Source organism: Poecilia reticulata, chromosome 5 (genome assembly GCF_904066995.2).
Source record: "Poecilia reticulata chromosome 5, P_reticulata-male-v2, whole genome shotgun sequence".
Lineage (NCBI taxonomy): Eukaryota > Metazoa > Chordata > Actinopteri > Cyprinodontiformes > Poeciliidae > Poecilia > Poecilia reticulata.
This window is the reverse complement of record NC_088834.1, coordinates 12,296,693-12,397,991: the sequence shown is the minus strand read 5'-3', so window position 1 is coordinate 12,397,991 and position 101,299 is coordinate 12,296,693. Positions and strand designations below refer to the sequence as shown.

The following is a 101,299-nucleotide window of genomic DNA, read 5'->3' as shown; positions in this document are numbered from 1 at the left end:
TGCTGCTTCTCCTCGTTTGGTTCTGGTTCTGGGGATGCAGAGTAGACCAGAACCAGAAGATCTGAGGGGTCTAGACCGTTGGTACAGCAATAACAGATCTTTAAGGTATTGTGGTGCTAAACCGTTCACTGATTTATAAACTAATAACAGTATTTTAAAGTGTATTCTTTGAGCTACAGGGAGCCAGTGTAGGGACTTTAAAACTGGTGTTATGTGCTCTATCTTCCTGGTTTTAGTGAGAACCCGCTTTCTGGATCAGCTGCAGCTGTTTGATTGATTTATTAGTCAGACCTGTGAAGACGCTGTTGCAATAATCAATGCGGCTAAAGATAAACGCATGGATGAGTTTCTCTAGATCTTGCTGAGACATAAGTCCTCTAATCCTGGAGATGTTCTTCAGGTGATAGAAGGTCGACTTTGTGACTGTCTTAATGTGGCTCTGAAGGTTCAGGTCAGAGTTCATCACTACTCCCAGGTTTCGTGCCTGATCGCTGGTTTTTAGTTGTAATAACTGAAGCTGTGCATTGATTCGGGTTCGCTCCTCTTTAGGTCCAAAGATTATAACTTCAGTTTTGTTTCTGTTCAGCTGGAGAAAGTTTTGTCTCATCCACACATTGATCTGTTCTAAGCATCTATTCAGTGATTGGATGGGTTCAGAGTCACCTGGTGACATCGTGATGTAGAGCTGTGTATCATCCGCATAATTGTGGTAGCTGATCTTATTTCCTGTTATAACCTGATCCAGTGGGAGCATATAAATATTGAAGAGAAGGGGTCCTAGGATTGAACCTTGGGGTACCCCACACGTGACCTTTGACCTCCCTGATGAGAAGTTTCCGATTGAAACAAAGAAATCCCTGTTCTTTATGTAAGATTCAAACCAGTGGAGCACTGGATCGGAGACTCCGACCCAAGTCTCCAGTCGATTCAGTAAAATGTCGTGGTCAACAGTGTCGAAAGCTGCACTGAGGTCCAACAGAACCAGCACTGTGGTTCTCTCACAGTCTGTATTTATATGGATGTCATTGAACACTTTTACAAGGGCTGTCTCCATGCTGTGGTGAGAGCAAAAACCAGACTGGAAGGAGTCAAAGCGATTCATTATTGTTAGGAAGTTATTTGTTTAAAAACTGCTTTTTCAATCATTTTGCTGCTGAATGGGAGGTTGGAGATCGACCTGTAATTCTGCAGTAGTGATTTGTCCAGGTTGTTCTTTTTTATCAGTGGTTTGATAACTGCTGTTTTTAAAGTCTGGGAGAAAACACCTGAAGACGGTAATGAGTTACTATTTGGATCCGATCAGTAGCAACAACAGGCAGGACTTTCTTAAAGAAATGTGTGGGTAGGACATCCAGACAGCAGGAACTGGAGCTGCACTGACTTATAATTTCCTCTAGGGTTTTATAATTAAGTAGTTGAATTTGGGTAATTTTTCCTGCATTTGTTTTGTTTGGGCATAGCATTGGTACTGGCTTTGGAGTAGATGTGCAGATTAATCCTCTGATTTTTTGAATTTTCTCTGAAAAGAAACTGGAAAACTTGTTGCAGGCAGCATTAGATTGAAGTTCAGGTGGTAACATCATGGGAGGATTTATGAGCCTGTCAACAGTAGCAAATAAAGCTTGAGCATTGTTTATTTATTTTATTTTTGTTGCTGTTATTTGTTCTATTAATGTTGTATATCAATACTCCTTTTTGCTTTTTTGTTAGTCTGTAAGGTCTATTGATCATACGGATCTTTTAATTGTGTCTCCAGTCGTTGAATTTCTGTTTTTAGCCTTTGTTGCACCTGATTTTATAAAGTTGGATTGATTGGACTATTTTTCATTGATTATTTGCTTGATCAGGATCAAAATTGATTATCAGGTGCAAACCATCTCAAACTCCTGGGTTCATGGGGACATGCAGCTTGTAACAGTCGTAATTGTGTAGTATCTCTTTAAGACATTCTAGTATCTCAGATGACGTCATGTATGCGTCGCTGTTTCTTTTTAGAGAACGTCTGAGAAACCTGCTACAGTTGGATACTGTAACAGTCGTTACAAATTGTTACAATACCTGGACTGAGATGGACATATAACTCTCTTATGTTAGTGACGTTATGGGTTGCTTTGAACTCTGCTTATTTCATGTGTGAATGTATAGCAGCCGTTCAACCGGGCTTGTAAGGTTGGTGAAGAGCGTCTTATTAAAGGATAACACTGTGGAATTCTCAGTACCAGTGAAGTTGTGAGTTTCTAACCGTCCAATCGAGTCCACCGCCTCCTCTCCTCCCTTAAACACAACCTGAAGCGTTACAAATGGCGCCCGAACAATTTCTCTTGGACCTCAGAATGCAGTATCTTCTACCAGCTAATATTTGAAACGTGGAAGAAGTACTTTACAGTATAGTGGACGTCCGAACGAACCGAGCTAGGCCAGGCGCGGACTTCGGAGCTTTTCAACGGCAATGAGCGGAATCTTCAACGCCGTTTTTGGAATATAACACGGTCCCAGGTTTAAACCCTTTACCGTGACGACTTGGAACAACTGCACCGCCTAGACGTGAGATGGATTTTGCTTTATAATTTCTGAATGTGCCTGTGGGCACGGCGAAGCGAAGCGGAAAACCCCTCATCGGCTAAGCGCGCGGCAGACCTTTTTTTTTCTTCTTCTGAACACTCCCTTCGGAAATTTCTTACTGGAGTCAACTCTGTACCGGATCAGGGCTGCGAGCCTTTAAGTCCATCAGAGAAAATACGAACTGAAGCCGTGAGTACTTGGAAAAATAAATAAATAAATAAATAAAAGGAAAAGACAGAACTGAATTCATCCTAGCACAACTTGCATTGCACGGACTCGGGTTCACTTAAGTGTACATGATGGCTACTCGTCCTGACTTGGCTGACCTGTGTGATGATTTGGACTTTAGGTTGCTCCCAAACCAAAATACCGTCAGGCGCAAAACCCCTGACCTAGAACTCAAAGTACAAAGTCTAAAAGAAGAGGTGGACATGCTTCAACAATGTTTACATGATTCATTGGATCTCCAGAAAAATATTTTAGAACGTTGGACTCAAACTAAAACTGTTCCTAAAGTCCCAGCTACTCAGATTACTCAGCCTTTTCCTCAAGCATCATCTACTCCATATGTGCCTAGTCTACATGCCAGGAGAAAAGAGCAATGCGACTCAGCACCCGACCCCACTCAGACAACAAGGGCTTCGTCTCAGACCCATTCGGATTCGCTGGAGTTAATTAATACTACCAGAGTGCTCGCTGCTGCGTTGCACCAAACAAAATTGGAGCCCCCTGTGTTCACTAATGATGGTGGTCTTCACCCAGAGGAATGGCTGCAGTCTGTCAATGCTTACAAGACTTCTTTAGACTTAACAGACACACAGATTCTCAGAGAACTACCACATTTTCTAGCTAAGGCACCAAGGAAGTGGTTTAATGTTCTCAGCTCTCATGTCTGTACGTGGGCTGAATTTTGTGGACTTTTCAGAACTGTGTTCTTACCTGCTGACAACCAGGAAAATATTATGAGGGGTATCCTAGACAGTTTCCAGCACCCCGAAGAACCTCTCCCTACATTTGTGGCCCATATGGTCAGTGAGTTCAAAAGACTGAGGAACCCTCCGCCTGAGCAGGAGCAGATTGACCTTATCTGTAAACATGCAGTAGAGAAGTACAGAGTGGCACTATATGGAACACCTGTCAGGTCAGTAATGGACTTGGTGCTGCGTGCCCATGAGCTCCATTCTGTTCTCGGCACCAGCCTGTCACAACCATCAAGGGTCCAGATGAAAAATAAAAATGATGGTGGTCTCTACTGTTTTAGATGTTCCATGCCTGGTGTTACATCTCGCACATGCCCAAACTGTTCCACTGAGTATCAGGGAACTCGACAGTCTGCAAGACCTGCTAGAGAGCATCCCCAAACTGCACCTGCAGAACCAGAAAGTGCTAACATGATGAGAGAAACACAACCAGTGAGTAGAAAGCAGGAAAACTTCAGAGGGGGGAGAGTTTTTCACAGGGCCAACCCTCCTCCCAGTCAGTAACTCCGCCCTCATTGCCTGTGTCAGTTCCAAGTTCACCACCTATGCTCAATCACGTTGAAGATGGAGCTTCACAATCATCTTGGAATACCCCTTTCAGAGTTAGAGTGAACTTTAAAGGAACAGCTCTGGAGGCCACACTTGACACAGGTGCGTCGCTTTCAGCAGTAAACGCAGACCTGATACCCGAAAAGACCCAAAATATGTCGTTAAAGAATCAGTGGCATTCCCCACCCATAAGACTGGCCAACGGCACAGACTGCAATCCGTTAGGTGTAACCTGGTTGACCATTGGATTTATGGGCAAGTCAGTCTATCAACGATTTGTGATAGTGCAGGACCTCTCATCCCCCTTAGTTCTTGGAATGGACTTTATGACTCGCACTTCACTAACAATTCATGTCCCAACCAGAACAGTAATTGTGGATGACAATTCCCCATTTCTGGATGAACCCTGTGAAAATGACTTTGTGGAGGCTGATCTTGAGTGTGGAACGATGACTCTACAGAACACTCCACAGCTCTCACTTAAGGAAAAAGTTGAAGAAGCTAACTTGAATCCTGAGGAAAAAAATTGACTGTTAAAGTTGATAGATAACTACAGTGATCTGTTTGATGGTCATCTAGGTCGCACTTCTCTGACAGAACATGTCATTGTCACTGGGGATGCAAAGCCAGTTAACTTACCGCCCTACCGCACCTCCCCAGCTAAAAAGCAAATCATTGAAGAGCAAGTACAAAAGATGTTAAAGGATGACATCATTGAACCTGCGTCTGGACCATGGGCGGCTCCTGTGGTCATAGTGACCAAACCACCCCGTGAACCACGGTTTTGTGTTGACTTCCGGGGTTTGAATCAGCTGACTGTGAAAGACTCTTACCCACTACCACGAGTGGATGAGTCATTGGACTTTTTATCAAGAGGAAAGTTCCTGACAACATTAGATCTTGCTCGAGGTTACTGGCAGGTCCCCATTGGCGAACAGGCTAAACCTAAGACTGCTTTCATCACGCATTGTGGCCTGTTTCACTTCAAGGTCCTTCCTTTTGGTCTATGTAATGCTCCTGCGACCTTTCAGCGACTTATGAACAATGTTCTAGCTGGCCTGATTTATAAGTCGTGTGCAGTGTATCTGGATGATATTGTTGTCGCATCACCAACTTTTGAGCAGCATCTACTTGACCTAGAGGAGGTCCTTGACAGGCTTAAATCTGCTGGCCTCTCATTGAAACTGAGCAAATGTCAATTCTGCCTTTCGGAACTCACCTTCCTCGGCTACCGTGTCACACCATCTGGCATTCATCCTGACCCTGACAAGGTGAGAGCTGTGACTGAGTTTAAAGTGCCAACCACGACAAAGCAGGTGCGACAGTTTCTTGGCTTAACAGGCTACTACCGCCGCTTTGTACAAGATTATGCAAGTCATGCAGAGCCACTCTTCACTCTCACTAAAAAGGACGTGCCGTTCAACTGGACTGACGAGTGCCAAGCAGCTGTCGACTTTCTAAAACATTCCATAACTTCGGCACCAGTGCTAAAATTCCCAGATTTTACGTGTCCGTTCTTCATCCACACTGATGCATGTGATGCTGGACTTGGAGCAGCATTAATGCAGAGGGATGAGAACGGCAAAGATGTAGCTGTGGCTTTTGCTAGCCGTTCACTGCATAAGTCAGAAAAACCCTATTCAACTCCAGAAAAAGAATGTCTGGCTGTTATCTGGGCATTGGAACATTTCCGTCCTTATGTCGAAGGTTTACATGTGACTATTTACACCGACCACAGCAGCCTCAAGTGGTTGATGTCTCGACCAAATCCCTCTGGTAGGCTTGCCAGGTGGTCTCTTCGCCTTCAGGACTTTGACTTCAGCATCATCCACAAACCGGGAGAACGTAATAAGGTGCCTGATGCCCTTTCACGTAATCCCCTCCCAGATGTGGACACACCCATGGATCTTCTTCCTCCCTATGCCGTGATTGGAAGCATGGATCTTCGTGCTCTACCCTCTGTAATTGTGTCGGACCGTCCTCATGTTCGTCAGTTGCAACTGGAGGACCCAGTCACAGCCAACTTACTCTGCCAACTTGAAAATGACCAACAGAGTGAGGAGGATAACCAAGATCTGCAAAAGTTCATTGTACAAGATGGACTCTTATATTTCATTGATCCGAAAACAAAGTGCGGTCTTCACCCACTCAAGCAGATTAAACTTTTTGCTCCAACTGCACTCCGTAGTTATCTGCTCAAGTATTATCATGACCATCCTACAGCTGGACATCTGGGTGTTGCAAAAACTCTGGCACGCTTGCGTCTCAGGTTCTTCTGGCCAAACATGAACTCTGATGTAAAGAAATATGTGGTGTCATGTCGTTCGTGCCAAGTCACTAAACCGACTCAAAGAAAACCAGCAGGCCTCATGGTCCCAATCCAACCACAGAGACCATGGGAGTACACGGGTGTGGACTACATCGGCCCACTCCCCCGCACACAAATGGGAAATGCATATATCCTTGTTTTTGTGGACTATTTCTCCAAATGGATTGAAGTGAGTGCTGTCAGGGAAGCAACTGCTCGAGTTGCTGCTAATAAGTTCATCAACGACATATTTGCCCGACATGGTTCCCCAAAATACCTTATTTCAGACAGAGGAACACCTTTCATCAGCGACCTGTTTGAACATGTTGTGTCAACACTTGGAACTGAGCACAGAATGACAACTGCCTACCATCCTCAAACTAATGCAACTGAACGTGTAAATCGCACGTTGAAAACAGCCATTCGAGCATATATTGAGGACAAACACACTTCTTGGGACAAATATCTTCCCCAGATTTGTTTCGCGCTGCGTACGGCACCTCATGAAAGTACAAACCTGAGTCCCGCAATGATGCTCTATGGACGAGAGTTAGACACTCCCTTGGACCTCATCACTCAGCCGTCGTGGGAAGGAATGGACGACCTTGAGACTTCTTACCCAGATCACCTGAGAGCCTCGATTCAAGATGCTCATGATCATGCTCGTACAGTTCTCACAGAAAGTCATAGAAGGCGAAAGCATTACTATGATCTAAGACGACGCCCAATCTCTTTTAAAGTCGGAGATCTGGTCAGAGCAAAATCACACCCAAAGTCGGATGCATCATCTAACTTTTCAGCAAAACTGGCGCCTCTCTACATGGGTCCCTACCGTGTCTACAAAAAGATGTCTGACGTGAACTATTGTCTAACCAAGGTGGACACTGGAGAGAAAGCTGGAGTTTTTCATGTTGCAAACCTTCAACCATTCTACACCTGGGCTACAGCTTCATCTAACAAACACTCAAAGCAAACCACTTCTGCAGATTTGGTTTCCATTTCACCAGACAACAGTTTTTCCCCGGCTCTTTTGGACCCAGAGCCTGACTATGATGTCGACGCTGATATCGTCTCTGATGACGTCTGTGATGACGTCCCAGTCAAAACTGATGGGGAATATGCGGATCCTGTTCCAGCCTTTTTGGACCACGACCCTGTCCAAGACACTGACACTGCTTTGGAGACGGCTCTTAACAGTTTGCCCCCTGCGGACAATGGGTGTGCTGCTGGTGTCTCTTATAATTTTAGACCGAGACGTGTTCCGAGGGTCACCACTGACTGGTCAGTCAATAGATGGACCAACCCTTTTCATACCTCCAGGTTTAACCTGAAGTGACCTTGTTTGAACTTTGTTTTGCTAGTTTCAGTAGTGTTCTGTGACTGTCACTTACGTTTTGTTCGGGTCATGTTCAAACGTTTAACACATGTTATGCTAAGGGTTCTAGCATTTTTAAAAGACAAAAAAAAAAGGAATTCCACTTTTGTAATCGTCCTGCCTGCCTTATTTTTTTGTTTTTACAGTACTCGTCAAAGTAGATATTGCCGTTGTTGAAAACTGTCATGTATGTCGGATTTTCAATATTATGCTGTATATTCCCGGTTTACTTTTAACAACTTATCCATGTATGGAGGTTTGCTAAGTATTGACTGTGCCTTTGCTGTGTTCGGCTGAGGGCAGCCTATTCTGACCTGGGGGGAATATGTAACAGTCGTAATTGTGTAGTATCTCTTTAAGACATTCTAGTATCTCAGATGACGTCATGTATGCGTCGCTGTTTCTTTTTAGAGAACGTCTGAGAAACCTGCTACAGTTGGATACTGTAACAGTCGTTACAAATTGTTACAATACCTGGACTGAGATGGACATATAACTCTCTTATGTTAGTGACGTTATGGGTTGCTTTGAACTCTGCTTATTTCATGTGTGAATGTATAGCAGCCGTTCAACCGGGCTTGTAAGGTTGGTGAAGAGCGTCTTATTAAAGGATAACACTGTGGAATTCTCAGTACCAGTGAAGTTGTGAGTTTCTAACCGTCCAATCGAGTCCACCGCCTCCTCTCCTCCCTTAAACACAACCTGAAGCGTTACAAGCTCTAGAACCAACTTCCTGAAAACCTGAGAGAGATTGTTGCCTCCTTTAAATCTGGGCATAAAACAATATTGTTTCCTTCAGTTTTCTGATAAAGGCTTTTGTATATTAGTCGTGTAATGCATGCTTTTATGTATGTCGTTTCCCTAATTTTTCTCTTTTTTTCTGCAACAGAATTTGAATTGCTTGATATCTGAATAGTTCTACACAGCTAAAGCGGCTGTGACGTTATGATTATATTTATGAAATATTTCTTTTTGAGAACCAACAGTGGCAAATATTGTCACTTTTCCTTTCAGTGGTTGTCGCAGGCTTGCTGTCAGGTTTTACTGACGCAGCAGCCGCAGCCTCTTAAATAAATAAATACAGGTGCATTTTCTTCCCAAACTGTAAATCCCACGTTTGAAAAGAGCCCACAAGTGCCCAGTTGGATTTAGGTTGGGTGGATAAAAGAGCAAAGTCATTGTTTGGTCAGCTTTGAGGTCTTTGGCAGCTCAGCAAGCAGAAGAGCATGTCATTGCATGTGAGGGAACAGCATTAAATTGTTAGATTGAATCCTCATAAATGCAGTTTGACTTGGTGTGAGTTGTCACAATATTTAAAAAAAACAACGCTTAGTTTGAACCAAAAAACTACATAATATAATTTTATATTAAAATATAAATCTTATTTTTGTCAAATAATGAAATATTAGATACATATTGACTCAATATAAGGTGCAGATTCAGTTCAAATGGAGCATAAAAGGTATGAAGAACTTTAAAAAATCTGATTATTATTTATTAATAGCGCTAAATTGGTTCATATTGCAAAATAAAACAGGATCAATACAGTTTTTTTTCTAGAAGAAAAGTTGTGTTTTTGAACTTCTTTTCATCACCAGCCTCTTTGCTCCTGCAGAAAGTTCAATTCCTGCTTGGTTTGAGTTTCATGAACCCAGCGGCTTTGAGATTTCTCTTCTTCTGTAAGCAGCTTCGTCGTTCCTAAGCATCAAACCCAACTCTGCAGTGTCACAGGTGAACCTGGAGTAGCAGACTGGGACTGTGAAATAAACTCCTTTGTATACAATGAGCGCGGTAATGGACTCACAGTTTACACATCCCTCTGGGGTCCAAGCAGAGGGATGTTTGTCCGCTGTTGCTGACTTCAACTTCAGATACCCTCTACAAATAAAAAAGAAATCAGGTTAACACAAACAACAACAACATTACTCAACATCCAGGTGAAAACGCTTCTCACCCAATTCAGATGGAAGAAACCTCAAAGCTCTTCTGAATATTACAAACTCTCTCTTTCTGTTCTGCAGAACTGCTAAAACCTTTTCATGGCCTATTTAAATCTTTCAGATCATCAAAGGAGAGGTTATATAAGTCAATAACACATTGAGTAAAGGTTGATTTTGTTTATTAAAGGGAGGAGTTGGGTATTACATTCACTCAATTATATTTACTCCAGTATTTTTACTACACTGTACTTTTTATTTGTACTTGAGTAATTTTATTTTGAAGTATTTCTACTCTTATACGAGTAAAACTTCTGGATTCTCCACTGAATGAAGAACAAACATGTTTTAACCAAAAATTTACTGGACACAGACACACAGCTGCAGTTTTGTTAACGTTTCAAAAGTTAAAGAAACTGATTTGGAGAAAAAGTATTTTGTCTGATTTTAATATTTTTTGTTGTTTGTATGAATTATTGTCATTTTCGTCTTTAAAATACCAAAACTTCCATTTAGCTTTATATTTTGGTCCGTCTGATGATGCAATTTTTAAATATTCAATGATTGATAATTAGACTTTTTCCCAAATGTTATTCCATAGTCAAAAATATTTGATTCTTTCATGTGTATTTGAAAAATCTTTGGATTTCCCATGGCAGCCATTTGGGGTGCCTAATTGTTGTGATGATGTGCTGAAAGCGGCGCGTTGGAAAGAGTAGAAGCTTCTTAAAGAGACAGAGGCCCAATTTCAAGGCATCATATTTCAATGTCATGTTTGATATATAGCATTTTTATAACTGAAGGTGACATAGTTGGCTATAAGTGGCACTTTAAAATTGTTTTTCTTTTGTTTTAGTAGCATAACTCCAATGTTAAAAAGCAAATAATACTAAAAAAGAAGCTTTTTTTTCAATCTAAGCTTTATGTTTCAATAGTCCGAGAAATTTAGAAAAATAATCTGAACTTTGTCTTGATGTGACTCAAAGGCTAAATCAGTTCTGCTGTTCATAATTAAAGGAATAAAACAGTAAAAAATAAATATTACGTTAGCATTTTTACCATCAGAGTAATAATTTAATTGATTAATTGTGAAAAACAAGGTTGTGGTGTAAATATACTGTCTTTATCTCTACACTATGCACAGCTTTTATACACATCTAACATAATTGTGTAGGTAGTTATACTTATTAGTGCAAATTTCTCATGTAAGAAAATAACCACAGTCACAGTTTGGTCCTTTAAACCTCATTTCACATCTTGGTATAATTTTTATGACTTGTTTTTTGGGCTAACTCATAATCTTTGATCCTTCATTAACAACTTCCAGACCTTTCTCTTTCTACTCTGACATTTTCTGAGCTGACATTCACTTTTTCTGCCTCCTGCTTTTAGCAAAGTTGCGCAGCCTTCTCCATCAAATACGTACAGTAGCATTCATCAACAGAGGTCTAATTAAAAAGCTTTCAAGCCTGTTTTTCGAATCCACTAATCACCGAGACAGTCCCGTAATCGTTAATAGCCTGTGTGAACAGAGACGGCCCAACAGCAAATAAATCTCTGACAATTGAAGTCGAGGTTCTCCACTTAATGGTAATTAGACTCCTTTAAAACGGAGTATATTGGGTGCTCTCAAGTAATATCTAGATGGGAAACGGCAGCTAATGAAGGATTGAATGGCAGCAAAGCAACATGTTTGAAGTTTGATAAAGATCAGGACAAAATGGTGCAGCGGAAACATTATTATAAAGCTGGAAGCACAAAACAAGATGGCAAAAAGGAGAAGAGGGAACAGGAGAAACTACATATATTTGTATTTAAGTTAAAGCTTTAATAATGAGGACTGGATTAACAAACGGTGGATTTTCTGCTGTAAAAAACTGAAAAGATGGAAAAAGTTTCATTTGAAATCTTTACATCTAAAACAAGCGAACAAAATAAATAAAATATTAAATAAATAATGGTTTCAAAGCTCCCAAAAAAATTTTTGAGAGTAATTTAGGTAGATAATACAACAATAAGCGGATGGTGTGTTTTCATATACCTCAGAGCCTGTGGGATGACTTCACAGTTCAGGAGGGAGAAGACAGAGATGACTTAACCATTTTTTATGCTTGATTACATGTTTCTGTCTTGACCTTTTGTGATCTTTGTAAGTAGAGTCATTTCTTACCTCTGCACTTCAGGAAATGACATAAAGGTGTGACTCTGGCATTTAAGTCAACGCTGGTAGGTGTTGAAATGTGATACTTTGTGAAATGAAAACCGTCTTGGGTGAAGACGATGTTTCAACACAGCTTTTAAGATGAAATAGCTGCTTTGTAAGGAACCAAAGCTGCTTTATATACATTATAGAATAAACTCTAATTAGCCTTTAGAGTTTCAGTTCTAAATTAAACTGTATATAATGCTGAATAAATTTGTCTAAGTGAGGAAATCCATTGAGCAGATTCAGTAAAAAAAATACTGAGGTCCAGATTGGTTTTCTTGGCTCGTTTATGGAAAAACTGACTCTGGCTTCTGCCCGTATTAGCTCCACAGTTTCTCTGATAAGTAAATCTGGGCAGAACATCAATGTTTGGTTCTTCACTTTGGATTTGAAGAACTCAGCAAATTTTAGGGAAAAGAGCCATCAAAGGGTGCTGATCAACCAATCAGAAGAAGGCATGGATAACACTACAGATGCATTACACAACATACAATAATGCCATTGTTTTTCCCAAGCACATAGAGACCAAAAACGTCAACGCTATCATGCAGCTTCCTGCCTGAAGCTGCATTATTCTTTGGCTTTTAACTCCAGTGAGATTTAGTTTGACCTAGTTTTGTTTATTTGGTTTTGTATTGTTTACTATTTTAAGAAAAGCTAATACTTTACTGAGCACTTGTGGAGTACAGAAGGGGGATTTTGTTTGTCCCAGCACAGCATAGCACACAATAAATAAAATTAAAATAAGTAAGTGAATAAAAAATAAAGTAATAATAAAAATGTACAAGAATAAATACATTTTACAAATTTGCATTATGTTTGTATATTTGGAACTTGAAGTTTTGTCCAGCACTTTGTTTCAGCTGTGGATGTTTTAAATACTTTATAAACAAATGTTCAAAGCCCAACACATTAACTAATGCTTTTTAATAATAAACTAATGATTATTAGTTCATTAATAATAACTTAATTGCAGACACTGTCAGTCATTCAGGAAAACTTCTTTTCTGAGTACATTTGTGTAAAAGATCATAAAAGCAGATTCAGACCTGTGTGGGATAATAAGGTGAAGATTTGTTTAAGGTGATGTGAGGAAACCTGTTAAATGAGGTTAAAGGTCACATCTGTACATTCTGTGAACTATCCAGAAGTAATTTTCTTCATAGTTCAATACAATTCCCATTTCTGAAAACATTAACTCCTCAATGCACGTTGCCCTTACTGCAAATTCAAGTTGAAATGTTGAAATAATTAAACGCCACTGTAGACACAATAAATACATGAGAGGAAGCATTCTCTCTGCCTCATGGAATCCATGAATAAATTATTAACTCAGCGGCAAATCCTGACTCCCCGGTGGGTTCCAGTCCATCAGTTTTGTTAAATGACTGCAGCTTCTCCACTTCGAACATCTCACAGAGATTCCTCTCTGCTGTATGTTCTGTTTGATCAAGATTAAGTTCTCCCACTCGCTGCTCTTTAAAGCACCTGAGGGAGTGACCATGTGCAAAGCATCTGTCAGTTTTTCTACATTAGCAGCTAATTGGTTTGGTTAATCAGCCTTGAAATGGGGCTTTTGAATCAATAAGGCCAGAGTTCACACCCGAGCTCCTCGAAGACCAGCCGGATGAGAACGCCACCCAAAATAAAACACTCTCGCCCTTCTGTGTTCAGTTTATGAGCATGTTTGTCTTTCCTCTCTGGAAGATTTTTCTGCTCTGCAGCTGCAGACACTCCACAGCAAGAAGAGGGACTGACGCTCACAGCATCCTGTTGACCCCTCGCATATCATAACCGCCTAACGTGCGCCTCCTTTATGTTTGTCCTTATCACAGTCATGTAATCACAACCAATCCAGTCCTATCACCTCCCATCTTCCTCCTCCTCCTCCCTCCCTGCCTCTATGCTGCCTCACATCTTCCCTGAGCAGCGGCAGCGGCAGCGGCAGCGGCAGCAGCAGCAGCAGCAGCAGCAGCAGCAGCAGCGGCAGCAGCAGCAGCAGCAGCACGCTGAACTGGATAACGTCTCCTGCAGCCGGCAGCACAGTCTCATTTCTCCACACACCAGCTCTGAGTGAATCCTCAGCAGGGGTGTTTGAGATATTAGCGCGCTGTGGGGGGAAACGGCTCAGGAACCTCTTCCAACCAACCTAAAAAGGTAAGACTCTCGCTCCAAAATACCTGTCGGCTCCCAAAGTGAGAGAGGTTAAAGTTGCTGCCTTTAGGGATCACACTCATGTCAGAATTGCTGCAGTCCAAAAAGAGATAAAAAACAACAAAAAAAACTTTCATTGGATTTCTATTTTAGCTGTTCTCACATCTTTTCTTTGTCGTGTCAAAGTGTAAGACAGAGAAGTCAGGGCTTCATGTTTAGAAGCAGCTTGTGGTCTGTGAATAAGAAGGAGTTTGTTGATTGCTGGAACAGCCTGACCTGAGTTAATCCTGTATTTTGTTTGCTTTATGGGGAAACGGTACCAGCCACTGATCCCTGTGTGAAACGTTTAGCGCAGATTAATCTAACTCACAGGGAAATGATCTCATTTCTGACCCTGTTGATCCCAAACCTGTTAGATTTTCACCCCAACACCTTGTTGCTTGGACATGTCGTCCATTTCTGCTCTTTTTATGCAAAAAAATACACAGAATTACTTGAGAACATCTGAGCACTTTAACTCCTGAAAATGCACATTTATACTTAATCTGTTTTGTTTTTGAAAACACTTCCTGCATGTGAAAAATGTTGTTCTGAAGGATGGCCTGAGTGCAATGAAATGTGTTTTGTTTAACCATATTTTAATTAATCTTTCAACCTTATTACATTTACAAGTTAAGAAGCATCTTAAACAATCAACTGAGCATCTGAAGTCCTCTTTACTCTGATGTATCAGTTGTGTTTTTTGCGTTTTAACATTTTGTTCCACCCTCTCCTGTCTCTCCTGAGTAGGATACTCCCAACAAATCTTTTGTCTAGTGAAACAAAGCTGGACAGAATGAAAATGTCAGCTCTTTTGTGGCTAATACCATCGCGCTTCCGCTCCAACATCCCCCTGACAGACCCAGAAACACAAAAACATTGATGATTTGACGATCCTGATGGTGTTTGGTGGATTATCCTCACCGTCTGTCCCTACAATTCAGCTTAAATGGGCTTAGTCATCTGAACTGAGCGCCAACATTGTATGTCATTGTGATAATTTTACACAGTCTGGAAATGTTTGCGCTGAAAAACACAAGAAGTAGCAAATCAGGCTCACCGTCAGAAAGTGGAGAGTCCGGAGTCAGTGGATCATTTTCTGTGTTTAGTTAATTCGGCTCAAGCATTAGATTTTAATGATATTTTTATGTTGTGAATTCAGTTGTCTGACAACTAACTCTTAAAGCATTTTAAACTTATTCTTAGGAGTTTGCAATGAAAAATGTTTGGATTATTTTCACAATTTTGGTGCACATTGTGTTTTACAATATTCACACCCCTTTGACTTTTCAGCATTTTGTTACTTTACAGCAGAAAACTTTTAAACTAGGTGGTTCATAATTGAGAAGTTATTGATAAAGTAGTCACTGATTTGAGATTTAAAAAACAAAGTCTGGTGTTTTGATTCCATCTTCGTTTGTTTTGATGTCTCTACCAGCTTTCTGCATCTTGAGTCTGAAGTTTTTGATTAATCTTCCTCACAGCTTACAGTAGCTCAGTCAGGAGTCAGTTCATGCCATTGATCTCAATTGAATCCAAGTCCAGACTTTGACTGGGCCATTCTAAGACTTTGGGGTTGTTGTGAACTTCCTCCCTTTTTCAGCCTCCAGAAGGTTTTCTTCTAGTTTTACCTCCATCTTTCTCCCCACAACTTCCAAGTAATTTCACTGTCCCTGCTGAAGGAAAGCCTCCACACAGCATGACACAGCCACTACCATGCTTCACAGTGGGGGTTGTGTTCTCAGATTGCCGTGCAATGTTTGCTGACCCATAGTAAACTGCAAACAAGACGTCTTGTGGCGTTCCTCCAGAGTCTTTTCAATTCTCCACATTTGTGGAGTGCAAGGCTGCAACCAGAAGAGAAATGTTTAGAAATGTTTCTGCAGTTGTCATGAGCCTTTTGACTTCTTCTCCAATTAATGTTGAACATCCAAGTAATGTTTGAAGTTGTGCCATCCTGTTACTGATTAAGTGACTTTGAAGGTCAGTTGGTTTTAGAGTTAAGGGATTTCATATTTTTCTTCATAAAATGTTTAAGAAACCAAATATAATAAAGTCTAGCACATTTTGTGACCTTATACTTCACAAAAGTACAAGTTTGTGGATATAATTTGGCTGTAATCTTCAGAAAAGTTTGAGTTTGCTCAGCTTGGATTCACATATGTGTATCTGTCTGACTTTCATTCAGGGTCACTCTGTGGGCAGCTGAAATATAAAATCAAACAGTAAAAGTTATCGTTCTATTCTTTTTTTTAAGGCTTATTACTGTTTGTGTTTTTACACTGAATTTACAGGATGAACAGATTAACGTTGTTTATACCAGTAACAGCACTGAGCTGCTTGGAGGCTTTTTTTATGTGTGTTTTTGTGAGTTTTAATCTCTTATTGGCAAAGTTTGTAAATGTCTGACCTCCGTTTTAGACGGATTATGGAGTGCTATAACTAGCTTTGACTTTCTGAATGTCACATTTTAAATTATTGGCTTACAAAGACAAATCAATCAAGTTTGGATGATGTCTCAGAAGCGTCCTGAGTGTGTTTATTAATGTAAATAAATAATTGCAACAAACACTGCAAACACCAGGTTATTTAAGTTTATGTTGTTTTCCTGTCTTTAATGTGACGCAGCAGGATTGTGACTGATCCAGTCTGAGGATGGCAGCGGATCCTCGACAGGCTCCATGCCGCTGTGTAATGCCATTTCTGTGCCCATGAGTATTCATCAGCAGGGACTAATGGGGCGCAGCAGTGTGAACCTCTGATTTACCGCCTGGCCACTGGCAGACCTAATGATAGGGCAACGCTGCTGGTTATGGAGGAAACAGGTGCTGCTGAGTGAATAGATAAAGAGAAACACTCAGCGACCGGTGATTGTTGTTTTGTCCTCTGCACAAGCGCTCATTTGCAATATTGTGCTCACACATATGTAATTATTATGCACAGAAATTAGCTTGCTTGAAGCAGAGTTATGTTTTTTTTCTGTTTATGCTTCTGTTTGAGAGCCAAAATGGGGCCAAGTACTTTAGAAATGGACAGACAAAGTAAGCTCACATTTTCTTTGTGTCAAGGTGTTTCCAGCATGAATGCCACATTCGGAGGACAATCAGTCGGCTCTCTCAGAAACAGAAGCACATGCTGAGCGACAAACCAGAAGTTTCTAAATCAGCTGCTGCACTTGCAATAATTACTAAGAAAGACTGAAGACTAAAGGTTTCAAAAAGTTGACCCTCTGAAGTCATCCCACATCCCAACTTCAGCCTCATTATTGAGAGGTTGATGGATATGAGCCAAACACAGACCAGGCTGTTCATCTTTTTTGAGAGGAAATGCAAATAAATGGTAAAAAATCTCTATAGACGCAAATGACAGGATGTTTTTTTATGATCTTGATGCTCATTTCACTTCTTGATGCAGGACCCATATTGCAACCTTTTATCTTATGGTTGCTTTGAGCCAAAGGTTTGTTCATTTGTATCCCCACTAGCCAGTACCGTAACAATGCCTGCTCTTCCTGGGATCCACACCATAAAAAAAGCATTTATTACGAAAACAGTTACACACACTTAGCATAATAAGTGCGTGTACGTGTGGAGGTTCAGTTTCATAATCATGTCTATTCGCCTTTGAGTTGTTCGTGTCACAAACCGGATTTAATGCAACTTATGTCACTTTGTCTTTTAAATAGTTTTATTACATAAATTCTCAGCTACTCCTACTAGGTAGGATTTGATACAGCATGTTTCGATTCCCTCTGACGCTTTTACAAAGTTTATTTGACAGAAACAAGGAGAGCTGAAACTTTGACAGCCTCCACTCATTGTGCATTCAGCAGCGACGATCGAGGCAGAAATAATCTGGATCTCTCTAGAAAAGAGCATCAGTCTGTGTTTGTGCAACAGGATGAACTCTTGAAGTTGTTGTAGGTGTTCAGTTGTGTGCAGCTGAAGCTCACTCGCTCCAGGTCAGCTGGCACAGTTTACCGATGGATCACTGCCTACACACGCACACACTCACACACACACATGCAAACACACGCGTAGAGGTAGCTCTGTGCCTGGATCATCCCACACTTTCACGGTGTCTCTCCCGCCAGAGCCGGCAGTTTGGAGGAATATGGGCAAATCGGAAAGCCAAATGGATATCATGGAGAAATCAAGTAAAGCTGTGAAGCGCCGCTGGACTGTTGCAGAGATCAGTCTGTCGGTTCTGCTGCTGCTGGTGAGCTGTGCCTTGGCAGGGCTGGTCGTCCTCTACACATCAGCTGTGAAAGGTAAAAGCTCTGTCACGATCATGCTGCAAACGTCCAGATGAGGAAGTAATAATCAACCAGTTTACGTCTTGTTTTCATGAAAAGGGTAGTATAATCACAGGCCGGATTGAAGCTAGTACCAGAGAACAATAATGATAATTATAATGGCATCAGTAGATGTTTGATGTAGAAATGTAACTGTTGAAAATCTGAACAATTCAACGCTGAGAATAATGTTGTTTTTATCCTTCATCAGAACAATCAAGCAGGCCGAGTGTTTCCAGGAGTTCAACAGGTGAAGGTGAGTCTGATGTTGGAAACTAAGCCTAGAACAGACATGTTTTCATATTCCCTGAAAGCAGGCACATACAAAGCTGGACACTCGGTGGTGCTAGAGCACCTGCACTTTTTCCCTCTGAAGAACAAAAAAGAGTCCTTTTGAAATTTAAGAAAACATTTTTACAGTGTCTTGTGTGGCACAAGTTAGTATTTCTGAATCTAAAAACCAATGTTACCAGTGCCCCACATTTTTGTAATTCTGCCTGATTAATCAATTTGTAATAATTTAGCCAATTTAATAAGGATTTTGTAAAATGCACTTAAAATGCCTCCTGGTTTGGATTTGATTTATTTTCTTTCATGTCCCTGAACCTCTTTGTAGGCGTTTACTTTTAAATAGGTGTCTAACAACTCTGGAATAAATTAAGAAACCACTTAAAATGATCAATTTCTCTGATTATATTTTTTGGTATATGAACATTGTTCTTTTATTCTGTGAACTACTGACAACATGTCTCTGAAATATCAAGCAAAAAAAATTTGTATTTATTTGCAGAAAATGAGAAATGGTCAAAATAATGAACAAGATGCAGTGCTTTTGACCTCAAATAATGCAAAGAAAACAAGTTGATACTCATTTAGAAACAACAATACTAATGTTTTAATTCAGGAAGAGTTCAGAAACCAATATTTGGTGGAAAAACCAGGAGGTTTTTTAATGGGGTTCAATGCAGTGGGCTCTTCATTTCTCCAGCCCGTTTATAGGTATTCTGTTTCAAATTTATCAAATTGTTCTCATCAGTTTTATTTAGACAATGTTTTTTTTTTTTTTAAATGAAAGCTCGCTTGAAATATTTTCTTGTGCATGTGTGCAAACTGTCAGTGAGATTAAGACAAGGTGCCTTTTTGCACGTGAGCCCCTGTCCCTCAAAATGTCTGTGCATGCCACTGCCTGGGAGAAGAGCTTTTTTGGCTGCAGAGCTCGTCTTCCAAGCATCAGCTGTTACACAACAGCATCTTCCCTGTCTCAGCTGGGGTGTAACAAAGAGTCCGCTCCGCTCTTTCATAATTGCTGACACTGTTTGTTTCCCAGGCCAGATGTTTTGCTCCAACCTGAACAATGTGTGCACGACTCCAGACTGTGTCACTGCAGGTGAGATGAGCGCCCTCGTCACCCTGACCGCTATTTTATTTTGAAAATAAAGTAATCTTTCATCCCCTGTGAAAACCACATGCAGAGACACGTGTGAATCCTTACTTCTGTCTCTTTTTTTTTAACCACTCTCGCTTTTCTCTCTGTGCAGCTGCTCGGCTCTTGCAGAACATCGATGACTCTGTGAAGCCTTGTGATAATTTCTACCAGTACGCCTGTGGGGGTTGGCTGGAACGGCATGTCATACCGGAGACGAGTTCCCGCCACAGCGTCTTTGACATTCTGAGGGACAAGCTGGAGATTGTCCTCAAAGGTCAGCGGGGCTTAACCTTTGGTGCCGAGTGGGCCGCAGCATTTGGAGAGCTTCGCTAACGCAGGAAGTGTTTGTTTTGTTGTTGCAGGTGTTCTTGAGACAGAGACTGAGCAGGACAGAGACGCCATCAAGAAGGCTAAAATCCTTTATAGCTCCTGCATGAATGAGAGTAAGATTTTCTTTAAATGCAGTTAAGAGGAAACTTTGGTGCTATTTAGGTCAGCAATATTCAGCTCTGATTGGAGAATTATAATTCAAAATGTTCTTATTTAAAGAAACTATTTACATTTACGCAGGTACATTTACTTTACTTTTTATATGAAAAAAGGCTTTCAGAAGTTTGCTGTTCTTGAGTAATTTTATTATGAAGTATTTCTATTTTTACTTGAGTAAAATTTCTGGTTTCTCTTCCCACTGAATGAAGAACAAACATGTTTTAACAAAAAATTCAACAGACGCAGACACACACCTGCAGTTTTTGTTAAAGTTTTTCATTGAAAGAAACTGATTTGAAAATCATTTTGCCTGATTTTGCTATATTTTTGTTATTTATATGAATTGTTGTCATTTTCTTTCATACATTTTTTTGGTCCGTCTGATGAGGTAATTTTTAAATGTCAAATTATTAGTAATTTTGATCAGTTACTCAGTACTTGAGTATACATTTTACTCTCACTTTAACTTTTACTTGAATAAAAATATGTCAAAGTGGTAATTTTTGTTGTAAAGCTTTTGCTCGTTTACATTTTTCTTCTGCTTTTTCTTTTTCGGCACACTTAAGTGTTTCAGGTCATCAAACACATTTTATTGTCAAGTAAACCTGAGTGAACACAAAATGTGGTTTTAAAAGGAAATCAACATATCCAGCCTAACTGGGCCAAATGTTCCTTAAAACTGGTTCTTCCATCCAGTGGCAACATGCGTTTGAAATGGCTGGGAATGAGACTTTATATCACTGTGACCAACTTTTCTTTGCAGAATTGTTTTAACTGCGAAGACCCATTAAATACCGATGGGTTTTGGAGCATTTTAGTAGCCTGTTTAAGGTTCTTCCAGAGAAAATAATGGGATGCAAGACCACACTTTGGCATGGCGCTATATCTATGCCAGCAACATGAGCTCAAAATACTTTTTTTTTTATGTGCACATATAACAATTAGTGATGTACGCTCCACTCTGACTGTCCTTCTCTGACCTATGTTTGTGTTACGTAATAGAACCACACCACCAGCTAATCACAGATCGTTTTACATTTAATCAAATACAACATTTCTAAATTTCTTGAGCTACCATGAGACAAATATCTCATGAGTTTAGAGTCAAATTGATGGCCAGATGTTCTCATTCAAGATTTTCTGTTTGAGAGCAGATTTTACTGAACTGTCAGTGACTCTGTTTGAAACCATGAAACAGCAAAAACAGAAGAAATCTGAAAAGAGCGAGGGCATTTTTGCATTGATTTTAGCGGACTTTGTATCAGCAAATGCCTATTTTTACCCAACTCCAATCACATGCAGTAAAACGTCCTGATTGGATCATCTCTACTCCAAGTAAAACAAAAGGCAAACACTGAACTCTGCCTGTCGTTAGTGAATGTGTCTGGTGCTGCTGACGGGATCAAACTGGCGCCTGCACATAATGACGTTTCTCAGAATGAAATGTTTCTCTTGAGATTTTTTTTTTTTTTTTCCCAGCGGTTCCTGTCAGCTCTTAAACATTTGTCTCTGTCCTGTGCAGGCCTCATAGAGCAGCGGGACTCACAGCCCCTCCTGAAGCTCATCGACAGCATCGGAGACTGGCCTGTGGCGTCAGAGGACTGGAACACCACAACAGGTAGAAATGTCTCTCCTAAACACTCCGACTCATGTCTCCTACCAGCTGGCAGCACATCCACACATCATCCCTCCTCAAACACTCGCATTCAGTCAGAGCTCAGCTTGCTATATTTGCGCCCAGCGGTTTGCTGAGTACATGCTTTGTTGGTGGGATCAAGAGGCCCGTCGAGGATGTTTTTTTGCGACGAGCAGTCAGGTGTGGGTTTCTGGAGGGTGGTGCGTGGGCAGAGGAGCAAGTCCTCAATCAGGACTCTGAAGCAGGCTTTAAATAGGCTGTGCTGCTCATCCTCGTGCTCCAGGCTCTTGCCACTTTAATTAAATGTAATCGTGGATGGTGGCTCAAACAGAATTAGGCATGCATAGCTGCATCTGCGCACAAGGATTTACTCAGAAAAGCCCCGTTAATTTGCAGCGGAGGCAGCTAGGTTTCTGCCGCCTTAATGTGATCATTTCCCTACAGCTGCCCACGTGGTTTGAAAGTTTTTGTTCTGGTTTTTACTTCAGGGGAAGCCTGGAGCCTCGAGGACACGCTGGCGATGCTCACGGCTCGTTTCCACAAGAAGGTGGTGCTGGACCTGTACGTGTGGACGGACGACCGGGACTCTCAGCGCCACATCATTTATGTAAGACAGCAGTTTGCTACAGCATTAACAACTAAAAACAACTAATAAGGCTGGGCTTTTTCCTCTTGGAATCGATTCAGTGTAAACCAAAAGGAACAACAAAGCACTTTATGAGAAGATTTTGTTTTATTTAACCATGTATTCTTAGGATTTAAGTAAAATATGCAAAAATGATGTAACAAAATCTCAAAATTCTTTCTGTTCTCTAAATTTAGTTTATATTATAGACATTTGTTTATAAAAAATCTTAAATAATAGGTTGGACAAGTGAAAAGACTTAGTTAAGAAACAGAACTGTGTCACAGTTTAAAAAGTGAATATATATAGAGAAAGGTGTGAAAAGGCTGAGGATCAACACAAACTACACAATCACATGTTTTACAGTATTTGCAGTAAAACAGCAGCATGAGGAAAAATCCAGACAAAATGAAGGAAGAAGAAAAGATGGAAGGTTTAAATACATTTGAATGAAATGGCAAACAACTCAAACTGTGGCTTCTTTCTAGAAAACCACAGCTGGCTCACAGGATGTGGAGTTATTGAATTTAATCATTGTTGTTTGATAGAGCAAATTAACACTTTTATTCATTCTGGATAATTGTTTGGCTTCTGGATGCAAGGAATGTTTCCAAAACCAAAAACATATTTGGAACTATTTTAATGCGTTAAATTTGCTCTTCACGTGGAAAATTTATACATTAAAAATTAAAGACTTTCATCTCCTTTCCTTTAGCAACAGCTTTAAAATTTGAACTGTGAAAACTGAAAAAAGAAAAAAATCCTCATAGCTCCTTGTCCTATTCTTTAATAGATGTTATTTGTTCTTGTTTTTCTTTAGATCGATCAGCCAGGACTTGGGATGCCGTCTAGAGACTACTATTTTAATGATGGGAACTACAAAAAGGTGACATTTTGCTGAAATCTTCCAAAAACACTTGAAATACACAAAAGTTTGGGGTTTTTGTGAAGAACATGCAGTTCATGCTGAAGCGTAAAAACAAACCAATAACTTCTAGGTTTGTGTCACAGGTTCGAGAGGCCTACCTACATTTCATGGTGTCTATTGCGAAAATAACCCGGGAGGATAAAAACTTGACTCAGGATGACGAGAGAGTCTGGGAGGAAATGATGCAGGTCCTGAAGCTGGAGACGGACATCGCTAATGTGAGTGAAGATGTGGATTCACAAAAGTAACATGGAGAAGAAGAAAACTAACATCCAGTCTCTGAAAAATGAAACTTCCAACTTTTATTTTGCTTGGAAACAAGAGTTTTTCAGGCTGTGGTAGATGTGACACTACCTCAGCAACTTTTAGTGAAAATTTTCCAGATACAATCATGAGCAATGTTAATCTAATGTGAGGTTAAGCCAGAAAGTGAAGCAGTCCAACCACATTATGAGACTCCAAATGGAAAAACCCAAAGCAGAGGACAATATTTTATAAAGCTCTATGGAAGCTGAAGTCTGCATTGGACTGTAAAACAAAAGAAATGTTTGTAAAGCTACTTTAATCATCTGTTCAGTTGACATTTAAAGTAGTGTAGGAGCTGATCCAGTGCTGTTCATTATGCTTTTCTCAGTTCAGGTCCACCATGTTTGAAATTGCAATCTTGAAATGTCCTGTTCTAGTTAGATGTGATTCTTTTTCGAAATAAGAAACTTCAACAAACTAAAGTAAGGTGAAAATGAATCAAAATATAAACACAAAGAGATTTTTTTACAGTTTTCCTCCCGTTTCTGGACAGGCAACATCACCAGCAGAGGAACGCCAGGATGTGACGGTTCTGTACAACAAAATGACGCTCGCAGAGCTGCAGAGCACGTACAGCTTTAACGTGAGCCGCATTTCTCTTTGGTCTGCTGCTTTGTGGGTCTGTCTGCTGTCTGTCCACTCATCAATCTAAACCAGACATTTTTCATGCACTATAAAAACGACACAGATCACACATTTTTTAAGTTTTAGGTCAATGAGGAAAGTAGTTTCTATTGGCAGAGTAGAGGTGTAGTAGTTTGGAGTCAGGTGTTTGCATACATTGAAATTACTATCTTTAAATAATTTTGAAAAATCTAAATGTATTTCAAGGTTATTTCTCCAAACACTGCTGTTGCATTATGGGGAAATCATCCATAAAATCAAAGAAAGTAATTTGTACCTCCAAGAGCCCGGGTCATCCTTCGAACAAAAGTAAAACACCCTGTGAAAATACTGTTAGAAGCTTTTTGTACCGCAAAACATGTCCTGTACTGACATGAAGGAAGAAGCCATTATTAGAAAAGAAACATAAAAAGCCGGCTTAGAGCTTGAAAATGTCCTCAGAGACAAATACCTTAAGATTTAGAGACATGCTCTGTAAGCTGGTGAAACTAAAGCTGAAGCCTTGGGCCACGATGACTCTCGTTAGGTTTTGTTGAAAAAGGGGGAAAGATGCATGCTTGAGAACACGATGCCAACTAGGAAGTACGGCAGTGGCAGCATCATGTTTGGGGGTGTTTTCCAACAGGAAGAACTGGTGTACCCCTCAAGTACATGGCATTACGCATCAGCGCAGTTTAAAAGACTAAATGTCACCTTTACCAAACTCTACAGAAGTGTATGTTCACATCTGACATTAAAGAAAGTTAAAAAAAAACAAGAAAATAGACACAAATTTAGTAATCCTAGGTGAAGTCCAACAAGACTATTAATCTTCATACAGTTTAATACCTCATATAATTTCATCCAGCCTTCATAAATGTTTAGCACCCACTGCCTAAACAGTTATGGAGTAATTCAGGCAGTGGGTGCTTTTGTAGTTCTTTTGTTGTCTGACTGATGAAGAGGAATAAAATCTTGGGTGAATTCTCGTTTCATGCACAGTGAAGAATCACCACTGAAAATGCCAAATGTTCTTATTTTCTCTCTACTTCTAAAATGTATTCACACTTAATCCAGGTAGTTCTTGACTGGAATATTAACTGGTGTTTATCTGTGAGGGTAGAAAATGTTTCACTGAAAGGCTAACACCAGAGAAATCTAGAATCATTTCTTTGTTGAATAAGAGTAAAAATATTGTAAACAGGTGGTCATTTTTTTTTCTTTTCAGGGTTTTAACTGGACACGGTTCATAAAAGGCGTTCTGTCGACTGTTTCCATTGACATCCAGCTGGATGAAGAGGTTGTGGTGTACAGCTCTCCCTACCTGGAAAAGATGAACGACGTCCTCTCCAGATACAGCATCCAGTTAGTCCACAGAAAAACCTGGAAGGGGAAATACTCAAGAAACATTGCGTCAAAGCAGCCACAGTTAAATCTTTTTGTTCATGTTGCAGGACTATGCAGAACTACCTCACATGGCAGCTCATCGCAGACAGAGTCAATAGCTTGAGCCGCCGCTTCAAAGACGCCAGGGCCCGCTACAGAAAGGTCCAAACAGCCGACCGTCACTCTGCCAGATGACCCGAGCCTGCTCCAGTGTAAGCTAACTGTGTGCACGTTTGATCAGGCTTTATACGGGACCACTGTGGAGGATGCTTCCTGGAGAGAATGTGTCCGGTATGTCCAGAGCAGCATGGAGAACGCGGTTGGCGCGCTGTACGTGCGCGAAACGTTTGCAGGAGAAAGTAAGCGAATGGTGAGTCTGTCGGGCTTCCTTCCATCTGCATCAGTTTGTGTCAGTGCTAAAGCCCTGAAATAAACGCAAAAGGTAAAAAAAAAAATCCTGCAATCATTCAGTCGGCTTGATTTACAATGCAGTGATTGTAGGAGTGCGACATATCCAATCTGAATGAAGTATATTTCAATAACGTTGCCATCTGTGGAACAAAATGTAGCAACGACAAAGAAAGCAAAACCACAGGAAGATGTTGTCTTATCTTTGATAAGCAGGAGCTTTTTAAGTTTTTGTTAAGCAACCAAGCACACACAAAACCACATCTAGCAGCAGCTGGAGGACAGAGAACTAACATGCATGTCTAAGCTGACAGCAGCATAACTGCAGAGATGAAATGAGCTCAGGATAACCAAACTCCTGAGACATGAGAGAGGCAGAGCGTCTAACTTTAACTTGCTGCAAACCGTCTGCTCTTCAGGAACACGTGAATGAGTTTCAAATGAGTTATTTCACTGCAGAAGAGTTAATCATGTCAAATAATGACTATAAACACTCGTCTTTATGAGGTATTTGAATTGTTTTAAGGGTTCCTTAAAGCTCAATCCTTTGACTCTACACTTTGTGGAAGAAAACACAAACCGTGCACAACATTTTTCCTTTGTATCATTTTATAAAAAGTTAAAATTAAAAGTAAAAATGTACATTGCAGACAGATTCGCACATTTATCAACACAATTGTAATAAGAGTGTGTGTGAGAAAGGATGCTTGGAGCTGCATTCATAATCTGACCACTCCCTCCTTTTTGCACATGATGTAGTCCTCGGCATTACAAACAGCCTTTTTAATTGTCTCATTATCTGTGTCCTAAATCATGAAGGAGGGGACCAAAGTAATTACCAGTTAAGTATTTGGTGAAATTGGGTTTCTTCTTTTTAGTATTTATTGATGCTGCGATCATAACTTTGGTTGCAGTCCGTTTTTTATGTGCAAATGATGAATCGAGGCCATTTTTATGTCCACTCCTTGCGAACGATGAGCTCAGATCCATAAAATAAATGCATGTGTATAGATGCTGAGATGCAAAAAGGGCAGGTCTTCAAACCTGTTAATGAACTGGGTGTATAATGGGTTTACTTTGGACTTTGCGATTCAGTAAATGTACAAAATAGAGGATTTAAATGCTTGCACTTCATCTGCATCCCCTGCGTTTCCAGTTTATTTAAAAGTGTTAAATTAATTTCTGTTTAATTCATCCAGCTGACTTGATTTGTTTCCCATCTTCTGGTTTTATGGCGTATCTGTGGTTTGTGAGTATCTAACCTGCAGCAGTTCAGAGTGTTCAACATTTATGAACAGATTTTTCTCCAAATCAAACTTTACACAAATAAATTTTTTTGTTTGATTTTTTTTTATATTTTCTGAACAGAACAGCATTTGTTTAAATACTCTGCCTGCTACCAACATGTGAGAATGTTTGGAAGATGAATGTGGCTCTCTTTCTGCTTAAGGTGGCTCTTGAGTTTTTATTGTTTTTACACTGGTGAATGCTTTTATCGTGTTGAGATTTACATGTAAAGTGCATTATAAATGAAATTGGATTTTTATTGCGTCATCTCGTGGACATCTACTTGCTTTCTCTGGGAAGTCTCACTGTCTTTATCACTTGTTTTAGTAATAAAATAAGAAGTTGAAACAAATAAAAGATTAAAATATTCTGTTAAAAATTTAGAGTTTTGCTCCGCTTGCACTTGATAATTCTCACCGATTATTCAGCCCGGACTCACAAGTTAGCTATTAAATCCCACTAATAAACCAATAAATAAATAAATTAAAACATAATAGAGTTTTAAATATGTCAAAATCAAGTGTTTGCTGGACAAGTGTGGCGTTAAAACTGTATTCATCAAACCAAGGCATGAACCATTTACACTAAGCTGATTATGGAAACACTAATCTATTCTTTTAAATGAATTTAGTATTCCTATGTGCAGCAATGAATGCAATCTGTTTTATATTTTCATGCCTTGTTTTCACAGGTCAGTGACCTCATCAGTAAGATCCAGACGGCTTATGTAGAAACCCTGGAGGAGCTGAGCTGGATGGACGCACCATCCAAAGAAAAAGCAAGAGAAAAGGTACGAAATGAGGAGAGAGGTGGGGTGAATTTTAAAAATGCTTCAGAAAATTACCCAAGCTGCTTTGACTCTGTGCAGGCAATGGCTATAAAGGAGCATATTGGCTATCCAGACCATATTCTGCAGGAAAGTAACCAGAAGTTAGACGAGGAGTACGCTCATGTAAGTAGACAACGAGGCTGGTTTCCAGTCTGTTCTGTCTGAAATATTGACTTATCCCTGATTTCTTTTTGTAGCTAAACTACAGTGAGGAACACTACTTCGAGAACATCCTGGAGAACCTTAAATCTGAAGCACAGAAGAGTCTGAAGAAGCTCAGAGAGCCGGTGGATCCTGATCTGTAAGTGGCAGATTCCTCAAAAACCCCAAAATGACGGGCTGATGTTCACTGGGATGCTTTAGTGCTTTTAGCTGGAGAACATCCTAAGCATGCAGACAATGCAAACCTTCTCCTCTCTGCTGCATGTATAATCAAAAAGGATGCACTTAGCTGAAAGAATATGCTGCTGATGCTTTTATAGTCAGTGTCACTGAGCTGAGCATTAAAAGGAGTTGTTTTGGTCAGCTTCCTTTAATGGTTTTACAGAATAATATCTTTATTTTCAAGAGAAAATGTACAAAATGCATTTTTAAAAAAATATTCCTCTTCACATCTCTCCTCAGGTGGATCATCGGTGCTGCTGTGGTGAATGCATTTTACTCACCAAACAGAAACCAGATAGGTGAGAGGTTCACTGCGATAACAGGGGCTACGTCAGTGGCTTCCACTGCGCTTTGAGACAACATTCATACATCGTGAACTTTTCCACATTTTGCAGCGTTTCACCTGCAAAGTTTGAAATATTTCGGGGGAATTTTATGTGACAAACCGACACAAAGTGATGCAGGACTGTGAAGAGGGAAGAAAAACATGGAGGGTTTCAGTTTCACAAGTGTGCTTTTGCATTCATACCCCTCTGCTGCCCCTAAATAAAACCCAGAGCACCAAACTACCCTCATCCATTATGGACACTGTTCTACGAACACCTCCAAAGTTTGTTGGCAAATAACAAGCAACACAGCAAGAAACACAGCAGAAAGGACAACATTTGTTGGGCATTTTAAAGCAGGGTTAAGTTATAAAACAATATTATCAAAAGGTTTGAGCATTTCACAGAGCTCTGAAAACTGAGCATCATTATAAGCACACCATCTGTTTGGCTGTGAGGATGTGATTCCTCAGCCGTAGTAAAAAACCTGCAGCTTTATTTCCATGCAGTTCTGAAAAGGCTGCACCATAAAATTACTTGAAGATTGTGTTTACAACAAAACCAAAAGTGGAAAAGCTTACGAGGTTTTCAAACCCCTCAGTCAGTTTTCACTGAGCATTCAATTCATCCTCTGCTTTTTTCTGTGTGTCCAGTGTTTCCAGCAGGAATCCTGCAGCCGCCTTTCTTTAGTAAACATCAGCATCAAGCTCTTAACTTTGGGGGAATAGGAATGGTTATCGGACATGAGATCACTCATGGATTTGACGACAACGGTGAGATTAGTAGTGATGATTTACCCCAGATAAAATGATGATTAAAAAGGAAAAATGTTGCTCCAGTTTTTTTTAAATGCTGCCTCTCATGTTTACATGCATCATGTTTGCTTACCTACGACTGACGTCTTGTTTTCAGGGCGCAATTTTGACAAAGATGGTAACATGCTGAACTGGTGGAGCAATTACTCAGCTGACCACTTTAAGGAGCAGTCACAGTGCATGGTGCAACAATACGGCAACTTCATCTGGAACCTGGCAGGTGGACAAAATGTAAGCCTTCTGTTTTTGGCGGAGTGTTTCTGTTTTGACAGTAATATCACGCATTATGTAACCACCGGAGGGTGTTTATGTTTGTCTGGCTGATTGCAGGTTAGTGGAATCAGTACTTTGGGGGAGAACATTGCAGACAATGGAGGGGTTCGTCAAGCCTATAAGGTAGATGTCAGCCGCCCAAAAAAGCACATGCGACTGCTTGAACTTCAACAAGTAACCCCACGTATCTCATAATTAGCTGCCTGCTGACCTGCAATGGGTTTTCTAAGTGAAGGTGTGTGTTTACAGGCTTATCTAAAGTGGGTGGAAACAGAAGGCGAAGAACCTCGGCTGCCTGGTCTAGACATGGATCATAAACAACTTTTTTTTCTAAACTTCGCTCAAGTAAGTGACGAGGAAACATGAACTAAAACAAAGGATATGACAGAAACAGAAACTAAATCAATAACAATATATATCGCGACAGACACGTGATCGGTATCAATATATGACATTCACTAAACTCTGATCAAGAACCGCACAGCATTCTGGGAGATTCAGACAAAGGAACAGCTTTAGCTGCTCAGTCTCTTATCAGCCAGCTAAGCAAGGTCGGTGGAATCAACTAGCTCACTCTTTGGTTACCTAGCAACTCGCTCACTCTTTGGTTACCTAGCAACAACCTGTTGAGTAACTGCCGCAGCAGTAGCAGTTTAAGGTCCCTCTATTGTGCCTCATAATTGCTTAAAAATAAAAGAAAAAAGCAACAACATGGAGGTCATTCCACCAGCTTGGCAGTATTTAAGATATTTTAAACAAAAAAACAAATCAATAATTATCAATATGGGCTGATATGAAACGATTACATTATGTGTCAGAAGACGGCTTAGGAAATAATAATACCAAAAAAATAAAAAATAAAAATAAAAATAATTTGACTAAAAGGGCACTTGGGGGCAAGGAGCAAAAGGGGCAGGTGCTCAAGCACCCCCAGGTCCCTCCTGCACGTGCCTGCAGAAACGGATCTGTCTTTGAAACAAGTCCAGTTTGAGTAAAGTTTGAAAGTTCTTTAAGACTTTAATTACTTCAAAATGTTCAAAATTATTTAAGAAATATGAACTGTACCTATGTCTGCATAATAAACTCTCTGCTAATACAGCTTTATTTGTCCAGGTGTGGTGCGGTGCCTATCGGCCAGAGTACGCCAGCCAGTCCATTAAGACGGACTCACACAGTCCGTTAGAATACAGGTAACATAAAAACTGGGAATTTTATTTATGCAGCTTGAACTTTGTTCTGCGTTGTCATGTTACAAAAACAAACTTCATTTAGCTTTATTGTACTTTCAAACTTCAAAAATAATCAACATACAGTGCAACTAGCTGTTCTGTGAAGTAATCAGAGGTTTGTTAGAGAAAATGAGCGATCAAACAGAACCAGGGACAAGAGTTCAGAGAAGTGTAAAACAGATTTAGGTTACAAATCTTCTAGCTTTGAATATTTAACAGAAATCTTTTCAGTCCATCATCTGAAAATGGAAAAGGTGTAAAAGGGAGGAGAACAGCAATCAGAGAAGGAGTCAAAAAGTCCGATAACGACTTTGGAACAATTGCAGAAGATCAGAAAATCTGTGAACAGGATAACTGGTAGTTGCAAACTGCACAAACCTGACTTTCATAAAGAAGTGATAATTAAAAAAAATCAAAAATTAAATTACCACAACGTGAGAAACAGTACGGGGTAGAAGACTGAACCAACATTCTGGGCTCACCAAAAAGTCACCAAAATTCTTCAAAAAGTCCTTAGATTAGATGAGATTAGAAATAGTTTATTAACTGCTGTAACGTTGAGAATGTTGTGATTCGCAACGTTACCAATCCAGCAAGTAAAAGTTAATACAGATTACAAATGAGATGACGTTTATTTAAAGAGATTTGTAAGAAGTCACAAATGCTGCAATCTGCAATAAGTAAAACATGGTGATGGCAGCATTAAGCTGTGGGGAAGCAGTGCAAGTTAGAGGCTGTAAAGACTTGAGACTAGGGAGGAGGTGTGCCATCCAGCCAGCAGAAAGGTTTGGATGAAAACATATTCATGTGTTAAAATGGCCTAGTCAAAGTCCAGATTTATATCTAATTGAAAATCTGTGGGAAGATTTAAAAGTACATTTTCAGAAATGCAAGCATTTTAGTCTTATGATTTGCAACATGTTGATTCAATAGGATGAAAAAATGCACTCCACACATTTCAGATTTTTTCATGACAAAACATTTTAAAGTGTTATTTTTTTCTTCCACTTCATGCACATAAAATCTAAATGAAATATGTTGGAGATGTGACATAACAAACTGTGCAGAAGAGTCTGAATGCTTTGGCAAAGCTCAAAGTGCTCAATCATTGGCTAATTTACATCTCAAACTGTTTTATTTACAAGCTAATTTGTATGGTGAAAATCCTTTTTTTATTAACCCGTCTAACGTTTCTTTTCATTCTTCGTGTATTTGCTCCTCTCGTCCTCAGAGTGCTCGGATCTCTCCAGAACTTCGAGGCCTTCTCAGAAGCCTTCCAGTGCCCGATAGGCAGCCCCATGAACCCCGAGCAGAAATGCCGCGTCTGGTAGAAATCCCAAAACTCTTTACCTTCGGCAACTTAAATCAAAAGAACAAGTTTTGCTTTTTAAGAAACAAATGATTCAGAATTTATCTGACGCAGAGCGATGACTCAAACTTAGATTCAGACGTGTAGATGTAAAAAGCCTGTACGATATCCTGGACTACACCCTTGTTTCCTACTTGCCTGAGTCTCGTCTCGAGCTGGAAGAGTTGTCTCCTGCTAACGGAGGTCACTTGTTCTTTTTCTCGCGCCCTACTAAAGAAACCAAGTGGGTAGATGAATGAAAAGTCTACATTTAAAAACACAAACCCTCCTGAGAGGGTTGGAGCCTAAAGGTTTTGATGAACAAACCATTTAAAAGTATCTTTTATACACATCTTTCTGATTTATCTGGAAACATCTCGGCACAAAGTTGGCTTTGTTAGGTCTGATATATTGATTCTTGGGACATTTGCAGAAAAAAAAAGGATAGAGCAAATCTCTTTTTTGAAAGGGTATAAAATAAATGAAGGGAGCTTTGCTGAAGTACAGCTACAGTGAATTAAACACTCAGAAGGTTTTGGTCACTGTAACGTGAAAACAAATCACCTAAAGACTTTAAGACTGTTAAATCTTTGCAGCTTTAAGTTTTAAATTAGCATTAATACAGAGTTGCAGCTTTCCATATTTTTACACTAACTGTTTCTCCGTTTCTGCAGACAATTGTTAGCCCAAACTTTATTGCAAAAATCAGCAAGAAACCACAGTCCGCTTTTTTTTTTTTGGAAGATGCTTGCAGCCTGCAGCTTTAAAGCTTGTTCAGTACCCATAAAAGTCGTAGATTATAAATGAGAAGTTCTGCCAGTTTGGACTTTAAATCAAAGTAAGTCCAGATGCTTGAGGGTGGACGCCTCCCACTTACAGTGTTTTATTCATTCTCACTTGGCCGAACAATTAAAACTTCTGTTCAGCTGCCGGGTCATCTAACTTGTATAATATCTGCTACAGAATCCCAGCTGATTTGTTGGGAAGCTTCTCTCCTGAGAGGAAACAGGATTACAGGAGTTCTAGCCTCGGTGTTCGGCTGCCTACATGAAAGGAAACGGAAACTCCTGATGCTGAAGTCTTTCCCCTTCTGATCTCGCACTGATCAGCTCTGTAAGATGAAAGGAGCGGTGAAGTGTGCCTAAATGAGCGTCCGCCGCCGCCGCCGTAGGCAGCATCACTGAGGATTGTTGCCATTAAGGAGAGCGGCCAGGACCAGGACTGTTATTTTCTACCCTTATTAGCAAGTAATGACAGGAGAATAAAACCCGAACCAACATCGTCTTTCAGATGCTGGCTGAGCAGAACTTTGACAACGGACGGCTGGTTAGAATATTTGCTCTTGGTGTTAAATTTAGGATGCCTTGGTAAACTAAACATGACTGTTAGGTCTCGACAGAGGCTGCATTATTGAATGTGAACACTGATCATTTATAGTCTTCACCTCCTGGCAAATACTGTTGTGACACGCATGAGCGGGTAGGGAAATACAGACGACAGACGGATGTCCTCATAAAAGCTGATGTGTGTACAGCTAAATATCAGATGCATCTCAGTAAATCAGTTTATCGTCATAAAGGTGCGTTATTTTAGTAATTAAGTTTATAAAGTGGAACCTTTATAAATTTTAATTGCACAGAGGATGATATATTTCAAGAGTTTGTGTTAAATCTGATGTTTATTACAACTAATCCATCGCCTGTACCCACTTAGCAGAGACAGAGGCATGCATGCACACTCTGTCTCCTAAAGGCAAATTACAGGAACCATTTAGACAACTTAGCGTCTAAAATACCCAGAGAGAACTCATCCAGGATAATTCTATACCTGAAAATGTTAAAGAAAAAAAATCACAAACTTTAAAGATTGTGCTTATCCATGTTACTTTGCATCTTCTTTTAATCCTCTATTTTCCTTCCACTAAACTTTCCACTACTATGCTTGGATGTGAACAGCCTTGAATGTGAAGGCGGTCTGTGTCTTCCCCATTATTTTTTAGGCCGTAACATGAAATTATTATGTTAAATATTTTGTTATTGGTCTTATAAAATAGTGTAAGTTTGTCCAAAGTTTGAATTTAATTGCTAAAATGAACTTTTCAGTGATATTCTAATGTACTGAGATGCAGCTGTCAAGTTAATGTTTGACATTTGGGAAATATTATCCACTTAATATATAATTATATTTCAAATGACTATTAAAAATGGAGGGATGCTTACTCTAAACATTCATACATGATCTGATGCTGGTTGGTGCAACTAGAGAGAAATGTGTTGCTCTTCAAAGGAAGTTGTTTTGTTTAGTTTTCCCCAAATCTTACCACCAATGGATTTGCTGATGATGCTGTGTGTAAAGGGAAATAACCCAGATGTTTTTGTTTACCATTTGTTTGTTACATTTTCACAGTACACCAAAAATACAGCAACTTCCACAGTTATTGTTCACAGTGTATAAAACCCCTTCCAATGAATTTACATTTTATTCTGGTTGCATAACCTTCCACTAAGAAAGAGAAAAAAACACTTTAATAGAACTAAACTTAATTAGCTGGTGAAAAATTGTATGTTGTAAAATAAAAAAAAAAACAACCTTTGTTTAGTTTTGGGCATTTCTTTTAAATCATTATCCTGTTGGAAGGGGAAACCTACTTGCAGAGACAATAAGACATAATTCAAGATGACCTGATTTGTCAAACAGTTTATGATACAATCTACTCTGTAGGGACTTCAGAAGAAAAATAGGCCCACAGCATCACAGATCCTCCACCATACTTTACTTTGGACATCAGCATCTTAGTTTCATATGAGTAAAGACCCTATTTTTAATTAAAGTCCCCATAGTCTTTAGCAAACTCCATATGGTTACGTTTGTGATAGTAGGACAGAAATCATATTTTTGTGGAATGAAATCCATACAATCATGCTGCTATAATGGTAATTTGTGATAGTTTGCTTCAGATATTTTATTTTTCTCTTATCCTCCTCATTTGGTGTAAAATCAAGATAAACCTGCATCCTGAAACGCCTACAAACCAGCGGCTAAAGAAATAAACTTCATTATATTTAAACCCCAGGGAAGCAAAGTCCCCAGATACAAGTATAAAAAGTATATTTTCTGTGTATTCTGTGACTTTTTAAGTTATTGCACTCTCCAGGTTGGAGAGCCTTTATTTTTGTGATCCATAAGTAAGGAAACTCCCTTATGTTTGGAGTTTGTATAGTTTGTAACTGAACACATTAATCTTTAGAAAGGCTAGCTTTTTGTGCTAGGCTAAGCAAAGCTAACCATCAAGTAGAACCAGCTTCAAGCATCCTTCTGATTAACTTCTCCTACAAATATTTCCCAAACTGTCAAGCAGTTTCTTTAAAAGCAGAAACTTGTTATGGGTGGAGGAAACGGAGCTGGAGGCTAAATTTGAAGTTGTGATGCAGCTTTGGATTGCTGGCAGAGGATCAACGAGTTTGATTCTTGTATATTTTTCCTTAAAAGCCGTGCAAATGTTCTTGACTGAACACAGAGTTTATATAAAGAAAATGTGTTATTGTTGATTGTGAATAATGCCTGAGCCAAATCAGGTAAAATAGTTTTAAGTTTTTGTCTCACATTTAACTTACATAGTGAAAATGTTGCTTTGAAATCAAGTACAAATGCATTTATTTTCTATATACTGTATTAATCGGTTTCATCTGTACACCCTTCAAAGACGATTATTTATCTAAAGAAATATTTATCAAGTAAAATTGTTGCTTTGCAAGACTTCAGATGTAAAAGATGTTTCTATGAATGTTCCTGCTGCTATGTAATTATCTAGACGGCTATTTTTGTGACTCCGATCTGTAATTATTGCTATTAAAGTGACTGTCTCCACTGGTGCAATATCAAGCGTCTGCTTTATACGTCTGCTCTTTATACATTCATTTTAATGAACAAGTACTTACCAGAATATAAAAAAAGACAATATTTCAATCTTTTTTGTGCCTGATTCACTGGTGGCTCTGGATCCACTTCCAAACACTGTAATTAGCAATAATTACCTGCGATTTAAAAACTTTATTCACATTTGATATGAGAAACATCCTGCATAATTCAACAATTCACCTTTTCTAAAATAATGTTTCAGACATTTGCCCATTTGCGTCCAAAGTCGCAGTTTGCACAGTGTTAAAAAAATATATACAAATTTCATTTTGTAAAGGCAACAGTAAGGAGAAGAGAACAACCAAAATTCAGCTGCATTATCCACAAAATAATCAAGGCAGTCATCAATAATCAATAACTGAAGAAAATGTGGGATAACAGAGACATTAGAGATAGTGGATGTTTTCATAAGAGTCTGCCATGAGCCTGACAACAACAATGAGGAAGCAGCAGGCAGCTAATTGTGTCCTACATGAGACAACAAAGGCATTTATGCTTTATATATCAGGAATAAGGATTTGAGTTGCAAGAAAAAATACATTATCTCGAAAATCTCCAACAACCTTGTTGATGAAGGTATTGGAGTTTGACAAAACAAAATATTTGGGTAATAATTAAAAAAAGACGTGGTTTGCACAGACACAGAACCTAATGTCTAAAGAGAACTTGATGAAGGCAGCATCATGCTCTGGGATTGCTTTTCTTCAGACAATGGAGAATTAGACTTTTGCCGAAGCCCGTGAGGAATAGGGCCACGACATCTTCACCAAAAAATAAAATATCTTAAACTGACTTTAAGTGCTCAATATCTGGCCAACACTAACTGGATGGATCTGTTCACTTCTTCCGCTGCCTTTGTCAAACTACGTTTCAAAAACAAAGAAATCGAGTTCAATGGGAGAAATCCAGACTGAGCACTGGAGGGAGATGATAATCAGGCAGAATTGCATAGGAGTGATATTTGTTGTGAATTGGTGGAGAATAAGAAAACTGAACTGAGCTGAACAAATGAAACCTCCAAGGAGTATGTTGAATTATTTAAGGGAGACAAACATCATAAAAATGTCAAATATTCTGTGTAATAATTTATCTCCAAAAGATTTTATTGTTGACTGCACAAATTATTCTTTACAGTTAAAATGAATGTAAGAAAGTAGTTTAGTTAGATGCGTTGTGATCCAAACTAAAAAAAAACTGAAGTCAAAGTGAAATCATTACCAGACTAACAAAATAAGACAGTTTACAAAGCTGCATTAAAATATAAATAATGATTAACGTATTATTACTTTCTTCTGAATCACATTCAGAATCAAAAAGTGTTTCCATGCACCGTAAAGATTCAGGTAAAGTATTAACTGCATGTACACTGAGATTTTACAAAAGGTAAAGACAACCAAGGCGTTGGAGTTACTGCAGTATTATCAGTGTTATCGATCCTCTTCCTTTATGTTGGCGACTCGAGGATTTCAGGCAAAGCTCAGCGCCGCTGCTTCATCGTGTACAAACATCATCATTGCACTACAAGAGAGGGCACAAAACAGGAAATAAATAATGAGATTTACATATGCAACCTTTACTTAAAGAGATTTTTGCAAAATAAATTGTGTGTAAAATATGTTTTCTTCCAAATATTAATGTTTTTTCAGTAGTCAAGACCTGCTAGTTTGCTTTGTGTCATTTTAGTTTTACATTTGAAAAGGACTTAAATATTTGAGCATTTCTAAAAATTCATTGAAAAATGTGTGAAAATATTTTTCTTTGTGAAGCTAAACGTAGCCAGAGATGTACTTACATAAGCCTAAACAATTTACAATTGGGACTTGTTACCCAATCATTGTGTTTCCTACTATTACTGTAATTGCTCAAATAACCAGTTTTAAATATATTTAATGAGTAATGGATCTTGGTTTCTTCACCAGTTAGTTTGGTGCCTTTCAGGACAAATCTGGATTTAATTTCATAAGATGCTTTGGATTGGCTAAAGACAACCGGAATTTACTCCATATCAGCACAAGAAGCTTGTTTCTGTCTTTATTCTTATGCAGAATAAAGTTTATTACATATATAAATAATAGTGGTGGTCTGGACTGTACAGTTTGGGTAGACAGACTTTGATGGTTACAAATTTGTAGTATATTTTATAAGAAGTGAGAAAACTGGTGAGTATAACCTAGCTTCTCAGTGTTATCAAATTTTATTTTCTGAAGGAAAAAATTAAATCATTTATTTTTAATGTTTCTAAAGGTGAGAGGAAGGTACATCCTGAGCAAAGACAGCATCTCCAACTCTGTCTGAATCTCCTTCCAAACTTAAAACAGTTGCAGCTTGTGACTTGCTCTGGTTCCAGACACATAATGACCCCTGAGAGGAAACAAGGTCTATTCTGTTCCCAGTGTCATCTGTTAGTCGTCAGACAGGTCATGAGGGTACGCTGCAGCAGCCCCGACATGGGGGCTTTTGTTGGAAACAGGCAGCAGAGCCAGGAAGCAAAATGGCCGAAGTAAACGTGGTGAATTCATGTGGCATATCAAAATATCCAATGATCACAGGACAATCTCCATAAAAGGTCTGGACTTGAGGAGTGAGCTCAGTGATCCAGAGCGATTACAACAAAACACAGAAGATGCTTTTCAGATGTAATTTCTATTTCATGGCACATTAGACATCGACATCACAGACCCACAATCGATAACGTGGATCATTCTGAGAACCGCGGGATCCAGACGCTTGTGGTTTTGTAACTGTGGTCGTCGTATGAACAAATATTTGCACCCCATCAGATTTCTGTTCCTGCTTTTTTGCCACATTTCTACTCATCAAATGAAATTTAACACAAAGATGAACAGAAAAACATCAGTTCATTTCTGAAGAAATAGCATTTAAAAAAAATGCTGTTTCTTTCTTCTTTTTTTTATTTTTGATGATCTCATGTATTGAGAAAAAAAGCAATGTAAGTGCAAAATGTAAACTGCAACTCTCATTGGAGCTGTGTGATAACTTCAGAGGATCCAAAACCAATTCCTCTTTGCAGACTTTTTTCAGCAGGTGACATCCAGGACGCAGCGTCTGGACACCATTCAAGTCCAAACTTTGACTAAGCCACTTCAAAACCTTCCTTTAGTTTGTTTTTGAGCCATCCAGACGTGGACATTATAATTATATTTCTTTTATAAAGATATCAATGAAAGTTAATAACAAAAGCATTATTCTAGAGTCCTAAATTTGCTGACCAGTAACTAAGAACTCCCAAAATTAAATTTTTTATAAGCAAATAAAGTGATCTGATGTTGTTTTAAAGTCATATATTTTAAAATAAAAAGTCCAAATTCTCCCAAGACAAAATTTGAAAATTTACGAGAATTTCTATGGCATACAAGTTCAATTTATAAGTCCAGTCTGCCTTTCTGATAGAATAAATATCAATTCAGATGCTTCTGCAATATCACCACCAGAGGTGGGCAGAGCATCCATAAATTGTACTCAAGTAAGAGTAGCACTAATTCTACATATTTTTACACAAGTAGAAGTAAAAAGTAGCCATCCAAGAAATTACTCAAGAGTAGAACAGTATTTATTTTTTGAGTTTTGTTTTGGGTCTTTGTGGCTGTTTTTATGTTATCCTGCTGGCAGTGGTGGAGAAAGTACTCAAAAAATGTACTTAAGTAAAAGTACAAATACACAGACAAAAATGTACTCAAGTAAAAGTCAAAGTACCACATTAACATTTTACTTAAGTAAAAGTAAAAAAGTACTGGTTTTTGAAAATACTTAAGTATTAAAAGTAAAAGTACTTGCTGAATGCATTGCCTAATCACTAATATCATTAAGTGTACCAATCATATGATCATATGCCACAGATAAAACATGTTTTTATTGCGTTTATTCTGTAACATAGATTAGACTTAGATATATGATTCTATGCATCATAATTTCAGGGATGGAAACATCTGGTCTCCTGTCCTAACATAACATGAACTTCACTTTTTTTGCCACACATTTATTTTGAAAGAAATCCAACTGGCACAGGAGGACATGGAACCAAGGAGCCACGTAGCAGAGCTGTAGTCTGGACCACTGAACCCAAGACCAATTCAAAACCAGCACCCCATGCTACATGACAATAAAATTTAGTGCACCTATCAAAACTGCTTCTCAAATTGATCTGAAAGATTCACTTTCCCACCTAGATATTAAATACTTAGAGCTGAAATAAATTTAACCAGTATCAATTCAAACTCTTCCTCATTCTGTTTTGCTTTCATCTCTGTGCCACAATACACAGAGGTCTCCTGCCATCCCTAAAGAAATAACGCCCTGTGCGGTTGCCCATATTGCCAATGTCAGAAATAATAATTGTCTGCACCATTAAACAGCAATTCACAACGCTCAACTATGAACACTGTCCAAGGCCCAATAAGCAACAAGTAACCAAGCAGGAGGAGCACCGTGACTGTTCTCATCCTCCCTCCTGCTGCAACGTCTGCCACCATGACAGGTGACGAAAACAAAGAGCAATGAGCATGTTCTGCGTTCTTACGTTCTTGTTTTATTTATTCACCAATTAAATATAAAGATATTTTAATGAAATAAAATAGCTACTGCAGTCTTCGCAGAGTATTACAAGAACAAAGAACGGCTCTCAGTGAGGCTTCAGTACTATAGGACTTAGTCAAGATCCGTCCAGAAGAATCGGATCGTCCGTGAATGTCATATTACAATATTGCACTTTGGTCACAGCGTTGTCCCATATCTGTGACATGTCAGTCATCGCAGATGCAACATGTGTCTCAGTCAATACAGCTAACTTTGCTAGCATCACGTCCACGGAGCTTACCTTTCTTTAAGCTTTCCTTCCAAGTGACAAAAATTGGACAAAGTCCCACCGTCTGCGAAAGCGAAGCGCTGCTGATTTTACATGTCGCCATATCTTATGATTTATGGAGCGCTTCAGTACTATTATATTACTGACGCTCAGAGGAAACCACTGCGCATGTCTTGGAGCTCCGCGTGCGAGTAAAGGTGGAGCCGATGGTGACAACAGACACGTAAGTCACGTTATTGCTCGGATTTTACGGCGCCACCTTAAGACCCTGAACTTCACATTTTAACGGAAAAAAAACACAATGCGACTTCGATGTACCGAGTAACGCGACAGTTTTGTAGAAATGTAGTGAAGTAGAAAGTACAGATACTTACTGTAAAATGTAGTGGAGTAAAAGTAGAAAGTATCCATTATTAAATCTACTTAAGTAAAGTACAGATACACGAAAATTGTACTTAAGTACAGTAACGACGTACTTGTACTTCGTTACTTCCCACCACTGCCTGCTGGTCTGGTGAGACCTTCTCTTGTGTTTTTAAGAACAGAGTTCATCACTTCAGAGCAAAAGCTTTCCAGGTCCTGACAGACCACTAAGATGAACTAATAGGTGTGAAATTGCCTGTGAAGCGACATCTCAGCTGCATCAGTATCTGCTGACGTAAGAGAGTCACACACTTTCCCCTCTTTTCTTTTTAACCGTTTAGTCATACTATGTTAGTTTAACAAATGAAAAGGCCTTACCACTGGCTTCTGCCCGGCTTTTACTGTGGCTGAGATACCGAGAGCCGTGGAGATGTCGTCCAGAGGTACAAAGTCTCCCGGTGAATCCTGGATGAAGTGGAGCAACACCTTTTCTCCACCTTAACAGCAGAAAATAGAAATGATTATGCATTTTTTAGGTTATTAAAGTATTAAGAAGCACAGATTTCATGTTGAGTATTTGGGAGAAATAATATTAGCATAAAGTCGCAACAACAAACACAAAGAAATCACCATCAAAGATACATAAACCTAGCAGAAAAAGAAGCTTCAATTTTTCTTTTCCAAGAAATAAATGACCCAACAAATTAATATTTTATAATTAATTTATGTCTATTCATTTTATTGCTTGTTTGATAGGAACACATACAAGACCCATAGATCAAGACCATCTAATGCCTGCATCATAGTTTTTATAGCCATTGCTAGTAACCAGGAGTAACCATTGCTAGGGGGCAGTTATAGAAGGATCTTTAACTGTTGATTTAAATGAAAAGTTAACATCAACAGTAAAATTATTTAAAAAACAACAAAAAAACAATACATTTAAAACTACAATTACATTTAAAAATGAATGTTGTTCTGGTTCATCATCAGCCACTTCTTAAGCCCTGAAATTAACATTTTAATGTTAGTTATGGTCTTAACATCAGATGATAATGGCGCCAAACCTTACAAAACCTGTAATATAAGGCAAGTCCAAAGGTTTTCCTGCAAAATGGTATTTTACAGTCATGATTTGTGATGCTTTTAGTGACTCTGGTGCTGTTTTGTCTCTCAACAAATGTAAAATGGTTCAGGTGCTACATGCTTAATGCATTTGTTATATTTTATGACACATCTGCTGCTTTATTCATGTATGTTTTTATGTTCTAACATATCACCATATACTAGTAGCATCCCATCATTTGGTGAGAAGCTGGACTGTTTCCATAAAGGAGCTTTGGTAGAACAAAGACAAAATTGTACAGCTGCACAGTACAGAATGACCTGCGATTTAAACTCCTTTCCGTCAGGGCAAGATGCCCTGCAGCTCCGTAAAAAAGAGCATCAGTAAATTAACCGAGAGGAGCGGTGCAGCAGTCATCTATTTCTGGCCCCTAGTGTTTATCCTGACAATGAAAATGATCTGAATCAACAGCAAAATTATGGGCTTCGCTCACCATTTTTATAAGTAGGTGATGTTATTTATTTGTATCTGCGATTTTAACAAACAAACGTCAGCACTTTCTGTGGAATTATAAATGAGTTTCTTCAAAACTGAACAAGATGTAACAATGATTTAGAAACAAGAAATGAAGGTTGTTTTCCTACTGAGCACTAATGGATAAAAAATATGATACACTCCTGCCCTCTAGAGGACAGACGGCAAAAGTGCATTTCCAAAGTTTTACCTGACCGACTTTAAATCACAGGGTAAATTTCTCCTGTCAGTGTCAACCTGTAAGGTGATCATCAGCTCTTTTGACTGAAATCTGTGCTTTATTTTCCCGTATGCATGAAGATTATACCTTTTGTCACAATGATCAAGCCCCCACTCTGCATCAGATCTCCTTTCAAGTTTCCCTGGATTCCTGCAGCGCCAGCCTGAAGGAAGCAAAACACGGTCAGAAAAAGTTAATATAACTGCATACTATCTTATATCTTATGACTATAATATGAATAACCTGAGCTCTAAAGAATAGCGGACAACTGAATTTGTATTTTCCTTTCTTTAGCAGTAAAATAAATATGAATAGACCTACCTTTGAAGCTATATCTCTCACTTTCTTCCCTAAAGCAGCAGGAAGCACATTTAAAGCTGTGTACCTGGAAGAGTAAACAGATACAAACTCTTTACTAGAGTCGATCAGCAAATTGCCGAATCCAATTGTAGTTCACAACGCCTGCACTTAAAGTGGTTTAATAAAGTGTTAACTTGATACGTAAATACAAATAACATCTTCCAGAACGTTTTACTTATGGAAAAAAAAGGAAAATCAATTATCAATTAGTGATATGTTAGCTGCTACGACATGTTGTTTTGAAAATGTACACATAAAATTTAAATAGAATACGTTGAAGTTTGAAGTTGTGATGTGATTAAAACATTTGCAGGGCACTGTAGAGTCTAAGATAAAGAGTCTAAGAAATTCAACCAGATTATACTGCAGTTAGTGTCAAAGGTTTAGAAATAAAAACAGTATTTTCATTGATCTAAACATGGACTTCATGCGCTCACCGTTTGAATCCCAAATCCTTGTAACAATTCTTTTCTTCATCCACATAAATGGCTGAAACAGAAGGTGACAGATGATGTTTTATACTATTCACGCAACAGGAGTGGCTGTAGAAAACAATGGAGTCAATAAAAATGCCTGTATGCCCCCGTGACGCGCCCACAGGGATTTCTGTGTTACAAAAGAGGGCATTAAGGTTACAATGATGGCTTCAGCCTGGAAATGATGCATCTCTGACCTCGGCTTAAATGTGGCCATATTTGATCTCACATGCAGATTTAATTTTATCATTTGGGGCTACATTTGCATGATGTGAGTAAGTGGTGCTTACAGCCTTTAAAAAACCCTCCTTCCTTGAACTCCTGCAGCCCAAGCTCCTCTGGTCCGACTCCCACCAGGGAGACCCCGTTGGCCCGGAGGTCAGGCTCCAGCTTGCTGATCTCTGACGCCATCCATCGGCACACCTGGCAGCCGAACCTGCGCAGAAAGAACACAACCACAGGCTGGTCCTGCCACAGAGACTGGAGCTCCACTTTCTGAAACATAGGGAGGAAAATTAAACCCCAAAATGAAATGAATGGGAAGCAGGTGAGAGTATTTGGTAAACTGGTTGATGAATTCGGTTCTCGGTTAAACCAGTGATTTAAACAGGGTTATTTGCATCAAATCATCATTATGTCACATATTACATCAAATGTCACATGTTACATCAAATCATCATTATGTCACAGCAAATTCTGCTTATGCAAAGCAAAAGCAAACCTACAACTGTTTTATCTCCTTTAAATGTTAAATTCAAGGAAACAGTTAACATAACAACAACAAAAGTTACAGAATTAATAATAAATACTACTACTACTACTACTAATAATAATAATAGTAATAATAAAAACATCTAAATAGACAGTTATGATAGAGAAAAAACCTTCAGCTGTAAACAGAGCCCACTCGGTCAGCTCACCTCTCCACTGTCAGCGCTCTTCAGTAAGTTCTTCCCGACTTTAGCCAGATCGATTTTAGCCATTTTTCCACGGCTCTACCCGCACAGACTTTACAACAAAACCGGTTTATGAGAAAATCCACGAGAAGTGGACACTAACGTGTAGTCTGTAAACACTTCTTACGCCCACTACACTCTGACAGCAGTTGCAAAACACCTTCTTCCTGAAATGACTACAAAATCTTAGAATCCAATGAAACTCAACTGATTCTGAACGTTCAACCAATCAAAAAGCGTGTACTGTCCGAAGGCGGGGCTTGGTGACGACAGATTTCGTTACGTGATTTCTTTACATTACATTATATTTGCGTGTTTTGCTGTGGGTTCTGCTTTACAGGGTTGTTTTCTTTTTACTCAAGATACGTATCAGTACAGATGTTATTAATAACTGCAGACTATAGATTATAGTTTAAACTTTAACTCTTGAGCAAATATTTTTTTTTTTTTTTTAAATCACCTTTTCATATCGCAGATTGCATAAGGTTTATTGCAGGTGGGCTCAAAGGTGACGGGTTTTTACTGCCTGGCCTTTGTTACATGCTCTAGTTAAATAAGATGTAGGCTACATTTTATTACCTCTTTGCATGTTTGTCCTACTTGAGATCGTTTGGTAACTATACATGTTTGACCATCAAAGATGGAGGAAGGAGATAAACTCTAAATATTGCTGCCACTTTGGTTTGCAGTTTTTCTTTTTTTAATAAAGATAACAGCTGTGATACATATGATTTCCTTCAAAATAAAACCAAAAACAACAACAATAACAATAGCAAACATTATTATTATTATTATTATTATTATTATTATTATTATTATTATTATTATTATTATTATGAAAGAAGTTCATAGAGTGGACTATCTTTTTATGTTACAAGTCACTTAACTTAAACATCAATAACTTTTAACTGCAGATAAAAAGGCAAACATTATGCTTCATATTCAGTTCCATAATCACACATTAGAAAGACTTTACTTATTACTAATTGCCAGTAATAAATAATTTTATTCAGCAATCTAACATCTAAAATCAAAGCAATAAAACATCTGGTTCATTTCAGATTCAGGTGAAGCTTCATTATTGCATTTCACACTTATACAGCATTTTGTTTTTTAATTAAAGTTTTACAGGAAGAAGCTTTGATTTTATTCTTTAAAAGAAAAATCAATTAGCACGTCTGGTCCATGTTTCATTTATTAACCTGCCTTAGCAGCTCTTTCTACTTCTTCTGCATGAAGGTGTTCGACCTCTTGCTTTGATAATCACACTAAAACTCAATTAGACATAATGAGTCGGCTATAAGAAGTGGCCCTGAAGCCACTTCAGTGTTCCTGCAGAGACCGTGAACAAAAAGCAGCCATTCCAGCTGAAAGACAGCGTGTCACTGTCTGCTCTTAAAATACCCTCTCAGCATTCATGTGACATTTCTTCTGGAATAGTTAAACATGTTTCTGTTATTGTTGCTATTTTTTGATGTGCAAATATACATGTAATAATGTAAAACAAACATTTTCAAGTGGAACAACCGGCAGTAGCATGACAGGAGGAACCCAGGAATAGATTTTTTGTTTCCAAAGTTTCTGATTGAGGACAGACCCTCACATAAATCATGAGCTAAAAACAATGAGAACAAAACCACAATGCGAATATGTGCTGCTTTATCTATGTGCACCAAAACTTCCTGCTGCTTTCTTTGACAAAAAGTCACAATTAATCACACGAGAACTTGCAGCCGTACATTTTAAGTCAATGTTGGGAGGAACGTGCTGAAGAAAATAATACTATGAATTTCAGTTTTGTGTTTTTATCACAAAACATTCAGAAAAAGTCGTTAGTTGTTTCTTTTTAGAGGTTTTATTGGCTCTAGCAGCCTTTATTTTATAGTGAATTGACAGGAAAATGGGTAATGAGAGAAAGGGGAAAACATGAAGGTCACCAGGCCAGGAATCAAACCTGTGACGGCCACGTTGAGGACTAAGGCCTCCATGTGTGGATTGTGCTTAACCCCTGCACCACCACAGCACCCCTGTCTTAAGTTATTTCTGCTTATTCTGTAAGATTTTCTGCTAAAGAAGCAGACCTAATAATCTTTCAAAGAGGTGACAAATGTACATGAGCATAGAACAAAATTCAAGTTAAAGACATTGGTCAGTGTAGTTGATCAAACTTCACATGCTTGTTTTTGTGATGGTAGGACAGAAAAATACTTTTTTCATAGCCACAGTGGTTCCTAATATTCCTAGCCAACTGAGCAGTTCTGTTTAAGAACAGATAAATGTAATAATACATTTTCACTTAATATTACATTTACAGATTTTCTCTCTTCTTTTGCTCTTTACTTTATATTGTTTGTATTTCCCTTTAATTCTTGTAAAACACTTTGAATTGCATTGTTGCTGAAAAAGTGCTATTACCTTGCCTTACATTACCTAATATCTGCAAATAATTTATCAATATAGAAAATGATTGATGATACATTGGTGTATTGACTTCATAGCTGAGGTTTTTTTTGTCCTTTGGCTGCAAAGAGTTAATTATTATTTCAGTATTTTCTGTAAATATAGAATATTGAATAGAAGAACATATTGATTTTTTTGTCCTTTGTGTCAAAGAACAACAATGAAACTGTGGTTCTTATTTTCACCACAAACCAAGTTAATGTTAATAATTATTCAGTTAATCAAATGAAAACTGATACTCCGAGATTGTTTAAGAGCTGTATAGGTTTTGCGGCTCTGGACATTTTCTATATTATGACTGGCTACAGGCAAAAATACAAAAAGTTGCTGATGTCTGGTGTCGCTATGGAAACTTATTGACCCCTCTAACATTGTTTTTTCTCCTATTCCATACCGTCCTCCTCACTGTGCATGCTGACAAAATAAATAAGAGTCTTCATCCAGTTTCTAAAGGAAATCGGGCAAAAAATTGTTAAATGGGAATTCTCTAAAACCTCTGATCAACGGGAAAAGAGAAAATGATAAAATAGGAAATGCTTTGTTATAGTTATTTCACATAAAGGTACATTTTTAAAACTATTCCTGTATCAATAATTTTATAAAACATTTCATAAAATGGCTTTTCCACCCATAAATAGGCAAAATATGCAGATAGATAGATAGATAGATAGATAGATAGATAGATAGATAGATAGATAGATAGATAGATAGATAGATAGATAGATAGATAGATAGATAGATAGATAGATAGATAGATAGATAGATAGATAGATAGATGTCATAAACAGATGCTGAGGCGTAGTAATCACGCTGCTGATGTTGCAGGGAGGGGCATGACGTCACAGGAGAGACCGGGAAAGGAGGCGAATGGGGAGAAAGGAAGAGGGGGAAGGAGGAGAAGGGACACAGGAGAGAGGGAGAGCGGGGGGGAAGACGCATCAAAGGAAAACAAAGCAAAAAATAATGATATTGATAATAATTATGACTCCTGTAATTAACACTACGTCTCTTTGCCCACCATAATGGCTCCACTGTTTACCTACACAGTGTGCCGCAATAAATGACGAGCCGCCCCTCGAAGGTAATTATCATCTTTCATCTCTGCACGTCTTTTTTTAAAATCCTCTTACACACGGTCGTGCGGTAGTGTTCACCTTTAAGACCTTTAAATGCCAAGTCGAGGGAAACGCAGAGCATCATTTTGCGAAGATTTCGCGAGCAGACAACCGATCTAAGGCTACGTGAATACCAACAATCCGCATATTTTTAGATATTCGTTGAACTGCGACCGATGGTGATGCATTATCTCCCTAATAGTCTCTGCTTTGGCTCCGTTGTGTACGACTTGGTCCTCCTGCATGAAAAATTAAAATGGAAACAGGCGTCATGAGAGCACTGCCGCAGAGTACACTGCTGTATCAGCCGCGGAGAGCACATGGGCTCTGCGCACAACATGCGCACTGGATGCAGTGCGCCCGTTGATCACTGCAGTGTCCTCTCAGCAGCTGTAGCTGGAATCACCAGCAGCACCAAAACACACTCTGATCCAAGGCTGACCCCTCAGATGAGGGTTTAAAGCAAAACACAAGTTAATCACGTCTCAGTTTTAACTTTGCCGTTGCATGTTATGGTGTCCTCATGCTGCAGTGCACTCCGGCTTGAGAGAGATGTCATCTCCAGGCATGGGGACCCCCACAGACCCTCTCCTGGCCAGCCCAGGAGGGAGGTCATCCTCAGCTCAGGAAGGCCTCTGGAGGACCTCGCTGCCCAAGACGGCCAGCTTCCCGACATCCACCACACGGCACCTCAGTCACAGAGCCAACAACTTCCAAAGACAGCCGAAGCGCAGGAAGCTGATACGACCCTCACCGCCTCCCCCGCCCAACACGCCTTGTCCCCTGGACCAGCTGGACCTCAGCGAGCTTCCCCCCAGACGCACCTTCCAGGAGCTGCTCTTCAACGGCTGCATCCTGTTCGGGATTGAGTTCAGCTACGCCATGGAAACGGCCTATGTGACCCCTGTTCTCCTACAAATGGGCCTCCCGGATCAGTTCTACAGCCTGGTGTGGTTCATTAGTCCCATTCTTGGTGAGTGGATCACAGGGATGTAAGTGATCCACCTTAACAGGTGTTTCACTTTCATAATAGACTAAAAATCTTGTTTTTTTGTGTTTGTCTTGAAGGATTCCTTGTTCAGCCTCTTATAGGAGCATGGAGTGATCGTTGCACGTCCCGGTTTGGAAGAAGGAGACCTTTTATTTTTGCTCTGGCTGTAGGTGAGACATGCTCAAAGAACGAAACAGTGATCCTGCTTTACAGTGAATGTTGTCACAGAGCTAACAAGATGAAGAAAAGATAGGGAAGGTCAAAAACAGAGCATAAAAAAATAATAAATCATACAAATCTACCACAGTCCAGAAATTCATCTCAACTTTTAGGCAATTCTTTTAAAGAAAATGCAAAAAACTCACATACATTAAACACAAAATTGCTTTTTGCCAGTCTATATTTTTTTCCAGCTTTATGGAGTTTAGAGTAAAAGTACACCACCGGTTGCTGCACACTGCTGGTCAGCCATAAAAGAGTCTGATATACAGCTCTGAAAAAAATTAAGACCACTTAAAATGATCAGTTTCTCTAATTTTACTTTTCATAGATATATGTTTGAGTGAAATTAACACTGTTCTTTTATTCTATGAACTTCTGACAACATGTCTCTAGACAGTTTATGAAAATAAGTGGCATGCAAATCATTACTGTAGCTTTAATATTCATTATGCCAGATTATTTTAACGACAGACGGAGTACACATTAGATATAATGTCTTAAAATAAATATAATATATTAGATTTTATATTATCTCTTACCAAGTTTAGATAACATGCACCAGTTTCTTCCTAAAAATGTAAGAAATGTTGTATTTTGTTTTACTCAGGGGCTTTAGTGGGTCTGACCCTGGTTCTGAACGGACGAGACATCGGGGGGGTCCTGGCCGACACGGCATCAAATCACAAGTGGGGAATCATCCTGACGGTGTGTGGCGTGGTCCTGATGGATTTCAGCGCCGACTCGGCCGACAACCCGAGCCACGCCTACATGATGGATGTGTGCAGCCCGGAGGATCAGGACCGGGGGCTCAACATTCACGCGTTACTGGCAGGTAATAAAGAAAATTGATTTTGCTGGTGTGGTACATGTTGACTTTTTAGACTTAAGCAGAACAATAACTCTCTTTCTACCTTAAATGTAGAGTTTTGTAAAGTAAAGTTAAAGCCACGATTATTTATGCTCTGATTTAAAGTTGTTTTTACTCGTCCAAAGAAGTTTGTTTCTGGTGCGAAAGGAGAAATAACTTTTCTGGTTTTACTTCAAGTTTGACAAAAAAATTGCATAAAAAATTATTTATAATCTTCTTCATAAATAGTGGAAAAGCTTTTTGTTGGCAATTAAATGCTTCTAGTAAATAGTGGCCAGATCTTTGTACATCTATTTATTTTGTTCTACTGCTCTCAGGCCCAGGACATTCTTGTAAATAACATCTTTAATCTCAACAAGTTTTTTATTCTGGTTATGTAAAGGTTTTTACTTCTACTGAAGTAAATTATACCTAAGCTAAGGCTAGTTTTAAGTACAAATTTTTCACTACTGTACTGTTCTTATCTCTGTCTGCTAGTGCATGTATAGTACATAAATACACATTTCTGTACAGCAGACAATGAGTAGATATAAATGATCTAAATTCTATTCCATTATATAAATTTATCAGTTGATATAGGAAGTGTAAAATTCAAGATGTCTGCCAGATGGGTGTAAATTTAGACATGATAGGTGTTTAATTTCACATAGCTGCGATTTATACCCCCAAAACGTTGAGTACAAAACAAAGCTGGTGAAGGACCTAAATGTCCGTTTAGTTTGTTAAATGCAACAAACAACAGCACATAAAAGCGATAATCACTGTTTTAACTGGAGTTTCTTACTTTTCCCTCTCCATTCCCGCACTCAGGCCTGGGAGGAGGATTTGGCTACATCGTAGGCGGGATCAACTGGGACCAGACGCAGTTTGGGAGGTCCATGGGGGGTCAGCTCAGGGTCATATACCTGTTCACCAGCATCACATTGGTGTTCGCCACCGCCATGACTCTGATGAGCATTCCCGAGAGGTCGTTACCAAAGAGCCAACCAAACAGAAACTCCAGTAAGAACCATCTGAAAAGCCCCAGCCTCCCTCTGCCTCCGTCTCCTCCCGTCCCCCCCGGAGCCGGTCCGGGGCTGGACGAGGAGGACGAGGACGGACTTTACAGCTACAGCTTTCCCAAGCCTCATCAAGGTAATTCTGACCCCTTGGCTCACTCTTGCAGCGCCAACGCACGCCTATGTGCCGGCCTCACCAGCCCCATATCACCCCTGAGTCCCCTCACTCCGAAATATGGCAGCTTTATAAGCAGGGACAGCTCACTCACTGGCATCAATGAGTTTGCATCTTCGTTAGGAACCTCCTACATAGACAGCGTGCTTATAGACTGCTACACAGGCCAGCAGACGCCTCCGACCCTGGCTTCAGGCTCCACCGCCATGCCCCTGCCTCCAGGAGAATCCCCTCCCTCTGAGAAGGCGGGTAACCCCCCTGCAGGGCAAACAGAGGCCGATGGGGGGTCCCATCCAGCTGAAGAGGCTCAGGAGGCAGAGGGGCCTCAGACCGAGGGAGATGCACAAACTCAAGGCGCTCCTGCGGGCACAGCCGGGTCTCAGTCAGGGGCCGGGCTGCACCGGGGTTCCTCTGCTGGGATCCTGAAGCGGCCTCAGAGTCTGGCGCTGATGGAGGAGCCCACGGCGACACAAATTGTTGGGCTGGAGAATGGGCGGAGGAGAACAGTGACTTTCAGCCAACAGGTCGGCAACTCTTTCAAAGGCTGTTTATCTGACAGCTACCATTGCATTTTAACTCTAAGCTACATGTTCTTGCTTTTCTTTGGACCAGGTGGCAAATATTTTGCTAAATGGAGTGCGATACGAGAGTGATCTAAGTGAAAATGTGGAGACAGGAGAATCCCAGATGTCCATGAAGCTGCTGTGTATAGCCATCTACAGAATGCCTCCCTCTCTGAGGAGTTTATGCACTAATCATTTTTTAGGTGAGAGTCATTAATCACTTAAAAAAACCATTGTTGTTTTGAATTTGTTGAATAAATTGATGTTTTTTTTCCTTTCTTTCCTTTTTATTTTCAGGCTGGTTGTCATTTGAAGGTATGCTGCTCTTCTACACCGACTTCATGGGCGAGGTGGTGTTTGAGGGAGACCCCAAAGCGGCGCACGACTCTGAAGCTTACCAGCGCTACAATGCTGGCGTCAGCATGGGCTGCTGGGGCATGTGCATCTATGCATTCAGCGCTGCTTTCTACTCAGGCAAGCAGGGAACTGAACGGTTCACTTTTCATGCAAGAAAAATCTTAATTTGATGGGATTTATACAAAATAACATCTGACTTTTGTTGTTTTTCTGTGTCTCTTTTACAACTTGTAGCCATATTGGAGAAGCTAGAGGAACGTTTCTCCCTACGCACTCTTTATTTTTTTGCCTACTTGGCATTTGGTTTGGGCACAGGCCTTGCAACGCTATCCACAAACCTCTATGTGGTGCTTTCGCTCTGTGTCACCTATGGCGTGCTCTTCTCCTCTCTGTGTACGCTGCCTTACTCTCTGCTGTGTGAATACTACCAGAGCCCTCAGGTGAGCATCTTCTGTTGTGCAGAATGTCTTTAAATGCTGTAACATGAAGCATTGTTTAGTTAGAAATTAGATTGATTTTTAAACCATTGCTTTTCTCCCTCAGTCTGCATATTACATTACGTTTGGTGCACATATTTTTATTTATTGTGGCTCTTTTTACATTTGTTGACTTGTGACAAATTTGATTGAGCTCATTTTATTTTATTTCCTGGCACAGTTTACACTTTTAAATGTAATCCAATAAGGTCCATTACTTTTATTGTGCAATACACTTACACGTTGACATTACTTCTGGCAAACCTGTGCCCACACCTGTTGTTTGAAAAATTGTAAAGTTTTGTTTGGTAATAGTATTCCACCTTGAGAAAAGGACGGTTCGAATGCACCGTTTGTAAATGAGTGTGTTTGTAAACCTTTGACAGAAACAGAAAGACATTCTCCAATGCACAACTTTCTGATTTATGAAATGTAAAGATAAATGGAGTGGCATCAGAGTTTCGTGCTCAAAAGATTTCTCTTTTATCTTTGACAAAAGATCATAATCTATTTCTCCCGCTGTTGTTAGACTCATGTTTTGGTTGTATTTACCCAGAATACTCCTCACTGTAGTGCACTTCCTACTTTTTGAGCATTCTCCGGTGCGTTTAGCATCATATGCATTCGAAAACCCACCAGAATTCATTTCAACCAAATTGAGACCTAAGTTTTTAGGTGGACCAAAGTTTGCTCTTTTTAGTCCACATCAGAATTCACATCTCCCCAAATAAACTGGACTTTCTTGGCACACAAATTAAAGTTTGATTAAAACAGACTAAATGGGGCTGGTGTGAACGCACTCCGGATCTGAATCACCATCATTCTTAGTCACACTTAATGCTGCAGGATAAAAATGGATACATGTCTTGTGATAAAGGCCTACCCGCTGGTGGGCTGCAAACTAAACTCTGAAAGGCTCTGCAATTGGTTAGATTTATGTTGTATTGCACAATAAAAGACAAAAACAGCTGGTTATCGCGTGTACAGACAAGATGAGGCTATTTTTGTTTATTTACCTCAATTCAAATTTTATTCTGCCTTGCAGTTTTGCGGCTCGTCCGAAGAGGGGACCAGACGCGGGATGGGGGTGGACATCTCTCTGCTCAGCTGTCAGTATTTCCTGGCACAGATCCTCGTCTCTGTGGCGATGGGACCTCTGACCTCACTGGTGGGCGGGGCTCAGGGGGTGATGTACTTTGCAAGCCTGATGTCATTCGTGGGCTGCCTGTACTCCTCCCTCTGCGTGGTGTACCAGCTGCCCCCCCCTGAGGGTGAGCCCCCCGAAAGCGAGACCCAGCCGTTACTGGCGCACATTTAGCAAAGCCGCTTCATTCACTTTACCCTCACAAAAAAAAAAACACAGAACGCCACGCGCTCCCATACCGTCGCTCGGTGTGCGAGTGCGTCTACCTCCATAGCGTTGATAGTGACAGACACACTGCACATCCTGCCACACACTGTTTCAGCACAGCTTCACAGATTTTACGCTAATCCGCACTGCTCTACTCAGAGCCAGACAGACAGACAGACAGATAGACAGACATTGGCCACAACTCCAGCAAGCATAAACATGACCAGTGTTCATACAGTGTGTGTGCTCATGCTTTCTTTCCTGAACTTTCTGCAAATGAATGTGACGTTCTCTGTGAATGTGTGTGACTGAGCTGAGCTCCGTTTGTCTGATTCCTTACTGCATCGTTTTGTTGTTGCCTGTATTTTTTTTAGTGTTTAGGATCGCGGTGTGAATCACTAAGTGCAAGCTAACCACTGCTTTTTTCCCTCTTTTTTCTTTCCTTTGATCAGTTGCCTAACATCTGCATGAGCTGCTGCAGTGTGGTCTCTCAAAGCTTTTTTTTTTTTGTCTGAAGGCCAAATTAATGTCTACCTGCCTGTTTCTCTGAGCTAGAGTACTAATATCACACTTCAGCAGGATTTTCTTCACTTAAAGTGCTGCCAGTGGCTGTTCACACTGTTAAAATTCACATAAATCTAAGAGCTTTTTCAGGACAACAATTTTTTGAAATATTCACCAGAATACTGAGTAAAGTGGTGGCCAAAGGTTTCGTGACTGACTGAAGTTTTTTTATTCTACAAACTTTATTGCTTTGATGTTGTTAGATCCTTTAGTCGGATTTAGTTTACTGGAGTTTCAAAGGGTTATGATATGATTATATATTTTACATTGGGTTTTGATCCATGCAGCAGTTCCTTATTGCTTTTGCCTTAAAACCGTTAGACTTATGGCAGTGTTTTTAAACCAAAATGAGAATGTTCTCCTTTTCCCCGTTAGAAAAGTTGTGTTTTGCAGATACCCCTTTATGGGTCTTTATCTGAGAATTTCAGTTGAGTATATTGTGCAGAATCTCAGCCTGTCCTTGTTGTATTTGTTTGTCAGTACTCACTGCTTTGCTGTCTGTCTGAAACCCAGCAAGAGTCCAAAACTATGACTTCTCATTCAAGAAACACTTGAACACATGTAGCCTTTTCATTGCTATTCCTGACTGAGCTCTCCAGTGGTGGTAATCCAATACTCTCCTTGCCGCAAGGCAAAAGTCTGAAAGTTGGATGAGAAACTCAAATTTGCCTGCTGTCATTCATTCCTGAACAAGATATGCATTGTTGGCAACTGCCGTCCCTTAAAGCTACAGAATGTAACGTTTACAAAAATATGTGTTTTACGTATTTGTTCAAACTGTCATCATGTCGTGACAGTTTAGTATGAGACAGATAGTCTGTGTAAAGAGAAAGGTCCTCCTCCTAGTACTAGTATTGCCCTCTGCAAAAATTTACCTTTCCCGGTGAAAAATGACCAATCAGAGCGCTGTCAATCATCAATGTGTGAAACAACTTACAGAAAAACTGCTTATCCACCGTCATGCTAACTAGCCTGAACATTGGCGGCCAGTTCTATGCGTAGAAGAAAAAAAAGGGGGCTGTCAAGGATGATTGACAGCGCTAAGACCCTCCTCCTAGCTCTGATTGGTTGTTTCTAATGGAGCGGTGTAGCTGCTCCATTAGAGCAGCAGGGAGAAGGCAAAGGAGCTTGGTTTTTTTTCACGTATCATGTGTTTCAAACCATATTGTTACAACATATTTAACAAATATGTAAAAAACATCTTTTAATATGAAAGTTACGTATTGGGGTTGCAGTTTTTTTTTTTAAGTGCCTTGAGACCACATTTGCTGTGAATCGGTGCTTTCACAGATGGTCGGTTTGGCTTGTCCAGCAGCAATATCTTTTGCAAGCAATCCACTTTTTATCCGAAGCACTTATGACACATGTTTCCTTAAAAATTAACAAAAGATTTCATGTGAAACAATAATCTTCTTTTGAAACAACAATCTTGCTGTTCTGATTCAGATAGAATCACAGTGTTGACTTTAATAACAATTTCTTGAGGAAAGTAAATATTTAGGGCTCCTTGTAACATCCTGGACTCCGTGCAGATTTCCACCACAAACACTGAGGCAGTAAAGCTTGAGTCAGTCTTAAAACCTTTGGCCGCAACTTTACACGTTTCTACGATGGAGTTTTAGGGCCACACTAGGAAAATATAAAATTTTTTTATTACAAATAAAGTCATAATAGAATGCACTTGTATGAGAATAAAGTCATAAAATTACAAGAATAAAGTTGAAATAATATGAGAAGAAAGCCGTAGTATTACGACTTTAAAAAGTCATACTACTATGACTTTATTATTGTATTATTTTGGCTTTATTCTTGTAATATTATGACTTTATCTCAAAATATTATGATTTTTTTTCTTGTACGAGTTTGTTCTTGTTATATTATAACTTCATTCTCGTAGTTTTATGACTTTATTCTAGTTATTTTATTTTTTCTTAGTATGGCCCAAATGCTTGGCTGTATTTTCCCATCCTTTGGGAGGGCTTTGCACTGTGCATTTTAGCAGCAATACGAACATTTCTCTTAGACTGGTCTACAATTAAGACTTTCACACTGAATTTTGAGTCAATTCCAGCTAAGAATGGAGTCATCAGATGACTCGCAGTACTTTAACAGACCCAGAGAACAGTGTTGTGGGTCCTCACTAAGCCACGTTACAGCTCTCTGAGCCGTCAACGTACTCCCGGCCATTCCATTGTAATAATGACAGTGATTCTTGTCATTGTCAGGAAGAGGAGAAGTTGAAACTGGGGTGTGAAACCAAGCAAAACAGAGGAACGGCAAACAGAGAGAAGACTCATGTGGACTGTCGGACGGACGGCGTTAAAAAAAAACAAAACAAAAAAACAACCGTGGGGATTCGCAGAGCCAGCAGCGAGTCCTTCCTTGTCATCGTTAGGGTGCATGCTTAAAATAGTAGGCTTCTGCTCCACCGTGCTCAGCCCATCATTTCTGTACAGAGATAATCCCTCGGTTGTCTGCAGAGGTCTTCATTGGAAGTTCTTCATCCCCGTTAGATCCAGAATAACTCATCTCCATCAGCAAACACATTTAAGTTGTTGATGCATCTGCTGTGCCATGCCAGCTGTTCATGAGGCAGAAACTATGGTAATGTAGAGCCTTTTGTTTTGACGGCTCCGCTGAGCACCTCAACCTTCAGGCGCCTCTGCAGAATGTCAGTAATTGCCTACTATTGAAGCCTCCTGGACTGAGCTGATCCCCGCCACGCTAATGTTTCTTAGGAAACAGGAACTGTCTGGATCTCGCTGTTGCAGCTTGCTTGAGGAAGGAAGAAATACAACACACTTTGTGTTATATGGTACCTCCTTACTGCTCAATGTTGGCATCAATGTAAAAGCTACTTTTATTCAGGGCTCAGTTCAAACTAAAATGATCATTTTTGCCACTTTTGACTCCTGTGGTGGTTATTTTCCTCTGAGTGCAATTTTAATCGATGATTAGAGATGCATCTAACTATGCCGTTGTAGATTAAAAAAAAGGTTTAAAATTTCCATGAGATTAATCTCTTTTCTTGAAAAAACAAGAACATTTCTGAGTTCCACAGGTTGATTTTTTTTTTCTACAGAATTTCTAAGATTAATCTTGCTAGAAATTTTTGAGATTTTTCAAGCAAATTTTTGATATTTCAAACTCACGAGTTTCCTAGTTTTTTTCTAGAAAATTTCTGAGATTAATCTAAAAATTTCAGTCATTTTTGTAGTAATTTTTTGACGTTTCAAACTCAAATTTCCTTGTCTTTTCTAGAAAATTTCTGAGGTTCATCTCAAAATTTCTGCTTTTTCATGCAAATTTTCCACTTTTCAAGCTCAGAAATGTTCAAGTTCTCTTTGAAAAGATTTCAGAAACTAATCTCAAAATATCTGAGTTTTTTGTAGAAAATGTACTCCTTAATTTCTAACTACCCTTGTAAATTGTAACATTATCCGAAACTTGATTTCCAAAACAAAACACTGTGGTGATTAAGGATTATTCCTAATGAAAACCCAGAATAAGATACTAGAATGTTAAATAATACCAATATAAGAGATTTAAATCCAGAATTAGGTCATGACCTACACAGTAGAGGGAGGACTGCTGACTCGACAGTTGTCCAGCACAGTCATTGGGAGGGTATGTCAGAAAAGGTCATTGCTACAGAAGCTGACGGCTCAGACTGCTACATCAGAGTGCATTAGTGGGAAGTTTAGGGGAGGGAAGTCTTGTAAAAAAAAAACCACAAGAGTTTTCAGGAAATTTCACAAGGCCTGGATTCTATATTGTCAGGATATAAACACGTTTATTTCAAATGCATTTAATCAAAGACGGGACATAAAACAATGTTACATTTCAAAGAAACCTTTGTTCTCTGCATACTCCCTCTAGTCAAAAGCTAATTTGAAGCCCTCTCTCCTGGTGAAGCTTATTAGAAGTAAGTTTAAAACTAATCATACAAAGAACCACGTTTAAACAGTAGAATAAGACTTTAGTTCAGTAAAACAGTAAAATAAGACTTCAATAAAGAATAGTGTCCAGAGCAGTGGACATGTTTCCATGTTCACATAGTTCGTTTGAGATATTCTTTCACTTAAGGTGTGCTCTAAAGTGAGCTAACTGTTTTGATTACTGGGGGAAAACTATTCAAAGTCTGAGATTTTTAAAAGGAGAAATCATTTGACTAATCACCTCTAAGACAAAGTTGACATTAAAGACTAAAGCTCATCAAACTTAAAAGGCTTTTGATCTAAAACTTACACTTGTTTGTAATAGGTTTACGTCACAGATTTAAAACTAATTAGCTAGTTTGCTCCTTGACAGTTATGCAATGTTTTAGAAAGATGGGATCAAAAACAACTCCCAGATATTTAAAGTAATCTCCTTTTGGATTTCTATAAGGATTACCATCACAAAGAATTTTGGTCCAATTCAAGGACAAAAACTCAAGGTGGAACTGAACATCTCACTTTTCAAAAGTCCCAAATTTCTGAATTTAAAATTACTTTATTAAACCAATTAAAATTTTCCATGAAACAGGTTTTTATAAGACCAAAATAGGATTTTTTTTTTACTATTATTTTACTGTTTAATGATGGTACAATTCAAAGGCAGCCAAGAAAACGTAAGTGTCCCTTCTCCAACACACCTGAATCCAATAAGTGGTTCATTTACAGGCTTCTGTCGATAAAAGGATTCAGATGTGTTGAAGCAGGGATAAATCGATGAGAATCGTGGATACGTGTTCTGACTGGAAGCTGAAGTTCTAAAGTACACCACCAGGGGGAGCCATAGCTTAACAGGAAGCTATTGATTGCCTGCTTTCTGTTCCATTACCAAGTGAGGGAAATGATCCCTGCCGCTTCCTGTCTCTAGCCAGCCATTTTCCATGTTAAAGAAAAAAAAAAGTGGGTCAAATGACATCACCAGTTACAGAAAAAAAAAAAAAATCAATTTCAGAAAACTGATCGGTTAGCATAGAAATAGGACAGACACACAAGTAAAAAGACAAATTTATTTCTTAATCAGAATATACAAAGCAGTGGCTGAAGTAACCAAATGCCATTCTGGTTATGAAAAAGGCGGTCTACACAGAAGTGGGCTACTCAACCATAACATAAAACTCGTTGAAAATGCAAGAAAAAAAAAAAAAAAGTATAAATGGTACAAACTTGCGTGGAATGCATACAGAACAAATGACCAAAGCCTTAAGATTTAAGAGGGGTTAATTAACATTGCAAACTCCTGCCTCCACAGGAAAGAAAATGGTTACACAATCAGCGGAGGTGTAAGAGACAGCCCCTTTTACTCATTTGCACCATCTGTTATGTTAACAGGGCAGGCAGGAATTAAGTAGCAGCTTAACACAAAAATTGACACCTCGACTAATAATGCCAACAACTGTCTATTATCCCCTGCTTAAAACTTATCTTTGGTCCTTTTAAGTGTATCTGAGAGGTCAACATGAGCCTTGAGGGTGAGCAGCTGCCTGTATGTATGAATCACCTGGTCAACACTTGCATAGAGATTGTGCTTCTAACAGACTGATGTGAAACGTCAGGAAATGAAAAAACTGATCTTATGGCGTGGCCCGACTTGGAACAAGTAGAAAAAAAAGCTCATTTTCAAGACCAATAAATAACATTTCATAAAAAAGAAGTATGCAGGGCCACTACATCTCAAAGACTCCAGTGCAATGTGAAAATATGGGAGCAACCAAAAGGAAAATCTCTATCGAAAACATAGAAAGCACAAGCTCTATGAAGCAATGTTGACCAGACTGGTAGGACAGTGCCGCAAACAAGTAGCAGGGTAAAGACTTAGGCCTCCACGTCTGCTTCTTTTGAGTCGCCATTCTCCTCTGTCTTCTGCTTTTTTGTCTCAGCTTTGTCCTGAAAGGAGGGAAAAACAACAACAACAACAACAGGTTTAGGAGATAAGCAAAGCTGCACAAATCACCATATTACTCAAAGCAATTACAATTCAGCCTCATGTCAACTCACCTCCTCCTCTTCAGCTGCACGCTTCACCGGCTGTGCATCGGTTTCCTCAGCAGGGGGCGCCGCCTCCGCATCTTCTGCAAAGACAGGGGTGTCACATCATAAATTACACCCTTTACGACCTATATCCAGGTATGCGCTTGCTCGGGGTGAACACCTAATCGGAATTCATGCATCGAGGGCAAAAGAGATCAGAGGAAACAGGTAAGCATTTCAAATCTGATTCATTTATTTATTTTTTTTTAAAGTGCAACATACCAGCTCCATTCTTCTGCTCCTCCTCTGTAGTTTCTTCCTTTTTGTCACTGTGTTCAGCACCATTCTGCCAAAAAAAATAATAAAATAAAACAATTTTAACTCGTTTAAAAGGGAATTAAAACAGATCCCAACCTAGCAAATCTAATCTCCTTTGGGCGTCACTTAAAAAAAAAAAACAAGGGGAAGTGAGTGGACGTCTTGTTACCTCCCCAGAGGATTAACTACCAAGCTGTGATAAAAACCACAGGCTAGAGAGGCCAACGGAGACTTCTAAAAAAAAAAAAGGGGCTGCTAGCTGTAACATCTGTGCCATTTCACAACCCAAACAAAGCCTGGAGCGGAGGGAGCAGCTGAGCAGGAGGGGGAGCCGGGCGAGCAGCGACACCTGCACGACGAGGGGCGCTAAGACAAAAGGCCATGCGGCGGGGTTTGTGTCTCAGACTCACGGTGCCATTGGCAGGTGCGTCCCCGCTCTCGGTCGACTTCTCCTCCTCCTCCGCTGCTGCTGCTGCTGCTTCTTTCTTCTCTTTCAGCTCCTACAAAATAAGAGCACCGAGTCAGCGCTCACTCACGTAAAGTACGCTCGTTCAAACACAATCTTCTTTCTCGTTCAAACACAATCTTCTTTCGACAACCACAACTAGAAAATAAGATTAAAATAATAATAATAATAATAAAACAAAACAGTTTGAAGCACACAAATGGCGCACGGTGGATAAGTGTTTAGAAAAGAAAGCGTTTCGGTGCCCATGCCGCGCAATGTGAACGCGCTTCGGCTTCCCGCCCACAGCAGCTCCGCTTCACCAGCTGCACCGTTTCAGCCGCTTTGTCTCCTCGAAGCGGACCACATTTGCGCATTTTTTTACATTTAAATCTTAAACACACAACAGGTTTTCATAACAGAACATCGACAAGAAATGACCTCCATCAAACATCGACGTCGAAAAAATGTATTTTTAAGGCAGTAATTTAGGAAATGCACATTTCGTTAAGTAGTTCGAGTTAAATCAAGTAATTTTAGCACTCACGTTTTATACAACCTGTCTAGTCTGATTCAGTAAAACTGTTACGAGCTTAAAAAAAGTTAGCTAAATCTTTTTTTTTTTTTTTATACACGACACTTCGAAGAGATTGAAACTGAATAAGACGCACCTTGGCTGTAACCTCTGTGGTGGCGGTTGTATCAACAGCTGTATCGGCCATGGCTATTTTTTGTGATTTATTTTATATAAATATAATCCTGTTGAGAAAGATTTTTTTTTTTCCTCGATCTTGTTGCCGTCGAGTGCTTAGCCCCAAAGACACTGAGAGAGAAATGATGTCTTCCCTTCTCCGCTTTTCTCTCGGGCTCGTTGAAAATCCACTCTCGTTGGACGCCACAGCTCGATCTGCCACCTGATTGGTTGAAGTCGACCACTGCGGCCAGCGATTGGCTGAGAATCATGTCGATCACAACTATGAAGTCCGCCTTCCGAATATCATGTCACTGATTGGCCAATTCTTTTTAAAGCGCTGTTGTATATTCTTTAACTAAACATATAAAAATGATTAGTGTTTTCCAGTTTAAATGCGAACAATAGACTGGAGTCAACAGTTATTAAAGTTATAACACTCAAATGATCTTTTACCTGTTTGTTTCAAGTGAATAGATTGTTACAAGTATCCCTACCACATGGCCAGAGGCAACATCTTTTGTCTAAGCGGTCTGTTCTGCAGAAATAAGGTGTCAAATTACACACAAAATAGCAGGCGGCCACTCCTCCTTTCCATATTTAACTCTTCAAATGTGCACCAGATTAAGTGTGCTTATACTCTTTGCAAGACCTGATTATTGCTCCTGCCAAAGTAATTAGCACAATTTATATATCTTTACTACGCTGCAAATTAATGGGCAACACAATTTCTGCACAACCTGGGGGATAAACATCCGTTTCTAAAAAAAAAAAGTGTTACATTATTTAGCATCCCCTTAGTCCATTAACTTGGACAATAATTTGCTGTTATCTGTATTTAGAAACTGTTAAAGCATGTTGCTGCATAAATGCCACTTGGATAATAATGAATATCAGTAAAATTTCTTTTAAATAAAATACAAGCTGAAATAATTAATGATAATTTGTGAGTTTACTAGGGACAGTCTTTACTTCATCTTTCAATGTGTAGTTTTCCACTGATTTGCAAGCAGGCATAGAGCAAGTATCTTTATTTGGCAAGAAGATTTTGCACTAAGGACTATTGCATAGTAATTCAGCCACAAATTTAAACACGCTGTAAGAATTTCATGTGGTAAATCAACACAAACGTGAAGGTTTGATCCACCAAGAGTATCACACAGCTGCAAAACTACCAAGAAGTGGGGATCCATTTTAAATGACAGGCTAGGTGATTATTGATTTCCTTTTGAGAAGCTTCAAAGATCTACTGCTCAGGTAGGGAAATCTGTTGACATGACACCTATTGGCTGTCCACTCCATAAAACAAGAGAGCCAGTGTTGAAAGAAGCCACAATAAGCTCTGTTTAAGGGATGTAAAGAACTTGGCAAAGATGTGGGAGAATATGTTGTTGTCAGAACAAGCAAACCTTTAGGCTTTCACACAAAAATCCTTTGTTTGACAACAAATACTGGCTCTGTGAACACACAGTCTCCACTGTTAAACATGGCGTTGGCAGCATCATGTAGTGGGAATGCTTTTCTCTAATAAGGCAACAAGGTGAGTGGAGATAAATAAAATTGTATATACAAAAACAAAACTGGTTTTAAAATACTTGAGACTGGAGAGTTTATTTTTAATATTTTTTTTTTTTTTGAAAATGACAGACCTAAATATCCAGCCACAGTTTGTAGACCATCATCCAATCTGACTGAGCTCAAACTATTTTACAAAAATGAATTGGCAAATCTTTCAGTGAGCCAAGCTACTAAAGATCTACCTTAAAACACGTCCACCTATGAGTGTTTCCACAAAATTTTATTTCAGATTGAACCGAAAACACATGCACGCTACACTTAACAGAATTTATTGGTTTAAAAAAATGGGTGAAATCCAAAGATCATCTTTCTCTCACTTAACAGTGATGCTCTACTTTGTGTTAGTTTGTTATTTAATGAAAAATAAACTGAAGTTTGTGATTGTAACTTGAGAAAAGAAGAGCTGCATCTGATGATGCTGATGCACCAGACAGACAGCGTTTTTCAGTTCCCTTTGTCATCTTCAGCAAAATTATTTCACCTTGAACATTTGCCACTCCTGTTATGTTCCACTTAACCGCCTGTCATTTTCGACTAAGTAACTTTTATCACTCAGTCATCATTGCAACAATTTATTCTCCACCCATTCTGGTTCTTTGTCTAAAACATTTAGAGAACTCCACCTATGACACAGTTTAACTTTTTGTTTTAAGCGATCCTAAAAATGTCCCGGACATGCCTGAGCACATTCAAGCTGGCTACGTTGATACCATTTTCCATTTTTTTTGGCTCTCCACTTTTAAAGCTTCGAGGAATCAAATGCTCTCTGTTTCAGCTTCAATCTCGTTGTGTTGGAAATGTTAAGGTCTTACAGACTCCGAAGAAGCCTCCAGGCCTTGTGTTGTCATTCACCCCACATTCAGCTGGAATATAATTACGAGGAGTGTAATTACCCGTAGAGATCAAAGGGTTGGGTTCAGAGCAAAAGCTGGTTTTTCAACAATTTATCATCTTCTTCATGTTGGCATTTCATGTTGAATATGTTCCTCTGGTTGTTGAACCGTGGTGACACAATTAATATATTTTAACTCAAATATATTGTTGCTCTCTATGTGTAACGACACCTCTTTAAAAATCAAAGCATGACAAATATTCTCCAAAACATTTCCACTCTAACATGACTAACATCCATTTATAGTTCAACTGAAAAACCAACTTATTATAGGGTAAAGTAAGAAATAAAAACCTGCAATGATCTGGTTGTAAAAATGTGCACATATTAAAAGTTTTACTCTCCTTAGGTTACCATCAGTTATAGAAAATCTAAAGAACCTGAAGTTCAGCTGTGTTAACAGGATCTTGCTGACATTTGCATAATTTAGCTGAAGCCATGGTTGGTGATGTGGCTGCATGAAGTGCAAAAATAATCTCATTGTACAAAAGTATCAGGCAGGAGAAGACTAAAAATAATTTTAGGCAATCACGTATTGACACGCACCAATGAACAATGAAAACTACTTGGGAAAAATACAAGAGCACAGCTACAACACTGGGTGTTTTTCTAACGTTATTGAACATACAAGACGGAAAGTAGCACTGAAGAAGCTATATGATATTTTTGTACTAGTAGTGGTTGTGTGTGGCAGTAATCTGCTGCCAAATTCTCTGTGTTTCTGGATGTAGAAAGGTGGGAAGAAAGAAGCTTTTTCTTTGAAGAAAAATAAACATCCTAAGATCTCCCAGAACCTGAAAGGTTCTGGGAGATCCTTTAAGGTTCTCCCAGAACCTTAAAGGATTAGAGCATAAAACTATTTAGTTTTAATTAAAGTTTTAAATCTCTAAATAGATTCAACCGGACATTTTGAGCCATAGTTAACAGAAAAAAACAGAACTTTTCACTTTCAGAATGAACCCTTTGTTCACATTGAAACATGGAGGTAGCAGCATCATGCTCTGGGGATAATTTCATCAGACAAAAATAGTCAAGAAACAGGAAATTATTAACAGGTCAGCCAGACCTTCAGATATTTGAGGGATTTTGTTTTTCAGCTTCAAAGTGAGCCACAAAGGAATGACTTTGGTAGAAAGAAAGAAAAGTAACATTTTGGAAACAGAGAGTTGAAATCTGAAAGTAAATCTCCGAGGTCACCTGAAAAGGAACGTGGATCACAGACATTCACAAACGGATATATTTGGAAAATCTCTTCAAGGTAGACTGAGCAAATGTTGCCTATTTTTAAAATTGTTATATTTTTTTCCCCTGGAGAGAAATTTGTTTGGCTTTCGGTTGACTTGTCACATTTAATAAATGTCACATTTAATACGAAAAAAGACAGAGATGAATTTATCATCTCACCCTCAAAAACCTGTCCACCTGAAATGACAAATAAAAATGTTCATGAGCCACAACATGCGCAAGTATCACTTGCTCCAGAAAGTCGAAATGCCACAGAAATCCTCAGTGTTAGAATCACAAGAACAGCAGTCCCTGCTGGAAACCCGTTGGTGGAACAGTGCAGCAGACTTAGCAGAGAGCATTACTCACTTTCTCTGCAAATGGAAAGTAGGAGCAATCAAAGAGAAGGAGGTTGTTTGTGAGATCATTTCCTGTCTATTTTTTATGCTTCATTTGACTACCTAAAATCCAACAAACACAAATGTGTGAGCGCCTGGTTCAATCAGCAGGTAGGAGAAGCAGCAAATGTCAGGGTAAAAAAGGTGGAAAAGAGATGTGATGTGGTAAGTTTCACTCCCTCCATCTATTTCTGCCAGCCACTCTGTTTACCACACTTTCCACTCCCAGGAATAAAGAAAAAAAAAACTTTTGTTTAAGCTACTGAAAGCTGTAAGAGCACAGAAAGTAATAGACATTTAAAGAAAAGCCCCATTGTGTTCCCAGTGACTTCTGTTTAAAGAAAAAAAAAAGGAATATTGTGCAGCAGCAGTCACTTGAAGCCAACCAAGAAAAAAACTTTTTTAGTGCACAGGGCTCCTACCTGCTGGGTTCAGGGACTGTAGGAGAAAAGATGTGAAGTACAAGCAGGTTAATTTCACCTTAATTTTCTTGGGCACAAAGACCTGACCTCACTCATGGAATTTCAGTGTTCAGGGGAAGAGCAAAATGGGGCCCAACAAAGAGCAAAGGTCAGAACTAAGTGGGGGAGGGGTCCCGATAATTGGAGAAACTAGTAGGGGCACACTGGGCTCTTTTGTTTTGAACAGCAGTGTCCTGCGAGGTCTGGTTGCCTTTCACTGGCTCATGCAACATAATATTAACTTCACAATGGGGCACTTTAAGTCATGCATACAGTAAAGAGGATAGTTTGTGACGGTGCTCGTCTGTAATGGGCAAAATTAAGAAAGCCCTTCACTGATGACGAAGGAGGCATACAGCAAGCAGAGACCTTTACGTGCGCTGTATCGACCAATAGAACCCGCAGGGATGTTACTCCTCCTATGATCTTATGTGTTCCTGGACGTCACATTTTCCAAGTTCCGAGTCAGAAAAGTCAACTACAATGCCTCCTTAAGATGAATATTCCAGTCTGAAAGTCAGGCTTTATGGTGCAAAGCAATTGTACTCAGATGTCAAAATTTTCAGCTTTAAAAAAAGAAAACCTGAAAATACCTTCTGAAAGAAGGGTTCAGAGTGAGAACGACTAATTATCACCTCCATTTTCAAAATTCAATGCAACTCCTGCAGTAAAAATCTTGGTTTTTGAATACACAACCTGCTGAGAAATGCATAATTATTAGATAGTGTCGTTAACAATGGTTAGCTAAGCCACTAAGCCCAACACTTTTAAGAATCCCACTGGTTTTCCAACTTGCTGTTGGAACATAGTTTGGCTTCGTGTGACAATCCTCAAAAACAAAAGAAAGCACAACATCTGCATTTAATTTTTAGCGATTGTTGCACACAACTGATTGTTTCTCATTAATAAAGTCGACAAATACAAAGTGCAACATAGCATTTGTATGTAAACTTGTTTCTAGGGCTTTAAACTTGCAACACATACAAATTCGTAGTTACTGCATATTAGTAACAATAGTACTCTGGTCAAGGAATACAACAACTAGCATGTCCTATCAGTTTTCTGTGGTTACTTGCAAATCTCAGCTCAGATCCGACCTCAAAAGCCAGCACAACTTAATGAAAGAAAAACTTGGTGAAAACATCAGAAGTAAACAGTTTATTTGCATTTCTGATTGTTTGTATATCAGATTTGTTGCATACTTTAAGAATATTTTAGTGAAAATGTTTTTGCAGTGTCTGAATGAATACAATGCAGAGAAATATGTGGTTAATCCACTTAAGTTGTTAACGGTAATGATTCTGGTTGCTAAGCACTACAGTTAGCTAATCCCAATAATTTTCCTACTTTAAACTGGAGCACAAATACATTGAGTGTGACGTTTTTCTTACATCAGGTTTTGGCTTCAAGGTAAACATCAACCTCAAATTCAAATATGACGGCTGCACATTTGGCACATAGCTATAGTAGCACTAACATACAATTAGTTGTACCGCAGACCTTCTATATTTTTAAATTAAATTAGTAGTATGAAAAGTAGAAAAAAATGCAGTAAAAATATATTGCACTGGTTTGTCTTAGGTGGATAAAAAACGTATTACTGCACATAATTTTGTCTTAAACATGTGTTTAGAGAGATGTTATTAGCATCAGGCTCTGTCACTGCATACAATTAGCAAATTTCATTGCTTTTTTAAATTCCAAGTGGATAATGTTTAAATTGCGTATTTACATAGAATTCGCAGAATCAACTTTAATTTCTGTTGTTAATGGAATGATGTACTTTCAAATAAATATCACAGTGATCCAACATTTTATTCAGTACAATAAATGTTTTTACCATATTTTGGTTTCAGCTGTTTGAAAGATAAACTATAACATGGTATTTGTCCATTCAAATACCATGTTGTAAACAAACAGTGCAGTTTGTTTACATTATTGCTGAAAGATTCAGACATTTTGTTTCTGGGTCCTCTTTCGTCCTCTTTGGTTTTGACATTTCCCTGCAGGGTTCTTTACTCTGGTCTGAGGAAACATCAGAATATAGCTGCCTCTTGATCTCTGTACACTCTCTTATGGAGGGCTGTTTGGTATCAATTCAAGACAGTTCAAAGTCACTCATTTTATAGGTACTAAACTATTGTCTCCTTTTTTCTTTTACAGTGGACAGGATGCGAGTACACAAGGTGAAATGTTGCTTCATGAGCTTTATTCTAACATCTGATTGAACAAAGAGAAGCTGTAGTTTGTGCCTTAGGGACTACATTTCCCAGCTAGCTGAGGGGTGTGGAGCTGCCAGAAGAAGCCGATGGGAAAAGGATCCCCTGAGGTATTCAGGTATGAAGCAACATCAAGACTTCTAACAACAAGCACACGAGGTTAACGCTTGCATTCATTACAAAGGTTCTGCCCATGAGCATCTCCAAATAAATCTGCACACATTTAACCTCAAGAAAAAAACCCAAAAACAATAGATTGGATATTTTATTTTATGAGAACAAGCATAAGGATAATAATATTGAACGGATCCCTGCCCCCCGTGCATTAGAGGCTGAGGGTGTGAGCAGTAACTAGGTTGGTTTCCTTCGAGAGCACACGACTTGAGCTAAACTTGAGCTCTGCTACCTTATTTATTTCACCTCTTAGCTCCACCCATGTAACTGTCTTGCCAGAGGAAAGTGGAAATTTCCAGTAATTCCTACAGCTTTGCAAAAAGTGCTCCTCCTCCTTCTGGTTTCCCGCCTTTCCTTCACTATACCTGCTCTTTCCTGCTGCAAGCTGCCTCCAACAGTCTCAGCCTCTTGGTGCCCAGAAGTTTTTACTTAGCACATGCGAAAACTCTTAATCCCTCAAAGACTAAATGCAGGCTGGAGCTAAGGCTACATGCTTCTGCGGACATTACTATGCATATGGCAGAATCTTTCAAAGATTGTGATGCTTTTTGTTCTTGCTTTCTTGATTTGAATGACAAAATGTATGCTTTTCATTTGCCTGTCATTTTAAACAACCAAGCCACACGCTGCCCTTTGAATAAATCTCAGAGGTTGAGCAAAGTGTAAATGTTACATTAGATGCTGAATGATGAAGAAGGGGTGGTTTGGGATCGCAGAGCAGATGGCAGATTTGCATTTCTATTTCTCCGGTTGATCTGGCTGATTTTCCTGAGTCTGTTCGTTTTCAGAGACGCTGTAAAAATAAAAGCTTCGCTGCCGCTGACACATTAAAACAAGCTTTTTTTAACCCCCCCCCCCCAAAAAAAACAAAAAAACAAAAAAGGACTTGAAAAGTAGCTCACACTTGGAAAAACTAGAAACTGAAACAGGTTCACAGCTTGAGATGACCAGGCTATCTTTTCACTACATCTGCGGTTTGACAACTTCCTCCTCATCCAGTGCAGAAACTCAACCGTTTTTCACACGCGCAGCAATGACAGTCTACAGCATATCTGCTTAAATGAGCTTTACAATAAAGCCACGAGTCAGCTGGAGTGAAGAAGTCTAAGTGAGTGGATGGTAGGAGGTACTCTGACCTTAGACCTATTGTAAAGAACCAACAAAGAGCCATCTGCACAGCAACCAAAGCTCAGATGAGGGACTCACACACGCGGGGACCTGAGGAGGGGGGCAGGGATTCGGAAAGTGAAAAGGACGAAACAGTTGGGTGATTAAAATAAATAGCAAGAGATCAGCAGGGATGAAGCCTAAAACAGGAAAATGGTCAGTGTAACATCTCGGAACAAGACGTTGAGCGGCGTATCAAATCAAAGAGCACACAGATCCCTCTAACTGCTTGTAAAGTGGAAGCCGAGAGGCTGCAGGCCTAATCACTCAAGAGCACATTTCCTGCCTCCTGCATGATGAGATGGAGCCAACTGAAACAGCACATGGCTAATATTTAACCACCACAGACCGCATTCGCATTTCAATCACCCACCCAACAGAAACATGCAGGACTCACTCACTCACAATCATTCGCAATGAACCCGAAGAGGCTTTTTTTTTTTTTTTTTCATTTTTGCATAAAAAGCAGATTCTGCATAATTCTGTTTAGCTTGCCTAATGGAAACTGGGGCATTTTTCAAAATGGTGATGACAAAAACAAGATGGTGTCAGGGACATCTGTAAAAATACAGAAAACTGTTTCACAGGTAATGCATGATAGTAAGGATTGCTTAGCAACAGCAGTGAAAATGTCTTTCAGGCTGCGTGGCGGAGAAACGGCCAGTGCTGCCACCCTGTGGTCCAAAGTGGAACTACCTAAAGATGGACCCGGACTATAAATGACCAGAACCGCCTTTTGTCTCTGAAGTCTGAATGTAAAATGTGTGACAGTGTGAATCCTTTAATCCAGAGATGGACTGATCTAAAAAAAAAAAATAAATAAAGATAAAGGAAACGCCCTTGCTTTCACAGCAGCGTTTGAAAATATATGAAAGGATTTAAATGGCTACCAAACGCACCAGCTCTCATGGTGGGTGATTGCTTAGCAACCTTCGTGGGAGGGAGAGAAGATGGGGGGTGCGAGTGACTCTGCTGGGGGGAGGTGTGGCCTACTTTAATGGGAGGGAGCAAAATGTGAGTTCAGGCTCTCTGAGTGGGGAAATACCTGGCAAAGATCCCAAATAAACAAACAGGACAGGGAGACAGGCTGATATGAGGAGGAGGACTGAGGACAAGGGGAGCTTTTCTGGGTCCTGATAAGAGTTTCGTCAGAGATAAATGGGAACAAGCCATTTTACGACTTGACATGCTGTTGTTCATTCCCCCAAAGCAGAACAAGGCCTGAGGCAGGAAATAGATAACCCTGCTGGTCGTACATAGAAGAACTTAAACAGCTTAATGATATATGCTTGAATGCAAGTTGCTCTAAAAGTTTAAATCAGACCGAGCAGAACTGCTGGGAAGCTGAAAGTAGAGGATGACGCCGTGGTCCATTGAAGGGAGCAAAGCTACCAGTTTGTGGAAGCTCGGCATGTGTTTGCATGTTGCATCTTGCACAGTTGGTCGTGTAGGTGTTCCTGGAGATAAGATCACTGGAATCAGCGAGGATTGCAAAAGTATTAATGGAGACGCTATCTGAGCAGCAATGTTGAACTGTTGCCACAAATTCTCAGACATCGGTTTAGACTTTGAATGGGCCATTCTAAGACTTCTGGCTGTATGTTTAGGATCTTCGTGCCAGAAAATTAAGCTCTACCATTACTACGTCTCCTCCAGGATTGCTCAGGATTTTGCTTCCGTCTTGCCTGTTTTTGTGAATAAAAAGCATTTCCACTGTATGGTTATGCCACCACCATGTTTCACAGATGGCGTTAGCTTTTTTGCTACACACAGGGCTTAGCGCTTAGACCAAGAAGTTAAATTTGAAGTTAATCTCACCTTGTTTCACATGTTCACAGTGTCCTTTATGTAACCTGTACAAATGGAACAACGTTTCATTTTCATCTTCTTTGTTTTCCACGTGTTTCCTGAGTCTCCTAAATGTCTGGTAAATAACAAACAACTTCTTACTATTTTTATTTTTTAAATGGCAATCTTCTTGCCACATTTCCTTAGCAGCCAGATTTGTGCACAACTATCTGTCCTGTCCAGATTCTTCCACTGCAAAAATACAAAATCTTACCAAGTATTTTTGGTCTAGTTCCTAGTGTAAACATTTTGGCACATTTCAAATAAGACAAAAGTAACTTACAAGTTACTATTGTGCAAGGAAGCTTTTTTGCACACAATTCCTTAGTGTTGATGATAAAGTACTTGTTCCACTGGCAGAGTATTTCCCTTGTAACATGGAAAATGTCTTGGTATAAGTGAAATAATGTGCCAGTAGAAACAGTACTTTTTTAATATTAATATTCAACACTTAAAACAAGCCCTTATAATCTTCCTGAAACATTACTTGTAAGTTAGTATTTTGTGTTTTTCTTATTCTGCATTTTCCTTTGACTTCAAAATGATGAACTGCTTTGTGAAATCCCCTGAAAATTATACAAAAGTGTGTAGTTTTGTATCCAAACTTGACATGAATAAATAAGAAAAAGGTCATTAAGAAATTTTTTTTTTGATTCTCCCAGAAAGAAAGAGAATATTAAAAGGGAGAGTATGTGCTTATAAGGACATGAATGGTAAAAAGAGGAGGCTGCCCATAGGTTCAGTCTGTACAAGGAGGAGGGCTTTTGAAGAAAAAAAAAATGGCTGTTGTAAGCAGACTCTACAGGCAATGAGGTCTCTTTGTCAGGAGCAGGAAATGAGGTTTCTGTTGTGATTAAAAGGAAGGTTACTATGGCAATGCAGAGAACCGTGTGCACAGAGAAATTTTTTGGGAGGGTGAGACGGTGGGGGGGGGGAGGCTAAGTGAGAGTTGAATTTCAAAGAAAGCAGCCTCCTCCATCTCATCACCCACCACCCAACTGCTTCACCGCCACAGAACCCTTTCATATCTGATCATCTGTTTTCATAGCCACACAGTTTTATCCTGCGCAAAGGCAAGCCGTAAGCGAGTGGCAGATTCACTTCCTGAATTAACGCTACTGTCAAAATGTACCTGGAAATAACCTTTAACCGACAGGAGACGTCTCAGGAAAATAAAACACTCTGACCCAAATATGTCTCTGCCTTCTTCAGAACACTTTAGTCAAGTGATTCCTCTCCTTGAATCCTTGCACAGCTGACACGGATAAAAAAGAAGAAGAATGATGATGGCATCAGAGTGACCTTTCAGAGATAAAAATAGCACCTCGCTTTGTTAATTGTTTCACAAAAGTGGCACTGAAAATATGCTGCTTAAAATAAGCTGCCCATCCTGTGCTTTATGTTATATAGGAAGCTGCTCTCTGCAGTGAATGCTATCTTTGCTCTACGGTGACATGACATTCGCTGTGGCTTTAAGAGATTTTCTTTTTTTAATCTGTGGATAAAACAAACCACATTGACTGCTTATAATATGGTAATCTGCCCGGCATGGTAGAACAGCAAATAGGTAACAGACTGCGTAGACACAAGGGCCGACTGTATGTTAACTGTTTGTGGTGTAAGTAAACAAAGCAGTAACTTAATGGAAAACTTTATTTCAGGATTCAAGGGACGAGAACCATCGTGAGAATGTCTGCCAAAGATGGTTTCAAGTCTGGAGAAAGTTGGAGCGAATTATCTGAATGAGGAAACATTTGTGAGACCACAAAACATGTTTCTGCTTCGGGAGGCTCCAGCCCAGATGTATCTGACTCCTGACTCTGAGCCCACAGGAGTCGACGTCCCAGCTAGACAAAGACCGAGGCTGTTTCTGCACACAAAATGTCCTTTGTGATGATCCACGGAGGTGGAAACCTTTGTCATTGTCAGCTATTGATGAATACAGTTAAAATCTAATATTTACACAGTCTGCATGAAAACACACAACAAATCAGATTAAACCTCCCTGTCCTGAGTCGACTGATTACCAAAACTATTTCGTATTTCCTAAGTGTCAAAGTAATGGTAAAGAAAAAGGAGATGTTACATCAACTTTCTTAGCATTTGGTAAAATTCCACCTTAAATTTATGACTTAAGTCAGATATTTTGTGTAATCTTGTTTCTGCCATGTTTCCTGGGATTTTGGCCCATTCCTCCTGACAGAACTGGTGCAGCTGTAGCAGGATGCCTCGTGCCATCACACCTTTTCACTTCTGTTCACAAATCTATGGGATTTAGACCGGTGCTTCGTCATGCCACCCCCAAAAAGTTTTATTATTTGTAAGCCACTTTGTAACTAAAATAGCTGGTATTCTTAGGATCATTATATAGTGTATTTTGAAGACCTACTAGTGTCTGAGCTGCAACTTCCTGGATATGTCTTGACATTTTGCTGTTCGTCCATATTGAGAGTACTCAGTTGAGGCATCTGGTTAGCTGAGATAAGTTCCTTTTTGTGAACTATATTACATCTCACCATGACCTCATTATGTTTGTGGATGTTCCTCTGCACTACCACTTGCACCATTAGACTCCCACTGGCAGAATATGCTTATATCTGCCCTTTATTGGACTCTAGCAGTTGCTTTTATTTAGCAGTTTTTGAAAATGTTCTCTATATGTCAATGTCTCACATTCTTTCTTGTCTGTTTGCTTTGCCACCACCAGGTGGAGCCAAACTGCTTTTGAAACATAAGTTGATTCTACATAAAACAAAAATTGTTTTACTGTGCCTTCTACTTTCTCAAAATCATAGGAAACACACCAATGAGGCCATCATTTTATAAGTTATTTTATATTTTGTAATTCATTTGGAACACAAATCTCTCCATAAGGTAAAAACAAAATTCTTATTGTTAAACACACTAATACAAAGCTAAAAATAACGACACATATTACCCACAACAACTACAAAAAAATGTAACAATCACATACTTTGTAAATTACTATTTTCACACTTTAACATTGCAAATGTTTTTTGAAAAATTAAAGTTTCAATCTAATATTACAAAATCAGAAGCTGAAAGAATATGGTTATTCAGAAATTATATATTTTTTATATTTTTGCTGCTGATTTTAATCAAAGACCAGACACATGTGTCTGACTGGGAAAAGGGAACTGTAAAGATTGCTTCAGTGAATTCAGATTGTGTGCACAGCAGAACTATTAAGAAACGAAACTGCTGATAAGCAGTCAGTTTATAATTGAACAAACCTTGTCTGATATTTCAGGAATATTTCAAATATGAGTGGGTCATGCTGTATGCACAGTGCTGTCTCTTGGAAAATGGCTGATAAGTCTGATTAAAAGCAGCATCAACAATGAAAATTTTAGTTTTGAACTTAAGGTAAATTGATTATTAAGGGTCCTCCACAGAACACTGAACACTGCTTATACCGCATGAGTCCATCCTCCAGGATGTGCTGTTTGCCACTAAAGCTTGTTACAGATTTTTGTAGCTTGTGTGACTCCTTGATGACCATTCTGTTTTCTGAATCAAGGAATCATATAAAGAAGATCAGTTAAGCTGTTCAGAAAAAGACTAAACAAGAAACATCTCTTCATGTTAGTCATCTGCAGCCATTTCAGGCTAGATTTGTGGCTTTATTTGAACTAACCCGTCTCATTATTTTCTTGCAAAGCTCCTCGTGTGAAAGTGGCCGGTCGTCCTCATCAGTGATAGTAGGCTCTTCTGGACTAGCCTCCAAACTGTTGGGTAAAACAAAACAGAGCCGTGAGTATCATGTGTTTATATGCTCAGATTTATCTCCAAAGCAGACTACAAGGCCGACCTGCTAACAGATGTGTGGGAACTGAGATCTCGCTTGAGGTCAGGATTCTGACCTATAATGCTTCTGGCCAGATCGGCTGCATCAAAGCCGTCTTTCAGTTCCTGCACAAAACACATGATGTCTTACAGGTTGAGCATCTGCAAACAACAACAATACTTTCAAAACTGGCACAACCTTAAATTTGAGAAAAGCCTGCACAGAGAGCATCTCGTTGGTCTTCTCCTCTATGAGATCCAGGTATGTTATGATGTTGCTCTCGGTGATCCCGGAGGTGAACCCCAGCCTTTCCTCCACCGCTGTGTAGTCACACCCCACATCTTTGAACATGCTGTCCACCCCTGAGGGATGAAAAGAACATGTTTGAGACTTACCTTGATCTACTTGCATTTCTATGCATAACATGCAGTGTGATGATTGTGTTTAGTTTTTGTATTTTTGTTTTACACAATACAGACACATTTATCTTAGATTCATCAAGATTTTATGGGTCTTTATATCAATTTCGATTTGAGAGCAACTCAAAACCATACACCTTTAATTACACATTTTTAATTTTATGTCATCAGCTTGATTGATTTTATTCTCTTTAAAGTCATTGTGTTGGTATCTGGTACTAGAAATCTTAGCAAAGCAGAGAATAAAATGTAAAGAGTAATAAAGTAAAACATTGCTGAACCTTGTTTGATTTGGTCCAGAATTGTGCTTATGGAGTCAGCTTGGCTTGCATAAGTCTCTGTTTGAGTTTCAGCTTCTTTTATTTTTTCTTCCATGTCTTTCATCAGAGAGAGATGCTTTTGCTCTTGTTGTAGTTCTTCTCGGTTAAACTTCTCCATCTCATCCTTGATCTGCTGTGACACACAGACTTACTGTTACAAATCTCTAAGAAACAAGACACACCTTTTCTAGTTTCTTTGTAATCTTGTTTTTTTACCAACAATGTTGTAGTGTATGAGAAAAAAGTATGCAGGATACACTAAATATATATAAAAAGAAAAATATATATATAAAAAAAATGTCAAAGCAAACCAGAAAAAATACCTTGTTGATCTGATCCTTCAGTTTCACAGTCTCACTGTTTTGCTCATTGATGAATATGAGAAAGGCCATGTTTCGGTCTTTAGCTACTCAGCAAAAGAGGAATACATCAATAAGATTATTTCAATAATAAAACAATATAAAAAACTGAAGTGTTAAATGCATTAAATTTTTCATTCATATACAATTTTTTCACTCAGTCTATGAAAGTAATTTTGATCAAAAATTATACGTGCTTTCAAAGTTGTCTTTGGACTTTTGCAGCTTTGTTATTTATTTATTCTCTCTAGATTATGTGCATGACCAAGACAGAATATCTGGCAATGGAGGCTTAAAAATGTGGAAAATTGCTAAGAAAATAAATTATGCACCAAACAATTGATCTAACTGAAATCTACGCAGTTTGTCTCAGAATGGCTAATAGGTGCTAAAATCCTGAAATGTATCATTCCCCCCCCCTGTTCATTAAATGTAATAAAATTGAAAATTTTGATGCATTTAATGATAGAATACATCATTAAACAGGATGTTCTTTAATTAGCTTGGTTTTGAGTTGAATAAAAATCAGATAGGGGTGGTGGAGCGTACTTTCGTCTGAAACAGACGACCATAAAAAATATTTACATTTGTTCAGTAAAACAGACTGCATGAAGTTCTGTCTCTAAAAATAGGTAAGTATAAAAATCTCACCCTCGATGAAACTATTGACCAGCTGGTCCAGGTTGTCCTCGCCCATTATTGCCTGGAGCTTTTCAAATGTGTCCTTCAAGTTGTCCACAGTATGTTCTCCTGTGAGCAACCTCTTGAGGGCCCTCGCACCTGGCACTTATGAACAAAAATAACCAAAATCTGAGAATGTGCCTTTACTCAGGTTCTAAAATTATTCTACCCCTATAAGGATATAGAAATACCCCTACAGTGATATTATATACATATAAAACACACAAATGCATATAAGAAGATTTTGACTGAAACAGTAAAACTAAAGTTACCAGCTATTTCTTGAACATTTCAGGAGCATACTAAGAAATTTACTAAATTTACTATAAAACACAATCACAAGCTTTACGCATTTTGTAAGAAGTGCAGTTTGCAGTTAAAACAGCAAACAAGTGGAAGAAGGAGATCCAGACCAGTGAGACAAAGCTCTTTGAACTCTTTGACCCACATAACACTATGTTTGACAGAAAACAAATGCTACACATCACCTCAAGTAAACACTAATTTCTTAAAGAAACATGGTGAAGGCAGGATAGTCCTGTGGGGATGCTTTTCTTCAGCTGGTCAGTTAGTGAAAAGTTTGATGGAGATAAATACAGGGGCGATCCTGCAATAAAGGCTGTAAGTGGCTGCAAAAGAGACTGGCATGGACAAAACCCGAAAACATGCAAAAAGAGCCAAGATGGTTTACAGCATCAATACATAACTGATTGGTAGAATGTTATAGAATGGCCCAGTCAAAGTTCAGACCTGAATCTTGTTGAGACTCCCCCCAGCCAGTCTGACTGAGCTTCAGGAATGTTGAAAAGAAGAATGGGCACAAATTCAGTTTTTAGATATGGAAGGCTGCTAGAGAACTGCAGTTCTAACAACAGCCAAATATATTTCAGTAATGATCTGGCTCTAGGGGTCTTAATGCTAATATACATGAAACTTTAAAACATTAAAAATAATCACAGGATGGAAAATGGGATTTTCGACAGCTATTGACACCTTGTTCTGCCGTGCGCATGGAGATTGAGAACTTTCGGCAAGAAGTTTTTGTCAGTCGAACACTGCCAAAAATAGTCAAAAACGCGGTGTCTGTGTTCCCCTATCACCCCCCTCCCCTTGTGCCTAGAAGAGGTTTTCGTATTTAATTAAATGAAGTTGCTGAGAGCCATGCAAATGCAAATCAACTGTTGAGCACCGCCTTTTGACTCTTATTAATTTTGTAGCTAACCCTTTTTACCTTCTGTTCATCATAAAGAAGTATATTTGGAGAAAGAATATTAAAACAATCTATCTTAATAGATAGAAATATATATTACATGTGTGTTAGGAGCACTGAAAAACTTAGTTTTGGTTGAATTAATGATATAAAAGAAGAATATGCATGATTACATACAATAGACTTTTGTGAAACGTGATCTTACTTTGACATTCCTCCTATCTGAAGATTTATTTTGTGATGGGAGGAATTGCACAACTTAATCAAAAATAATAATAAAAAACATGTTCCAGAGTGGTATATTGTACATAACATATTTTTGTGAATAATATTCAAACTAATGTTAATGGTCACTGATTGCTTTAAAGACCCAGAGTCATTGGAGTGGTAGTGGTCATTCCACATCACAATACAGGACTTAAGAAACTACAGATTTTTCAGTATTCAGTTGCTTAACTCTCAAGTTTAAATTGAAGAACAAAATGGTTGAAAGTATGTGATACCTTCTGATAGAGTATAAACATTTGTATTCTTTTTTTTTTTAAGTGTTGTTAAGCACTAAATATAACTCACGGATTATGAATCATATTCTGTACAAACTAAAAAGGAGACAGCTCAAAGTAGAATTGAGTAAATAAACATATATACATCTAAAAACATTTTAGCAATTAATTATAATAAAAATAAAATATACTGTCATGTAACTTTTTGAAAAAGTAACTTTTAAAATGTATTTTTTTCTGTCAACTTTCATTTAACAATACAGTCCAGTTGGTGGCAGTTGATGCGCTTTCATAGTCGGTCAAGCAGCCGCCATTAAACTCCAGAGGAAGATTTGCACCCACACTAATGGGTGCTACTGCCACACCCAACATGAAGGAAAATACCCATGCGTTGTGTGAAATGGTGGAAAAAGTCCTATTTCACGGAGTTACCTTTTCAGTATCGTTTTGATGTTAAGCAATGTTCCGGCGGAAAACAACAGATGACACCGCGGCGGTCCAACAAGACCGAACTCACGGTAAGAAAGCTTTTATAAATAAAACGTGGAGCGAGGCCAGTTGCTTTGGTTGTTTCTTACAGAAAGCGGTCTGTCGGTTTTCTTCATGCCGAAACAAGTGTAGGGTGAAATTTTGTATTGTAATTTCTATTACATGTAATGTTCTGAACTCTTAAAAATACTCGCATCATCTTTGATTTTTTCAGACCTGAAAAATGGCCAAGCCGTACCAGCCAGACCTCAGACCACGGAGCCGAGGAGCTCTTACGGAGTCCACCAGGACAAAGAGAAATTTAGTAAGTTATGATTTCACATTTAGTGAATAGTGAACACTCGCATATCAGTAAGGAAAACTGATCTTCCCGTTATTTTATTTATTTTGTTGTAACGCAGTACAGCAAGGCAATGTGGAAAGCTGTAAAGATCTACAAAATGGCGGACGCAGGACGGATATGAGGACAAAGTCAATGAGCCGGTATGTATAATCACTGCGTTGATTCCCGACTGTATAATGGTTGGTTGAGAATAATTTTAACTTATTTACTTATGTATTTTTGAGAAAACGATATATTTGCTACAATATTTTTTTAAATTTACATTTATTTCCAGATTGGGAGGCACATTTGTGTCAATCAGACTCTTCAGGAACGTTCTGATGTTCGTGATGAGGACAGAGATGCAACTGTGTGCGAGTATCTACTATTTGAGAATGTTATTTTATGCTTCAATATTGTTTATGTACATAATGTAATTATGCTATGTATTGACAATGCACAAAAATGTTTTCCAGCTGCATCCACCTACTGCGAGTCATGCAGATGTAGCTAAAGAAGCAAGCAGGTTAGATTTATTACTAATCTAGAGATGTCACAATTCCTTGAATGATTAAAGTACTGTGATTTATTAAAATCCATCAGTTTGTTGAGCTATGTTTTACTATTTATTACCAACTGCTTTTAATTTTTTTTCCAATTGTTTCCAAGTGTTTTCTCTTTTTCATTAGTGTTTATTTTTTGTAAGAATTTATTAATGTGTTTTTTTTGTTTGTTTTAATGTCTTATGTGTGCATACTAAGCTGGAAGTTGCCCAACAATTTTATTGTAGTTTCATAATGACTAAAAGATGCCTGTAGCTCAAAATGATTGTCTGTTCTGTGTTAACAGCTGATGGAGGAAGGCAGAGAGTACTGGCAGCAGAGGAGGTGGCATTCTGGGAGGATGGCAGCTATGAGGCTCAGTGACATCAGGACTACAAGACAGGAAGAGACGTCAGGTCCACGCTACAGGAGAGATGTTGGGCCTGTCCTGAACGCAGCATGATGTTCATGTTTGGACAAAAAAACACTTCCAGATGGTCCAGAAATGGACAAGCATTTATGTCTTATTTTGTGTGCAAACAGTAAAAAAAAAAAAAGAAATAAAGAAGAAAAAAAACCTTTTGTCTCTTTCACCTTTCGCCCGCCTGCTCCCCTGCAAGTCATGAAGGGGACTCGCCACTCCCCCCCTCCAAGGATTCCCCAATCGACAGATTTTGACTCCCGTGACTGAAAATGTAAACTGTCGATTGCTGTCGATATCTGTCGCTGACTAGCTGCGTTCACGTCAGAATACAGGGTCAAAAATCCCACTTTTCGTCCTGTTAATGTTTCAGTTTTCTTCTACTTGTATTTTGCACTTTGTATTGGTCTATCACATAAAATCACAATAAAATACATCAAAGTTTCAGGTAAGTTTAAGTCCAGGGACTTTTGCAAGGCACTTTCTAGCTTTATGCAGACTGAGGCAGTTTCTTTTATTTCTCAGTGGCAGTAAGAAAAGCTAAATTGATAAGTGCTGATTATACCATTTCCATTAACAAATTCAAAGCAATACACAAAGTCATCTGAGCAAAAAGCATGGTCCTACATTGTCCTGGTCCCATTTTGTCATCGAAATGCCCCAATTCCTCATTGCACTTGGTCATTATGAAGTTCTTCAGGGTATACTCATTTGCTATAATCCTCTCAAGTTCTTTCATCTCAGTGTTGTACTGAATCAGGTCCTTCGTTGCCTTCTCTCTCAGCATTTTCATCCTGGCCAGCGCCTCCTGCCTTCAGTACAGATTACAAAAATGAGCTTCACTGCACCCCAACACACTAAAATATTAAGTTTATTTGATAGAGACAGACACACATCGACATAGACAAACTGAACAAAACAGCAGTCCCATGTTTGCGTCATAGTGCAAGAGCAACAGCTAATTCGCAACACTTGTCCCTACATGGGCTTTTAAACAGCACCTCATTTAATCCTCACCTGATATCGTAAGCAGCAGTGGACAGCCTCGTCATTTCCTCAATGTTCTTACGGATTTTGTGCACTTCCTAAAGCACATTTTATATCAGAGAAGAAGAAGAAAACAGTGTCAGATACACTGCAGATTAAATAGAACTACACATATATTTTTGTTAATCTTGGATTAAATAATTTACATGGTCTCTAACCTTTGCTAAATTATTGCGCAGTTTCTGGAAATGTTCTCGTTCTATACAAAGAGTGCCCAGCTCCTCTTTGAGTTGGCTGTTTTTGGTCATCAGACTACTAAATTGAGTGGAAGCCTGAACACAAGGTATATGGAATATTTGAAGAAGTCATAGACAAGAAAAACATACAGACAGCAACCTTTGGAAGCTTGCGTCACCAGTCTCAATTGTTATATTTTTTGTAACTTACTCTCTTCACGTTGGCTTCCATGTCGCGGATAATTTTCTTGACCTTCCGTGCCTTTGCACCTTGGGTAAGGCTGCTACTGCCATCCCCTTTTCTCATCTTTGCCAAGCTCGTCTCCATGCTCAATATCTATACACAGTACAGACCAGTGACATAAACTGTGGTTTGTTTGTCCAAAAATCTAAATAAATAAAAAAATAATGAGAGAAAAAAAGACCTCTGACTGCAGCTTTTTTTGGCATTCCCTCTCCTTCTCCATTTCATTGTCTAGTTCTTTGTTATGCTCTATCAGAGACCGGATCTCCTCACGGTCCTGCTGTTGACGAAGCAAATTTTTGCGGGCATTAAGATTTTGAAGCACCTTCTCTCGTTCTTTCAGGAGATTCCCAATTTCCTTTCTAGAAACAGATAGCAAAAAATACTTGAAAAGGTTAAGTGAAACACACACAGATGTGAGAATCAGATTTCAATGCGTTTCTGTTCTTTATTCACTCTTGCTTGCGGATTTGCTCCCGAGCCTGGATCTCATAACCCCGCTGGTCTCTTTGTTTCATGATCCTGTACTGATTTTGAAGTTCAGCAATCTCCAATTTTGCTTGACAAAATATCAGATAAACATTTTAGTATTTTGTGTGACATAAGAAAGCACTAGCATTTATTGCTGAATTACAATATATCAAGCAATAACATACCCACTTCATCAGCATCCACCTCAAGATTTTCCGGACGTCCACTCACAACAGATCTTCCCTGGGCCATTGTTGTGATGAGCTTATTTAAAAAAAATACATATTTTAAAATACTAACACAACTAACTTTATACTCTGACATTAACTAAGATTACATTTTTCATGTAACAATACCATAGGGATGTGAAGCAATCATGCTACTCAAGAGAAATAGGATCTCAAAGGGATAACAACTTTTTAGAGAGTGGATGTATATAATATTGAGCTAGTGTGTGTAATTTTTAGTCTATTTGTATCAAACTCAATATATTTTTTCATCTTTTCAGTTGTGTGTAGAATCAGTTTACCCTGGAAAGTGACCTGTTCAAATAGTATAAGGAAATAATGAGAGCATATGAAGTTCTGACAGGAAATATCTTTGAAAAATGACCATTAATAGTGAAAGTTGGACATTTGGCTAAACACACTTGTTTTCCCATGCATTCGGCTCTTTGCAGCATATCATTAATGTGATTAAGCCGTCTATTAAATACTTATCTAAAAAAGAAAGAGGAAACCTTATTTTAATGCATACCAAATATCCAAGTTGTTTCACATTTAACATATAACCTTATAACGGTTCAGCCATTAGCCTCTTTCGACGAGGATATATTTGCGGTTAGTTATGTTAACGGCGCAAGAGCAACATACACCTGTTGTACAAGATATAAAAGTCATGTTATAGTGAGAGTGTTATAATAGATACGCAAAAGAAAACTTACCTTAATAGCTGCGGGTCGTAAGTAAGGTTAAAAACAACAACCAACAAAAACTTACAAACTTCCCCCGAAATAAGCAGCAGCTGTTAACAAGTTAACAGCAACCGTTGCTATGCAACAAGGGCTAATTTCTCCCTGCGCTGCGACTGTCAGGCATCAGGCACAGCTATCAATGTCTAAAGTCCATGATTCCCTCCCTGCTTTATTAAATTAGTTATATTGACTTCTTAATGTTTTATCTTTTTAATATACGAACAATAACTGTAATTACAACAGACGATTCGTGTTTTGTTGTATTTTGTAAGATTAGCTCCCCTTTGTGGTGGATGAAGATAAAATACATTAATGGATTTACCTCAATCTAAACTTTCTCCATCCAGTTAAACTGAAGTTGAGCAATTTTCAAAAAAGAAAATGGGCAAAGTTTATGTTCTTCAGAGGAATTTGTAGGTGCTTTATATCCATGTCTGTATATGTGCATCTAATACTGTCTAATATTATTTAGATTTAACATTTCGATTGCTAACGTTGAGTTATATGTAAACATGTTACCATTTTTAGACACATTTCCATTTTAAATGTGATGAACGTGTGTTGAATCTAAGAAAGGAAAGCTAAATAACAAAAAATAAATAAATAAAAGCAAAATATCAGAAACCAGTCCACTAATTCTTTTATTGCAAAATTTCACACTTGGCACAAAAAAATGTTTCAGATCACATTGATCACATTGAGATCATTGGTTTTCTGTTTACTATTTATAGCTACTAATAGGGTTTTGCAGGATGAACTTGTCCAAAAACTTTGGTGAGCAGTTAGCATTTAGCCTTTATTTCAAAAGCTAAACTTCATCCACAAAGTTTAGAAATAAGGACACATAGGATTTTTATTTTTTTTTGGAGAAAGTGATGTTTAATTATAATTAATTATAATTTATTAGAAAACATAAATGTTTTCTAATAAATTATTTGAACAGGACAGTTTTCTTAGAAAATAACTATCTTACAAAATCAGTTTGAAGTACTAACATAATGTAACTATTGCACAAAAAACAACCAAAAGGAGCACGTAGTTCATACATATTAAAGAAAGCACAGAAAGAAAGAAAAATTTAGTTTCTATTTCTCAAAAGCCCTTTTACTTAAATATGTTACAATGTTGAAATGTATTATTAAAATCATTTAACATCTGAAAGAAAAATATATTAGTGGGCTGTAACTCATATTAATTCAAATTCTTCAAAAGTTATTGTAAATAATGATGATTATTGGCAGGAAAGACATTTTGTAACAGTCTCTGTTACAGCAAATTTGAAGAAGCCTTTTACTGAAGACACTCTGTTTTCCCAAACAGTCTCATGAAGAGGATGGTCAGAGTTGTCCATCATTTTCTTAATTTTATTGATTTTATGGGGTTGAGATCAGGACTACAGACAGTCTATTACATCCTCTCTATCATGCAATTCTGGAGGTATTCTCTATTAAAAGTGAAGCCTTTGTGAAAATGTGCACTATTAATGTTTAGCAGAGCTCAGTTTCTAAGAGTGAATACATAAGACCACTGCTGGTTGTACAATCATACCTATTTATTTTCTTTGCAATAAGATTGTCAGCACATGGCCTTCTTCTATCATTAGGCATTTGGAAAGAGGAGTTTTTCATAAGAGTAATTCACATGCTGAACTCTGCAGGTCAACCTACAGGCAACATTTAAGGTGAAATAAACAGGTTAATAGAGTTCAGTCGGTATAGGTAAGTAGATTGTTTGGTTTGTAGGTAGGTAGGTAGGTAGGCAGGTAGGTAGGTAGGTAGGTAGGTAGGTAGGTAGGTAGGTAGGTAGGTAGGTAGGTAGGTAGGTAGGTAGGTTGGTTAGTTGATTGCTTGGTTGATTGTTTGGTTGGTTAGTTGGTTGGTAGCTTATTTGGCTGGTGGTGGCTCTGGCTCCTCCTGGGGCGGTGTTGGTGGGACGCCTTCTAAGAAAGTACAGAAGTACTCTGGAGTGTTGGAATCAGGATTCTTAAACAGCAAGTAGCATTTTGGGAAGTAATAAGCAACCACCAGCCCTAAGTTACCTGCCAGAGTGAAATAAACATGAACAGTAGATTTATTCTTTGACACAGTGAGTATATTTGCTGTCAACCCTGTATAGACTGGAATAAAGATCACCCAAATCACACAATAGATAAGAGTGGAGAAGGTGATATCCCTGGCAAGATTGTATTGATGATGGGGTTTAATTGCCATGAAGGTGGACATGAATGACACAAGGGCCATGGCAGCATTGAGGCCTTGCATGACAGCAAGTTTATCTGGAGACACAGGGCATGGCAAAAAGGTCTTCATGAAATTGATCTCCATATTGTTCTTATACGCAGTAAGAGAGGGTTCTTCTTGAACAAACCAGCCGCACAGTCCAGCCTGAACAGAACAGCAGATCAGCACAAACAGCCAGCTTCCAGGGCCTCGGAGCGTACGCAGGTGGGGAGCGACCTTCTTTGGGAACTCTGTCACAAGGAATATCTGTTTGAAAAGAAAAGTTTGAATTATAATTAAAAGGTGCAATTCTTAAAGTTATCCCTTTGTGACTGCCTGACTTAATCTGACAAAGAAACAACTGCAAAGGCAGTTAGAGGAGACATGCCTTCTCAACTTAAACAAACAAAAATATTTTAATTAAGTTATTCTCAGGCAATGTTATTTCAACAAACATCCGTAAAATGTCTAGGTAGTAGAAATATCATACTTTCGGCACTGATAACTTGTTTATTAACGATCAGTTAATCTCCTGAATGAAAATTATTATTGTATTTATCTTTACATCAGTTATTTTCTGAAGATATTGGATAATTATTTTATTTTATTACTTTATTACAAATGTCATTATTTGCAAACCACACAGTTTCTTGTGCTCATGTAGTTTCTAGATATTGCCACTTGGGTGCAGTATTGCACCTGAAAGTACTCACTTGCAGTGAGATAGACAAGATAATGGAGAGGGCTACAGATTGGAAAATAGTGATGAGTGGTAGCTGAAGACGACACACCACATCGTCAGGCTCCCCCAGGAAGAGAAATAAACTCAGACAGCCTCCCATCAAGCTGAGCAGAGCCAGGAAGGTCAGGACTCCCCCTGAGGCCTTCACCAGTGGGGTTCCTCGGTGGATCAGGAACACGACAGCCACTGACACTTGACATATAAGCAGCGCAAGAACTGCCAGTATAATCTTCAGGGCATCATCTGAGTCCCATCCCAAAATTTCAAAAATGGGGGCTGTGCAGTTAGTACTGCGGTCATTGGACCACTGACGTTCAGGACACTTGGCGCACTGGATGTCGTCTAGAGATAGAAAAAGAAACAGAATTTGATCATAGTTCGAATATGGCTAAAGGTAATAGTAACTATATAAAAAAGAAAGAAGTTGTGGTTTTTGCAGATAGCAGATTGACCTGTGGGATACATATACTTCTTCAAGACGACTTTTCAACCATCAGCACTACTTGCTGAACCTTTTAAATCTAACACAGCATCCCACTCAGGTAATGTTAAAATGTATTTTTTTTACAACCTCTCCTTGTGTAATGTCCAGAGAAATTTTGTCAAAATTCTTGTCATTGTTTACTAATGTTTTTGTTGTTTATATAGGAATTCTGAAAACGTGAACAATATACAAAATTCTGAATTATTTAATATTGAATTTAATACTTAATATGTTTAACTTTCAATTTTCCCTCTGAAGAGTTACAATTCTAATTATTATTATTTTTTAAACCTTCAATGTGTAAAGATAGGATTTTATGTACAGTAACAGATTGTTGACATATATTGTTTCTCTCTCTCTAAGAAATATGACAAAAAAAAAATAGAATCCATCCTTCTTGGTTGTGTAATCTGACATGACTGTACGTTTTTCAAAGTTTTCCTCTGATTGGACAACCAGCATCTGATGATGACTCCCTCCCCAACATCTGCTGAGTTCTGAGACTCTCACAGCGACGACACAAGAACAAGAATCCCCCTCACCTTGTTTCGAATGTTCTTCTGCATTGCGTGATTGTAAATGTGTAAGCATAAGGCAACTTGACATCTTCTTTTGTTTCTTGAAGATGTCTTTGTGGCAAAAGGCTTCTTTAGTTTTAAACATGGGTTGGAAGTAAAAGGTTTCTATATAGTAGTCAGACCAATTACATTAATTAAGGTCACTCATGCGGCCATTATAGCACGTGAGTCATTGACCCTACCCTCCATTCAGTTCAGTGTTTGGGTTGTTGTTGCTTGACGGCCCAAACTAGATGCCATGTGAGTTACTTCAGTACACGTCCCAAGGCGTGAATTGATGTGAAACCTTCTTGGAAGACGATGAAGGCCACCTATTTGTGTGATTATTCTGACTGCTATTCATGAAGCTACGTCCAGAACTGAAGAAGTATCTTTGTTTAGGGGTGAAACATCTTCATGTAACAAGAGAAGTCTAGTTGCCTTTGATCACACGCCATTGTTCTTCATTTTATACGTTCATCTAATTTTTATTTGAAGTTGTTTTTCATCCATAGTGCTGCCATGCTCAGCACCCCCATGTAAATATTTGAACCCCTTTTAGATTTTTATCATGAGCACTCTTCAAAGCCGTGTCCAAAGCGGAGAACCACAACCCCTTTGAATAAACTGAGCCGAAACAACAGAAACAAAGCTAGAGCAGAAAAAAACACAACTATCTAATTCTGTCAAGAGAAAAAGAGCCATCAAGGGTGAAAGAACCCTGGAGCAAAAACGCAAGTCGCTTGGAGAAAGAAAGTAAACAGCTGCGTATGACCCACTGTCTCTTTTTCCTGCTTGATTTTGTTGGTTCTGGTATGAGAAGCTGACAAATCAAAGTTGATTCAGATGCTTAAAATTCCTCCTCCATTTTGTTTTGTCATTCAAATTAAGATTTGATATCAGAACTCACAGTTGTCGACTCAGAGACACTTCTTTAACTCTTAATGTACAACCGATTAAAGCTTTGTTAGTATTTTGAATTCTTTCACTCTGTTTAATCTTAATTGGTGACTTTTCTTTTACTTAATGGAAATATTAATATTAATACTATTAAATTCATATTATGGTTTAGAGAATAAATCTACCTTCTGATAGATTTTTGGTAGATTAATGAAGCTTATTAGCCTACATACTTCATATTGATAAACCTCTGCATGTAATTGTCATTTTCACAAATATATCTTGAAGAAGGCCAATTTCCCATTACTTAAACGTACATCTACTTATTTACATAACAGAAGCATGGCCGATCACGTTACCTTTATTTGCCTGGAACGTGCCAGCCAAGCAGTCAATGCAGTCATAGCAGCAGGAATGAAAGCCTTTAACTCTGCGAACCTGGCCATCGGCACACTGCGCTGAGCAGGTCGACAGAGGAACCTGAAACAGTTATGTTGAGAAGAAAAGTAAAAAAAAAAAACAAATATGTTTTTTCATGTAAGTTGACTTAAGTATTTAAAAGGAGTAACCAAATTTACCGTTGAGTTCTCAGTGTGCCATTCAAAGCGAGATGCATTGATGAACAGTTTGTTTTGATAATAATTTCCCACATTTTTGAAGGCAACTTTGCCTGAGGTCTCCCAGATCCACTCCACCAAGTTGTACCCGACATTTGGGTTACCATTTTTGTCGAACTCTAAAATTGTGCCACTTATGTTAACGGAAGTATTCCTCAGGACCTCCAACAGCTGCAAAACCAGATGTAATTCAAATGTTAAAAAACATGTTAATTTTTAGCTGTGCTCAGTCAGCTGTCGGGCTTTTAACCAGGGTTACCTTCCAAGGATAGATTTTTGAGTCTGGTCGCCAGTTACAGCCAGCTGAATCACACTCAAGCAACGTATGCAGTGCCTGCGCTACGCTGTAGACGGCAGAATATACAGCGAAGCCCAGTCTCTTCACTGCAAGGTCATTTACCAAGGTGATGTTAGCTGGTGACAGGTACCAACACTGTGGGCATGGATTGTCAGGATCATGAGACTTTGGTTGTATGGTAGCATTATTTGCCCTTTCCTCACTTATTTTTCTGAGGAGTGTTTCTGTGTAGTTGTTCAGCAAATCCAGACTATTCAACTTGTCAACAAAACCAATGATTGTGCCAATGTCTTTGATCTTGGGGATGGAAATGAGTCGATTGTGGATTATCCAGCTTGAGCTGGCGATCCACACACCTGTTAAATTTTCCTGGACGACCTGGAACAGATGAGACAAGATGACTTTAATTGATACAGCATGTGCTTTTGAAATGTAATGAGTTTTGTTGCTTTATGGAGGTCTGAGAGTGCCACAGTTGATAAAAATGTGTAATTAATTTATTAAAACTTGAAATAGAAAATCAGTTCAATATGTTGAACAAAAAATGTAACAAAGAAATACTACTACACAATTTTTCTGCAACATTTGATATATTCGCCTTATATAACAGCATCAGAGGCTAGTGATGCTTTTCTTATCAGCGTTTCACAAACCAAATACCTGACCTGATGTGAATGTTAACATATAAGACATTAGTCTATTTTAAAGACTACAATAGCTGTTTAATTTATTACATGGACCACTGTAACCATAAAAAATGTATATAAAAACAATTGTATACATTTTTTTCCTTCCTTTCTTTTATGCCTTAAAAAAATAAAAAAAATTGGGGAAAAAAATCCTGACACAAAGGATCACAATTCATGCATGAAAGGGTAAAATTATTTTGATAATCATAGAAAATCTAAAACAGGAAAAATTTACTCTGATTTAATGTCAAACAGCACAAAAATGGTCATGTCTTTTATACAGTGTGTGCTATTATCTGGTTCCAAAGTAATTATCAAAAAGTTAATTGAGGGGGTCACTTACTGATTTTAATACATAATTCAACTGAAATAATTATTCATGAATTTTTAAGTGTATTTTTCTCAGTTTAACTGTAAAATACTGAATTTCTTTATTCATTACATTGTGGGACTCTTTCAGCACTCCATGCTTCTTCACTAACCTGTTCAAAAAAGAATGCAGCTGGTTCTGGGAGGGCAAACACGATCACCACTTTGACCTCTGTTGTTTTGATGTTGTTGATGATGGTTTGGACTGCTGGTCCTGGGTCAGTGTACACCGGGATCAGGCCCTGATAGGCCACACACACAGACTTATTCTCTGCTACTTTGGAGAACTGCTGCACACCGCTTTGTCCATACTCCTCCTCACTGCCGATCACAGCGACCCAGGTCCAGTTAAACTCATACATGAGCTGAACCATGGCGTCCACTTGCCATTTGTCGCTGGGCACCGTGCGGAAGAATGATGGGTAGAGAAGATTATCGCTGAATTTGTCACTGGTGGCACCGTAGCTAATCTGGGGCAAAAAGAGTCACATTATGAAACAATCTCAAATAAACTTTGAAGTCAACATAGTTTGCGTGACCTTAAAACAAAAATTTTGGTAAAATTTGTGCACTGTGCACTTTAATGCAATAAAATAAAATAAATGTTGGCAGGACTTTTCTAAATTCGATCATTTGAGACAAAATTGTCTTTGTTCAAATTTGGCAGATGTTACCATCCATTGAAAATAATTTTGCAACAAAATCATTTTGCATGCAGAAATAAACTCAACATTTGTTCCAACATAACATTTTAATCAATAATTCTCAATCAAGTTTACAAAATGCAACTATTTCTGATGACTTGCACACAGACAATGATTCTGTGTATAAGTTGAATTACATTTCGTGTATAGTGGGCGTTCAGACTTCAACAGAAAAGGAAATAATGAAAAAAATGGCATAAGTTTTGGAGTTGTTTTTTTATATAGAACTGTAGCTATAGACATTATGACTTCCTAGTACAAATGAATAAAACTGCATCAGTTCAGATACCATTTGATGAGGAATCTCTATATTCTGAAATATAGAGATTCCTCAACTGGTTGATTCCTAATATGGACCTAATAAGAGTTTTCTCTGGTTATTTCAGACTCAGTCCACAGAGATGCACTTTAGATCGCTTGCACCTAAGATTATTAGCCTTCAAATCGAGTACATGCATTGCTGTGACACATGCCTTCACCCCCTTCCAGCCATGTATTTGCTTACTGAAACCCTGACAGGACTAAGCAGATCTGGAAAATTTGTCATTGGAAAGATTAAGCTCTTTTTTTCATTTTTAGCTGAAAAGTTGCAAAAGTGGCGTTTCTGTTTTGTGTTTATACTTGAAGTTGATCCCTGTGCTCAGCACAGGACACAGATAGTTATAGCACTATTAAACTACACAAGAGTTATAAGAACAATGTATTTCAGAAGACATCAATAAAGATTCTGTGGACCTAATGAAGTTTTAAGGTTTATTTTCTTCTTCAAAAGTGTTGATATAAACCAAACTATTTACATGTGCAAACACAAAAGACTTACTCACCTTGCAAGTATTGCTAGATCTCTGCCACACTTTATAGTTTGGGAGAAAAATCCCATCCTGATTCTGAACTATGATGTATTTTGTCATTTAGCTTTTAACATTTAAAGAATTGTACAATTGTTTTGTAAAAAAGAACAAATTAATACTTAACTACATACAAATATGATAAATATTTGAAAGTTTTCTACTGTTTTCCTCAACAATAAAAACAAAGCCAGTCAATGCAAGATGAATTTATGTCCAAACCTGAGGCATCAGAAAGAAACCTAGAAGCTTTCCGATGACTGACACCATTTCCGATGTATAAGGACCAATGACGGCTGATATGCTGGTTTCATAGTCGGTGTAATTACACTCCACAGAAAGAGCGTTGCTTGTTTTCTCAGTGAGGAAGGAGATAGTGGGCTTCACAATGATTGAAGAGTGTCTGCAGGTGTCATACATTTTATAACCTAATTTGACGCCTGGGAGAATATCCTGCTTTCCGTTGATCTCATCCACGGCATATTTCATCACCAGAGCGAGACCAAGTCCATATTCATTCAAACTGTGGAACAAATTAGAGTCAGGTTAAGTTTAAACATGTATTTAGATCTCATTTAACAGAAAAAAAAATCTAAAACAAAGCAATGATTTCTCATAACTACATTACCTTTCACACTTGATGCTGTACGGCTCACTAATGAAACCGCTGCTGTTCGATTGCTGGTTAATTGGAAAAAGTCCTCCAAGAGTTACATCTCCAGGCAAGCTGAAGAGGTTTGTGGTCATGTTTTGGAACCACTCAGGCGAGCTGACGCTGCAGCACGGCCTGAACGTCCAGCACAGAGCGCACAGCAAATACAAGAGAGAAGCCATGATGGAGATAAGCAGCAGACTGCAGCGACGGACTGGAAAACAGAGCACATATGTGTCAGCATGTCAAGAAATGTGGCTACATGCAAATTCACCAGTAATTCCCCTGCAGCCATTCAGCATTGAGTTAAGGGATTGCCACACAAACAAGAAAAAAACCCAAAACATATGAATATATTTCAAAACAGAAAATTATTTGAATGTCAGATCAGTTCTAAGGTACAGATAGGACTATATGAAAGCTAAAAGAATAATAGTTATTTGAACACTAATGCATTATGCAACAGTAATAATTTACCATTTGTTTTTTTGTTTTGTTTAAAAAACGCATGCACCTACAAAAGCATTGAAATGTGACTATCAGAGCATTAATGAAAAGTCCATGTATTTTAGTAACTCAATCCACAAAGTGAAACACTGAACATGGATTAATTGCAAACAAACAATGTTTTAAATTTTTTATTTCTGTGATCTTCTGCTTCAAACTAATGAAAACATGACACTGAAGATTAGCATTAATGAAAAGTCCATGTATTTTAGTAACTCAATCCACAAAGTGAAACACTGAACATGGATTAATTGCAAACAAACAATGTTTTAAATTTTTTATTTCTGTGATCTTCTGCTTCAAACTAATGAAAACATGACACTGAAGATTAGAATATTACATCAGGCCAATGGACATTTTTTCATACAAAAAAAGTGTGTCAAATGAAAGTATGTTTATACCTGCTTAAAAGTCATTATTTTTAAAGACATTTTAAATCTGACAAGCATGATTGGAGTGCATGTTCTAGTTTATTGAATGTGACTGCAGTTACTGTTTGATTTATTCTGCATTTCTTCAGCATTTCCAGTGAATTTGTTTTGAATTCTTGAATATTTTTTTTCTCCTTTGACATGAACATAGTAACATGAGAGCTACAAAGTGTCACTAGCAAATGTTGATACAACATATTGCACATCAGGTTTTTACATTTACGAATATTGAGGGAAAATTTCATTTTTGTCTTGGCAGAGGACCTATCACTGGCAGGAGGCAGGCGAAAGCACAAACAGGCAAGAAGTAGGGAGACAAAAAGCAAATCCGAAAAGAAACAGAGTGTGGTCAATACAGAGGAGAGGAAAGAGGTGATTGATTAGAACCAGGGGAGACCGATTGAGAAAATGATTCAAGGTGAACCCAGTAAACAACAGGGAAACATTGGAAGCGTGGAAACGCAAGAATTTGAGAAACAGTAACTAACAACAAAACCCAGCAACGTACAAAAATGCAGAATCAACCAAAAACACAAAACATAAACCCGCTCCTACAGGCTGCAACACACAACTTCTGTAGAAACTCCCCTGAAAATGCTAAAGCAATTACACCATGTATACTAAGCCTGCATACATCTGCCTGTCAGTGAAAGATCAAATGAAGGAGTGATGTAAATACGAGATGAAAGTCTTTTCCCTCCTTACAAACATCTGTTGGCAGGGGTCGGGCTCTGCCTGCTGTTTTTGTGATGCTGGAGCCGATACAACGCACTTTGAAGCGCTTTGACTTAGTGACAAAAGAAACTAAAAAAATATGTATAATTTTTACCTAAAAATGTCTTTAACACCTTTACAATGTCTGGAAAATACAAAATCCAATTTGTACTCCCCAGCTCTAAACACGGTGAGATGAAGCTTTACTTTGAGTTTTTGCTTTAACTTGTCTTTTGCTGGACATGTTCTTATGTCAACCTTTTTATTCTCATGTGAATTTTAATTAAATTGGTGTAGATTTAAGGCTTGAAGGACAATAAAATCTTCAGTCTAACCTGCCAGGCAATTTAAAACCAGTTTTCATATCATGAGGGTAAGACAGAGGAACTCTAAGTTTGCATATTCTGTGTCTGTGAGCTGCTGGAGCTCATCTTTCCGGTGAATTTTCTTGCCATTTGCCTGCGGTTCACACATCGCAGTAGTTATCTGTAAGGAGATGCTCATGATGTGGATTCCTTTAACCTACTTACCACAGGTTGTTTTCACAACAAAACCTCATCCGCTGTCTGCTAATATTTACATATGATGGTCATCATCACCATAATACATTAATCACAGATTGTTCATGTTGCCACTCATGAAACTCACCAACGTATCTATATTCTGATACTTACATGTTAAAAAAACAAGGTTGTTTTGATCTTACATCACATTTTGACACGTTTAGTATCAAGTTCTGCATTTACCACAGTGTTGATTTTGCATGTTCTTTTGCATGAAGTGTTCATCCATTGATATTTCCTTCCAAGGTATTTGCATAAACCTACAGAGGATATGTGAACTTGCAAATAAGTGTCTGATTAAGTTTTAAACTAGACAGGGTGTCTGACAGACTTCGTCAAGTGAAGAAAACTACGCGGCTGTTTCATAGTTTACTTTAAATCCTCAAGTGTTGCATAAAGCTGTTTGAACTGCGCTTGTTTAAAATAGTGCAACACATATTTTGCATTCCAGATTAGAAATGGAAAATACTGTGGAAATACAAGCTTGTGTAGTAAAAATGCTTTCCAAATGATTTAAAACATTCATTATCTCAACATTTAGGTTAAATTACTATTTTTATCTAGCTTCAAATTTTACTTTAATCTTCATTTGATTTAAAGATATAAAGGTCACATACCTATGAATAGTAAAAATGTGATTTTTTTCCACTTGAACTTCTTTTGTTGATTATATTTTAGTGAGTTTATTTGATTTGAAACCTTTAGTTACCCAAAGCTGCAACATAAATTCAGTAGTATGCAGACTAATAATGCTTACTAATAAATTATATCATGAAGACATGAGATATGAGCCACTGCGGAAAGGGAAGACCCACCAATTTAATTTAATAATTTATATTATTTAAAAAACAACAACAATTATTCTAAATATTTATTGATTTTACAAACAAGGACCTCAGCTGTGCAAATTGAATGAAGTGTTATTACCCATATTTATAAAGAATGTCAGATGCCAAGAAAGATATAAATGGACTTCTCTGGTCTTAAAACATCAATCTAACAATGTAATGTTCAAAAATATCTATTTGATTGGCAATAATAATTGTTTCCAATGACACTCTAAGAACTGATCTGAAAAGTAAAACCTAAATAAACCATGAAAATTAGGAAGTGGGGATGTTGTGTAGAACCATTCATATGCAGCGCTTCCTGAGGAAGAAAATTAAAGACAAAGGCAAAACGGAAACACATTAAGCACATTAAAGTCTAAGAAAGAAGTGGGTTGTTGTCAGTGCTGATCCTTTGTAGCTTCACTTTCATGCAAAATCCCGAACAGGATCAGCTCAGGGAGTGGTCTCCTCTGTGCTTCACATGGTTGAAAGAATTCCTCTGAATCATAAAGCAAATGCGCAGTGCTCATTTGATTTGGAAATTGTGGAAAAAACCCACAATGCAAAGTCATCACTGAGAGGTCCTCCTAAACAACATGATAATTGTTGAACAGAAACGACTGGAGATTGGTCATGAGAACAACAGAAGAGAAAGGAGCGCTCCTGAAAAGTTTCAGCTCTGCTTCTCAACTGCAAACCTTTTACATGCACTACTTGCAGGCTCCATTCATAACTTTTCTCTGCTGCCATGACAGTTTTTTTTAATGTAATCTTGTAAACTGGCCTGATTTGAAGGCATGTCAGTTACAGGAAGGGTTTGTTCCTGAACATAAAGGGAGGTATTCTGTTGCCTATCTAGTTAGTCATCTTGACGTAAGACGACTGGTGATGAAATCCAGAGTTTTTCTTCTTGTGCCGCCTCTCCGTTTTTCCTTCCTAAACCTCATTCTTGCGCCTTGAGCTGATGTTTGAAGTTTGATTATCTCAGTGAATGGTCGGGATCTCTTTATTTGCTGAAACTTTGAAAAAAAGCTCACATGCCCCTGCCTTGATCTGGTGTGTGCGATTAGTGTGGGCACAGAACCGCTGTCGTTGTGCGCAGGTGGTGGATTTAGATTAAAATCTTGTTTATGCTTGAACTGCTTTGCCTCTGAAGCATGGCCTCACCTTGTACCTTTTTGTGTCGTACAGTCACGGTAAACTCTCATTGATGATGTGTGTCACCATCACATGAACGTACTTTGCTGTTTTGTTTCACAATGTTTTAACAGATTTTCCACTCGTTGCTGCAATGTTAACGTAACGCAGTATTTCTACAACTTCAACTTTTCCACATTTTGTGTGTTTGAATCACATGCTCAAGGTGGTTTTATTGGCATTTTGCATCACATATCAGCACAATGAAGCACATAATTGTACATTGGAAAGAATTATTATGCATGTCTACAAATAAAAACCCCTGAGTAATATCCAGTCCAATCAAATGCCTTTAGAATCCACCTTATTAGCAAAGATATAACACTTCTTTTATCCCATTTTAAAGGTTTGTTAGTTAGTTTCAGTGAACAAACAGCATTGACATTGATCAAGTAACACAGCAGACAGATTGGGGGATAAAACTGTGGAGAAGTTTAAAGCAGCGTCAGATTATTGAGCTCTATAGCTCTGTGCTGCACACAGAGCTTTGTTCAGTCTATCATCTGAAAACGCAGAGCGTAGAGCACAAATTAAAATGAACAAATACATGAATAAAGACCCAGACTGCCCAAGTGACAAGGAGAGCATTAATCAGAGAAACAGCCAAGAGCTCCATGGTAACTCTGGAGGAGCTGCAGAGATCCAGAGTGTGTCTGTAGGAGAACCTGTTGACTGTACTGTTGCTTGTGCTGCAATAAATAAATCTGGCCTTAATGGAAGAGAGTCAGAAATTCAGTTTGAAAAGTTTTTATGGCCAGATGAGACCAAAGTTAACTTTTTGACCTATATGCAAAAAATCAAGGCAAAAGTGAACATCCACATACAATTACATAACATTTACATAAAATCTGAATAAAATAAATTCAAGTTCATAGTTGTAACTTAAGAAAATACACTGAATGTAGCATGGATACTTTTGCAAGGTGCTGTACATACGGGAAAAAAAACCTATCACTGACGTTTTGCTGGAGGAAATTTGTACTGGTCATCTGTAGAGGAGAAATAAAACTGTTTGCATTAACTCATAAAATTAGAATTCAGTGGAGTTTAAGAATTTTTTAGCTCAGTCTTTCTGAGATTTAATTTACCCTTTTGCTGCGTTTTTGCAGCGTTTTTGCAGCGTTTTTGCAGTGCTTTTGCAGTGTAAAGCCCATTAAAACTGTAACTACAGACAATTACCCTATTTGACCACTAGATGCCAGATGCGTGCACTTTATCAGCTTGAGTCACAACATCAAAACTCTTTGCATTGTTAGTAGAGCTGCTGTAATCTGTCTCTTTACTTGCACATGCAAATTAATAATGTAGGCCTGAGGGGAGAAAATGATAAGCAGTGTGTTGTTGAAGATGGCGTGATCAGAGAGCTGTTTCTCTGCTGTTGTTTGGCAGCAGGTACATTAGGTGCAGTTCTTGGGAGTCATCCTGCATGAAAACTGATATAATTGTGTCATTCAACTGTCAAAAACAATGAAGAACTGCATGTTTTGTCCTGTTAGCCTGGCACCATGCTTCCTGTGTTTTTCTGTACCTTTCCAGGGGTAAAGCCATTTCACCTGCAAAGGAGGGAACACTGTTGCACAACATGAATCATGACAAAAAAGCTCAGGCATGGTTTACATCGAAGGAACAATCAAAATGACATTTGCATGCTCTTATGCCTTTGCGCCCATTTTAATTTACTGGTCTCTAAGTTGTTTGCTTCACAGCAAGAGCAACACTTCCTTACTGAGACAGACCCACTCTCCCTCGTATCCGTCCTCACCCAGCCCCCCAACACACACCCCTCGCTGACTGGAGAGTCGCCGGATCACTCTAATCTTCATAGCTGGCCCGAGGAACACTGGGCCCGTTGTTGACATGCTGGCCTCATACCCCACAGGGGCTGACAAATTATTAGCCAGCCTCTCAGTGCAGAGTGAGGACATCCAGGCAGCCAGCAAGTTTCTTCAGCAAAACACTAAATGAAGCTACTGGAGCATCCGCTCCGATCGGCTCTGCGAGGCTGTGGAGGGAATATCGGAGTGCTGAGATTCCATGTAGGATTTGTGAAACGGTTGGGATTGAGGCAGTTTTTGTTTACAAGCTTCAACTGTGTCACTGCAGTCTGGAGAGATAATTCTTACCTCACCTTGAAGAGTTAATTAAAGCATTCATCCTCACCCCATTTCAGCAGAAAAACTTGTTCTTCTTCGTGTCTGACGTGTGCGCCTTTGTGCATCTGCAGCTTTACAGTGTGTCGCAACTCCTGCTTGTCCACACATCTACATGTGCAGAGATACACTGAATGTAGCATAGCTTGTTTATATCATTTTACATGCAGTTAATTAAGCACACATATTTGCTTTTCTTTTTTTCTCTCACCATTATGAAACCATTCTGCATATGTTTATCCCTAGTTGGAGCAATTCCCCATCAATATTACTTTGTTACTAAAACTGAACCCAAATCATGTACAAATTAACCCGATTCTTAGAAACAGTGTTTGCTCTCTCTATTAAATGGCCCTCAGGTGAGGGCAGAATGGGCTTTGGTGCAAGGCTTGACTGACTCAGGGCAGTCTGTGGGGGCGAAGCAGTGAAACCTTTATGAGCCTGATGAATAATCTGGATAAACAGGAGAAAAGTCGCATGCACTCTCTTGGACAATTATCTTCTGTTAAGACAGAAAAGCAACTTGCAGATGGAAGGACTGCAGAGAAATGTAATCCAAGAGGAGCTAGTCAAAGAATGACCAAAGGCCTTGAACTCTGACATCACCTCAGTGATTGATTCAGTTATTTATCACTTTGTGCAAATGAACAGTGTTGTCCCTGCTGTGCAAACGCTGGCGACATTTAAGGACAAATGGACTCAGGGCAAGTTTGTGTGACCTTGTGTTGTCCAACCCCTAGCAGATCTGCACAGGACAGCAGCTCAAAATGAAGGAACAGCAACTACTGACTTGAAACAAAGTATTAAGCTTCAGTGTCCCATTACCAACCTGCACATACTGTATCACACTAACTGTTTTTCCTTCCTGGTCCCTAGTATCTTCACTTGACACAGTGGGGTGTGCATTA

At 38.7% G+C, this 101,299-nt stretch overlaps 6 protein-coding genes and 1 long non-coding RNA gene across 12 annotated transcripts; 3 read left to right on the top strand and 4 right to left on the bottom strand.

The window, feature by feature from the left end:
- The first annotated feature begins 13,835 nt into the window (after nt 1-13,835).
- Nucleotides 13,836-36,573, top strand: mmel1 (membrane metalloendopeptidase like 1). 2 transcript variants are annotated; one of them, XM_008408590.3, is made up of 24 exons: nt 13,836-14,074; nt 18,204-18,380; nt 18,616-18,660; nt 19,732-19,791; nt 19,943-20,104; nt 20,193-20,273; nt 21,842-21,937; nt 22,444-22,562; nt 23,401-23,466; nt 23,592-23,726; nt 24,308-24,397; nt 25,646-25,782; nt 25,872-25,965; nt 26,045-26,173; nt 28,190-28,288; nt 28,367-28,450; nt 28,525-28,628; nt 28,952-29,010; nt 29,691-29,810; nt 29,950-30,083; nt 30,183-30,248; nt 30,375-30,470; nt 31,239-31,315; nt 32,586-36,573. In XM_008408590.3, exons 2-24 carry the CDS (start codon nt 18,224-18,226, stop codon nt 32,683-32,685), a joined length of 2,310 nt encoding a protein of 769 aa, XP_008406812.1. In that variant the 5' UTR covers nt 13,836-14,074; nt 18,204-18,223; the 3' UTR covers nt 32,686-36,573. The 2 variants fall into 2 exon arrangements, with proteins under 2 accessions (XP_008406812.1, XP_008406811.1); XM_008408589.3 differs by lacking the exons at nt 13,836-14,074; nt 18,204-18,380; nt 18,616-18,660 and having other exon boundaries at nt 19,458-19,791.
- Nucleotides 36,574-37,702: 1,129 nt separating this feature from the next.
- prxl2b (peroxiredoxin like 2B) lies at nt 37,703-45,629 on the bottom strand. The gene is made up of 7 exons (XM_008408588.3): nt 45,382-45,629; nt 44,752-44,956; nt 44,423-44,474; nt 43,947-44,010; nt 43,713-43,788; nt 42,184-42,302; nt 37,703-38,138 (listed from the first exon to the last, which is right to left on the bottom strand). Exons 1-7 carry the CDS (start codon nt 45,442-45,444, stop codon nt 38,112-38,114), a joined length of 606 nt encoding a protein of 201 aa, XP_008406810.2. The 5' UTR covers nt 45,445-45,629; the 3' UTR covers nt 37,703-38,111.
- Nucleotides 44,917-58,459, top strand: slc45a1 (solute carrier family 45 member 1). Of its 3 annotated transcripts, XM_081607031.1 has the most exons (10): nt 48,799-48,958; nt 49,525-49,965; nt 50,061-50,153; nt 50,813-51,037; nt 51,884-52,770; nt 52,859-53,012; nt 53,107-53,283; nt 53,401-53,606; nt 54,688-54,913; nt 57,783-58,459. In XM_081607031.1, the coding sequence occupies exons 2-10, from the start codon at nt 49,545-49,547 to the stop codon at nt 57,809-57,811; spliced, it is 2,418 nt and encodes an 805-aa protein (XP_081463157.1). In that variant the 5' UTR covers nt 48,799-48,958; nt 49,525-49,544; the 3' UTR covers nt 57,812-58,459. The 3 variants fall into 3 exon arrangements, with proteins under 3 accessions (XP_081463156.1, XP_081463157.1, XP_081463155.1); XM_081607030.1 differs by lacking the exon at nt 48,799-48,958 and adding an exon at nt 44,917-45,008 and having other exon boundaries at nt 54,688-58,459; XM_081607029.1 differs by having other exon boundaries at nt 54,688-58,459.
- A 2,086-nt stretch (nt 58,460-60,545) lies between these two features.
- LOC103464464 (uncharacterized) lies at nt 60,546-63,511 on the bottom strand. The gene is made up of 5 exons (XM_008408587.2): nt 62,955-63,511; nt 62,249-62,338; nt 61,803-61,866; nt 61,548-61,621; nt 60,546-61,436 (listed from the first exon to the last, which is right to left on the bottom strand). The coding sequence occupies exons 1-5, from the start codon at nt 63,003-63,005 to the stop codon at nt 61,365-61,367; spliced, it is 351 nt and encodes a 116-aa protein (XP_008406809.2). The 5' UTR covers nt 63,006-63,511; the 3' UTR covers nt 60,546-61,364.
- Nucleotides 63,512-75,753: 12,242 nt separating this feature from the next.
- On the bottom strand, nt 75,754-85,040 carry odad1 (outer dynein arm docking complex subunit 1). Of its 3 annotated transcripts, none has more exons than XM_008408585.3 (15): nt 84,891-85,040; nt 84,133-84,211; nt 83,933-84,035; nt 83,658-83,838; nt 83,444-83,569; nt 83,215-83,328; nt 83,027-83,094; nt 82,637-82,821; nt 78,493-78,627; nt 77,806-77,888; nt 77,444-77,612; nt 76,942-77,105; nt 76,768-76,868; nt 76,594-76,684; nt 75,754-76,466 (listed from the first exon to the last, which is right to left on the bottom strand). In XM_008408585.3, the coding sequence occupies exons 2-15, from the start codon at nt 84,197-84,199 to the stop codon at nt 76,419-76,421; spliced, it is 1,635 nt and encodes a 544-aa protein (XP_008406807.1). In that variant the 5' UTR covers nt 84,200-84,211; nt 84,891-85,040; the 3' UTR covers nt 75,754-76,418. The 3 variants fall into 3 exon arrangements, with proteins under 3 accessions (XP_008406807.1, XP_008406806.1, XP_008406808.1); XM_008408584.3 differs by having other exon boundaries at nt 77,444-77,615; nt 84,891-85,039; XM_008408586.3 differs by lacking the exon at nt 84,891-85,040 and having other exon boundaries at nt 77,444-77,615; nt 84,137-84,211.
- On the top strand, nt 80,466-82,153 carry LOC145551667 (uncharacterized). The gene is made up of 4 exons (XR_014087558.1): nt 80,466-81,028; nt 81,126-81,207; nt 81,342-81,572; nt 81,896-82,153. It is a non-coding gene; the product is annotated as an uncharacterized LOC145551667 (long non-coding RNA).
- Nucleotides 85,041-85,560: 520 nt separating the features above from the next.
- Nucleotides 85,561-94,279, bottom strand: tas1r3 (taste receptor, type 1, member 3). Its single transcript, XM_008408583.3, has 8 exons — nt 93,976-94,279; nt 93,570-93,870; nt 91,909-92,265; nt 90,699-91,115; nt 90,401-90,610; nt 90,182-90,302; nt 87,853-88,223; nt 85,561-87,406 (listed from the first exon to the last, which is right to left on the bottom strand). Exons 1-8 carry the CDS (start codon nt 94,179-94,181, stop codon nt 86,804-86,806), a joined length of 2,586 nt encoding a protein of 861 aa, XP_008406805.1. The 5' UTR covers nt 94,182-94,279; the 3' UTR covers nt 85,561-86,803.
- Nucleotides 94,280-101,299: the final 7,020 nt, after the last annotated feature.

Excerpts from the sequence above, each read along its gene's own strand:
- mmel1 (XM_008408589.3), top strand. The coding sequence starts at position 19,473 with ATGAAAGCTCGCTTGAAATATTTTCTTGTGCATGTGTGCAAACTGTCA. Across the intron at positions 22,563-23,400 it reads CTCAGCGCCACATCATTTAT|ATCGATCAGCCAGGACTTGG; the intron begins GTAAGACAGCAG and ends GTTTTTCTTTAG. Across the intron at positions 23,727-24,307 it reads TGGAGACGGACATCGCTAAT|GCAACATCACCAGCAGAGGA; the intron begins GTGAGTGAAGAT and ends GTTTCTGGACAG.
- prxl2b (XM_008408588.3), bottom strand. The coding sequence starts at position 45,444 with ATGGCTAAAATCGATCTGGCTAAAGTCGGGAAGAACTTACTGAAGAGC. Across the intron at positions 44,957-45,381 it reads AGAGCGCTGACAGTGGAGAG|AAAGTGGAGCTCCAGTCTCT; the intron begins GTGAGCTGACCG and ends CCTATGTTTCAG. Across the intron at positions 44,011-44,422 it reads AAGGATTTGGGATTCAAACG|GTACACAGCTTTAAATGTGC; the intron begins GTGAGCGCATGA and ends TTACTCTTCCAG.
- slc45a1 (XM_081607030.1), top strand. The coding sequence starts at position 49,545 with ATGTCATCTCCAGGCATGGGGACCCCCACAGACCCTCTCCTGGCCAGC. Across the intron at positions 49,966-50,060 it reads GTTCATTAGTCCCATTCTTG|GATTCCTTGTTCAGCCTCTT; the intron begins GTGAGTGGATCA and ends TTTGTCTTGAAG. Across the intron at positions 50,154-50,812 it reads TATTTTTGCTCTGGCTGTAG|GGGCTTTAGTGGGTCTGACC; the intron begins GTGAGACATGCT and ends TGTTTTACTCAG.
- LOC103464464 (XM_008408587.2), bottom strand. The coding sequence starts at position 63,005 with ATGGCCGATACAGCTGTTGATACAACCGCCACCACAGAGGTTACAGCC. Across the intron at positions 61,867-62,248 it reads ACGCACCTGCCAATGGCACC|AATGGTGCTGAACACAGTGA; the intron begins GTGAGTCTGAGA and ends TTTTTTTGGCAG. Across the intron at positions 61,622-61,802 it reads GGAGCAGAAGAATGGAGCTG|AAGATGCGGAGGCGGCGCCC; the intron begins GTATGTTGCACT and ends CTGTCTTTGCAG.
- odad1 (XM_008408584.3), bottom strand. The coding sequence starts at position 84,199 with ATGGCCCAGGGAAGATCTGTTGTGAGTGGACGTCCGGAAAATCTTGAG. Across the intron at positions 84,036-84,132 it reads GGTGGATGCTGATGAAGTGG|CAAAATTGGAGATTGCTGAA; the intron begins GTATGTTATTGC and ends TATTTTGTCAAG. Across the intron at positions 83,570-83,657 it reads AAAAAAAGCTGCAGTCAGAG|ATATTGAGCATGGAGACGAG; the intron begins GTCTTTTTTTCT and ends TACTGTGTATAG.
- tas1r3 (XM_008408583.3), bottom strand. The coding sequence starts at position 94,181 with ATGGCTTCTCTCTTGTATTTGCTGTGCGCTCTGTGCTGGACGTTCAGG. Across the intron at positions 92,266-93,569 it reads GTTTCTTTCTGATGCCTCAG|ATTAGCTACGGTGCCACCAG; the intron begins GTTTGGACATAA and ends TTTTTGCCCCAG. Across the intron at positions 90,611-90,698 it reads CAAAAATCTATCCTTGGAAG|CTGTTGGAGGTCCTGAGGAA; the intron begins GTAACCCTGGTT and ends CTGGTTTTGCAG.